Below are 135,495 nucleotides of genomic sequence, written 5' to 3' on the forward strand. Positions count from 1 at the left end.
GACAAGGGTGAAGACAAGAGAAATTCACCAGCACAAGACCTTGGCGTTGCTGATGTACCACTTCCACACTCGGCTAAGTACTGCCTCGGCCTCGTGCTTTCTCTGCACAGGGGGATTTCACCCCACGTTCAGAAAACCCAGCCAGAGCCATGGAGTGGCCCAGTGGTTCGGGTGCTGGCCTGGCACGCAGGAGACCTGATCCCTGCTCCACCACCAACTCCTGTGTGAATGGGGGCCAGTTACTTAGCTTGGCTGCGCCCGGCTACACAGCAAAACAAGGAAAGGCTCGCAGTAGCAGGTCTGGTTGACTCCCGTTCACACTGCCGGGCGAAAAGCAGACGCGGGGGCTGGAGGCCAGATTCTTAAACCTGGGGAGGGGCTTAGTGCCTGGGATCCAGCCACGCGTCTACACTGCTAGTTTTCGGGAGTCAGCTGACCCAGCCGGGGGGGTTTGCCCATTTGAGGGTAGGGAGGCGCTGATATGCTTTAGCACTGGGGCAGTACCCGTTCCAGGTTGCTGCACGTCTCTAGCCTGCACGAGCGGTGGGGCAACTTATTCCAAATGACTGAATGCATGTTTATTCACAAGCAAGGCCGTTTTAAGACCTTCGTAGGCCCTAGGCACACTGGCCTTCGTAGGCCCCCCGACCGAAATAACTAATTTGATTTTAAGCTATTAATTTAAGCACATTAATTGCGAGGTTTTGTGGCCCCTAGTTATGCCACTCTGAGCAAAATGTCAAGTAAAAATTGTTCAAAATTGAAACCTGCATTTAATGCATTCCCTTTTGCTAATATTGTAACCATATTCCTTAAAAGCTTAGAAAATTGTAAATCTTGTCACAGCATTACATTTACAATGGATCTATGTAATAATATAATAGTAATTTGTACCTTAGATAAATATATCTAATTTAAGAAGATATCAATTTGGATTTTATCGTTTGCTTTTCAAATGTTCAGATACATTTTATTTTAGTTCACAACACTTTTCGTAGGCCCTGAAAATTTCGTAGGCCCCAGGCACTGTGCCTATTGTGCCTAATGGATAATACGGCCCTGTTCACAAGTGAATTAACACACTAAAGGGCTCCCTCAGGGATGGCTGGGCCCTGTGCAAGGGGTAGCCTGATGCCATGCTGCCCTGGGAGGCAGAGAGAGACTCAGGTAACACTTGGTAGTACCTTGTACCTGCTCTAATCTGGGCATGGCCCGGTGAAAGCTAGATCTCCTTCTGCATGGCTAGTTGCACTACAGGCAACGGTCCTTAGAGGTGGCCTTTTCCCCCACCCCCTCAGGCCTTTGCACAGTAGCAAGAGCCAGGCCAGGAACACACAACACCCAGGGCACTTAGCTCATTTCCTGCCTTAATGTGCGCGACTGACGCCCTGACAGCCTCTGCTATTAAATCGTCACGGAGAGGCCGGCGCGGACGGGCTGGGTGAACGGCGCTGATGCAGCGTGGGGATTAGCCCAGTGTGGATTTTACGGAACTGTGGACTCAGGAGAGCAGCGACGGACCCGCCCAGGGCTGCACCGGTGACACGGTGCCGGCGATCCTGGCAGGACAGAGCAGTCACACGCGCCATAAAAGGCTGCCACTTATTACACTGGAAGGGTGGTTCTGCTCTGGAAAGGAACTGCTTCACCCCGGCCTCTTTCCTGTCACAATCAGAGCCGCTGACGTTGGTGACTAAGAGAAGGTTTTGGGCCCTTGTTAGCTCCCCACATCTACAGCGCCTGGGACTGTTTATTCAGTTCCCCTCCCTCGCACCTGGGCAAACCACTGCCAACGGAGGTTACTTCCAGAGGGATCACAGAGGGCTGAGCCACCGCCAGCCACAGAGCGGTTGCCGATCCTTACATGTGTTTTTGTCTCTTCGCCCGGCGAATGCCTGGCTCCGACGGGTTCCCCAACTGCACTGAGCAATTAGTGCCCGTCTCACGCAGCTAAAACCTTTCCTGTTCCAACCCCCTGCGAGACGTGCCGGCTGTAATGGTCCGAATGGCTCTGCCGGGGCGTCAACACATCGGTCGACTAACGTGTCAGCGCAGTGGAGTGCAATCAGTGGGAAAGAAAGGGAGCCGTGGCGGCAGGGAAAGAAGAGACCCCTACTTCACCCGGGTGCTGTCGAGCCTGCAAATTGCTGCTTGTGCTGGCTCAGCAAGAGGGAGTCTTTAATTCACTAGTGGAACTGCCGCCTACCCAAGGGCCGGTGACAGGGGGGAGTTCTCCGGGCTGGCTGACCCAGGAGCGCAGACTAGAGGGTCCCCAAGGCCTCTGCTGGCCTCAGAAACTGGGACACTGCAGCCAACATCTCAGGGGCAGGACGTGTGCAGACACGGCAGCGCTGGCCCTGGCTAATAAGGCTGCAGCTCAGTTCTGCCCCGCCGCCTTCTCTGCTAGGCCTGGCCTGGGATCTTCACATCCAGCACTGCCCATGATGCTCCGGCCTAGCCCACAGTACCCCCTGGGTCCCCACCGCTCTGCTAGACCCCCAGGGTCCCCCCGTTATTCCATTCCTGGGTTCAGACACACACGGCTCTGCCAGTGCCCCTCAATCCCCAACCTGCAGCACCCCCAATATCCCAGCCCTGGGCTCCCGCGACCCACCTACAGCTCTGCTGCTGCCCTTCAATCCCAACACGTAGCCCCCTGCTATCCCCTGCCCCATCCACAGCTCTGCCGGTGGCTCTCCATCCTAACTCCCCACCCCCTTGGGGCTTTGAGCTCGCCACAATGCCGGCCGACGGCCCTGGGAGCCGGGGGGGGGGATGCACGTCGCCCTCGGGGGCGCACTCGGCACTGGAGCCGTCAGAGCGGAGGCCTCTCGGCTCCCCAATCTTATAGCTCTTTGGGAAGAGGCCGCATGAAAGAGCATCGTCTCTGCCGAAGTCAGGCAAAGGGCTGGATCAGCAAGAACCCATTAGGTCTCTTGCATGCCCTCTCTGTGACTCCTTCCCCCCAGGAATCACCCCGGACAGGCCAGGAAAACAAAGAGGTGGCGGGTTCTCCGGGGCAGCCTGGCCCCGAGGCTGGCAGGAGTACAAGAGGATTCCCAAGGCCCATCTTCTGTAGGGTCCCACCCCTCTCCCAGCAGGGTATGGCTGACCCCACCAGGGGTGGGGAATAAGGCAAGAGAGGCGTCTAAAGGGGCTAATGAACATCAAATGAGGCCGTTCTCCTGTGAGGCTGTGTGGTTCTTCCTCCTGACCATTTCCACTCAAGGATTGTACCTTCCTTGGCCCAGAACTACCCCCCCCTGGAGCAGTCCCCCCCCTAATTCCACCCTGCTCTCCAGGTGGGGGGGGGAGGGGGCCTTCAAAACAGGCTTTGAAACACAGGGGTCAGGAGGAAACTTTGGGCTGGCTCCTTCCCAGCCTGCTCTGGTTCCCTCATGAACTTCGACCTTGTCGAAGGAAGGTGACGTGTGCCATAGAACAGTTACCGTCCCGGACAGGAGAGGCCCCTGAGCTTCTGTTCAGTACAAATAGCTGCCGGCCTCGCTTTGCCATAGATCATAAATCTCCATTTTCTGCCAGCCTAGGGAGAACTGTCAGGGGATCGGGTAGCATGGACTTGGAGCCCTGTGGAGACCCACGGATAGAAAGCAGATAGCCGCAGATTCGCAGGGCTCACCGTGGATTATCTTCTCCCAAAGTCGGCTGCATGAGTACTGCCGGCCGTCACCGATCAGCAACGGTAGCTGGAGAACAGTCTCTTGGGAAACCCGCCTCAGCTTTGTTCTACGAGTCCTGTTCTTACGGCTCCAGTTCCTCAAAGAGCTGTGGAAGCTGCCCCACTTTGGTGATGGAGCCGCCAGGCTCGTAACAGTGAAAAACTAAAACCCCACGTCAGCGCTGGCTCCATCTTCATTGGATCAGGAGTTTCTGGATGCTGAGGTTTCTGCTCTGTCGGAGGTTAATATGGGAAGACGACATCATGCAGAGAAGCCGGGGCTTGGCCTTCTCTTGGTCAAGACGTCTTTTTTGCCTTGGTTGGATCCCCATCTTTTGTAGCTAACCGTCCCGAGAGCTAGAGGTCGAGGCCATGTCTGGCTGGCCCTTCACAGGAGGCTGCTGGCCCCAGACTGACTCCTGCAGAGCAGATGAGAAGGTTCTGTGCATCCACCATGGTTCATCCTTGTGACAAGCTGGCGGAGCCGTACCCACCTGCACTGATGGACCTCACAGCCGCCCACACTGGCCTTCCAGAACTCATGGCTTATCACTGATGACCTGTGGGAGGTTAAGCATCGGGGCAGGACACTGGCACAGCAGAGGAGGCGGAGGATCTATTTGGAGCCCATGTGGCCATATTCACACCTGCTCAAGAAAGCTGCTTCTGGCGTCTTCCACCGCAAGAGTGAAGAAGTGCTTCAGGCTGGATTGTCTGCAGCCTGAGATAGCCGAGCCCACCCAGGGAGCTGGTTTTCAGCCTTGTGTGGTGGGCAGATCGATCAGATCTGAAGCATGGCCCCCCCAGCAGGATGGCCGTATCACTGTGGGACGGGGCCATCTCTCCTGCCAGGCTCCGAGCAGGTAACTGGTGATCTCAAACCCACAATTTGGGCAGTGGGCTAGGGACCTCCTGGCTGGTGAAGGCCACCTGCAAGACCCTGGCACCAGGCCCAGGAAATGGTGGATACCTTCTGAGTGGGCAGGATGTGATGCGGGGAAGGTCACGGGTGCCCTAAAGAAAACCTCTCGTTCCCATCTTGTCTAGCTTCCCGAGACCCCGTCACCTCCCTGCCAGGAAGATCACCGAGACCATAGAAAATGGGCTACTCCAAGCAAAAACGGACTTTTTAAGCAGGCCAGAAGCAGGAAGCCTGCGAGAGAACTGCTAAGTCTGCTGGGCAGCCAGGAGTGATCCAGGAGGATAGACTTCTATGCTTCGGTCTTCACCACAGAGGATGGCAGAGAAATACCTACCCCAGAACAGCAGGTAATAAGGGCCGAGGTGTTCACGGACGAGATGTTGACACACACTGACCCTTAAATTGCGGCCTCAACCTGGCATTCAACAAACACTTCAGAACTTTAGGCTCGGGGCGACTATGAAAACGTGCAATCTACTGCTCAGGTCATCTGCTTTGCCTGAGGATGGAAGGTCCCCAGCGCCGTTGTGCGAGGGTGTTCCTAGGAGTTACGGACCAATTAACCCTCACGTCAGTATCGGCTAAATGAGCTGAAATGATAATTAAAGGAGCCTGAAGTAGAGCCAAACTAGCACAGTTTCTACTGGAGAGGAAAATAAAAGTCTCTGTGGCTGAGGAGCGTTAACTGAGTAGTGACCGAAGGAAAGCCAGCGGATGTGATTTATGTGGACTCTGCAGGCTGTGACCTTGCACTCGAGTTGTATTCCAGCACAAACATCACATTGTGTAACAGTTAAGGTTGCTTGAGTACAATCACCACCAATCCAGACGTTAACGAACTGGGAAGGCCATAGGGAAGTTACAAAGACACGACATACAGAAAGCAGCGTCTTCACCCAGCCCCCTCCACTGCAGATCTGTGCCTCTTTTACACCCAGAGGCGTTCGGGTCGGGGGGTGGTTGTATTTGTGCAGCCAGATCTGTCGCACAGGCAGTGTTTGTGTAGGGACAGGAGCCCGGATCCTGCATGCCCTTATGCACACGCTCGCTGGACACGAGTGTCGTCCCCCGACTCCAATGGGACGAACCCGTGACGGTCAGCCTCACGTGAGTGTTTGCAGGATCAGGGCCTAGAGGAGATGTGACGAGGAAGGGGCAGGACAGTGGCTGCGTCAGCCAGAGTGAAACGAGCATTTCTATGCCCCGGCTCCATGCACCAGCCCAGCCACATCAGTGTTGAATCAGAAGCCTGCCTCCCCAGCATTTGTACACTACACTTCAGGAGGCAGGAGATTGTCAAAGCTTAGGATCCCCCAGTGTATCTGTCAGTCATTCCCTGCGTCGGCCTGTCCTGGCCCCTTCCAGGCAAAGCAGGGACTGGGTCATCGCTCACTGCATTAGCTTAGAGAAAAGATGTTTCCTGAGGCTTATTTTTGTCGTTTTCTTTGGGAGAGCCGACAATGGACTGGCCTGTAACTAGAGCTACGACAATAATGACTTTTAAGGGTCAGTGGCAGTTCTGAAAAACAAAAAACCAACAAACATGTTTCGGGTTGACCTGCAAACTGCCTGGGCGGGGGGTGGGAATTTTCAGCAAACTGAAAAAACCTCATTTATAGTTTGAGCTTTTTGAACATTTTTGCATTTTTTTTTTTACAAAGTAAAACTAAAGAAAACGCCGAGACGAAAAGTCATTTCAATCAAACTCTGAACGGTTCCGTTTTTATTTGCTTTGTTTTTCCCCCAAGACCCAACAATTTGGCGGAACAGACACCAACTCATGGCGCATTTTTGGTGTCGCAGAATCTAAATTGTTTGCCCAAAAAAGTTCTGGATGAAACATATCGCCACCCAGCGGTAACCAGCCAACCACCCTGTGCCCCCTTCTGCTGCTCCTATAGCCCCACTCCAAGCTCCTGTCCCCACATTTGCCATCCCAAGCTCCATCCCTATCCCCCGTGCTTAATTTGGAATGAAAGAGATGCCGGGGATCAAGCAATTTTTTTTACTTCCATAACTGAAGGAGCAAGCCCAGAGGTGCCGGGGCTATGAACTGCCAAGCCTAGAGGTGCCAAGCCGTGGCACAAATTAAGCACTGCCAATCCTCCCTGCCCACATCTAGCCTCCAGCCGGCACACCTGGCTTTGATCATCCTCTCCCTTTCCGAGCTCCTGCCCATATCCTGGTCCCACCAGCTCTTCCCCCTATTCTTCTAGCGTTGCCTAGATCTGAAAGTAGGAGCGAGCCTCTCCTTTCCCTGAAGTCCACTCACTCACACACGCCGTGTCACCACGGTTGGCAGGATGGAGCACACGAAGCGAGGTCAATTTGAAGTTCACCCAGCCACACACGCCGGTTTCCAAAACTTACAAATGATTCTTTATGGAAGATTTTTAATTTTTTAACAGATTGGGCTCGGTCACATTAAAACCGGTTCGATTTTTCTGATTTTTGAAAATGAAAAAAAATCTAGTGGAAAGTTTTAAAAGAGTCTGTCCTCCCTCCCCCCCATCTGTCCCATCACCACTGTCCCCCGCTTCTTGTTTTTTAAAGAAGCGAGTGTTGTGGGCTGGTACCAAGGGACTTGCTTGTAGCCAACCAGGGAAGGGTGGCTCTGCCAGCCAGGTCGCCCAGCCAGCAGCCGGGGGGGGGGCAGCCAGACGCAGTTACAGCCCCGGGCAGTCGTGCTTAGAGCTACCCACATGTAACCGTTGGCCGACGGGGTTTGCCATGTGGGGAACCGAACCCCAGCGCGACACCAGTCCCTTCCTGCCGGTGAAGGAGGGCGCCAGGCCCCGGAGAGAGATGGAGCGCAGGGGATCCAGCGGGGGGGGGGACGTCCCCCCTACTCCAGCCCACTGAAGGGAACCCTCTGCCCAGCCCCTCGCTGGCATCAGTTCCCTGACACAGCTTTCAGCCGAATGCAGCAGAGCCCCCCTCACCCACACGGTTTAGGGGGAGCAGCCCGTAGTGCCAGCGTCCCCCCAAGGACCGGTGCCCTCCAGGGGTGGGGCCCGGCCCTAACGCAGGGAGCCCTTCGGAGAGAAGGCCAGGAACGGAGGGGAAATGGGCCCTTGGCTGGGGCACGGACAGGTCGATTTCCAAACCCGCCTTCCTCTCCCTTCGCAGCCGGGGGCACCGTGCCGGCCCTGCTGCCCCCAGCCTGCCCCTCCCTGGTGTTGCATCATGTCCCTGTTGCCAGCTGCCAATCAGTATCTGCCCGGCTGGGGAAAGGCCCCTGCCAGGAGGCCCTGTCTGACCCGCAACGGAGCCGCCCCACTGGAGCTGCCCTCTGGGGAACCATCCTCCCGCCAACCCCCCGGCCTTCCACGAGCCGGCTCCTGGGTTCTGGGGACAGCGCAGGGGGCGGATGATGATGGGGACACGGGAGGAGCTGGAGACAGAACTGGGGCAGAGATGGGGGGCCCAGACAGTGTGAAAGCAGAAGGGGAACTTGGTGGGAGGAATCTGCGGGGGACAGAGAGAGGCTGAGAAGGCCCAGGAATGGGGGGGACCTGCCACCCCTGCCCTGCCCTGGGATGGGATGGCAGAGGGAGAGCCGGGCACCCGGCCCCACCCCAGGACACAGTGGTGGGAGAGGGGTGCCCCAGCCTGTGCAAACCAACCCCCCCCTCGCTTTAGGAAATTGTCCCCTAAGGACTGCGGCCTGCCCCCCAGTTCCTGGCCTGAACCAGCCCAGTCAGCCTGGCAGTGCCTGGGGCAGCGGCTGCTGTGAAACGCCTGCAGGGCGCGGCCCCAGAGACTCTCGGGCACGGATCTGACCCGAGAGGGGCTGGACAAGCTCTGGCAGGGAGTGGGGGGCGGGTAGAGATCTTTGTGCTGGGGGGGGGGGGGGGAGATCCTAAAACAGCAGCTCAGGGCAGAAACCGCTGGGGTCGGACGAGACGCCGGGGGTCCCACGCGGGGAGCGAGCAGGGCCCGTGTGAGAGGCTGAGGAAAGCCGGACCAGGCAGTTCGGGGGACGGTCGGGTCAGGGGATAGGCAGCTCCCCACTCTCCCACCCTTCGTCCTCCCCACCTTCCCTACTCCCCGCCTTGACTCCGGCTCCTCCGCCCGGCCTGCAGCCCGGGGATGCCAGCAGGAGCCAGGGGGAGCTGCAGGGACCAGAGCCCATCACCCCCCCCAACCGCCCCGCCAGCCAGCGGGCGGCCCAGGAGCATCTGCCCCTGTCACTCCTGCTTCCAGCCGCACCTGCTGCCCCCACAGTGTGGGGGGGAGTGGGAAACCAGCCACCGAACCCCTCCTCCCCGCGGGGCACTGCTGCCAAGGGGGGGGGGGGGCCACAAAACAAAGTATTGGTCCCTGGGTGCCGGAGACCCACGGTACGCCAGTGTGTGCGAGGAACCTACTGGGCGAAATCAGCCATCGCTTTTGGCTTGAGTCTCAGAGGAAACTCGGGGGCTGTTCCCGCTGGATCAGCAAATCCTAGAAACGTGGGGCTGGAAGGGACCTGGAGAGGTCATCCAGTCCACCCACTGTGCGGAGGCTGGACCGACTCAACCTACACCAGCCCTGACATGGGCTTGTCCAACCTGTGCTTAAAACTCTCCAGTGCCGGGGACCCCACAGCCCCCCTTGGAAGCTGAACTGCCCTGAGGGTTAGAAAGTTTTTCCAAAGATTCAACCTCTGACCCCCCCAGGGAGGTCACAACAAACTATTCAAGCAGCCCCTGTCCCAGGGCAAAGGGAAGAGAGCGTAGCGCAGGCACCTGGTTTATTATCAGGACATGTTACCAATTAACCCTCTAATCTGCAGCAGGTCCTTCTCCTGGTCAGCCCGTAATGTTGCTGGTGACTTGCCGGCACTGGGGTTAGCCATCTGTTGGCTTCAGTACATCTAGGGTTGGGGAAAATTGTCGAGTAAGGAGCTCATAGTCCAGCACTCTGCAGGAAAAGTCTATCGTCAGCTATCAAGCCTCCCGCTTCCCCAGGCCCAATCTCACCCGCTTGTCACTCAGAGGGATGGGAGAAGACATCGCAAGCCCTGTGCTTTCCTCTCCTGAGACCCATGAGTCATCACCTGCAGGCTCAGAAAGGATTTGTTTTGCTCAGTAGGTTCATTAAAACGGTGGCTGCGTTTCTTTCCCCCCCAGGCAGGCAGCCAATGTGTCCACACGTCCCTTTGAGCTGCTCAGCCTTTTTCCAAACACAAAATTCTCAGCAAAGAAACAAAATAGGGGGGAAATGGGGGAGGAGGGGAATTATTTTTCTAAGTTTTCTGGGGGGAGGGGGGGCTTCAACAAAAAAAATTAACACCCCTATCCCCCAATTCTAATACCCCCCCGCCCCAATTTTCAGTGGCAAAATGGGAGGAGAAAAAAGCAGTGTAACAATGCCACTTAACTTCTTGTCATCAGGTTAGGCTAGTGCCTCAGTTTCCTCTGTTGGTTCAGTGGTTTAACCCTCTGACTGAACCAAAAATTCCCCCTCCCCGGGTAAATAACAGTCCAAAAGGAACACATAACTCTTGGCAATGTGGTCCGCACAGAGGGGTCTAGGAGAACATCTAGGTTCTCCCTTTTTCATGAAGGGAACCCAACTGTCCTTTCCTCAATTCTCTCCAATCTGCCTCCCAGGATTCTGCCTTCCGCTCCTTTCCCTTTGGCAGGAGCAGGGATAGCCTGGCCTGGCTTGGTCTCGCCTGCTCCCGGGCAGAAAAACTCTCAGCACCATCGCCTCCCCCAGCCTAAGGACAGCAGGCCTTTTATATCCAGCACATCTTGCTAACAGTTCTAGAATCCCTCTGTCACAGGCCTGAGCTGATCTCTTAATACTCGGAGATCTTCCTGTAACGAGGAAATAATGGGGGGGGAACCCTGATCATTTTAGGGTAAAAATGTTAGTGGAAATTTTGGAAGAAACACAGAACTGCTCCTTTTTGAACCTCACGCAATGGAAATTATTTTGCAAAAACTCATTGCCATTTTCCACAGATTCCCAGGCCAGACGAGACCCCTGTGATCTTTCAGTCTGATCTCCGGTATCAGCTAGGACTGCTCTGAATCAATTCCTGGTTGATCGAGAGCAGATCTCTTGGAAAAACATGCCATCTTGCCTTCAAAAGGGCCAGTGAGGGCGATTTCACCTTGGTAAATTGTTCCCGTGCTTCAGTCAATCAGCTCTCGTGTCTGTGATGGGAACCACATGGGCTGGAAAGGGATTGGAAACAGGAGCAAGGTTGGCAAGAGATAAGAGGAGGTTATCAGTTGCCGTGTTTTATTGGACAAACCGAAGCAACAGAGGGGCCAACGCACACTGACGCTTACAAGTGTTGCCAAGAACTTCACAGCGGTCGGCATTCTCCACCCTCAAGAAAGGTGGCGTAACCCGGCCCTAATGGCGACCATGAAGTGCAGTCAGCGCTGCTGTCCGAGACCACTGAGTGAAGCCTGTTTTGTGATGATGCATGTGGCCATGCTTTCAAAAGCGCCAAACCCCACTGGGGTGCAAACCACTGTGCAATGCTGTGCACGCATGTCAGTCACTGTGGGGGAGAGGCATCCTGCAAGACCCGTGTACCTTTTAAGGCATCAAAGGAGGGTGTAAGTGCAGGCTGAGGGGCACACAGACCTGGCCCTCCCAGGATCGCCAGCCCCAAGCATTCAGAAACCCAGGACCCCAAACGCGAGACTGGCTTATCAATCATGAGATTTTAAAAATACATTTTAGCTTCTTTATATTTGCCTTCTGGCTTTTGAATCCCTAGGGGTCATATTTTCAAGGTTTTCTCCACAGCCACAAGGGCTAGAAACTTACTGGGTTTTTTAAAATGAAAGCTGCAAGTCTGGTGTATTTGCCTGACACCAGCAGCTGGAACTTTAAATATTGGGAGATTCGCCATAAAATTCACAAGAGTTGGTGTGACAGGGGCCACTCACCTCTCTGGAGCGCCTCCTGTTGATTGGGTGTGACCCAGCACACTCCCTCTCTGCTTCCAGCACCTGGTGCCCTCCTCACATGGGTCTCCCATGGCTCGGCCCTCCGGCTAAGTCACGCACCATTTGAACAGAGGAAGGAACCCCTCCCAGCGTAACACAGTCCAAAAACGGCTGGCTGTCTCCAGGGACTTCGGCCACACCTCGAGGCCTGTTTAAACTCTATCCCCTTTCTCAGGCTCCAAAATAAAAAACATCCCCTTCTCGGGGCTTTAGCCTCGTGGCCAGTGGGAGGACCTGTCACTCAGCCCTGCCCACTACTCCAGGTCCCAACCCAGGGACCCTACAAATAGCAGCCACCTGTGGCTTTTGTTAATAGCTGCTGCTGCTATTGCTACTACATTTCCTGGGCTGCTTCTCACTAGGTCCCATCGTCTTCCCCCCTGTTATCTTAGCCCAGGCCTCTTGGCCTGGAGAGTTCATCTGTCCTCTCCCTTCTGGCCCCAAACAGGAACTGCTCCACTGCAGCTCCTTTTAACTGGGCCTGGTGAGCTCTGATTGGCTGGTTCCCTGAAGCCTTTCTAGGCAGGCTTGGAGGACTCACCTTCACTGCTCCTTTTTTGGGATGGGGTGTGGTAAGGCTGCAATGCCTCCAGCAAGGGGCCTCAAAAGGCCTGGTGCAGCCTGACATGGTGGGCAACATCGCCCCCTGCAGGGTGTATGTATCAGGGGGCATGGGGTACAAGGTAGGAATGGGACACAACTTTTTAAAAATCCCAGGACAAGAACTATATCAAGCTGGAGCTCAGGCTGAGAGTATGTAGTCTAGTCTAGTCCATATAGTCTTATACTGCACTACTCACTGGAGTAGCTGAGCACCTTCCAGAAATGCATTAAGTGACGTGACCACACATCTGTCACATGGTGTTTGCGCTCTCATCCCCTCACGAGAGGGAGAAGTGTCTGCAGGGAGTGTCTTGTTTTGAGTTTTTTTAAACATAACGTCTATATAGACCATGGGTGTCAAACTCATTTGCTATGGTGGGCCAGATTTGAATTAAATGTATTTCAATTGGGCCATACATACCACACATTGAAATACTAGGCACTTTTGGAGCACTGTATCTTGTGCACACAGCGCTCCACGCACTGCCGCCAGAGTACACAGATCTCGTGGTGTTGTACTCTCTGGCGGCAGCGTGTGACCCTGCGAGATCTCACGGCGTCGTACTCTCTGGCGGCAGCGCGTGATGCCATGAGATCTCCAGAGAGTTTGACGCTGCAAGATCTCATGGCAGCGCGCACTGCCGCCAGGGGCCAGACCAAAAAGGTGGGTGGGCCGTATCCGGCTTGGTGTTTATGTTAGAGAAAGCAAGTCAAAAAAATGTGCCTGATGCTTGGGGGAAGCGAGGAGGTTTGGGGTAGTTCTTAGTTCCTGATGGATTTGTTCCACAGTCTGGGACCGGGACCCGAGAAAGCGCTGTCTGCTGCTTTCAGTAATTTTGTATTTGTAATTTAGGATAAACTACAAAGCTGGGATGTTGTAACTATCTCCAGCCATAATGTTACGCAGAGGAAAGACGGCCCAGGGGTTAGAGCACTCGCCTCCATGGCATTGCCAATGGGTAAAACTGAGAGGACAATAAGGGGTGCTGGTGAGGATAACCGCATTAAAGTGCATGCCTCACTTTATTATTTATATTATAAACTCAGGACATTCAGAGTTCAGTTCAAACCTCAAAGAAATCCAGACATGTTAAGGTCAGACATGCCCACTTACAGCACCTTAAACTGCCCTGTGCAGTAACATCACGAAGGGGAAAAATATATGAAAAAATCCTAATGTGTTTTTAAAAACTGATTTCATTGGAAGCACAAAAAGCCTAAATCATAACTGTGTAACTATTGCATGGCCCCACTGCAGGGCAGAGTTAAAGGGGTTCAGGTACCTTAAATGGCCATTTCTTCCCTTAACAGCCTGGGATTTCTAAGAAGTATCCAGGTATCTCTAGCAGCCTCCCCATCAGAAGCATGGGGGTCCCCACAGAGGTGCACTTCTTTGAGGGTGGTGTGATGGCTTTTCTAGTAAGCACCTGTGAGGTTATGCCAGATACCTGCAGTGTCAGGTTTGTGTCAGCAGATCAAGAGCTCCTGTAAGAAGAAGGTTTGTAATAATACGTGGTAGGAGAACTGATTTCCGGCTTGGAATGTGGAAACGATGAAAGATGCTGGCCTATTTGAATCCTGGGAGGGTGGGTCCAGGCCCACCCGAAACAAAAGGCCAGACCTTGAATTGAGGGGAAGGGTCACAGAACCCGGGATGAAACAAATTGTGGGGCACAAAAAAAATGAAAGAATAGGGCCAGGGATGAGGGTCAAAGGTTTGAAATGTCAGATGGGGACCTGTAGCAGAGAACCCCAGACAGTGCCCGCTGCTCCAGAGAGGAGTCCAAGGAACCAAGAGATGCCACCCACTGGAACTCTGCCCAGATAGGTGAGATGATGAGGGAACCAAAATAGGCCCCACAGTCTCAGCAAACAGCCCTGTTGAGATACCTCCTCCTGGACTGAGGATGGCTGTCTAGGCCAGTGCCAGGAGGAGGGTGAACAGAAAGTCTTGCAACATTGTGGGGTCACGGAAGGGTTGTCCGTAAATGAGCAAGTGTGGGGAGAAGACCTGCCAGAACCTCAGCAGGAGGTTCTGGAGGAACCAGAAGAGGAGGTGCACCCTGGCGCACTCTAGGCAGACATGCAGATGGGAAAACTGAGGCCTAGAGAGATGAAGTGACTTGCCCAAGGTCACCCAGCAGACCAGTGACGGAGCTAGGAATAGCCCCAGTCCAGAGGTCTTTCCACTAGGCCTCACGGTTGCTATGTGATTCCTCAGTGCTCCTGTACATTTTGTACTAGTGGGATGGAGATAATGCTCGTGCTGTGAATTGTTTGCAACGTGTAGCTGCTAACTGCGCTGGCGAGGGAAATCTCATCCATGGTCTGTGTCCCCAAACCTTGACAGCTTTATTACATGATGGTTACAGTAACTTCAAGCATGTGAGGGAAGACAGGAGTGTCTCTCTCTTTCTCCCCCACCCCCACCCCACCATTAACCACATGTCGCTACCCCACCAACATTTCCAGCCCCCTTTGCCTTTCCCACCCCGTTAAGCCCTTAGTCGCTCTGCAGAAGCCCGTAACAGGCAAGAAGCTGCTTCTTGCTGCTTCCTGCCCTGTGCAGCTGTGTGCACAAGTCACAGGCAGCCACATACTGCAGGACCGTGTGCTACCTGAGTTACACAGCCTGAGCTGGGCGCTTCATTCCCACTGTGCCCCACAGCTGGGATTCCTGCCCCTGCTTCAGCCAGGCTCCCCCAGCCATGCCCCGGATCTACCCAGCCCACCCCTCCTCCAAACCAGGCCCTTCCCACACACACTGGGAGAACCCGCACCCCACCCTCAGTGGATATATGTCTAAACTACTCATTTTCTAGATGTCAGATGTTTAAATCTGTGTCATTTTCAGTCCTCCCACCCCAGATCCCAGCTCGCACGGTGGGCAGGGAGAGGGACTCAGACCCATGCAGAGGGGTAGGGCTTCCCCAGATCGCAGCTCACACATGGAAGGGGAAATTTGGGGCTGACAGCCCCCTCCCAAACCCCCAACTTCTTCTGCTACCTCTCAGATTCTCCAACCCTGCTGTCTGCTCCCCTCATTCATCTAATCCCCCCTCCATTGCCAGACCCCCAATCCCTCTTCCCTCCCTTACCACCCATCCCCATTTATCCCCCTCCCCAAAACACCCCATCCCTTGCTGCAGATCCAAGCCCCCTGCCCCTGTTCACCCCCTCCCAGTGAGCAGTGACATGTGTCATTTCATTCATTTTCAAAAACGCACCTTCTGACATCCCTGGTGTCAGAATGAGACACTGGTGTCACTAGTCAAAGCAACAGGATTAGTGTTACTTCCCTGGGGAGGCCATCCTGTGGCCTGGTTGGTCCCACTGGCTAAGATTTTCCTCAGACTCAACTCCAGTCCTCCTTTAATTTCACTCCCATGCAAAGCAAACCTACTGCCTTCCCGGCGGCGTTAGACCCGGCAGCTGTTTTCTGGATGTTAGCCCTCCTCCATTGTTGCTCGGTCCCGCTCGACAGATTTAGCTCTTCTAATCATTTCTAGTGCGTCTGGTTTTCCTCTCCTCCCTGGGCCTTTCCCTTGTCCTCACTCTTTGCCCACCATCAGATCCATCAGCCCCTGACAGGGGAGTTGTTCAAACGTTAGACTCGGAGTAACACTGTGTGGCTTTCCTGTCTCTTCACACAGGAGAGGTCTGATGGGATGACAGCGCACAGCTGCCAAGACAAACAGAGCAGCATCTGAAGTAGCGAGAGCTGGCAAGCCAATCCATGCTGGGGCGTCTTCGGGTGACAGAATGGGTTCCTTTATGGCATATGGGGGGATCTCGAGTTTGGCAACGGCAGAGATTTCCATTGGATAATCCCTCCTCTGGGGAACCAGGGGAACTTGACAGGATCTCGTACCGGGTAAACATCCCAGGGTTGGAATATCTCCCGATCCATCCTCTCCCACTCTCACTTTCTGTTTCTAGAGCGGTTAAAAGGGAGTCTGCAGCACAGAACAACCTGCCTGATTTCAGAGCCGGGAGGCAGGCAGGCCGGAGCCATGGAGAGCCAGCAGGGACAATGAAATCTGCCATGGGGTTCCCAGACATGAGCTGGCAACCACCCCTCAAGATGGGATCTCCCAGGGTTCCTGCTTCCCAAGCGTCATTGTGCTGGGCCTTCCTGCCTCCTGGGTGCTGGGACATGCGAGGGGGCGTGATGTCATTGGTCCTGAGATACACCCGAGTTTAAAGAGGCTGATAAGGATCCCACCTCATCCCTGTCCTCCACAACAGCTCCAGAACCTCAGAAGGGCTCAGTCAGGAGAAGACCATAGGGACGGTCCAGGTTAAGACGGCAAAACTGTGTGTGTCTTGTGTGGGTGAACTTAGGTGATGGCCAGGCTGGGCGGGGATGAGACGGGTACCGGAGACATCCAGGACCGTGTGGGTGGCGGGTAAGGTAGTAGCGGGATGGCCATGGCTCCGGGATGGATCCAGAAGCTCTTGGGGCATGAACAACCCCTATAATTGCCCCTGGAACTTGGGTATCAATTCCTCCAGCTGGGGCAGGACGCCACCCAAGCTCGTCACTGCTCATGCCAGGCAGGGCACGTGCGTGGGAAGGACACTTATTGGGGCCTGCAGATGCACACCGTGGGAGCTGGGTGGTGATGCGCTGCATCTGCTGTGCTGCTCATCCGGGGATCCCAGCTCCGTCTCCTGGGAACTAGCCGTGCTTCTGATGGCTCACAAGTCAGGGCTGGGAGGCGGCACCGGGCCCGCTGGAGGGGCCCAGGTGGCAGCTCTGTTTTGGGCTCCAGGAAGCCGTGATTAATGGCGTTTTTCCCCTACGTTTTTTTGGCCCAGCTGCTCTTAGAAAGTTGGCCAGAGCTGCCTTCCGCCTCTTACAATAATAAACCCCTGTTAAGAAGGCATTTGTCACCGCAGTGAAGGAGTCAAACAGCCCAGATGTCAAAAACATCTGCACGAAGGGGTGCTGTCAGCCTGGCATGGAGCCAGACACCAGTGGGCTGGAACTGAAAGGGGGCAGGCACTCCTGCGGGGAAGGGGCTAACGAATCAAGGGAGAAAAAAGTATCCCGTTCAGGATCTTGCGCCAGTGACATGTGGAGATCGGGGCTGGTGTTACGTCACCCCTCTTTAAAGGAAAGAAATCTGCTCTTTTCACCCTATCTCTCTATCTTGCGTGCTTTTCTTTCGCTATGAATAATTGCTTGGTTTATACTTGTTCTTGGATTAAACATTAAACTGATAAGACTTTTCAAGTGTTCTCCAGTGCAGAAAAAACTCCAGAGGGTTGTTTGTTTTGTTTTTGGATCCCAACGCAGCTGGGCCAAGAGCCCATAATTCAGCGAGTCTCCGCTCGATCTAAATATTGACACAAGGCTTCATCAATTGCATTCTTCGCATCCCGCAACGAGGGAGATAAAGTTACATTCTTCGGACTGGCGCGTAGCTCCACTGTGGACCTTTTACCCCTCATTGCCCCGATTGGCCACTTGGCCACTTTCCTTCCTGATTGGCCAAGACAGGCCCGAATTAACGAGGCGAGCCAATGAAATAGCCATTTCCCTTGGGGGAAATTCTCCGCCAGTGTTTTGTTTGTTTTCTTTCGGCGAGATGGAAAGAAAATGTTCAAATATTGGCCGGGAGATGCCTGCCTGCGTCCGCGGCTCCCCTATCCCCACCCCGCAACCACCGGGTGTAGAGCACTCCTCCCGCACCACCATGGGAAACTCCAGCAAGAGGGAGACAGATGTTTGCCATTAGCTGCGTCTCTTTCTGATGGCGATTTCCCTGCCCTCCTGCTACGCCACATTCCGAGGCTGGCTAGCGTGCGGCTCTGAAGCTCAGCTTCCCGGCTGGAGAAAGGGGTAGCCCTGTCATCACTCCGGAGAGGGCGAAGGCCGCTGGTGCTTAGTATCAGACCACTCCGCACTTGGTAATGGAAACCTCTTCTCAAGAACCTCCACAGCAACTGTGACCCACTGATCGGTGTGTGTCATGGGTCCCGCTCTGTGCCTGGGCGTCTCTTCCAGTAGCAGTTCGGGTTGCTAGTCGTAATTTCTTCAATCCCTAAGCAGAGGGAAAACCACCCCTGCCCTTAACGAGCGGGGAAGAACAGAATGAGAAAAATATAGACGCTTGCAACCAGTGGCCATGAGCTACTTGCCTATCACATCGCAAGGCACCGAAGCACTGCACGCAGCAGTACAAGCGCGCTAGGGGCTGGTACAGCCACCTGGGGGAAACTGAGGAATCGAGCTACCAACGTACAATGGGAGAAAGCATTAAAACCCGGCTGGAGGATCATGGGAGATGCCCTCATGACGGAGCTCCTCTGAGTGCAGACACTTCAAGAAATGAAAGCTGGCCAAGGGGGCTTGCGAGGAGAAATCTGCTCTAAGGAGAAAAGGGCAACGGGGAAAAAGGAGACCTCCACGCCGAACTAGCAAGAAGCTGTGACGGGAAAATGAGAAGCGATGACCAGGCTGAGCTGATGTAGAGCCGAGGGGAAGGGGTGTTACATGCCCACCAGGGGAGAAAGGAGCACTGTTCATGAACACAGGGAGATGGCTTTTGGAAATGCAGCGCGGTGGTAGCTGGGAAGGGATAGAAACATACGAACTGCCAGAGTGGATCACAGTGGACCCCCATCCAACCCAGTACCCTCTCTCTGACAGTGGCCAGTACCAGAGGCGACAGGAAGATGTCAGAGTCCTGCAGTACCACCAGATGGGCAATAATCTGTCCCTGGTCTCTAGTCACCAGAGGTCAGCTTAAATCCTGAAGCTGGAGGTTTAATAAACCTGCCAGAAACGGTGTGACCACTACTGCAAGACTTCTGGATATTTCGGTTCTTCAGTTTAAATGACTGCTCCCCTTCAGAAGCTTGCTAAGTTGGGATAATGAAGTGGCAGGGAGAGCCTGGTGAATAATGGATTTGTTTTGGTTCGCTGGCAATTGCAAAATACCATGGTGGTGGGGGGAGATCATTTCAGGTTGAACCCAATGCAAAATTTGTGGAATATGTCAGAGAATCGTGTTGTCTGATCCAGTGATGGGGCATGAATTGTATTGCTCAATTAGAAATCCTAATTAACGCTCTGTCCTGCCTCGTAACCAGCCCCAGAAAGGTGCGAGTGATACCAAGGACCCCGGCGTGCACAAGAGACACAATCACGCTTAGGAAAGGCCTTGTGTCCTTGGCGTGTTTTTATTAGCACGGTTAGCAAAATCACAAAGACGCCAACTCAGTGACGTAGCTAGAGATAATACCACAAGGCCAAGGTGTCCGGCACCTGAGTATTCCTCCAGGTGTACTCACACCTTCCCTCGTGGAGATCCCTCTGCAATCGGGGAGCCCTGAGTGGCCTATCTCCGGCATGCCAAGAAGATCCCAATGGCATAAGCCATGGTTAGCTATCTTATAGGGGCACATGGCAGCCATGAATATTCATAAAGATGTCCCGCCTCTGCTATCCATATCTAAACTCCCTCACCCTAATGATGTTGGGGTGCTCTCTTCTTATAGGTTAATATATCATTATCTTATATGTCAATTAGTTACCATAGACTCATAGACTTTAAGGTCAGAAGGGCCCATTATGACCATCTAGTCTGATTTCCTGCACAGCGCAGGCCAAAGAACCTCACCCACCCACTCCTGTTATAGACCCCGAACCTATGACTGAGTTATTAAAGTCCTTAAATCATGGTTTAAAGACTTCAAGGTACAAAGAATCCACCAGCAAGTGAGCCGTGCCCCATGCTGCAGAGGAAGGCGAAAAACCTCCAGGGCCTCTGCCAATCTGCCCTGGGGGAAAATTCCTTCGTGACCCCAAATATGGCGATCAGCTAAACCCAGAGCAGGTGGGCAAGACTCACCAGCCAGACACCCAGAAAGAATTCTCTGCAGTAACTCAGAGCCCCCCATCTAACATCCCATCACAGCCCATTGGGCATATCTACCACCAGTAGTCAAAGATCAGTCAATTGCCAAACTAGGCCGTGCCATCAGACCATCCCCTCCATAAACTTATCAAGCTCAGTCTTGAAGCCAGCTAGGTTTTTTGCCCCCACTGCACCTCTTGGGAGGCTGATCCAGAACTTCACTCCTCTGATGGTTAGAAACCTTCATCTAATTTCAAGTCTAAACTTCCTGATGGCCAGTTTATGTCCATTAGTTCTTGTGTCCATATTGGTGCTGAAGTTAAATAACTCCTCTCCCTCCCTGGTATTTATCCCTCTGATGTATTTATAGAGAGCAGTCCTATCTCCCCTCAGCCTTCTTTTGGTTCGGCTAAACAAGCCAAGCTCTTTGCGTCTCCTCTCATAAGGCAGGTTTTCCATTCCTTGGATCATCCTAGTAGTCCTTCTCTGTACCTGTTCCAGTTTGAATTCATCTTTCTTAAACATGGGAGACCAGAACTGCACCCAGTATTTCAGATGAGGTGTTAGTAGAAAGCACTGGTGAGACCTCATCTGGAATACCGCAGCATTCTTGCAGATGAACGTCTGCTGATGTTCCTATCCTAAAATGTCCAAAACTAGCAGAAACGGGAATTCTGCGGATGGTTACCTATTGAAAGTTCAGGCGCACTTGTTTATTACAGCGCTCTACCTCGTAGAATCATAGAATCATAGAATCATAGAATATTAGAGTTGGAAGGGACCTCAGGAGGTCATCTAGTCCAACCCCCTGCTCAAAGCAGGACTAACCTCAGCTATATCATCCCAACCAGGGCTTTGTCAAGCCTCAGCTTAAAAACCTGTAAGGATGGAGATTCCACCACCTCCCTAGGTAACCTATTCCAGTGCTTCACCACCCTCCTAGTAAAAAACTTTTTCCTAATGTCCAACCTAGACCTCCCCCCTGCAACTTGAGACCGTTGCTCCTTGTTCTGTCATCTGCCACCACCGAGAACAGCCTAGCCCCATCCTCCCTGGAACCCCTTTCAGGTAGTTAAAAGCCGCTATCAAATCCCCCCTCACTCTTCTCTTTTGCAGACTAAACAAGCCCAGTTCCCTCAGCCTCTCCTCATAAGTCCTGTGCTCCAGCCCCCTAATCATTTTGGTTGCCCTCCGCTGCACTCTCTCCAAATTGTCCACATCTTTTTTGTAGTGGGGGGCCCAAAACTGGACACAGTATTCTAAATGCGGCCTCACCAATGCCGAATAGAGGTATCTTGTGGTATCTTGTGACTCAGGGTTACTCCCATTAGCTACTTACGCTAAGACTACTGCTAAATTATGCTTCAATCTGCCTAAACTATCATCCAACACCTGTCGGCTTCTTGCATCTCTGCTCCAATGTATGCCTAGGCCTTACCAACAAATAGCTACAGCGATAGGCTGCAGATTGAAAAGCCACCGACATTTCATTTTGGGTGAAATGGTTTGTTCGACCTAAACTGAAACGTGTGTTTGAATGTTGAGCATTTGGCTTTGGGTTGTTAATAAAACCGAAGGACCCATCAGAACAGAAAGTTGCTTCAAACGGAAAAATTGAAACCCTCTGATTTTTTTGAGGACTTATTTTTTCATCTTTTTTTTCCCCCATCGAAACAACTTGGCGACAGCGACATGAATTCATGCCACGGTCTGGGGGCAACCAATGATATATTATTTTGCTTGCAAAGTTTTGGATGCCCCAAAATCTGTGCCCCCCCCATCTCCTCCTTTATTCCCCCCTGTGCCCTGCTTCCCTCCAATATCTGCCCCACTTCATTGCCGGTCTCCTGCTCCTCCCTTGTCCTTAGCATCACCTGCCCCTGCGCTGTCCCCAGGACCCCAATCATGGAAGACCGGGGGGTCGGCTGGAGGACGGTTCCCCAGAGGGCAGCTCCAGCAGGGCGGCTCCATTCCCAGCTGCACCTCGGTGCAAGGCAGACGCTGCTCGGCGGCTGGCGACAGGATGTGAGGCGATGCCAGGGAGGGGCAGGCTGGGGGCAGCAGGGCCAGCACGGTGCCCCCGGCTGCGAAGGGAGAGGAAGGCGGGTTTGGAAATCGACCTGTCCGTGCCCCAGCCAAGGGCCCATTTCCCCTCCGTTCCAGGCCTTCTCTCCAAAGGGCTCCCTGCGCCAGGGCCGGGCCCTGCCCCTGGAGGGCACCGGTCCTTGGGGGACGCTGGCACTACGGGCTGCTCCCCCTAAATCGTGTGGGTGAGGGGGGCTCTGCTGCATTCGGCTGGAAGCTGCCTCGGGGAACTGATGCCAGCGAGGGGCCGGGCAGAGGGTTCCCTTCAGTGGGCTGGAGTAGGGGGGACATCCCCCCCCGCTGGATCCCCCACACGCCATCTCTCTCCGAGGCCTGGTGCCCTCCTTTTATTTTTCTTTTAGTCATGGAAGAGCGATTTTTAAACTTTTCAGACACCGTCTCGCTCTGGCCAGGGGCTCCGGCAGCGCAGCTTGGTGCTAGGGAACAACAGCGGCGCTATCCCGCCATTCACAGAGACTTCTGGGATCTCTCCCGCTGGCTGTGGTGATTGGAGGAGGTTTGGGGGGCGGGCAGGGAATCTGCCCTGTTTTCAGATCTAGGCAACCCCAGAAAAGTGGGAGGGTAGGAGAAATGTGGGGACAGAGGAGCTTCGGGGGTGAGGAGCAGGTGCAGAAAATTGAGACCCGGGGCGCCCTCCAGCAGTCGGCTGCAGCCCAACAGGAGTGCCTGCCTCAGTTTCCCTTCTTCAGGGTGCCCAAAAACAGTCCAAAGAAAACAACTCCCCACAGTCCACCCAGCATTTCTCTCCCCGTCTCGCGCCCGGCTCAGCTGTCCCCGCCCTCTCTAGCCCTGGCTCTCTCGGTTCCCAGCCCTCAGCCCTTTGCAGCCTCCCGGCGCTTGGGCTACAGAAGCTGCTGGGGATGGTCTGGATGGGGGCAGCGAGCGCGCCGGAGCCGGGCGGGTCTCACAGCCCTGCTGCCTTGGCTCGGACCTGAGTCTCAGCGGGAGTCGGGCTCGAACCCGCCCCCTAGCCTGGCAGAGTGACTTGTGTGTGGACGGAAGTGTGGGGGGACGGGGCCAAAGCTGAGTCAGAGCCCGGCCCATTATTCCGAGCGACAGCCCTGTGGGTCTCCTATCGGGGTGTCTCACCCAGGTGCCGAACTGGAAGGCACAGTGAGGGGGGGCACTGACCCCTGCTAACTCTTAAAGGGCCGGTGTCACCCCGGGAGGGGCGACATGCAGACGAGGAGCTGGGACTGGGGGAGAATGGGCAGGAGCCAGAGGCTGGGAGGAAGACGGTCGGAGCCATACAGGGGATGGGCTGGAGTTGGGGGTTCAGAGCAGGTGAGGGGTCCGGCCAGAGCTGCAGGGAGGGGGGGAAGGAGCAGGGGAGGCTGGAGAGGGACAGGGACAGAGGGTCTGTGACCACTAGTGAACGCTCCCCTCCGGGACCCGACCGACCCCATTATCCCAGGGCCTGTCTTTGCTTGAACCCGCAGAACGCGCAAGCGCCCCGCGCCCCCATTGCCCTGGACAGACGGACGCCGGGGTGCCGGACAGATCCGTGAGAGGTCACAATTCTTAGAGGCGAGGAGCGGCGGGGGAAAGACGAAGGAGAAGGCGGGAAATGGGCACAAAGTGGGGGAGAAACGCAGGGAGAGAAGAGACGGGACCTTGTCGTGTCTGTGCGGAGGAGAGGCCGCGTTGCAGTCAAACAACCTTCAGGGCAAGGGAGGTCGGCATGGGGGGGGGAGTCGCGTTTGATTAATAGTCAGAGACTAATTTGCAGTTGTGGAGGTTGAACAAAATTCTGCTGATACCCACAGCCCGGCAAAGCTTTCCCCCCCCCGCCGGTGCCCCTCAATCCTGACCCGCAGCCCCTGCTATCCCAGCCCTGGCATCCTCCCCCACGTCCCCCACCAGTGCCCCTCAATCCTGATCCACAGCCCCTGCTATCCCAGCCCTGGCGTCCCCTGCCCCCACCCCCACCAGTGCCCCTCAATCCTGACCCGCAGCCCCTGCTATCCCAGCCCTGGCATCCTCCCCCACGTCCCCCACCAGTGCCCCTCAATCCTGACCCACAGCCCCTGCTATCCCAGCCCTGGCGTCCCCCCGGCCCGGCTCTGCCGATGCCCCTCAGTCCTGCCCTTCGCCCTGCCCCGCTGGCATTGCAGGTCTGGCATCTCACCTGTCAGAGATGGACAAAGGCCCAGTTACAAGCCGTTGGCTAGACAGGGGTAAATACAGCCACAGGGCGGGGGCGGGTTAGCCCAGGCAGCCAGCAAGGGGATAAGAAGCAGGAATGCTTCCCAGCCCAGTGTGACACCGAAGGAAATTCCTGCAAACCAGCGGGGCCCCCAAATCTCCTCCTGCGGCTCGCACAATGCTCCCGCAGCTGCCTTTGGCACAGCCGTCGAGGCGGGCGCGTTCCCGGCGGAGCCGCGGGGGCCCAGCCGCCGTGGGAGCCTCCAGAAAGGCTGCTCCTGAATGCTGAGTCAGCCCCTCTTGCTGCTGGGGCGGGGGTGGCGCCCTCTGGGACCGTGGTGGGGAGGGTTTGGCGGCGCCCGCCCCTGGCCTACCCACTGAGCATGAGCTGGGTATAAGAGATGCCTGAGGCCTGGTGCTGGCCCCTCTGCAGTTATGCGGGGTGCGGCCACAAGAGGGAGTCAGAGAACTGCCCCGTGTCACGAGCCCCCCGGTTCTCCACTCATTCAGACAGTCTCCCACCCACCAAAGCACAGATGGGACCTGACGCGTCTCAATTTTTCCCCCCACTGAAACCAGCCAGGCCTCGCGTTTTCTCTACCCGGGATCCCTCCCTCCCTCCGAATTCCCCTCGCAGGTCACCTTGGGTGGAATGTGACCCTGGCGGGTTTCTGCACCGAGCATCGGCAGCGAGATAATTAACACTTGTCGCATATTTAAATAGCACATTAAGTTCGGCGCCTGCATTAGCCCCCCGCAGAGATGAACGGGGGGGGGGGAGAGGGGGATTTCACAGGCTCCTCATGGTGCTCTCAGCCTGCCAGCTGTACAGCGGGGACGCGGGGCTGGGATTGCATGATGGGGGTTCCTGCCACAGCCAGACGCGCCAGACACCCCGTCTTCTACCCCCGCAGATCAGGCAGTGGGGCAGAGCCAGCGGGGTAATGCACGGGGGCTGGATTTCTGCTGCCCCCAGCTTGCTGCCCGCCTGGCTGGATGGGCAGTGAGCCGCCCCCCCCCAGCCCTTCTCCCCACCGGCGTGTGCCCGAAAGGAAAGAAGCAAAAGGAGGGCTGTCAGGGGGGTAGATCCGCTAGCCTGGGAGGGAGACCAGGCCAGAAAAGCCCTTCAGGGGGACACTCAGGACGCCGGAGCCGGCCAGTCCAGTTGTGTCTCCATGGAGGGGCGTGGGAAGCCCTTTCCCAGTTCCGGTGGCCACAGGGCAGCTGGCAGCTAGCCTGGGCACCTCCAGCGCCCTGAGACGAGGTCTCTCTGGGCAGTGGGGTCCAGATCCGAGGACCTAGCGGAGCTGAGTCAGACCATCCGCATCCTCTCGAGGAGAGGCTGAAGGGGGGTGCGGGTCAGGAGGGAGGGGCGTCAGCAGCGCAGGGGGGTGGGGGGGAAATATGCCGGTGGCTGGGGAGGGCAGCAGAGCAGCACGGGGCTGGCCAGCGGGGGATGCTTTGGGCCTTCAAACAGAAGCATGGGGGCTGAACTCTTTGCCTGGGGAGGGCCCACATGCTCCGGGGCTGATTCTCCAAGGTGATGCCCCCGACTTGTGCTCAGCCCCTCCCCCCACTTCACGCCGGGCTCCCCAGATCCCAGGCGCCCCACACGCTGGTGCTTGCTGGCAAGGCTGGCCTGAGCGATTTGCCCAAAAGCCGCAGGACACGCCAGGGGCCAAGTTCTGCCCCCCCCGCCCCCAGCAGGGGCTAACGGCCACATTTCGACCCCCTCCAGGGGAGCCGTGTGGGGCCGGTGAACCCAGTCGGTGATTTTTGTGGCAGGGGTACGACTCCTTAGGCTGGATCCTGTGGTGAGGGCGGGGGAGTGGGGGCAACCAGCACACGGCTGGCAGGGGCTCAGAGGACAAAGCGTCAGGCCGGGGCCGAGGAGGATCAGCTCCATGGGTGGAAAGCCCTAGATGGGCCCGATTCTCTGTTGAGTGGCACAAAGGGGCCAGAAGGGAAATCCCCTGGCCACGGCGAACCTTGCCCTGCGCCCCAGCACAGCCTGCGGGGCGGGGCCGACGCTCCGGTGAGGGTGCTGCAGTCACTCCCCCGGGCCCCCCTTCTCTCCTGGCCGAGCGGATCTGGGTTCACGGGGGAGACCCGGCGCACTGCGCCAGCCGGGGCGACAAATTCACAGCCCCGAGAAGCTGCCCCAGGAGCAGTTGTTGGTATCGGAGTCAGAGTCCCCCCCCCCCGCCCCCTGAACCCCTCCTGCAGGTGGGGGGATGCGCCCGCCGCCCTGTCCTGCCGCCTAGCGCGGCCTTCTCCCCATGGCGAACCAGGCTCTGCCTTCTCCTGCCGCGCTCAGTCCACACTCGGGTGACGCACCCCGTGCTCCTAGGCAGGATCTGACGGCTGGGCAATGGGGGGGGGGTTAGTTCTGCCTCCCATCCTCCCCCATGCCCTGCACTGAGCTGGCAAGAAACGGGGGCCGTTAGCCAGGCATTCCCGGAACAGGGAACGACGCAATGATCACATTCGTTTGACTCTGATCTTACCTGGCCCTTGCAGTTCTCTCTCTGGGGCGGTGCTCGAAGCCTCGCCGAGCCCCCCGCCACGCAGAGGCAGGGGGGGCAGTGTTCGAAGGCAGATCAGAGAGATCTAAGGCCTGGCGTGAGCCATGAAATCCAAGGGCGTCTGAACTGAGCACGGGCCGCCGCACTCACGCCAGCCTGGTGCTGCTTTGCTTATTATTAATGATCTGTACCCTGGTCGTGGCAGACCACGCAGCAGAGGCGAATTTCCCGGGGGAGGAAGAGGGCAATCTGGCAGCTTTGGGATGTTTTACTGGGGGACTCCTCTGTGCCCAGGGGTGGCCGAACGTATGGAGGGGCTTATGGGGATGAAGAATGGGCCGGCCGGCAGAGCAGAGCTGATGTTACGTCCCAGGAGATGGTCCCTTCTGCCATTGGGATCTAGGAATCTCAACAGCCTAGACCCTGGCAGCTCATAGGGGCTCGCCCTGGTCCCCCTAGCAGCTCTCTGCAACCACCACTACCCTGGGGGTGAGAGGAAGAAAGCAGAAAGAGAGGTGTATGTCCAGGGGGCTAGGAGAGGATGCATAGCCTTATGGTTACAGTGCTAGACTAGGACTCAGGAAATCCACCTTGGATTCCTGGCTCTACCACAGACTGCTTGGAGCCACTCACTGTGTCTCAGCCCCCACCCCGTCCCCCAGTGAAACGGGGAAAACAATCCTTCTTTTCTCCCATCCTCGGGCAGGGTAACCTGTCATCTCTTGGGGGAAGGGTTGCCTCCCACTGATCCTGCCTTGATCTTGGTTGGCGTGACAGCTATAGTCCCACGCAGGTTCTTACACAATGTCTATCATGGTGGCATCTGGGCATCAAAGAGGAGGGTAATAAATAAACAGATGGGTTATTACAGCAGTAATTTGAGGCTGGATTCAACTTTAGCCAAGGATGAGTCACTCCAACTGCCCCGGTCCCTTTCAAGCCGCGCTCTTCCAAAATCCAGCGTGGAGTATCCCTCGCGATTGGCGCTTGCTGCCTCCGAAGCCTGGAAACGTCCCTTACGTTTAGAAAAGTCACACATCCTAAAAAAACAGAGAGCTCTCGCAAGCCAGCGAAGAGGTCGTCATTTCCTCTCCAGCTGTAATAATACCGCAGCGGAAGGCGGGGAGGGGGAGCGACCTGGAGACGGCAAAGGTATTTTCTGTGCAATCCGTTTGAGCCGTGCACGTGAGCGAGAGATCAGAAGAGGCCGGGGAGCCGAGGCGGTTAATGATTTTTGGCGCTGCAGGGCGGGAGCTAAAGGTTGTTTGATTTCACTTTAACCTTGAAGAGCGGCAGGTAACTGATTAAGCACCTCCATCCGGTTCCATTGGGGTTAACACCAAGAGATTCATAAAGTGCCGCTCCTCCTTCGAATGGGAGCCCCCACGCTGGGATATTCCCCACCAGATAGCACCAGGGATGGTGGCCCACCTCCAGCAGGTCCTGATCCGGGACACCCCCCCCCAGTTACCCACAGGTCGCTGCAAAGAATTGCCACCGAAGCATTCGGGGTGGGGGGCACGGCGCCGCATTGTGTCCCTGTGCCAACGCCTCCTCTTCCCCTCGCGCATGTCCTAGCATGAGCGTGGAAGACCCTTCAGGGAAAAGTCCCAGAAATGGTCTCCTCACGCTTCCCAGGGGAGATCCCAACTGTGCAGGTGAAACCTCCCTGACCTGACGGCCCAGGCTTCTCCTGCCTGGAGGCAGAATACGCTGCTTGTGTGGGTCAGAGCTCTGGGCCGTAGCCTGGCCAGAGGCCTCCAGTGCTACTGACATGCAGGGGCGTGGGAAGTTAGCGCAGGGTGTGGGAAGTTAGCACGGGGTGTGGGAGGTTAGGGCAGGGCGTGGGAGGTTAGGGCAGGCGTGGGAGGTTAGTGCAGAGTGTGGGAGGTTAGTGCAAAGTCGTGGAAGGTTAGTGCAGGGTGTGGGAGGTTAGTGCAAAGTCGTGCAAGGTTAGTGCAAAGTCGTGGAAGGTTAGTGCAGGGCATTGGAGGTTAGTGCAAAGTCGTGGAAGGTTAGTGCAGGACGTTGGAGGTTAGTGCAGGGCGTTGGAGGTCAGCGCGGGGCGTGGGAACAGGGAGGCGTGGAGTGGATCTATTGCAAAGGATTTTCAGTTGGGATGTTTGAGGAGCCCATCAGGACAGTTTCTCTGTGGCCGGGCGGCAGGGTCACGGGCAGAGGCACATTCTGGGCCCCAGTGATCTGCCCTCGAACCTTGCCCAGTGTCCTCGGCATTCGCTGCTCGTGCCGTGACCCCTAGGCCAGCCGCAGGGGAAGGAGCGGAGCCGAACTCCTGGACCCACGTGGAGCAGATTCAGGGTGAAAAGCCTGAGTTGGTCTCCGGTGCGCCTGTGGAATGGATCCAGGCTGAGCCACCTGAGAGCTGAGATAGGATAAAGTCCATCACGCCTGCTTGTCGGCTGTCCCATGCTGGGGGGCAGTAGGCAGGGAAAGGGGAGGACGGGCTATATATCAAGACTGGATGCAGCTGCGTGGGCGACTGCTGCAGATAACAGGAAGAATTCGCGCTGGAGGGATGCCATGGGCTATCAGCAGGAGGGAGGGTGGGCGTGGTGCTCTTAGATCAGCTGTAGATAAGAGCGTTCACATCATGGGGCACGCTAGCTGCCTGGTCCCAGGGGACCTGGCCTAGGTGAGACCTGCTGGAAAACATGCCCTGCGGACCCAAGAGCGGCACGTCTACACAGCAAAACCAGCCCCGTGGCACCGAGTCTCAGAGCCTGGGGCAGTTGACTCGGCCTGGAGCTGCGGGGCTAGAAATAGCAGTGTGGACGTTATTAAACCCAGCGAGGGGGGAGGGTCTCAGAGCCCGGCCTCCAGCCCGAGTGGGAGCTTCCACGCTGCTGCTTTTAGTCCCACCAGCCCCAGCCGGCTAACCCGGCTCTGAGACCGGCTGCTGCAGGGTTGGTTTGGTTTTTGCAGTGCAGATGGACCCAGCGACAACTCTTGCACGTCTAGCAAGAGTCACCGGCCAGCACGCCCCCTTCAACGGCCCTTTGACAGGCACGACGAGTCGGATTCGCCGCTGCATGGTCCTTGTGCGACAGGCTGGTGGAGCCAGCCGCCGGGAAATTCAGCTGGCCCGGGGGAAGGTCAGGAGTCAGGGCCTGCAGCAGAACCAGGCTCGGGGTAACTTAATGAGCACAGCGGGCCTGGAGGAGGCTGATGGAGTGGCTTCGCCACCTGAATGGTGGAAAGAGTCAGCAGCCTGGCTCTTCAGCCCAGCAGCTGCTCAAATCATTGGCCCTTAGCTGCAATATCAATTGCTCCTGCCTTGTTCCAGCCCTGCTCTCAGCTTGTTCTCAGCCCTGCTCTTGCCTCACTTGACTTCAGGTAACCCATCTCCGACTGCTGACTTCAGCTCTGGCATCTGACCTCTGACTCCAGGCGTCTATTCCTGGCCACCAGCTCCTGCTCTAACCACTAGGCATGGCCGCCCACATGCCGATCCCTGCGTCACATCGAACCAGCGCAACGGCTCTGTCCCGCCCCCTTGCAGCACTCGGTGTAGGGGGGTTGTGGCCAGGAGCAAAAGGGCCCTGTGAGAGAACTGCTGCACTCTGGTTATTCATGGCTAGTGCAACGATCTCTTGGTGCCACAGAGAGCCAAGTGTCAATTACAGCCACCCTCAGGCTGCTCTACCCCAGCACTGGGGCTGAAGAGTGGCAGAGGAGGTAGAGTCCAGTCCCCTTTTCCCCCCTCCCACGCTTAGCACCAAATGGAGCACGGCTCAGTGCTCGGTTTGTGCTAGGGCTTCCCAGGCAACCAGGGCTTGGCAGTTCAGAGCCCCGGCACCTCTGGGATTGCCCTGTCAGTGATGAAAGTAAAAACATTGCTTGAGCCGCGGCACCTAGCGGCTGGAGTCCCGGCACCTCTTGCATTCAAAATCAAGCACTGGCTTGGCTGCACCCCAAAACTGATTGCCACTGGCATCAGTGCATGCCCTGTCCCACCCACATTGAGGGTCAGGGCTTAGGAGCCATAAGTGAGGCCTCAGAAAAATGAGGCCTGGAGGAACAATCAGCTGAAGGGGGAGACAAGACAACGTTTCCATCAGATAAGCTCAGGGGTGTTGTAAGGAGGTCAGGGACCAATTAATCTCATTAGTGAATTAGGACAGGAAACAATGGGTTTAAACTGCAGCAGGGGAAATGCAGGTTACATAGGAGGAGGATTTATAGTGATACACAGTCGGGAAGAAATGATTCCAGGCAGATGCCACAAATCCGAGGTTACGAGTGCGGCCGGTTAATAAGACCCTGCCACACAATTTGCCTCCTCTCAGCCTGAGCGTTTAAACAATTTTTGGGGTTCAGCTGCCCGGCTTTAATTCTTAAACCCATCGTAACGCATTAAAACAGTTGAAGGGCGTCGGCATTTAAGCTCTTTATCTGCTGCAGGGAGTTAAGGCAGTTTAAAGTTTAAGTCAGTTTAACGCCCTGTTGCAGTTTAAAAGTTTAAGCCATTCGGGATTTAAGGTGGTTTAAGACAGCTCACTACTTAAAACGGCTTAAAAGCTTACAGAGCAAAGCCATTTAAAGGAATTATGATCCTTTAAGCCTTCCAAGATCGATATATTTGTATAGATCCATTGAACAGAGCAGTGACCTGGGAGTGCCGAGATTTGAGTCCTGTCTTGGCTCGGCTACTGGTTTTCTGGATAGCCCTGTGTAAGTCACTTTGACCACAGTGTGCCTCAGTTTCCCCATCTGGACCTTGGTACTTACCTATCACACTACAGCTGTAGCATAGGGCTGTGGAGAACAGAATCATTTTAAATCCATGAAGGGAAGAGGGGCAGAAGCGACTGAGGAGTGCATCATGTACGGCAGTGTAGGATCATTTAATTTTACAGACCACATAAAATAAGTTAGGCGGACTTACAAAGAGTTCAAATAGAAAAACTCAGGCAAGATCTATACAGACACTCACTCCTTCCAAAGGCCAGCTGCCCAATACTAGAGCACTCCTGTCTGTATGTGAGGCCAAGTTTGAGATCAAGCCAGAATCAAGGTGTGGCTGTATACTAACTTCCCCTCGGCATAGACTTTATAGTCCTTTGGCTCCTCCCAATTTTGATTTCAGCCAATCAGAGCTTTGCTCGAGGGAGGGGTTCAGAAGTTTCCCCTCCTATTTTTTTTTAAATGTCATTTGGTGCATAGATTGTAAATCTCCATGAGCCAAACCTATTCTCCTGTCAGAAGACGTAAGCTGCACTGGGTCGACAGAACTACTGTCTGCAAGCCAGAGTCTTGCATCAATGCCATTTGGTTTGTGGAGTTTACAAACTCCGCAGCTCACACGGGCAAGCTTCATAAATGCTGCAACAGCTACTGAGAGACAGAGCTCTCAGCAATGCAAATATTCACGACTCTGGAGTTAACGAGCCAGCCATCTGAAAACAATAAGGGTTCTGTACATTAATACGCTGCTGAGAGCACATGAATAAAACAATGTTTGGAATTTCGATACCAAACTCCTTTGGGGGAGAGGATGTTCTTCAGAGATTTTTAGTTTAGAAAAGACTTTCCGGGACTTGGTAGGTCAGAAAGCCCCGCCATTTCACACGGTTTATTTGCACTCGTGATTAGAAGGGTTTGGGGGAATTTTTTTAATTACATTAATTGGTCAATGGCCTGGAAAAAAGTTCCTTTCGAGGTGATGGATGAGAAGGGCCACGATACAACAATAATGCACGGCCCAGCGAAGATAGGTCTGGAGCGACTCTTCATCCTGTCTCCTGACACAAGAACAAAGGAAGGCTTTGTGGAAATGAAAGGTGGCAAATTTCAAAATGATAAAAGGAAAGGACTTTTTCACCCAACACAGTTAGACTGTGGGACTCTCAGCTACAGGTGTCATAAGAACAGAAGAACGGCCACACTTGGTCAGACCAATAATCCATCTAGCCCAGGATCTTGTCTTCCAACAGTGGCCAGTGCCAGGTGCTTTAGAGGGAATCAAAAGAACAGGTAATCATCAAGTGATCCATCCTCTTGGCCATTCCCAGCTTCTGGCAAACAGCAAATCCTGCCGATCCTGGCTAATAGCCATTGATGGACCTATCCTCCATGAACTTATCTAGCTCTTTTTGAACCCTGTTATAGGCTTGGCCTTCACAACATCCTCTGGCAAGGAGTTCCACAGGTTGACTGTGTGTTGTGTGAAGAAATACTTCCTTTTGTTCATTTTAAACCTGCTGCCTGTTAATTTCATTTGGTGACCCTTAGTTTTTGTGTTATGAGAAGGAGTAAATAACACTTCCTTATTTACTTTCTCCACACCAGTCATAATTTTATAGACCTATCATTGAAGACTGGAGTTTAGCAGACGAGGACTGGAAAAACAAACGCTTCCAGAGTTAAAACTGCAAGGATTTAACACAAAACAAAACATGACTTTTAGATGGGATCTCGATGCTTTCATGCATCAGGGTCAAGCCACGGAGGAGGGTGAGCTGTTAGGGAAGGATGAGCCATTGAGGAAGGACAGCTCAGTGACTGGGGCCTGGTCTGAGATTCAGGACGCCAGGATTCAAATCCCTGCCACAGACTTTCTTGCAAGTCACTCAGGCTCTGTGCCTCAGTTTCCCCATCAATACAATTGGGATAATAGCCCTCCCTTATCTCATGGAGTGTGAGGATAAATACAGTAAAGATTCTGAAAGGCTCAGCTTCCTGGGGGCCATGGAAGTAATCCTACAGAGATAGAACCTCTGACTAATGCGGGAAAAGAGAAAATTTCACTGGGGTCAAGTTACTCCATAGCTGCTTCTTGCAGGGTTTCTTGCCTCTGGTACTGGTTATGGCCAGAGACAGGACACCGAAGGGGATGGATTTCAGGTCTGATCCATTCCTGCAATTCCTATGTTCTTAATGACCAGTCTCAGATTATGGAGCTGGTACCACTGAGCGTATCTTTTCTATCGTCCTGTTGTGGTCCTCGTTGGGTCCCGGTCAGCGTCTTTGTTCTGTGTTGGTTCCGCAGCGAGCACGCGGGGTCCTGGTCAATGACTGGGGTTCCTAGGAGGTCCCAGAGCTGTAAGGGGCCAGGCGTGGGCAGTCTGGCCCAGAAGTGTCGGCAGGGCTGGTGCCATCAAGTCAAGGACAGCCCTGGCGGTCAGCAAGCAGGTGGTGGTTAGTGAATACGGCTCAGAGCCTGGAGCTAGGACCAATAGGCAAGAGTCAGGGGTCAGAGCCAGGCCGGAGATCAGCGGTAGTCCCAGGCAGGCAGGAATCAGGCGGAGGTCGGACACTGGAGATCAGAAAACAAGGTGCAGCCCGGAGCTCCCAGCAGGCCAGGAAGACTTCCTGGGCCAGGGTTAAATACCGAGCATGGGCCAATCAGAGGGCCGCAGGGCACTAGTCCTTTTGGGCAGAACTTCCCGCGGTGCCTAACCTCCACGAAGCGCCGTGGAGCTGGCTCCGCCCGGCCTCCTGGTGGCGATGTGGCAACATCAGCTGTCCCGCGGTCCCGGTTCTAGGCCCACGGATCCTCTCCCCAACACAGCTGTCTAATGGAGCCCAGAGGGCCGCGTGCTAAGACAATGCTGCCCCAGAGGTGAAATAAAAGCTACCAGTCTGTCCTCTCCTAATCACAACAGCAGCTGAGTCTCAATTTGAAGACCCAGGACACCGAGTACAGGCAGCTTTTTAGGGACGGCAAGATAGAGCGTTTTCCTCCATCACTATTATCACACAGTCTTCTCCAAGCTGTACAAATTCTGATCCTTCTGTTTCATTTAATCAGCCAGACGGCAGAAGCGCACAGCTCAGCTTCCCGGGTTATCATCCTCACCTCTGTGCCATCCTGCATTAGGAACATGTGTCACATTTTATATAAGGGCTAATTGGTATTCTCTCCAGCTCTCCCTTTTCTTTAGGAAATTCACAAATGGACACCTGCTGGGGACATCCTGATGTGACGGGGAAAGGTAAACAGGCAAGACGGCGGCTCTCTTTATCTCATGGATCATTTCATATTCCTCTCTCATATGTCCTCCTCAGCCTTGTCTCTTTAATCTCGCCTTCTGCGGCACCTTTTCATGTCACCGATCATCTCTCTTGCCCTTCTCCAGACCTATAACATATTTCTGCTGTGCCTTCTTTCGAGACGAGGTAAACATACCAACGAAGGGGAAGACATATTGCTGATTTTGTGCATCGGTCTTACGGTATTTTCCAGATTGTTCTCTCTGTACAGTTCCATTTTATCTGGCGGAAGGCTGGTCCATGACTGAAGAGGACAGCGCTACGGAAAAACCGGCCAGTGTAGAAAAGTGCCGGTGATTCAGTAGGTGGCGCTCTTCTTCTCGGCTAGAGGGCACGGGCTGTCTTTCAGACAAGATGTAACCCTACTGCTCTCCCCTCTCATGGTCATTACAAGATTCAGTGGCAATGTAATTACTCCAGTGTCTCACTCAGATTCCACTGAAACTTCGAGAGTTTCAAACGGAGAAGTTATTCTTCACTTAAAGACGCAGCGAGGGGCAGAATAGCGGGGATGTTCCACCCCAGAGGTGGCTGCATTTTAGCCAGTGGATGGAGTGAGTGTCAAGTGCTCTGAGATCCTCCAGGATGAAGGACTCTATCGCCTGTAGCTGACTGGAAAATGGGAAGTATCGGCTGAGGGAAATTCCAAATAAGTGAAAAATGAGTTTCTTTTGTAGAGTTTTTCCAGGTGTGTGTGTGTCTTTGTGCGTCTGTGTGTGTGTAAAAAAAAAATCCAATAAAATAAATTACTGAAGAGAACTTGGAAGATTTAGAAATATTTTTTTCTATAAGTGCCCCCTCATTTTGGCAAAAGAGGCCCATTTTGCACTGAAATTAATTCAGCCCACTGTAATAGTGATTCTGCAAAATGACGTAGCTAGGCATACACTCCATGCAAGAAACAGGGGAGCCCCGTCCCCTTCCTGAGTCAAGAATTGCGGGACTCTTCCCTTGCAAGGGTCTTTCTTCATTCCACTGACCTGGGCCTGTTACTCTATCCTCATCTGAATGTTTGCATTAGCCCGTAGGAGCCCCAGTCACCGACCAGGACCCTGCGGTGCCAGGCGCTGTACAAACACAGAAGAAAGAGCTGTCATTCTAGGTTCTGGTTTTACCTCATTTGCATTGGTTTGTTGCTTTGACCTGCCTCACTTACTCACCTCTGCTTCCCACTCATCCTAGGAGCCCAAACCCCCTTTCCCTAGGACTAGGCAACTCCTGATGGTCTGTGACCTTGAGACGAGGTGTCTCCCCCATATGCTCCGGGGTGGAGTCTGCTGTGGCCCTTGGCTCCACAGGACCATGCTGGCACCACGCCGTTTGTTCGGGGCTCATCTGCAACGGGCCCCGCGACTCCAGCTGGTGGCCCGGGGAGCCACAGATCAGAGCAGCGGTGTTTAAAAAATGCGGTCCCCAGGAGCCGTTGCGCTAGCTTCCTCCCTTCACGTTTCCTTTCCCGGTGTGTCGGAGCCAAGCCACCTCCCTATTGCCCGACTGCTGCTCCCGGGTGGGGGGTCAGACTGCCCCGGAGGGGTGAGTCCAGTCAGTGACATTCCTTCCCGCTGCAGCCTGCGCCCCCCACGCACTGCCCCCTGCCTGCGTGCCCCTCACCTGGCTAGCCCATCTCCAGGGGGCCAGATCATGAAATGAGCTTAAAACCTGATAACTAGCACAATCCCTGAAAAAATCATGGAGCAGGTCCTTAAGGAATCCATTTTAAGGCACTTGGAAGAGAGGAAGGTGATCAGGAACAGTCAACACGGATTCACCAAGGGAAAGTCATGCCTGACCAACCTGATTGCTTTCTATGATGAGGTGACTGGCTCTGTGGATGTAGGGAAGGCGGTGGATGTGATATACCTTGACTTTAGCAAAGCTTTTGATACCGTCTCTCACAGTATTCTTATCAGCAAGTTACAGAAGTATGGGTTGGATGAACGGACTATAAAATGGATAGAGAACAGGCTAGAGCATAGGGCTCAACGAGTAGTGATCAATGGCTCCATGTCTAGTTGGCACATGGTCACAAGCAGAGTGCCCCAGGGGTCGGTCCTGGGGCTGGTTTTGTTCAACATCTTTATTAATGATCTGGAGGATGGGGTAGATTGCACCCTCAGCAAGTTTGCGGACGACACTAAGCTGGGGGGAGTGGTAGATACCCTGGAAGGTAGGGATAGGATACAGAGTGACCTAAACAAACTGGAGGATTGGGCCAAAAGAAATCAAATGAGGTTCAACAAAGAAAAGTGCAGAGTCCTCCACTTAGGAAGGAAGAATACCACGCACAGCTACAGACTGGGGACCGACGAGCTGGGCAGCAGCTCTGCAGAAAAGGACCTGGGGGTAACAGTGGATAAAAAGCTGGATATGAGTCAGCAGTGTGCCCTGGTTGTCAAGAAGGCTAATAGCATATTGGGCTGCATTAGGAGGGGCATTGCCAGCAGGTCGCGGGAAGTGATTATTCTCCTCTATTCGGCATTGGTGCGGCCGCATTTAGAATATTGTGTCCAGTTTTGGGCCCCCCACTACAAAAAGGATGTGGACAAGTTGGAGAGAGTCCAGCGGAGGGCGACAAAAATGATTAGGGGGCTGGAGCACAGGACTTATGAGGAGAGGCTGAGGGAACTGGGCTTGTTTAGTCTGCAAAAGAGAAGAATGAGGGGGGATTTGATAGCGGCCTTCAACTACCTGAAAGGGGGTTCCAGGGAGGATGGGGCTAGGCTGTTCTCGGTGGTGGCCGATGACAGAACAAGGAGCAATGGTCTCAAGTTGCAGGGCGGGAGGTCTAGGTTGGACATTAGGAAAAAGTTTTTCCCTAGGAGGATGGTGAAGCACTGGAATGCGTTACCTAGGGAGGTGGTGGAATCTCCATCCTTAGAGGTTTTTAAGCTGAGGCTTGACAAAGCCCTGGCTGGGATGATATAGCTGAGGTTAGTCCTGCTTTGAGCAGGGGGTTGGACTAGACACCTCCTGAAGTCCCTTCCAACTCTAATATTCTATGATTCTATGATTTCATCTTCTAGCACCCTTGATGTGCTACTCCAGCTGAGATTCCAGACTCCTACCCGCTTACCCACACGTACACCGCTCCCTCCCTGTACCTATCCCAGCCCAGGGCGCGGAGACAGCCACTATGCACCTACCCCCCACACCAACACCTCTGCAGCCGCTGGCTTGTTCTCCAGAACCTCAGCTGTCCTGTAGAATAAAAAGGTCTAGTCTTCAGTTGTTCTGGGGGGGGCAAAAAAAACTTTAAAAACGTGGCCCGGGCGTAACCACTGCAGTGATGGGTCTGCAGAGTTGTGCAACGCACCGTTCGGTGAGCAGCCAACACAGGGGCTGATTGGTTCATGAGCTGTCCCTGTGACTCACGTCAGAGAGGGGAAGGCAGGTCACAGATCTGCCCACTCTTACAGACATCTGGTTTTGATGTGGGTGGTGTTCGGAAGATACCATTACCCTCTTCCGCCCCCCCTGGACCAGAAGTTGCAGAGCTCAGTGAGGGCTCCTGGCGGGGCTTGATCCGATTTTAAACATCTGCACAATCCACTGTGCACGGCATCTTATTGGGGCGTCGCACGTGGGCAAAGCTTACTTGGTGGCTGGAGCTCAGAAGAGTCCCACAGCCTTTCAACCCGGGCAAGGCCTAACCATGTCGGGGCTTCGCCTCTGAAAGTGGAGCTGTGTGGCCTGCCGTGATGGTAATTAACCAGCTCACCTTTATACTGCAGGTGCCTGGTAGCAGCTCACCGGCGAGGGCTGCCCCTGAGATTGGGCTACAAATTCCTCTCTTCCCTCTAAATCTAGGCAGCCGCCGTCGAGTGTGAAATTTCACCTGGGTTTAGTTTTCATACCTTTGAATTCCCACCATCGTTTTTGCTGGTGTTTTCTTCACACGTTTTTAATAGGAGGAGTTTGAATGTTTTGAAATTTTTCCACGGTAGCCCAACTTTTTATGGCTGGCTGAGCTCTCTTTGAAAACGTCACCCATCTACACAAAACGTAGCCCGGAGGCTGAGCCTCGCGAGGTCTGATGCAAGACGGAGTGGTTTGTTAAAAGAAAGTGTTGGCTGGGGAGTCGTTTTGTGTTCATGAAAGTCCATGTTCTGGGCACACAAACCTGGCCAAGGGGGGCCCAGGCGCATAGAAAAATCTTCTCCGTCAGGAGTGTCAATTGCCCGTCAGATTGTGTCAGACAAATGACAGCCAAAGCGTTCTCTTTCAGACATTGCACGTCCAACCCACAAGTCCTACCCCCAGGAAAACATTGAGAAAAAGCTTGTAAAATGAATACAGGAAAACCTCTGTTGTAAAGGTGTCAGGATTAACACACACATGCACACAGCACAGTCCCACACAAGCGAGGCAAGGAAAAGAGAACCCACTGAACAGTACATCTCTCTCTACCCCTTCATCCGCAAACACACCACAGGCCACAGCACTCATCTTAACCTTAACTCTGCCCTGCTAGAGATCCCACTGCCTCCTTGAATACCCTTTACCGAGCCCGCTCCCAGTACAGCTGCAAGCCAGGGGACTAACTTGCCAGCTCAATGGGTCAGCTTCTGTCAGGCCTTGGTCTCAGGGCACAATTTATTGGTTAAACCAAACACTTTGGCAAATGAAAACAGCTCCTCTGGCTACAGTTCCCAGAGACTTTTCTCTCCCCTCTCTCTGCCCCTTGCCCTGACCCCTTCCCTCCCAGGGACACCTGCAGGAAACTTTACACTCCTTGAACTTCTCAGCTCCCCAGGGCCTGGGCCTTAGCTAGCAGCTGGCTTCTTTCCCCTGCTACAGAGGTTGTCTGCAGGCTACCTGCCCGAGATGCTGATCCCTGAACCGGGTTCTTCCGCGGGATCCAGGCCCTCCCCTGCAGATCCAGGCACTCCCCTGCAGCTGGCTCTTTGGGGGACCCAGGCATCGCCCAGCCCTCACCCGCTCCCTGGTCTCCTGGCATTGCCTGAGACACAGCCTGCTGATCACAGGCGAGGGCGAAGCTGAATTCCCATAAAGGGTCAGCCCAGCCTGTGCCCACAGCCGACGACGCACCAGTCAGCAACCGCCGCTGGTCCAGGGCTGCGTGCTGGAGGGTGGAGCTCGGGGCGGGGAGCGGGCTCTGTGGCGTAGCCACGTGCCCGAGGATGGCGGAGAAGAGGGCCATGTCCTCTGCGGTCGCCCACCTGTTCCTTTTCTTGCTTTATTGATTCAAAGAGTCCAAGGCCAAAGGGGCCATTGATCCCCTAACCTGGCCTCCTGCGTAGCACAGACTAGGGAATTCCACCCGCTCACCCAGGGCAGAGCCCAGTAATTCTGGAGGACACATCCCCTAGCCGACCGCTATACTAGCCCCATTTCCTCTGCGGATCCGGCACACACGCTGAGCTCCGGGCCACGTACCGGGTTGCTTTGGAAGCACACCTTTGCCGGCGCGCGTTAGTTCTTTACCAGTGAAATGACGGCCCAGACGTTGCCCTGCCCCCCAGCACGGCTGGTGCAAAGTTGCTCGGACATTTCCTTGCCAACAGTGGTACCGCCGTCCCCGGATTGTCCCATGGATGAGCCACGCATTTGCAACAGAGGGAGACGCTCACGGACGCCCCTAAAGTACAGGCCGGGAGGGAGCAGGGAAAAGACGTGCCACCCCTGCTTAGCCCCTGACCCGAGCATGGCTTTGGGATGGTATCGGGTAACTCTCCACGACTTGAGTCTGTGAAAAGCCCGGCTCCCAGCTCTCTGCATTAAGCACAGGAATCTCCTGCTTCACAGGCTGGCTGCAGGTTCCTCAGTCTTACTGTGCGATTCCAGGACACCTTTTGCCCCCAAACGATCCCCACCCACCACTGACATGCAGCCACCTCTGGGGAGGAAGAGCTCGGCAGCCGGAGTTTGACACCTCATCGGAAAGACGTGGCTTCCAGCAGGGCAGAGCCTGCCAAGAAATGCCGATCATCCGCTTGGGGCTTGCTCAGAGGGAAGAGCACCACCTGCTGAATTTCAAGGCAGGGCAGGGCCCCGGAAATTCGATGGCCAACCCTAGCGCCGGTTCCACCCACGCCTTGAATCCTTGTCACGCCAAACAACTTCCCCAGCCCCGCATCGGCGGGGAGTGGGGGGGGCTCACCCCCTGTCCCTTGGGGGAACCGGCTTTCCTGCTGGTGCGGGCACCGACTCTCCTCCCCCAAAGGGTTAACCCGGCATGTCTTGGGGAGCGGTCGCAAGGCAGAAGCAGTGAGGTGGGGGCTGAGATCATGCCAGGAACAAGCTTGGTGCTGCTGTCAGTTCTGCCTGAGTTTTTCTTTGTTGCAGGATATTTGGCTGGCTGGATTCTGCAATATCACAAAGGCCCCTTCCTCCCCTCCCTCCCTCTGTCACTCACACTCCTCTTCTTCCTCCTCTCTCTCTCTCTCCCCCACCCACCCCAGGGAGCTGGGAGGCTAGTGCAGTAGGCTGCATAACTAAGCCAGACAAAGGACTGGCTTGCTTTATTTATTTAGATTTGCTAGGTGACTGGATCACCTCCCCCCACCCCGAAAACCCGGCACCAAAGAGAGGAAAGGTGCCCAGGGTATCGGGAAAGGGCTGCTCTGGGGTCTGCACCAGGCCCTGAGGCTGGAGGAGGAGGAGAGCGGGGCAGGGCTAGGGGGTGAGGCTGGAGGTGAGCCGGGCAGGGCTGGAGGGGGGATGTAAGCTGATCTGGGCGGGGGGGGTTGGACCAAACCAATCCCCTTCCAAGCATTCCTCTGCAATGCCTCGCCGAGCCCTCCTGAGGCTCTGGCACCAGCGCCGGCTTCAGCCGGGAGGGGCGGTACAGGTGGAAAGCGGTGGGGGGGGGGGGGGGGGGGGGGAGAAGAGAAGCCAATCAGTCCGCCCCCCTCTCTGGGCGGGGCTATGCAAATAGCAGGCGGCAGAAGCCAATGGGCTGCGCGGGGGGCCCGCGGGCTCAGTGCGAGTTGTGGAGCCGGGCGGGCCGGGCAGCGCAGCTCAGCGCACGGGGCCGGAGCCTGAGTCCAGCGCAGCGCAGCGCACCGCGCACGGACCCGCACCCGCACCCGCCCGGGCGAGGGGGAGCCCGTTGCGCCACCCTATGGCCCGGGGGGCCGAGCCGGCTGCCCCCTGACCGCCGGCAGCCTGCACCCCGCAGCGGGGCTTCCTGGGGCGCACGGGGCTGGCCATGGCACGGGGGCTGCGCCGCCGGGCGCTCCGGTGAGCCATGCGCCTGAGCCGGCGCTAGGGTCCGTCCCTCTCCCCTGCGGGCTGCCCCTGGATCGGTGCCGGCTCGGCCCCTGCAGCTCGCCGCGGCCGGGAGCCCGGCGCGTCCGCCCCGCCCCGCCCCGCCGGGGGGCTCGGGCCCCGGAGAGGTACGTGTCCGGCGCGGGCCGGCCCGGTGTGCGGGGGGGCTGCTTCCCTGGCCCCGCACGATTCCCCCCCCCGGTCCGCCAAGCCGGGCGCGCCGCGGAGGGAGAGATCGCGCCGGCTCCGGCTGGGAACATCCCGGCAGGGGGTGGCTGGGCAGGGATCGGGCCCGCCCCGGGGTGAGGAGCCGGGATCGGGCAGGGATCGAGGCGAGCGCTGGTGCCCCACCAACTTCGGGCTTGTTTGAACTCTCCCTGGGCAGCGCAAAGTCCCCCGCTGCCCCCCCCCCTCCCGGGGCGTTCCGGGGGGCAGCGGAGGGGAAAGGGCCCTGACTTCCCCGGGGCTAACCCCCGCTCGGGTTTTCCTCAGCCCTTAACCGGGCCAAATCCTGCCTGACTCAGCGGGGGAACTAGCTCCGCAGAGCGCCCCCCAGCGTGCCAGGGCTGGCGTTCGGAGCCCCACAGCGCCCTGGTGGGGCCGGACGGGGCCACCGGCACCCCCTTGTGCCGCGCAGGAAATCCCCCCCCCCCGCTCGCTCTCCAAAGTCCTCAGCCGGTGCCAGGAGGAAGCGGCTGACGTTCAAACTCCGGCCCTTCGGGGGCTTTCTTCCTCCATCCCTTTCCCCAGGCGGATTGGTGCGGCCCCCGGGGGCACGGTTTGCTCTCAGCCACTCCAGGACCTTTTCACCTGGCCCTGGAACCCCCGGCTCAGAGTTTGGCCAAGCCCTGGGGCTGGAGGGCCCCTGTTCCCTCTTTCAGCTTCACTGGCTCTTCACTTCCCCGCATTGGTGGTTTATTCTCGCCTTCCCTTCCTCCCCTGCGCCCCCTCCTTTCTTTTCAGTCCCTTCTTGACATGCTTCTCTGAAGTTGCTGGGCCTAGGGGAGGTGGGTGTGTCCCCTTCTCTGCCCTGCCCCTGGGGGCAGTGGAAGGGGGGGGGGGGGTTAGCCGGGCCCCCATCTAGACCCATCTCCCCAGATCTTGCCTCGTCAGATGGGGAGAAGAGGAGGGAAGCCTTCCAGGTTCTGCTGCCAGCCTCCCTCCCACATCTGCCTGTTTGGTTTCCCCCTTGGCTTTAATTCCCGCAAGTAAAACACAACTGCCGTGTAATTAGCGGGAGCCATTCCAGTTCCTGGGGAGCTGCGGCCGCTCTGGCGGACTGTATGGATTTGTTAGAAAGGCCGCAAACCCCAACCCCTTGTTCCTCTTTGCTGTGGCTCGGATCTCCCCGGTCCCAGTGCAGCCTGAGACTTTCTTGCCATGGCAAACGGCTGGCCCAGGCTGGTGGGGCTGGGGCCCTTGGACCAGAGCTTCAGGTGACGGCGTGGACACCCTGGATCCAGGCCCTGGGACGGGGTAGGCCTCTTGTTTGGCTTTGGGATGGCCGATGGTATTTATTGGAGTCCCCAAATTCCTGCCCATTCCCCTCTTTGTGGAGCAGCTTCGGTCGAAACCTGTTTGGCCTTTCCCCTGTAGGCATCTCATCTCTTGCCCCTGTCTCGGGAGGCCCGTGGCCCGTTTGTCCCTGAGTCGCGGGGGTCGTAGGGAATGGATGTGGGGCAGGGGAACAGGAAGGTTCCCAAAATCATGCAGGAGGCGGCTCTACCTAGGGGGAAGGCGTAGAGTGAGGAGGTATCCAGAGGGATGGAAGATGGGAACGAGAAAGGAGCAGAGAAGAAAGAGGGAGGCAAAGACAGGCCAGGCACCTAGCGATCCGCGGCCCTGGCGGTCTGACCCCACAGGAGCCAGTGTGTCCAGTTGCAGAGGGCAGGGCGACGGTTAATGAGCCAGGCTGCCACGTCTTGTGTCCTGCTGGCGGCCCAGGGCTTGCCCTGCAGTGACAGATGACGGCTGGGTGGGCAGAGCACCGGGGCAGGGGATGGTGCATTTGGGTGGGGGGGGGGGGCTCTGCACTGGGGTGTGATGGGTACGCCAGGAGGCCCTGGAGATGGCTGGCTAGGGAACGTGGCGGGGGTAGCGCTGGCGATGGGCAGAGAGCTCCCGGCGGTCCAGGCTGGGGGGTCCGCCTGGCTCATGGCCGTGTCTGCTCTTCCTTGGGCCCTGGCTGATCCTGGCAGGTTTTCAACCTCAGCCCCTCTTTCCTCTTCCTTCTCCCTCTGCGATGGGTGTGTGTGTGGCAGGGGGGGATCTCTCCTCCCCAGCGGGCCGGGAGGCTAAGGCCGATCTCGCCTGGGGAGAGGAGTCAGATGGCAGCCCCGGTGGTGCCCCGCAGGGCCCAGGGTGACATGGACTCCCTGGGAGCCTGGCTGAGGTGTCTGGCGGGCAGAACCAGAGCGCCCTCTCCGGTGGGGCGAGGGGGGTGCGAACGGGGAGCGTCGGCCAGGCGCGGTGCACTTCCTTGTTTCGGAAATACAGGCCGGCCCACGCCGTTGGCAGGTTGGGGGGAGAGGAGAGACGGTTGGGGCAGCCGCAGAGGGGGCCATGCGCAGCTCGCCTGCCCCCTCTTCCCGTTCCTGAGCAGGCAGACGCTGCCTTCCTCTCCATAGGAGCAAAGGGTCCCGGGACAGCAATTGTCTCTGGCACATGGACACAGCATCCAACCCAGGGCAAGTGCCCTGGCCATGGGCTACCTAGGGGACCCCGCTGACCCAGCGGCCTGGTCTCCCAAGTGCCTCCATCCAGGCTGTCAGCTCTTGGAAATCATCCAACGCAGCATCAGCACTTCTTTTACCTGGGTGGCCAAGTGCTGGGATGGAAATGCTCTCCTGAGGGGGGGGGGGGTTGTTACTAAGAGGAAGTCCTGTCCCTCCCCCCGCCCAGATGTACCCTCAGACTCCAGGGCTGCCCTCCACCACGGGTCAGGCAGCTTAAAAGAAAGAGGAATATCCTGTGGCTGCAGCCCGAGGATCAGACCCCCTCCTGGGAGAGGACAGGGCGTGAAGACGGCAAGAAAGGGTTAAATGTGGCTGCGTTGGAGTTATGTGGGGTGAAGTTATTTGTCCAGTCCGAGGGGCTGCAGCGATTTTGCTGATGTCATTGTGTGTGTGTGTGTGTGTGTGTGTGTGTCTTAGTCACGGAGTTCTTAAGAAGTCCCTTTTTGTTCCTGATCTTGCGGCTTTCTTTTGCTCCATAAACATTTCCTGCTCGCCGAGCCCCTTTCTCAACACAGAGCCAGGAGCAGTGCAGGCCGGCAGGTCCCACCCCGCTCCGAACGGGCATTTCAGCGGCAGAGCCGCGGAGATTTTTCCCTTTCCCCTTAATCGCCTCAGCTTCCAAACATGTTGGCTAATCGTTATTTCATTTATCGGGCGGGGGGGGGGGGGGAAATAGCTGAGCTGTTTTTAAAAAAAGAAACTAGAATGGCCAGTCTCGGGGCTTGGCAGTGCCCGCCCATGCCAGGAGAGGAGAGTGGCTGTTCCTTGTTGAAAAATAAAATCTGTCCAGAGCAGTTGAGTTTGCACATTCTTGGGAGTGCAAACGACATTGGAGATAAGAATCGCAGAGCTAAGATGCACTTGGAGAACAATCTATTCTCTCTGCGTTTGTCTCCCAGCTTCCCAGCCTGCTTTCCTCTTTTATTCCTTTTTTCCCCCCGATTCTTCTTTCTTCCCTTTTCTTTTCTCCTCCCCCCCTTCTTTCCGTTCTCTTCTTTCTCCTCCTTTTCTCCTCTTCCCCCTTTTCCTTTGTTTGCCATCTCACTCCCCTCTGACGCGCGCACAGCTCCATCCAAATGCAATAGCAGGATTTGCCAGAACTATTTCCCAAGGCCGGCAGGGGGGTTTATTTAACTGCAGCCGACTGTAGCTTTTATATCGCAGGGTAATTTGGTTTTTAGACGTCCCGGCTCCAGAACACATGGCGTTCTGCTAAGTGCAGAATCTCAGCCGGACGTGGAAGTGAGCAACAGTCCAATAGACTGAAGCCTGAAATCTACGGGTGCGTTGGGAGGGGGGGAATCGATAAGACAAATATTTACTAACTCCAAAGGCAATAGCAGCGCAGTACTGACCCGGGGGAAGGGGGGGGGGGGGTGTGTGCACCGCCCACGGCTAAAAGAAGCTGTGTGTTCCCAGGAGCCCAGCCTGTACCGCTAACATCCTTCCAGCCATTCCTTTGACTAATTTGAGGGATTTTCCTATCAAATCCCCAAAGTGAGCTTCCGCCATTTAGACAGTGCATCCCGGCCCCCCACCCTCCATCAGCTGCCTGCAGTTTGCTCCTTGGGCAAAGGGGGCAGTGATGAAGGTCCCTCTGCCCCCCAGGGCAGTGTCAGGGGATGTTCTGCCTCTCGCAGCCAGCTAACCTGCTGTCTCCCTGCCCTGCTCGCCCCAACGCCTGTCCTCAGAGGAATATGTGCCGGCTGCATTTTGGGGCATTCACAGAGGTCAGGGACATTTGGGGGCCATGCACTGAGGGGAATTCCTCCCCCCCCCCTTCAGGGAGTAGCCAGGGACCTGGAGGGGCTCGATTCCTGTGTCTCGGTGGGACACTTGGAGTCAGGGAATCCTTGGTGGGAGAGAGATGGCTGGATCTGTCCCTGAGCCGGGAAGAATTCAAAACCGGGGGGCCGGGAGAGCAGAGAGCCCCTTGGCAAAGCAGGTTGCCCCAGACAACGGCAGTGCTGCCACCTCCCGTGTTTTCAGGGTGAGTGTCACGGCATTTGGGGTCCGTAAAGCCCCAGCGCCTGGATTCATGTGAGCATTTGAGAATCCCCGCTCACACAGAGAAGAAGTAAGCTTCTGGCCTGGGCGGTAGTGGAGAAAGGCTGGAAAATGTGACCTTAACTGCTCAGAAATCAGAAGGCAAAGGAGGAGATGAACCTGGGCTTCTTATTTGACTTAAAATAGTTAGATTTAAGCAATTTCCTGATTTGTGGGGGCCTTGGTGCAGGTCCTGGCCAGACTGCAGCAATGTTCCTCCTGCCCAAAGCTGGTCCTCTCCTGCCCACCGTGGTCTCACCACGATGCACCGGCTTGAGGATCCGGGGGCCCTTGAGCCGCGGCTTCTTCCTCTTTCTTGTGCTTATCCCAAACAAGACCAGATCCACCCTGGTTGCCCCGGGCACCTTGCAGAGCACCCCTCCCCCTGACTGCTCCCATCGCTGGCCTTTTGTTCCCGGCCCGTCGCTGGGAGCGGCGGTTCTCACGCTAGCCGCAGCCTCTGCTGAAGTGATCTAATGGGACAAGTTGTTCTGGCTCCGTGCTGCGGGGCAAAGGGGGCGTGGCCGGATCCTGCTCTGAGCTGAAGCGCTGGCACGTGCCGGCTGTTTCTCGAAAGTTATGTCTACACAGCAGACGCTGGGCGTGGCTTTGCCTGTCCCCCCCGCTAGCGGGAAGCCGGCTAGAAATCGCTGTACCCGGCTTGCTAGTCCGCGCGGCAGCGTCTTCGCTGCTGCTGTTACCAGCGCAAACAGGAGTCAGCCTGGATTGGACGCGCTACGGCTCGTCTCGTGCTGTGTAGATGTGAGCTCCTTCCAGAACTGGGGCCTGATAGCGGAGCTGGGAGCTGGCGGGAAGGAAATCTCCCGGAAAGGACTGGGGTGGACATGGGGACTCTCTGCCCTTCTTTGACCCCACTGCATGTCTCGGTGGCGGCCCCGGTTCGGCTGGGATCCAGAAGACGTTGGGTGTGGCTGGTCCGTGCCAGGGTGATGGTTCTCCGCCTGCCTGTGACATGGCCAACCGGCCTTGGGGTGGGGGGTGAAGAGGGTCACGTGACCTGTGGGTCACGTGACCCATGCCACGCCCTCCCCCCCAGATAAGTACTAGGGCTGGGTAGTGGGAGAGCGAGAGGGCCCTGAGGCAGGAGGGAAGAATGGGGGGAAGGCAGGGGGCCGGCCTGAAGGAGTCCAGGGGGCTGAGGGGAGAGATGGAGAAGAGCCTGGCGAGGGGGAAGCTGGCAGAGGAGGGTCTCAGCTGCTGAAGACAAAGCAGAGCCTCAGACAGGCCTTGTGTTTGGGTTTAGACTCGTGCCCTGCAAAAGGTGGATTTTCAGTGACTGGCTTAGCTGGAGGGCCAGGTCACTGAGGGGAAACTGAGGCAGGGTTGCTTCAGGGCCACCCCGTGCCACGAGGGGGTGTTCTGGAGGCAGCGACCCTGTTACGGAGCCCCTCCGAGGACCTTAGAGCCACTTACCGAGGCAGGATGGCCTAGTGGTGAGAGCACTAGTGGAGCATTTGGGAGACCTGGGTTGCAATCCCTGCACTGTCACAGCCGCCTGGTGTGACCAGAGGTGAGTCACGCCTGGTCTGCGTGCGCCTCGGTCCCCCAGCTAGACGATGGAGATAACAGCCGTGCCCTGCCTCCTCGGGGGGGGGGGGGGTGAGGAGAAATGCGGTAACGACTGTGAGGTGCTAGTCACTACAGTGGTGGGGGGCCTGGCTAGATGGCGTTGTGCAACTTACACAGGGACCTGTTGGCTGCCTTTCTTGCTACGCTCGGTGAGAACGCTTCACTCACCCCCAGCGTCTCGGCCAGAGACCGCCAAGCGCTTTGCAAAGCACTCCCTTTATCCCTGCTACCCAGAAGGGGAAACTGAGGCAAAGCACGACCCACCCAGCAGGTCCATGGCAGACTGATCGCCTAGGCTGGGCTGCCTCCTTCCTAGCCTCTGGTCTGATTGCCCTAGGCTCGGTGGGCCACCTTCATCTCAGCCCTGCAACGTGCGCCTAACGGGGACGTTCCGGCCTGGCCGGTCGCAATGAACGCTTCGGGTTTTATAATCACGTCTCCGACACATCGAGATGGCTCAGCTTCAATTCCCCCCTCGCCCCCTGGAAGTCGCATCCGCCATGAGCCTAGCGGCTTGTGTGTGGCCCCCGGCGCTCGTCCCAGGAGGCTCCGGGGTGTTGCCGGATCCCCGTGGCACCTGGCCAACCTGGCACACACACGGACCTTTTCTTTTCCAAAACGCCTTTTGTCTCTTTCTGTTCTTTAAATAATCAAGTCCAGATTTCCCCTCCACTCCCCGGTTCGCTGCGTTTCTTTGCTCGGTGGGGGACGTGCAGGGGGAAGGGCAGTGGCAATCCCCTCCGGCGGGGGGCAGAGGGGTACAATCGCGATCTGGGCCAGGGGCTGTCAGATCTGCCCAGGATTGCCGGGGATACAAAAGAGCCAGTTGCAGGGGCTCTGCTGTATGGGCCAGACAGCAAGAGATGCAGGATGGAATGATGCAACGGCTGGTCTCGAGGTCTGCTCCAGCCCTCCCGGGGGGCAGCCCCATCTCCCCAGCAGCCTACTTTTAGCCCTGCCACCGGGCACCGGCGCCAGGGGGAGGGGAAACAGGGCTGAGGTTAACCCCTTGTTCACTAGGAAGCGCCCCCGTTGTGTCCGTGTCTGGTGCTCCCCGCGGGTGGGGCGAGGACAACCTCCCGGCGCGGGACGGGCTGCTCATGTGTTCTCCTCCAAGTAACGCAGCTTTCTCCTGCCCGCCAGGCTTCCCAAAGACTCCGCCTGGATTTGGGACCCCCAGACCCGCCCCACCATGCCCCTGCTCGGGGTCATCCTCTGGGTCACCCTGCTGACGCTGGGCTGGCGGGCGGCCCACACCAAGGACTACATCTTCGCCACGCCGAGGGTGCAGCTCTCCTTCAAAGGTAAGACGCCGGCTCCTTCCTTCTCCAGACAAAAGCTGGGGGCGTCCTGTGTATTGTGCTTTGTTATGGAAGCTGCCCCCCTGAGTCCATTCCAGGGGCCTGGGAATCCGGGTCCGGTTCTCCTCTTTAACCTCTGGTCCATTAGCATATCCAGCCCCTCTGTCCCTGCCACCTTCCTGAGCCAGCCCATGCCCTGGGGACACAGGGAAACCCTGGCCAGGGCCATAGTACCTCCCTGGAATGGATTCTGGTCAGTCCCTCTGGCGCCAGTCAGATGGGCTTGGCGCTGTGCATGGTGCCATGGTGTCTCTCCGGTTGCGGAGGCGCTGTGGCGTGAGTTTCCCGTGCTTCCTCCTGTCCAATGCGATGGCTGGAGGACCCAGCTGGCGGCCGGACAGGGCAGCGACCCCCGGCTGGTCCTGGGAGCCGGCGAAGAGCCGCAGGCAGGCTCCCTTGGAAGGGGGTGCCCCGGTTCCAGCGAGGCCCCCCTCTGCCCATGCGGTGGGATGAGGCTGTTGATCTCACCCGTGCCAGACAGCCAGATCGGCCAAGCGACCTGCCCACGATGCTTGGTGCGCTTGGCTGGTGGGATGCTGGCAGTCTTTGGGGTGGCAGCTGAGATGGTCCTAGAGGGCAGCCCCCCGGCGCCCTGAGGAAGGGGCCGCAGGGTCAGCTTGGAGTTCACTTGGTTGAAGGGGGAACTGGCAGCAGATGATGGCTGCTGTTGCAATACGGGTAGCGATGCAAGAGCTTCTGTTTCCTTGCCCTTCCTTCCCCTCCCTGCAACACAGAACAGCATGGGCCTTCGGGGGGAGGGGGGACAGCTATTTGCAACCCCCAGCTGGGGGTATCTGCTAACTGGCCATGCGCTGGCTCAGATCCCCAGCCCCTGTCACCATCTTTCCAGCCTTGTGCGCTCGCCGCGGGGGGGGGGGGGGGGCGTGGAACCGGTGCCAGGCTGCCCGCTGCCGGGGTGGGCGGTGGCGAGGCGTGGTAGTGGGTGCAATGAGTTTCGGGCGAGCCAGCGTTGGCACCAACCACATGTGGGCACATCTGGGCTGTCGCTGGGTGAGCTCTTGGCGTGCGCGACTGCCCCCAGGCCGCCCTGGTCTTCCTGCGCGTCTCTGCTGAGTGCCAGCTGGGAAAGGAAGGACCCTCAGTTGGCAGCATGGCCTAGTACACAGGGCACCACACTGGGAGTCAGACCTGGTTTCTGTTCCCACCTCTGTGACCTTCCCGCTCTGGGCCTCAGTTTCCCCTCTCGCCTTTTGTTCGTTTAGACCACGAGCTCTTCAGGGCAGAGTGCGTCTCTTGCTGTGTTTGGACAGTGCCTGGCCCAACGGGACCCTGATGTGTGTTAGGTGCTACCATCGACGGTGCGTAGCATGAAGGAAGCGACTGGAGGGCATGGTCAGGATGCAAACCAGGGGAGCGTGTACCATACAGATTCAGGGTTTGCTGTCCGGGCAGGGGGATTTGTCTGATTGCAGGATTCCTCCATGATGCCCCTGGAGGCTGGTGCTCTCTGTGCAGGTGCCTGTCGAGTCTCCCAGCTGGTTCCGGGCAGGAGAAACGAGACGGGGGAATGAATCTTGTGACAGCTCCCAGTGGGGCCTGACCCAGAGGTGCTGGGGCTCGTGCTGCTGGCTCTGCCAGCCCGGGTTCCACTCTGCGCCGATCCAGTCCTGCCCTGGGACATGCGCCAATCTCTGGCCACCCCCTCATGCCAACGTGTGTGTGTGGGGGGGGCGTCTAGAGGGGCTGCCCAAAAACTTTCCGTCAAAGCTGCTTCTCAGCGGAAAACTGGGTGTTCGACTCAATGAAATATTGTCCAGGAAGTGTCCGCAGTTGAGGGGAAAATCCGGTTTTGACCCACCCCTGTTCTGTCCAGTGGTGCCGCTGTGTGGGGCTGGAGTTGGGGCCCACAGGCTCCTCTGTGGGGCAGGATCCCCAGCTAGGCCACCTCTCTCTGGATGCGTGGCCCAAGAGGGGAGACTGGCATGCCACGGGGGACGGAGTCCAACCAGCAAGCCGGGCCGGTAGCGGGCATGGTTGCGTGAGCTCTAGCATCCCTGTGGGCAGCAGGGTCTCCGTGTGGGTCGCTGCGTGGCACCCCCACTGCCGTAGTGAAGGGTTATGCAATACAGTTTCATTCATCCCCCTCCTTTGCCCCGAGGGACACGGCAGAGCCCCTGGGCACAGGTGGGCGGCATGTTCTGGAGGAGAGACGGGCCCATCTCTCCCCGCTGTTTCCAGCTCTCCTCTGTCTTCCCTTTCCCACTCCGCTTCCTCGCCCAAGGCTGCGCTGTGGATCTGCTCCAGCGCCAGACCCCCAACGGCGTGATGCTCGTTACGAGCGAGGCCACCTGGGGCAGGGATCCGGTGCCTGGGGCCGTCAGCAGCCGGCTTCCCTGGTCTCGCTCCTGCCTGCCCCCCCTGGGACCCAGCAGGGCTCGGAAAAGAAGCGTGTTCACCGCTTGAACGTGCACTGTTCTGCCAGCCTGCTGCAGACTGTGACATCTACCCCGGTGGAGGGTCCCTCGCAAGCCCCGTTTTGCTGATTTAAAGCAGCCGGGGTCAATTTCATTTCACGCTGCATGTGCCTGCTCTCGCGTTGCTTTCACGCCAGCGCCGCTCCGCTGACTCCGGTGGCATTCCTGCCGGCTTATGCTGGGCCAGCCGCGCCCAGAGCCCAACCTGTGTGTGTGTGTGTGGGGAAACCTGAGCTGAAAATTAATTCAAATGGTCGTGGGGCGCGGCAGGGAGGGAGGGGCTGTCCGGTGGGTTGGAAAGGGGGTTGCCGACCGTCAACAGCAGGCAGCGCTGCCTAGCCCCGTGGCCACGGTGATGGACTTGGCCCAGCCTTGTCTAACATCTCTGCTAATGGACTGGGAGCGACCCATGAGCCGATCGCGCTGGTGAGCTGGGAGGCAGCGCGGAGAATGAAAGCACACACAGGAGCCCCGCGGGATTAGGAACCCGGGCTGGAAACGGAGACTGGTCTCTGGGAGAAGGTGGCGGTGAGGCTGGGAAGGGATCGTCCGAGTCCCGGGCCGATCTAGCCGGCAGAACGAAAGACGCTATGCAACAGGCTGCCGCTATCTGCAGGGCATAAAACGAAGGGGGAGGAATTATTTCGCATGATGCTTGCGGGTATAACTAGGATCAAGCTCAGGGATAGCGGGCTGGGCAATTTCCCCCAAAGGAAGTTCCATCTTTTGGGGCTTTGAAAATCTGCCTTGGGGCTGTGCTTTGGGAAGCTAGTTAGCATGACGCCCAGGTGTGTGCCCTGAGCGCAGGATGGCGTGTGGGGCTGCCTGAGTGTAACCAGACGCCGCGTTTCCGACAGCGGGTGCGTTAATGCAATTACCGGTGCAGGGCTGGCCGGCACGGACACGGTGTGGATAAGCATTGTTAAGCGTGGTATGCAGCAGGATTGCCTGCCCGCATTCGCTTCCGAGGCAGCTGGCTACATCTCTGGTTTAACTCATTCCGCCTTCGCCGCCGTGGAGGCTGGGCTGGTGGCCGTGACGGCGGCATCGGTCAGTTGCCCGATGGGATTCCCAGAAGTGTCTGTGACTTAGGGGCGCCAGTCCCATGGCCCGGGTGATTTAGGAGCACGAGTCTTTCCATTTCCTCTGGGAATCACAGCATTGGGGGGGGACGCTGGGCTTATGTTTCTATTTTTCACTCACTCCTGCGGCCTGTCTGCCGGCCTCTGGGCGGGATCTCCTGGCGATCTTGTGTGGCGGCACTAATTGACAGCCTGCCTCACCTCCCCCCCGAGAACCACCCACTCTGGGTGCAAGTGGGCATGGGACTGACGGGAGCAGAGGGCGCCGTTTACACTTCCCTGAGCTGGAGTAATTATTGGCGCGTCTTTTTGCCTTACTCCAAATGAGCAGGTCTCCCCCTGCTCTCCCCCCCCCCCCCCCCTCGTCAGGGGGTCTCTCTGTCCTTCTGCAGTGCTCTTACAGCGTCTCCAGTCAATGGGAATTAACCTCTAGCCTGCCTTACGAGCAGCTGGGATGCTGGAGCCGTAAACTGAGCTGTCTTTAATCGGCTTTTACGAGTCGATAATTTCTCTGTGTGTGTCTCTCTCCGCCTGAAGTAGAAGGGAGAGGGGGACGGGTGCAGGGGGAGAGCTGAGCAAAGCGGGCTGTGAAGTGGCCCTGGTAAGCAACGCCAGGGCTGGGGGAAAGGTGAAGGATTTAAGCTGCCCCCTCCCTCTTGGCGCACGTCCCACTGGCGGATTAGCCGGCAGGAACAGGCCCTACCTGCCCACGCAAGGAAGGAAAGAGAACGAACAAAGATAAGCCCTGGCGGGGGAGAGTCCAGGCAGATGGCACCAGCCCAGCAGGCGCCGAAATGGGAGCCAGGACTGTGTGTCTGCCGAGATGTCAGGGCTAAAGGCATGTCGGCTGCGGGGGGAGCCGGGGATCGAGCTGTGCTTTTGTGTCACAAGTGGAATGAGTTTGGCGGTCTCAGCCATGGGCCCGTGAGCAGGCGCTGGCACGGGCCGTTAAAGCCATTGGCCCATCTGGTGCAAGTTGTTGGGTTTTGTTCAAGAGAAAATGATTGGGAACTGGAGCAGCGCCGTGGGTCGGGGGTGAGGGACACCGGAGCCCAGGCTGGGATAGCGAGCGAGGGGGTGTTACAGTTCAGGAACATGGACAGGACTGGGGGGGGGAACTCAGGTCTGGAAGATGGCGGGGGGCGGTGCTGCAGGGCAGTGGTAGAAGGGGCGCCCGTGTGTGCCGGGGCGTTTGGCAGGAATGCCAGGAGCCCAAGACTGAGACGCACTGGCCAACCTTCATGTTAAAAGCCCCCAGGGCCGATCCCCAGCGGCTGGCAGGCCAGGTGTCCTGCTGGGGTCTGCCCGTGGAAGGAGGCTGGCCGCGGTAGTGTTTGGGGCTGGCTGAGGCAGGCCCCGCTCCCCTTTCAAGCCTTTCGTGGGGTTCTAGAAATGTTTGCGCTTCCCAAACCCGCCGGCTGGGCAGGACCGGCCCCCGGCCCATCCTCACCTCCCCGTGCTAGTGACCTGTGGCTCAGTGCCGGGCAAGAGGTCGCACGGTGCGTCTTCCGCCTGGGGCGATGGGGCCGTGCCCAGGGCCGACGGAGCGGCTGAACGTCCTCATTTGTGCTTTGCTGTGGGGGTGCCCGGGGGTGTTTCAGCGCCAGGGCAATGATCCGTCTCTGCTAGATTGAGGAGCCCATTATGAAATGTCCTCCGTGTAGACGCTTCCGGGCAGTGATCATTTCACCCCTTGACCGTCTCTTCGTTACACTGCATAGACTGAGCGCCTTGAGTCTCTCTCGAAGGCAGCTTTTCTCATCCTTTCGTCATCCTCCTGGCTCTTTGAACCGGCTCCAATTTATCAACCTCTTGATAAACCTGGAACCGGACCCAGGATTCCAGCAGTGGTCACCCCAGGGCCCAATACAGAGGCAAAATCACCTCTCTGCTCCTTCAGGAGATTCCCCTGTTTATGCCTCCCAGGTTCGCATCAGCCCCTCTGGCCGCAGCGGTGCACCAGGAACCGCCTGTTCAGCTGATTATCTGCCAAGACCCCAAATCTTTTCCAGAGTCCGTGCGTCCCAGGATAGAGCCCCCCACTGTGTGAGTGTGGCCGATGGTCCTTGTTCCTCGATGTTTATGTTTCGTTTGTTTGCAGACTCTCCTGTGACCCGCGCAGTTATTGTTTACATCCTCTCAGCCCAAGCAGTTAATATGGAACAGCTCGCCTTTGTCTTTTGTGTTATCTGGCCTTCCAGGGTCAAAATCTGGTCTCTCTTGCGCCCCTGGTGTAAACCGGGAGCAAAAGCCATTGGAAAGAGGGAACCACGCAGCCGTCCGCAGGGCTCAGGCACACAGAGACTGAATCGGATCCCCTTTCCCCCGGCGTCAATCCGGAGTGACTCTCTCTGATGGTGTCACCTCCTGTGTGCCTACGTGTAATTGGCGCGGGAGCTGCCTGGAGAGGTCTGTGCCGATGAGACGCTGTAGGTGCCTGGATGGATGATCTCCTGCGCAGGAGGTAGATGGAGAGCTGGGGCGCTCGTGTCTGAGCCGAGCCCTTTGGCGGCTGGAGACTCAGGAGAGTTTCCCAGGAAGGGGAGAGAGACCTGAGGCTCCCAGCGCTCGTCCCACGCCCAAAGGCCCCGGCGACGTCGTGTGTGGCAGAGATGCCCATGCACCGAATGGCTCGTGCCGTGTCGAAGGCGTCAGATGCCGGCTCTGCTGTGCTGGAGCAGCGGTGGCCATGCCTAGGTTTGGCCCCAGGCAAGAGTTTGGCTGAACCCCTGGCAATGGGAACTGCTGCTTGGGGGGCCCCTCTGAGCTCTCTCGTTGGACACGCGTGTCCCCCCCAGCGAGCGTTTCCCAAGTGCTCTCTGCCTGAACGGGGGAAGGGGCGTCCGGTGCTTTCTCTCCGGCTGGAGCAATGCTGACTTTTGCCTCGGGTGTTGGCCAAGGGGCAGCTGTCCCCCCGCGCTGAGACGCGCCGAGCCGGGCTCTAGAGTCCAGGTGGAGTTTTACGTTCCCCGATTGCTCCCGAGGAAACTCTCCGCTCTCGGCCAGGCGCCTTTGGCTCGTGCCCAGTGGGCTTCCTTCCCGGCGAACTCGGGGTGATCTGCACGAGTCCCTTGGGAGACGTGGGACATAGGCAAGCAGGTGACGTGGGCCTGAATGGAACCTGGGCTCTGAGCTGCTTGGCTTTCCCTGCCTGCGTCTTCTCCTCTGCAACGTCCTTGCCAGGATTTCATCCTGCAGCTCTCCGCTGGGGGACTTTCAACTCGATCTCCGGCTTAGCACTGGTTTTTGCGGGGCCGCTCCAGTGCTTGGGCCTGAATTCCTCCCTTAGGTTTCGCCTGTCGGCTGCGGTGGCCTCAGTTACTCCTGGCGTGCATGAGATCAGAACCAGCCCCGTAGCTGTGCTGGACGGCTGGCCCACGCTGTCCGTGCTGCCGTGGCCGCACCGCTGTTGTTAGCGTGCCGGCTCCGAACAGCGCAGGCGTCCCCTGCGTGCGGACGTGGTCCAGGCAGGGGATGAGCCGGGAAGGAAAACTGCCGGGATCCAGAATTTGGGGGAGGAAAAGGGGGAGAGATTGTACCTCCCAGCTGTGCTGACGGGGAGGCCGGACTCTGACGGGGACTCCCCGGGGCCAGGCCGACTTCCCGGGGGAAACTGGGGGGATATTTTTAATCGCCTTCTTGCTACCCAGGCTCCATTCCCCAGCCTGCTGCGAACATCCTGCCGTCCCTTCTCCCCTGCCACTGAGCGCGGGAGGCTGGCATAGAGCCCCAGGGGCATTTTGACTGGCTGCTCCCTGCCTTCTCCTCATGCCTTTAAACTGGGGCTTTCCCGGCAATGGAGGGGAGTTAGGAGGCCCCGTTCCCCTTGACTTTCATCCCCTTAGGCCCCTGGGAAATCCCAGCCTTTGTTCTGTGGTGACTGATCTTAGCAGCTCCTGTCTGATAAAAGGAAAGGCTTTTTTCACACAGCACGCCATTAGCCTTTGGAACTCCTTGCCACTGGAAGTCATTACGGCGTGGCCATTGATCCGGATCACAGGACTGCCCTGAGTCAGAACAGCGACTGCTCCTGGATTCTGGCGGGGGCATTGAACCTCCGGCTGCTTGCTCGCTGCTAGAGACCCGGGGGAGAGAGGCTGGACAGGAGCAGGTTACCCTGCGTCTGCTCCGGCAGGGTTCTTACACCTTCGTGCCGCAGGCAGAGGCGGGAGGCCGGGCTGGCGGGAGCTCAGTTCTGCTCCGGTCCGGCAGCACCCGTGTTCCTGTGAGTGCCCGAGGCTCCGTGGCACCTGCTGCTGGAACTGGGGTGAATTGTCTGGCCTGGGTCCTGCAGACCAGCCGCTGCAATGGCTCCGTCTGGCCTTGGGATCCATGAATCTCTTGCCTGTCTCAAACTTGCTCTCCAGCCAGGCAACGGCAAGGCTTCCACCGAGTGTTGGCAGCGGGATCTCCCGCCTCCTGAGGAATTCTGCCCAGCCGCTCTGATTGACCTCGCAGGGGCCTGGCGGCCAGCAAGGGCCCATCAATCGCTAAGCCGCAGAGATAAGTGCTGGTAAGAATCAATTGTCTTCATCCTGGAAACCAGCCGGGCTGCGTTAAGTGGGAGTTTGTTTACGCCCAAGCCAGAGAGTGGAGGTGGGGAGGTAATATCTTTCCCTGGGCCAACGGAGCCCTTCCTCGGGGCGGCGCGGTGACAGACCAGGTGCAGCTGAGCGGAAAGCGCAAGGAGTTAACCCGTGTTGCAAAAAGACCATTCGTGAGGAAGTGGGCAGTGAGCACCGCTGCAGTCACAGGACGTAGCTTGCCAAGCCGCGTAATGACGCATCAAACCAGCACCCCCACTGAGACCCGGCCTGCACTAACACGCTACGGCAGCTCACAGGGTGCGAAAAAAGCCACTTCCCTGAGAGACTTAGTTAAGCCAGTGCAGCCGGCGCCAAGTCAACAGAAGAATCATTCCCTTAACCTCTCTGCCCCTTCTCGGGGCGGTGGATTAGCTCCAGCGATGGGAGATTCCCTCCCGGCGGCGTGGATCGTGGTCACGCCGAAGCGCTGTCGTGGCCCGGTAGCAGTACGGGTGCGGACAAGCCCTGAGGCCCGGATTTTTGTGTCCAGCGAGGCGGGAATGTCAGCTCCTCTTTGGAAGGTGCTGGGTGGGTTTCCCTTGAGGACAGGGGCTGGGAGATCAGGCGTGAAGTGCCGGCATCGGGAGAAGTGTTCGCCTGGGACGGACGGGGCAGTTGTATCGCTGTTGGTTTGGTTTTTGAGGAGGGTGGAATTTAAAGAAGAGGAGGTTGGTGCTGTAAATACGTTGGCTCTTTGCGAGGGCTGGCTGCGTGTCGGCAAAAGTCTGAATTTTAGCTTTTAAAAAAAAAAAAAAAAGCATGCTGGCACATGGCATTTGATATTATTAAGTTTGGTTTTCCGTTGGCATGAGCTGTCGCTCGTCGCTGAAAAGCATGTACATTTAGCACCGCACCGCAAGCTCGTAGGCACGTGGGTTCCAGGGTATTGGAGACAGGTTAGCTACGTCGTCTCATCAGGTATCTACAAATCTTTGTTCACAGCACCAACCTCCTCTTCTTTAAATACGTTGGCTCTTTGCGAGGGCTGGCTGCGTGTCGGCCTACCAGGCAGTTGTGTGTGTGTGTGTGTCTTTATTTTGATAAAGCATGTTATACATTCTGAAATTATATGGTTTATAAACCCATTGCAAAACCAAAGTTTCCCTTCCAAACCCCACGACGTTGGCCGCCGAGCCAGTTTTGTAAACCAGCGCATGCGATGTTGCTCTGTGGCATGCTGACGGGGGTGATGGACTGTGATTTTTATTTATTTTGTTTAATGGTGGTTTTTACCCCAGAACTATGACTTTAACAAACAGGCTTACTCATAACTCTTCACTGGGGTCTGGTCCTGATACTCTTTCTCCACTGAACTTTGCTCCATCACTAAGACTAATCAACATACGTAAATGTACCAGAATCTTGTCCTAATGATCTGGGGCTAATAAGTTTAGGAGTTGTTTCTTTTGACTCTTTGCTGTTAGAAACATTGCATGGCTGGTCATCTAGGTGCTTGTGTTTCTGATCCGAACTGGACAAGCGAAATGTCTTGAAACGGAAGAATAGGCCAGAGCGTGTTTTGGGGATGAATTTATCCATGGGGCCAAACGTGGAGAAACTTGCCAGAGGGGTAGCTGTGTTCACCCAGGCCTGAATGCTGGGGAGAACAGCAAATAAACACAGCTCTCAGAAATCAAGCCGAACCAAAAGTTAGCACTTTTATTCACCACAGTAACGTCCCTGTTGTTTTACTACTTGGTCCGCTTTTCTTCTCGAGCCGACGGATGGACAAAGGTGGAATACGTTCGGTATCTAGGGTTGAGAAGTGGCTCCGACAGATGTGGTTTTTTCCTCCCCTCTCTTGTGGTCTTTAAATCAAATTTGGGTATCTTTCTAAAAGAGCTCGGCCACCCGTCACTGGTCTCGACAGGGGAATCGCTGGGCCTTGCGATCTCTGGGTGGAATCCTGCCCCGGTTGAAGGCGATGGGAGTTTTGCCCCTCAGGCCAGGATTTTGCCCCAGGTATCTACAAAAAACGATTACTTGTGTCAGTAGCTTTTTAAAAAAAAACCAGAACTGGACAGTTAAGTATTTTGTACATGTTTACTTACGTGAACAGATCTTCTCTGTTACTCATGGCGATGGATAAGTTGCCGTCGGCGGGTGTGCTGTGGGTGTTAACCTGTGGAACGCCCTGCTACAGGATCACTTGCGGGGTGGGGAGGATGTGAGATTTTATATGCATTAGCATCTACCATTCCTGGGCTGGAAAGAACGGCCATCAGCCTGGTTCCTGCAGACCCTCTGATCTGCCCCTGAGCCCACAAAGTTCTCTCGTCCTCCACGCCCACCTCTTGCCATGCTTTGGTATCGCCACCGTCGCTTGGGCCCTGTATCTTCCTCCTCGGGCTGAGAGGAGAGTTGCATTAGCCTTCCCCGCCTTGCTCCGAGTTGGAGGGGGTCCTGCCGCTCTTGCACTGAAGTCTGGGGCAGAAACGTGGAGCGGGCCAAGAACTGGTTGTATTTACTGAGCGGCCCAGCTCAGCCCACTTCCGCGCCGGGATTTATTCAGCCGTGGAGAGTTTGTTACTGCTAGGTAGGATAAGGGGGTTGATCTAGAGCGGGGGCGGTTCTTCCCAGGCTGTGCCATGTGTTGCTACCGGGGCTCAGCTGACACCAAGGCGCCCCCCACTTACCCTCCTCACCCCGGGAAAACTCACCCCGTGTCCCCAAAGTGCTTCCCAGAGCTGCAGCAACTCCCTCCAGGAGCTGCTTCCACTGGCCTTTGTTATTCCTCATGCCCCAGCCCATGTTTTTCCCTGGCTGAAAGCAGGACAGGCCGGTTAAGCTGCTGGCCCAGTCTGCACGGACAGCCCGGCTTTGTGGAGGTGGCTAGCCAGAGGAGGGCTGGCAGCGGGGTGCTTTGTGCCACTGGGGTGGCAGGAGAGGAGCTGCGGCGCAAACAGATTTCCTGGCCTGGGAGAATTCGCTAGACTTTTTTTGCCCGTCCCAAAGTGGGAGGAAAAGTCGAAATCGTGAGGCTTTTCCCGAGCCGCTAAACGCCGCGAAACGTCAGCGCAGCTCGGTGGAAATGGCTCGTTTTGATTTCGCCCTTTGACAAAAGCTGGAGCCTTTGTGGTAGCGTAAATTTACCGACGCCGTCTAGCCCGAAATAATACCCACCACCCAGCTCTTCTCGAGCCCTTTGCACCCGTCCAGCTGGCCGTGCTCGGCGAAGGGTCATTCTCTTTGTTTTTCGGAGGGGGAGGGGGGGTGGCGGGAGAGTGACTCGCCCAAGGTGGCCTGGCCAAGTTGTTTCAAACCGAAAAATCAAACTCTGGGAGACGGGAAATGGGCCGTTTCCGTGATGGCGAGAGTTGTTGTTTTTCAAACATGTGACGTGTGGGGCAAAGCTCCAGGCACGGGCTGGGATAAGGCACGACCCGCTCCCTGGCCCCCCTTTGACCTCTGCAAACCGGGGCCGGGAGGGGGGAGGAAAGGGCTGCCCCGTGTCTCTGCACGGCACAGCTACCGCCTGACTTCCATCAGCCGTGCCAGTAAGGAAAGTCCCTTCTCCGTCGCTCTGCCTTCCTTCCTTTCCCTTGACCCGCCGAGGACCCGGGGGCCACCCAAGCGCGGACAGCACCCGTCTGCCCTTCCTCTCCAGCCGCAGGGTGGGTGGCTTCTCCGTTTGCTGTTGGAGGGGGGGCAGGCATGTGCGCTGCCGCTACGTCTAACCCCTTCCGAGAACGATTGTGGGCCGCTCCCGAGGGATCTGCTGTTTCTGGGATGTCACCGTCCTGCACAGTGACGTGGTTTTCCTGGTGCCATGGGCCGGTCCCACGAGGGCCGATGCAGATCAATCCTCCCTCTGCATTCGGTAGGAAGGGGAACTTCTCAGGACTTGCTTCGGGGGCCCTGAGCCAATGTTCTGGAGCTTTGTGAAGGCCGGCCGCTCCACCCCAGCTGTGGCGCATTGCGGTAGCTACCCCGGCGGCCGCGTGTGCTTGGAACGGCGTGGCCCCCTGGTGGGGGGGGGGGCCGTCTCCTCCCCGTGATCTGTCTTCCCACTCTGGGTGGTGACCGGCGAAATCTAGGTGGCCGCGGAAGTAGACGGTCCCCCCCCGCCTGCCCGGCAGCTCCGCACGCTTCCAGCCACGATTCTCCGGCGGAGGCCGCGGCAGAGTCTCCGGGCGAGGGGGTCACGCCCGGCAGAGCAGCCCCCTGGAGTCGGGACCGGCTCGCAATCAAAGCAAACGAGCAGCAGGCGCACAAAGGCTCAGCGGAGCTGCAAGGAAGCCAGCCGCGCCGTTTCATCTCCAAGCCAGCGTCGGCGGCGTTCCTCGCCTCCCTCCCACCTGTGAACTGGTTAAATAGGGAAAACGCTTGGCTCAGGGCCCCGGAGCCTCTCGTATTACATGTAATTAGCTTAATTACATCATAAATAACCCATCAAGGGGAAGCGACGCTCCAACAAACCAGCACTCCCAGCCCGCACCGCTTTCCGATCACCCCACTGACAACAACCCATTTCCACGCACAGGGAGACAACCCCCCACCCTCTCCAAGGGCCTGGCCCGCCTCCCCCTTGGCCTGTCCTGGCAAGCTCCTGCAGCCTCTGTCCAATCTGTGGGGCTCTGGTGTCAAGGAGAACCGGTGTTCCCAAGGGATTTAGGAACCTAAAGCAACAGCTAGGCCCCTGGGACGTGCCTAAAGATTTCAGAAGTGCATAAGCAGGCCCAGTGCTTCACTCCAGTTGGAGTCGGTAAAAGTTCGGCACTTTTTGGAAGCCCTACGGGTTGTGTATCTGGATCTTTAGCCCCTAAATACCTTTGTCAGTCTGGCCCTGGGCTCCTAGTGGGAGGCTGGAGGGCTGGGTTTTGTTCCTGAGTGTGGGGGGGAGGGGCTGTGCCTCAGTTTCCCCAGGTGCACAGTAGAGAGAACCCTCATGCCCATCTCTTGCGAAGTGCTACGTGGCCCAGGCGTGGAAAGCTCTGGACAAGGGGAAGTCCCGGCCCCATGATGCTATTTCGGTGCGTAACGTCCATCGGTCTGACTCTATTATTAGACATGCCCGGAGCCCCGCGATCCCCAGGGCTCTGTGACGTGACCCTCTTTCACAGCAGCTCAGAGGGCGCGATGCCCCGTTTTCTGACTTGTGCCCTGGAGGCATGGCCCGGCGGCCCGGCATGAAGCAAACCCAGAGCGGGAGTGCGATCAGAGAAGCAGCCGGGCTGTCTTCCAGCACTTGAGAGCTGGTAGGAGCTGTGAAAACGCCCCCGCCGTCGCCGGCCTGAACAACTCCCGGGTCCAAGGCTGGGGCCCCTGCCCCCGTGCTTTGTACAAGGGAGTATTCAAGGGCTGAACCCAGCATTTCCCAGCCACCCTGCTTCCCAGATCTCTGCCCCCCGCCCTCCCAGGATGGGGCTGGAGGTGAAGATTCAGCGCAAGGCCTGTGGGTCAGAAAACGCCCACCCCGTGGCGGCGGGGGGAGAGCATCAGGGCTGGGCACGGGTGGAGAGTGCTATGGGGGGGGCTGGGTCCAGCAATGCTGCAGCTCTCAGCCTCTCCCCCCCATCTCCCGGGCCTGCTGGGGGATTCAGCAGGCTGTACCCTGGGGCAGGGCCCTCTCCGTTGGCTCTCGTGCAAAGGGGCAGGGGTTCTCTGGGCGCACTCCCCCCTGCTGCCTGGGGGGAGTACGCATCCCGCTTCCAGGCTGGTGGGGCAGAGGGGGCGTCCCAGCCGTCGAGGCGCCCCCATGCGCTTCAACCAGCACAGGCGCCTTCTCTCTGAGTGGCCTGGCCGGGCCGTCGTGTGGCGGTTAGCATGGCTGGCTGCGGCTTATATCCCGGACCCAGGCACCGGGCATGGCGGGTGAGACTGTGTGTGATTCAGTTCCCGTGTGGGGCGCTGCCATGCCAGTGCCACGTCCCACAGGAGCCCCGTTCTGCCATTCGGGGGGGCGGGAGCGGCCGCTGGCATCTTGGCTGATGCGCTGGGGACTCAAACTGGGGCCCTGCGGTGCTCAGAGTCTAGGCTGCTACCATCTGAGCTGCGTCACCATCCCTCCACCGCCGCTGTAACGCTCCTGTCCTCTGTGTCTTGGGCTCCGGGGGGGCCCGTCTTCCCCCCTGGCCAGCGTGGCGCGCACACGCTCTGCACCCGGCCGACGTGTGGCTGGGTAGGGAGCGGAGCACACGCCGCCTGCCCGTGCAGGCCGGGAGCCAGGGGCTCTGTCTGGGAAGCCAGCCGGGTGCCAGGGGGATGGAGGGCAGCGTGGGAACAGGGTGGCAGGCGAGCGATGGCAACCGGGCTTTGCAAGTCCAACTTTCCGCTGTTGACTTCAAATCGGTTCCTGCTTCCAAATCCTCCCCAGCTCGGCCCGGCGCCCTGCCCGCCCCTCTCCCGGCCGGATGGAGCGCCGGCCGGGTTCATAGCAAGCACGTGCTGGGCTGAGATCCCCCTCTCATCTCTCTTCACAATCCCTCCTGGGCGGGAATCTCCTAGCACCAGGCCCCTGATTAGAAGAGCCAGGGGTGGCCCTGCCAGCATGTGGCAGACGTGTTCTCTCACGTGCGCTAGAGGCATTTCCAGGCCGCTCTCACCCCTGTGCGTGCCACCTGCCGGGCCTCCAGCGGTCCGCGACCTCTGAGTGAGAGCTGTGTGGCTGGCCTCTGGGGCCAGTTCCAGCCCTAGATACACACGTCCAGCCCCATTGGGAGCAGTGAGATTTGGCTACGAACCGGAGCTGGGCCAAACTGACTGCGCAGGAGATGCCGTGGGGTGAAAGGGGCCCTGCGCGATTCCCGCAGCAGGCATTCGGGTACAGATGAGCTCACCGGCGTGGGAGAGGGTAGCGCCAGCGCCGTGACCTCTCCGCCACGCTGCAGCCGTGAGCTCCCGGGACCTGGCCGCCCATGAGCACCTGGGCTCTGGGAATCCAGCCAGACGCAGAGACACAACGCCTGACTCTGTTACACCTTGGCCCCTCACCACCACTCCAGGTGTAAATGACACTGCCTGAGTGGCATAACTGAGACTCACACCCCGGCTCCGATCCTGTAGCACCTGGCCCAGGAAGTTTTGCCGTAGACCTTTGCAGAAGCGAGATCAGCCTTTCTCTGAGCGTTTTCCTATTCTGTGTGTGCAGGCTTCTGTCACCGTTCCTGCTTCCCCCCAACCCCCTTTCCTCTCCGCCCCTCTGCCTGGCTCCTTTCCAATTCTTTGCTCCTTGCCCGCCTCTGAGCTTTTTTCTTCATTCCTTTGTCTCTTTTCCCCACCCCGGCTGTTTCCTCTCACCTCCATGCATGGATCTGCTCCCTTCACTGGGAGTAGATCTCTCTTTGCCTTTTCCGGCCGTGCCTTCACCTCGCTCACTCTGCCTTCCCTGTGCGCGTGTACACGTGTGTGTGTGTGTGTGTGGTTGCATGCCTGTGAGTGTGTGCATGGATGGGTGTGCGTGTCAGTCCTGCTGAGCTACGCATGCAGGGTCTGCATGTGCCCCGCGTGAGCAGCTGGGAGCGTGTGCGCCTTCTAGCCGGTGAAATACGGTAGCGGCGACTCTGTTGGCATTTAAATGAAATGCCATCACCCAGATTAAAATAAAGGAACGACCCCTCCCGAAAGGCAGCGCCGTCCCTGTCGCCGGGAACGCGGGGAAGCGGTTATTGAATATAAACACGCCGTGTAATTTACATGTTAATTACGTCGAATGTGCTACAAGGCCGTAATTAGAAACTAATTGGGTGAGAGCGCGTGTAATTGGTTTTGCTGGCGCAGCGGATGGGTTAATGGCGCACCTGGGGGATAAAGCCTCCTCCTCGCCCCCGACAGAATTAACCCTCGCTGCTTGCTGTGTCAGATCCCGGCAGGGGCCCTATGTGGGCACCCAGGGAGACGGGCAGCCAGAGAAAGAGCCTCTGGGAGGAGGAAAAGCCGGTGTCTGGTCACCAGGTGGTGTTCTGATCCTGGATTGGACGCTTGAGAGATTTAAAACGGGAGAGTAGCCGGTGGCCTCCTTCCGGGGTGAATTTTTGGCTTCCCTAACAAGCGGGAACCATTCGGGATCGGTTGGCTAACCCAGCACTGGAATACGCAAGAGCAAGGAATCCCACGGCCGTGGCTCCTGGGGGCTGGGAAAACACGCCGATGGCTCTCTTGCACCTCTGGCTTGCCTCGCTGCTGGCTGCTTCTCTCTCTTCCTGGATGGGGCCTTTGTATGTAATTAGAAAACCAGATCCTCCGCGGCGTTGGCCCTCCTGATTTACACCAGCTGAGGAACTGGACTCCAATGGCAGTAACTAGTAAGACGCTTTGGAGGTTTTGTTTTTTTTTTTAAAGGGATAGAAAATTGTGTGCCATGGATAGGGCCAGCAGATTGAGGCGTTTTGAGTGTACTGTGCAAATGGTTCTCTGGTTCTCCAGGAAATGCCTGTTTCCAGGTGAAAAAGCGACCATCTGCACCTAGGCCTCAGCTCTCTGACCCAGCAGGGCCGCATCTCGAGCAAGGCTGGTCCAGTCTGGGCACGCTGCCGGTAGGAAGGAAACAGGTGAGATAGGAGTGCCCCAGAGATGGCTGTGGGAGTGGGGAAGTGTCCGTCTGCCGAGAGCTGGCACCAACTCGATTGTTTGGCCCAGCACAGAGAAGGCTTAGACGGGGCTGGATCAAGGGGTAGAGTGAAAACTGACGGGCACGTTCTTCCTTGGCTGGGCTGTGTGAAGGGAACAGGCCGGGCATTTCGAACAAGCACAGGGGAGTTCTGCTTCCGGGAGCCTAGCATCAGCTCGCACGATTCGCAGCCGGGAGAGAGCACTGAGGGAAGGGGGCTGGAAGATTTTTTCCTTTTTTTTAAAGGTCTGGTTAATTTCACGATCACCAACGTCATTTGTAGCTGTTCAAGAGATGACGCGGGTCATTAAATCTCATGCCTGAGGGTGGAAAGTGATCTCCTCTGGGAGCCAACGGAGGAATTCCCCCACCGCCCACGCTCAGCATGGCATGCTTGGCTAGTTGGATCCTGGCACGGTGAGGTGTGTACTGGCTATCGTCTAATGCAGCAGGCAAGGTGCTGGATGGACTAGACCAGGAGTCTGATCTTGTGTGCGATGCAGGGGAAGGATCCCAGGCCGGATGGGTCACTGGGTTGGCTGGTGGTACTGGAGACAGGCTAATGGATTAATGTCCACATGCCAAGGGATGTTGGCTTTGTGTGAGGGGGGACGAGGAAAGAGAACGGATCTTGTCCCAAGCAGGAAGAGCTTAGCTGACGCTGGAAGGCTGCAGTCTAGGGTTGCAGCAAAGGAACATGGCCAAGCCCCAGAGTTCAAAAACCTGGAGCCAGCCCCCGGCCCCCCAAATCCTGAGATTGGCTTCAAAATCCTGAGAGTTTTTTAAAAACGAGTGTTGGGTTCTTGTTGTCTGACTGCTGGCTTCTGAGAATTTGGGGCTCATGTTTTTGTGCCGCAGCCACAAGGCCTGGAAATTTCCTGGGGGGTTTTTTGTCCCTGAAAATGGTAATTCCCCCGGTATCACAGGACTCCAGGAGCAGGAGCTTTCCCAGCCCCAAAGAGTGCGAGAGGCAAAAGGAAATCACAACGCTGGTTAACGTTTGGGATGTCCCGGTGTTGGAGTGCCCGGCGGGCGGGCGGGGTGGGTCTAACGACAAACGCCCAACCTCGAGGCCCCCTCCATCCGAGGCTGTTCTTGCAAATTTGGGCAGCGCCGTTTGCTGATTGACGCTGGGGAATCAACCAGGGCGCCCGCCCAGCGGCCTGCCAGCGCGGCTTGTCTGCTGTACCTTTTGCCCTCCCACGAGGAGCCTGGTCCAGGACGCTGCACCGCCGACTAATTGGCGAGCCATGCAGAACATTTTGGGGAGTTCCGGGATTTGCCTCCGGTGGCAGCCAATTAAAAGCGGATTAGGCTGCCGGCCAGCCGTGGAAATGGGCTGCTTTGTTGATCTCCTTTGGTGCAGGGTCGCTCTCCCCCCCTGCAAGCCAAGATACTTTGTCAGCGAAGCGACTCCGCTAATTAGCTGTTTTCTCGGCCGCGACCTTGTTTCATTTGGTTACGTGGGTGCGGGGGAGACCCCAGCCCTGCTGCCTGTGCCCCAGGGCGCGCCATTTCCCAAGCACCAGGAGCGGAACTGACCCAGGGACGCCGGCTTTCCCAGGCTGGGAAAACGCTGGGGCTGGTCCGAGCACGTTCTGTCTCCAGAGACCGGCCAGGCGGGACAATGGCTCTGCAAACGCGGCTCAGAGCCACGGCCCGGTGAATCCCCTGTGGCAAGGGAGTTACGCCAGCTTTGCACCCCTGCCGAATTTGGCCCACCGTAGCTCAGAATCTTTGTATGATCTTAAAATTAAAGGGCCAGAGGCTCACCTGATGTAAATTGGCCTGGCTCCATGGGCTGCGGTAGAGTGACACTGATTTACCCTGGAGGGGTCTGGCCCCATTGAATCCAATGGAGCAATGCCAATTCACCCCTTGAATTGAAGGGAAACTGGCCCCCTGTTTGCAGAGCCAGGGGGGGAGAGGGGGGCGGATGCTTTGCTGGGGTGGAGAAGGGCAGAGCTACGATTGGGGGATGCAGGCGTCGGGCTCTGGGACGAAGGCGAAGGGCTGCCGGGCCTTCAGTTTCTGGGCCAGCCTGGTGGCTGGTCCTGGCCACCGGGCCTGTGGTGCAAATGAAACGTGGAGCCATCCACAGCGAGGGGTGAGGGGGGGCCCCTGTCAGAGCAGCCTGGGCCCCCCGAGCCCAGGACCCTCCACATGCACCCAGCACTCACATAGCCTGCCCCCCCATCCCCGAGCCCAGACACAACCCAGGCCCCCCCCCCACAAGACTCACACAGCCCTCCCGCCCCCCGAGTCCAGGCCTGACAGTGCTGGCTTGAGGGAATGGGTGGCTCTGTCTGGCAGGCCGGGGGGCGCTGGTTGCTGTCCGTGGGGTCTCCCTGCCTGTGGGGTGGCATTTCAGGGCAATGATTTGGACGGGCACCAGGCTGGCAAAGGCAATAGACATCCCCCCTCCCCTTCCGGCCGCCCCACCTCCTTGGAGAGACAGCTATATAAGGCAGGTTTTCTAATTCTTTCATCCTGCTCCTGGCTCCCCTTTCCCATTTATTAACACCCTTCTCGAAGGGGTGGGACCAGCACCGGGCCGGGAGCCAAAATAGAGGCAACAACCCCTCCCTGGCCTGTTGGAGATTCCCCTGTTGATGCACCCCAGGATGGCGTTGGCCCTTTTCGCCCCAGAGCCGGTGTTTAGCCGATTATCCACCCTCTTCCCCCTCCAGCTCTTTTCCAGACTCAGCGAAGGCGGGGATGTTATCTGCCCCCTGGTGTGAGCCAGCCGGGCGTGGATTTAAGATCTGTAAAGAGCGGCCGAGGTCTCTGCCGTGGGTCACCCGAGCCCCCCTCCCCATGGGGCTAGCTGAAAGGCATGGATTAGCAACCTGGGCCCCTCCCACCTGAGATGCCCTTGTCAGCGGCTCCTGGGGATTTAGGGCTGGAGGGGGGGGGTCAGAGGTCAGGGCGTGGGCGCAGCTGCCCGTCCATCATCTTTTCAGAGCGCCGATCAGCCGTCGCCAAGCTGTCAGCGGGCGCCAGGCAAGCAGGCAGGGGAGTGACAAGCGTCCATCACGGCCCATTCTGGGCCGCGGCCCCCCTTTGCGGGCGCCTTAACTGCGTGGGTGTGTCCCGCCCACCGCGGGTCACTCGGCCGCGGAAGCTTTCAGGGTGGTTTTGTCTCTCAGCCGCCGTTTGGGCTGGCGGGGCGGCAGGGTGAATGAAGAGCTTAGCTTCTGGGGCCCCCGCTGCCCCTTTGCACCCCAGGAATACACTGAACAAAGCCCTGGGAGCCAAACCTCTGATTCCCAGCAGGGCCAGGGTGAGCTGATTCCCAGCTCGCCGCACGGACCTTCTCCACGAGAAACCAGCGCGGATCCGGACGGGGACGAGGCGGCCATGGCCCTGGGTGCATTCGAGACCTACAGGAGAAGAGAGGTTACTTCCCCCACCGGGGCAGGGTAAACCAGGGGTTCTGGGGAAGCCCAGCCTCATGGAGCTTAGGGAGATGGACGGAGAGATGTGGTCTGTCTGTCTGTCTGTCCGTCCATCCATCCCCATACACACCCATCATCTAGCTCGCTAGCCAGCTGTCCCCACCACACCCCCATCAGCCATCTGCACTGCCAGCCCCAGGGAGACGGGCACAGGTGGGCTGTACAGGGGTTTGCTGGGGTCTCCTTGGGTTGCCCAGGTGAATCACATGATGGATACAGTAGCGTGCAGAACTTAACCCGTCCTGGGCCGGGCACAGCCGGGGCCGGGTACCTTTGGGCCAATGACTGACCCATCCTTGCCCAGGGGAGGAAGCACAGACTCGTGAACGAAGGCTCCTGCAAAGAGGTTAGCTCCGGGGTTCCCGGCGGAGGAGGAGGAGGAGAAGGAGGAAGGGCTGCGTGCGACAGAGGCAGCAGCGACTGCGGCAGATCCCCACGCCCGGCTCCCGCCAGCTCCCTTTTAAATCGCTGCCGCAGCAGGCGGGCGCTGGCCCTCAGGGAGCAGAGCTCGTGCCACCCGCTTCGTTGCATGCTGGCGCTGGTGCTGCCTGGCCCCAGGGCGGCTGTCGGGTCTGGAGCCGGGGGCGGGATCCAGTGGGATCAACCGGCTCGGGGTGGGTGTTGGGATGATGCCAGCGCTCGGCATGGACGGCGCAGTTCGTGTCCACCGAGGCACGTGCCACCCGGAAGCGTCAGCGCCAAAGAGCAAAGGGGTGACAGTGAGAACGGTGACCCCCCCCCCCCCGCCAGCCTAGGCCGTTGCCTGTGTCTGACACCCCGGGGTGCCGCCCTCGCAGCGCTGGGGCCTGCAAAAGCTGCTGGGGGACGCGGCGTGGGCAGGAGGTGTCGATGGCCGGGCAGTGCTGATTGGCTGCGGGGCGCGAATGGATAAAGAGCGCCGGCTGGTCCGGTGGGATGTACTGACCGGCCGGAGTACGCTGACCAGCCGTGTCACCGGGTGGTGCCGTTACACAGCGGCTTCCAGTTCTTTCTCCTAGCGTGCGAGCGAGCTGTGACTCTTGGGAAAACATTCGGCCGTGTGGTAAGATTGGGATTCTGCCAGGCTTTGCGTGGAGGCGGCTTTGGGGAGCTGTGTGAGCAGCAGGAGAGTTTGCTTTACTCTGGGCTTCAAATAGGGCGTTGGAAGCAGGAATTTGGGTTGGGCTGCGACTCCTGAGAGACCAACTTGCCCTGGCTACTGTTTGACTACCGCTTTTCCCCCAGCTCGGGTATCTGTGTAAATAAAACCTGTTACATTTAGCATTCACTCAGACTAATCATTAACTTCTCTTCCACTGGGAAGTCAGCCTGCCGGGCCCTGGTCGGCAGAGGGGTGACAGAACAGGATGCTGGGGCGTCAGGATGCTTGCACAATCAGATCATCAACTCCCAGCAGACTGAGTTATAGCGGGGGGCTGGCTTTGGGGACACCTCCAGTGGAGGTGGTAGGTGATTGATTGATTGATTGGGTTCCTTGAAAAGCATCGAGCTGTGGTTACTCTCCCTGGTTAAGTCCCCTGTCTTGCCAGACAGCCTCTCTCTGCTTGCATGGTGTTTATTTTTATCCTGTGATTGGTGGATGCTTTTTAATGGTGCCGTAAGTTTTTCCCATTGATCTTGTTTTGCAGCAATTTAAGGAGCCGTCTAAAAGTCTCTAAAAGCAGCCGAATTTCCCCCCCTCCCGCGCCTGTTTTGTTTGTCTCTGGTTTGTTAACGAACATCTGTGCGGTAAGAGAGGGGCTTAGCGGTTGGCTTGTCTGGGTGGAATTCCATTTGTCTTCCCCGTATAATATTGTGACCTATCGAGTATTATGTTGGTCTTTCACCGAGGATGCTGCAGAAACGATGCGCTGCCATTAACACGGACGCCTTTGCCGGGGCGTGGCGTGAGAACGGCTCCGTTTGCGTGGCCTGCGCTAACGTGGCCACTTGGCAGCATCTCTAGGAAGTCTCAAAATTGGAGCGTTGGGGAAACAACAATGAGAAAGCCTCCGGGAGTCAGTCTGTGCTGCGTTTCAGCACCTCGCTTGATATATTGCCTGAGCCATAAAATCCCCCGAATCTCAATTTCTGGTGGTAGTTTGGACCGGCGTTTTCAAGTGCAACCAGCTCTTCCGTGGCGCCGTTTTGTCCTCTAGTGTGCCTTTGGGGTTGGATTGAGTAGATCGCGGACCCGTTCTTTTCCAGATTTCACAGTGCTGGGCTCAGATTCTTCTCGGTTTTGTCTCTTGCACCTTCAGTTTGTGTTAACTTTCCCTTCCTGGGGGCCGGTCTGATTCCTGTTGATTTGTAGCTCTGGGTAAATCAGCCTCAAGTGGCTGTGGGTGATTTAAGCTGCAGAGCTCCTGCACTTTTCCCCATAATTTATGGCTGGTTGTATAAACCATTTCCCTTCGTCTTTCTCTGCCAGGCACAGGGCTTTTTCGCTGGCTGTGCGGTTGGGAGCTGCCTAGCTTCTTTGCTGAGGGCTGCGTGCAGATCTACCCACAATACCGCTGTGATCTCGGCCAACTCCTTTCACCTCCCCATTTCCCCTCCCGCCGTTTGTTTATTTCAGTTGTAAACTCATGGGGGCAGGGACTCTCTTACCGTGCGTCTGTGCTGTGCCCGGCACAAGGAGACCAGGATCTCACTCCGGGCCTCTGCGTCCTAGTGCCGTACAAAAATGAAGGAAGTAGATAGCGAGCCGCAATGTATTTATTTATTTAGTGGCAAGGCTGATATCACTAACCAGCTGGCTTTAGCGTTTATTCAGCAGCCCAGCAATTTGCTTTTTGGATTACTGTCGTTTTCACAGCTCCTTTGGTAATTTTTTCTGACGTCTTGACCCCGGGCATGTTTTTTTGGACCGAAGTTTTGTGGGGGCCTTTTCCCCCACTTGGAAGTTATTTCAGCTCATGTTTATCTACTTTAATTAATGAGGTACGACTGCCCTAAGAACACACACTGCATTATTATGCCGGCTTAAGCTACTGCCATTCTGAAGCATTGCATTCACACCATGCTGCGCTTTTTCCTAAATAAGCGCTCGGCCTTCTGGGCAGGCGTCCCGTGGTGCAGTGTTCTACCGTCTTCCGGGACTTGTCTTGCGGCGCATTGTGGGATGCCTGCTGGAAGCTGCTGGTGTGTGCGGGTGGCGAGGTGTCCTTGTGTCCGGGGGCGTTTGTCTCGCTTGTCAAGAGGGCTCGCTCCTCCACTGCACGTTTTTCCTGGGAGACAAAAGAGAGGCGCTCATTGGAGGATGGGGTGGATGCAGGAGAGCAGGTTGATCCCGGGTGCTGCGGTCCATTCGGCCTGAGAAGGAGCCGAGGTATCCCTGGACCAGCTGCTCACTCCTCTCCGTATCGCCTACCCCCAAAGATCCTGTTCTGAGCCTGGTGTTGTTCAATGTCTGTATCGGTGACCTAGAGAAGACGCTATACAATAATTGCTGGTCAGATGTGCAGGCGCTGCAGACACTGTTGGAGCGGTAAATAACGACAGGGACGACAGGTCAGGAGACAGAGCGATCTAGATCACCAGGGCAGGTGGACTCATTCGAATACCAGATGTGTGAATCCTTTCGAGTGCAAGCTCATGCGTCTGGGAGCAAAGAATGCAGGTTACACTTACACGGTGGGGGACTGTACCTGGAACGCAGCTGCCCTGCGAAGGGTTTCGGGGTCATGGTTGGGAAAGAACTGTACCTGATGTGATGCCGTAGTAAAGAGGCGAACGCAGTCCTGGGCTGTACAAACCGCAGACTAGCCAGCAGAAGGCGGGAGGTGGTGTTACCTCGGCATGTGGCGTTAGTGGGTGTTGTGTCCGGGTCGGGCTCCGCCCTTGAGAAAGGACGTTGAAGAACTGGGACGGGGTCAAAGAAGAGCCGTGAGAACGATTGGAAGGCTGGAAAACCTGCCTGGGAGTGAGCCGCTTACGGAGCTCCACCGGTATCGTTTACCCAAGTGGTGACAAGGCAGGCAGGACTTTTGTCTTGCTTTGTCTTCCCAGCAGAGCCAGTTACTTGTGAACTAGGGGTACCCTGCATCGTGCTTTGCCTTTGCTCAGGGGGACCAAGGGTGGCAGGACATTGCCTTCCCATTCCTGTAGGCACCTGAGTTCGCTCACGCTTCTCCATTCGCGTGAGTGGTGGCCGATTAGGGCGCTGATCTCCTGCCCTCCAAGCAGGGCCGCCCTGGGGCTGGGGCCCGGGAAGCTAGCCTGGCTCTGGGGAGGTGGATCTCTGCGGATCTGGCTCGGAGCTGCTCGCGTCCCGGCTGGCGTCACAGGAAGCAACGTGGGGGCTCTCGCCTGAGTCGAGTTCCATTAAAACCCACAAAAGGGAAGCCGTGGGAAGGACAGGGGCTTAGCATTCCCCACTGCTGCTCAGCGGCTCAGCATCCGCCGGGGAAATGCATTAAACAGCTTTTACAGATTGGCAGCGTCGAGCAAAGAAGTGCTGTGGTCCCTCCCTGAAACGCAGCTGTAGGCTTCCCGCCAGAGACGCATGCACCCCAGCAGGGAATCACGCACTGGGCCATGGACACACACGTTTGTTGGGGGAACACTGGCTGGGACACGGACACACACAGTGGGACACACACCCACCCCAGCCAGGAAACCCAGAGCACACGCCGGCACACACCAGCAGGGGGCCACCTACGAATGTGGGCTCTGTGCCGGTGTCTCCCTGCTCGATCCAGGTAGCCGAGACCCGACCCCAGCGCCTCCTGCTGACGGCGGGGCAGCGCGCCAAGCACTGTCTCCCGCACCTCGGCCGGAGCTGGGTGCGGAAGGAGAGCCAATTACTGCTCTTCCGGATTGCACCTTCGCCTGCTCTCCCCTTCACACCTCCTGGCAAGCTCCCCACCTTCCACGGGCGATTCCCTGCCCCCCTGGCAGCCAGAGCCCTCCATCCAGCCCCCTCCTCTGCAGCGAGAGTAGCTCACACCATATCCCCCGGCTAGATCGAGATCAGGGCGGACAGACCACATTCTGGTTGAGCAGACTGTGATGTCCTTGGGGCAGGGACCAAGGGTTTGTACAGCACCTGGCACACCTGCAGCGCAATGATGATCCCGGTCCAGCTGGACGTGGGGGCTGAGAAAGAGCAGGAAGAAAGAGGAAAGGAGGGTGTGTGTGTGTGTGTGGGGGGCGCCTGCCCCCTTCCCAAGCCGAGCGGGGACTCCGGCCTTAGCCAGCGCCGGGGCAATGGCTGGGGCGTTTGCCTCTGATGGCCTGCCAGCTTTCCCCACCACAAGCTGCCCTGTGCGAGCTGAGCTGAGCGGGGTGGGCAGGGCCGGGTCCTAGCAGGTAGAGGAGGCCAGATGGCCCCGTTCCCCCATGTGCCCTGCTCAGACAGGATCAGGAATGGATCTGCCCCGCCATCGGCGCAGCATCAGATCCACGCTAGCCTCTCGGCCGTGACCTTCCGCCTGCCAACGCCCGGGGCCCGGTCAGGATGGAGAGACCTGCCCGCCTGGCTAATCCGTTCGCCCAGAGCATCCCGGCTTAGCTACTGAAAGCGGGAGGGAGGCAGCTGAGCTTCTCCTTCCAATCTGTCCTGCCGCCTCCACCCCAGCTCCATCTGGTGTCTGCAGCTCAGCCTCCCTGGGGGCTGGCCTCAGAGAGCCGGGCTCGGCCAGCTTAGCCCCGGGTCCTGGCCTGCCTGGCTGTAAAACCCTCTTCGGAAACCTGAAAGGCACTTCAGCGTTTTCCCCTTTTCTGAAGGTCTGTCCCCCTATGCATCTGTCTATCCGTCCGTCCCTATACACATCCGTCTGTCTGTCCAGCCCCGTACGCATCCGTCTATGCATCCGTCTCTGTCTGTCTGTCCCCGTACGCATCCGTCTTTCTGTCTGTCAGTCCATCTGTCCGCCCTCATGCACATCCATCTGTCTGTCTGTCGCCTGCCCGGTGCAGTCCCTTGGCTGTCACGTTGTAGCCGTTGACACACAGCACTCCCTGGAGGTTGCAGCCTCCCCGGGCTTCGTTTGTGAACGTCCCCTCCCCGCACGGAGCTGAGCCCCTTGGGCAGGTCACCACCCACTCCGCGCCGGGGGAGGGTTTTCACAGCGGCTCAGGGCCCAGTGCCTCCCGCAAGAGCTCTGGAGATTCCCCCCCCCCCGTTCCCTACTGAGAACAGTGGAGACGCCCCCTCCTGCCCCTCTGGGTATAATGGGAGTTGCTGGGCCCTGAGAATCGGACTCAGCTTTGCCGCGGGTGCATCCAAGCCGCGTGGCCGCGGGCCAGCCGGCGTGGCGGTGGCAGAGGCGTGAGGTGGGCAGCGTGGCCGTGGGGCAGGCTGACACTTTGCAACCAGCCTTTGGCTGGGTTCCGGGTGCGAGGACTCGGTGGCTGCTGTGGCCCCCGCGGATGCTGGTTTCGGGTTGGACGTTTCAGCTCAGCTGGATGGGCCATGCTGGCGGCGGGCAGGGAGGGGCAGGGGTGCCGCCGAAGGGGTGGTTGGTGGGCGAGGGGCAATGAGAGGAAGCGGCTCGTGGCTGGGTCGGGGGTTCAAATCCGGATTGGGAGTGATGGTAGCCAGCGAGCCAGGTCCGTGTCCAGTGGGACAACCATCCCTGGTGCCCAGCGTCCGTTTACTGGGGGGCTCGGCTGCCTGGGAAAGTGATGGGGGGGTTCCTCGCCATCTGCGTGGCCGGGGCCCCCTGGTGCCTGTGCTGTGAATGCCCAGAGGGAGGGTGAGCAGCAGGGCTGGATGTACGCTGGCCTATCTCTCGGCCCGGGGGGCTGGTGGAAAGCCCAGCACCAGGGGGAGAATGGGCCTGCTGTCCAGTCCCCCTTGTGCCCCCCCCGTTCCTAGCCCAGGGATGGGCAGTGGCGGGTTTTGGGAAGGGCAGGGCGCCCTCTGCCAGGCAGCACAGGCCGTTTCGGTTCTCTGGGTACCTGACCACCCCCTGGGGACCTGGCACGCGGCTGGCAGCTAAGCGGGCTCCCTGCGCCTCCATCTCAGGTCCCGGCGCCAATGCCACCCTGGTAGGCAGCGACTCCGTGGCTGGTACCACCCAACCTGTCTGATCACCGACCCCCCCCATCCACTGACCACTGCCCCTCCCGTCCTCACCCTTCCTGTCCCTGCCCCCACGGCCCTTTGCCCTCCCACTGCAGGGGGTAACCGTGCCCTGCCCCTGTGTGGCCCTCCCGCCGGCTCTCGCCCCAGGGCTCCAGAGGGGGCTAGTGACGCTGGGGATGGAGCAGTCACGTGGACGCGGCCTGCATTGGAAAAGCAGCAGCAGCGCCTGGCTGAGGAGCCGGGGGGGGGGGGGGGGAGCCCAGCCCCCCCCCAGGGAAGCAGGGTCCTGGCACATCCTGCAGCACCAGGCAGGCCGAGAGGCTCCAGCGGGGAGAGGTGAGCGGTGCGGGCAGAGAACAGGCTGGCTGGGCGGGCTAGGCTCTGCGGTGGTCCTGGGGGTGATGACCCCAGGGTCTGCCTGCACCGCAGTGGGGAGCTGTGACCGCACCCCCGAGCTCGCTCGCGTGAGAACAGCAGCAAAAGGCATGGCAGCATGGGCAAGCCTCCCTCGCCTGGGGCCCTGGGCTCGCCGGGCCTCAGTTTCCCTCAGGGTTCGAGTGGGAGCTAGCCTGGACTGGCCCATGGCTCTTCAGGAGTCTGAAGCAGCTCCCCCAGCTCGAATAGGTGCTCCCCCAGCTCCCCCCAGGGCTGAGTCTCCCCCGATCTGCCCCATGCCGCGGCCTGGTACCAGGAGCCATTTTGCTGACAATCATGTGGGGGAGAGCGGAGGAGTCAAAGGAAAGCCGGGGGAGGGGTTGCAATGTGGTGACGTGGCATTGGGGTGCAGTGCCGGGGCATCTCTTTACAGCTGTCTGCCAGGGACCCAGGGTTTGCTTGACTTCCCCGGTGCAGGGGTTTGTTGGCTGGGACGGGGGCAAGTCTGCAGTGCCAGCTTCAGTGCCCTGGAGTTTACCCGCTGGCCAGGCAGCGAGGGCCGGCAGCCCGGCCGCCATCTCTTCCCTCTGAAAACCGAAGCGCCGTGAGAACCTGCAGCACCGACCCTCCCCGCCTGCCCCCCCCGCAGGAAAGGCTCCGCCGGCAGCTTCTCCCCCAGGCTGGGAGCGCCGCGTTGGTTCTCCACGGAGCTGGGAGGCTAAATTTAGCTCTCGAAGTGACGCCGTGGGCAGGGTGGCCCCGTTTCCCTTTCCTGCCTGCAGGACGTGGGAGATAGCGGCCCCGCCAGGCCTGGGCCGAGAGGGCATTTAAGCCCTCGTCCGGCCCGGGGCAGCCCTCCCTCGGCCGTCCCTCACCGGGGCACCAGGCTGGGCATGGACGGGCGTTTCCATCCCCGTTGTCGCGGGCGGAGACAGCGGTGCAGTAGCACACAGCAGGCAGGGACGCTCCACACACCACCGCTCCGGCAACCAGAACGGCTCTGCGTCCCGGAGCCATTCGGGGGCCCCTAGCCGGGATGGGGGCCCGGCCCTGGGTGGGGAGCCAGAGTGTGCGGGAGGATCTGACCCAGGGGGGACCCCCGGGTGCCTCAAGGCAGCCAGTAAGCGGGCGCCCGTGCCCCCGTGAAACCGACACCAGAGCACCCCTGCCGGAGGGAGACGGACGAACTGGCCTTCGTCTTCCCACACAGGGAGCTGCTGGGTGCCTGGGGGGAGAGATCTCCGACGTGCTCTGGCTGCCCTCGGGCAGGGCTGGCACACACACAGCTGGCGCTGCCCTGCCAGCCCCACATGCAGCGGGTGGCGCGCATCGGCCTGCGCTGGGGGGCGAGGGCAGGACGGCAAGGCGGGGCGGGTGCAGACCCGGGTGCCGTGCTGGGCCGAGCGGGCCCTGCTCCGCCGGTGGGGCTTTTGGAGCTGCCCCTTTCCCCCCCGCCAGTCAGGAGCCGAGCGCCGCCCACAGCTTGCCTCGCAGCCCCTGCTACCCCGGGCTTGTTCCAGCGTTCCCTGCCCCCAAGGCCAGGGTGCCAAGAAGTCAATCGCAGGGCCAGCAGGTGGAGGCCTGGGGGTGTGGGGTCCTGTCCTGTGGTCGCCCCCTTTCTGCTGGATCCTACTCCCCAGTCAGCGGGGAACAACCTCTGCCGGAGCGCAAGCGCAGCTGCCTTGGCGCCCCCCCCGTCCATCCCCCCGCCTTCTCCTGCCCACCCAGCGAGGATCCCGTGAGCCCCCAAACAACGTCAACAAACCGGCCACCAGCCGACAATCCATCACCCCGGGCCTGCCGCTTATTGGAAACAGATCCGAGGGCCGTAAACAATTCAGGCCCCCGGCCCCCGCCTTTGTTTGCTGGCCCAGGTTGGGTTTCCTGGGCCAGCTGCGCTGAATAAACCGAACTCCAGTTCATTAATTATCCAGACACACACCAGCAGGCTCCCCCGGGGAGCACATCCTCCCTGTGAGCCGCCCTGCGCCGGCCCTCGGGAAAGCAAACAAGGCAGCCGAGTGAGGGGAAGAAAGCTGGTCATGGCCAAAGGTGGCGGGTGAGCTGACGTCCCGGGCCAGGGTTTCCTGCCGCGGAGGTGGTCGCGCCACGGCCAGAGAGGAAATGGCCGATGACTTGGGCTGAGTCACGGATGGAAGTGGCCGGCTGCTCCCCTGACTCTTCCTACCCAGTTTTCCAGCTCACTGCTGACTCATGGGGGCGTGAATGCCCCCACCAGCGAGGTGAAGGTGCCCCGCTTCCTGCTGTCAGCGGCCACTGGCCGCTGGGCCCCCGTTACTCACGCGATCCTTGCCTGCCCGTTGCTGGAGGGAGTGGAAGAAGGAGTGAGTCAGTCATGAAGAAGAAGATGGAAAAGCTGCCAGCAGCTTGGGCTGTGATCACATCCCTCCCACGCTGCTCTGCAGTGGCCGGGTTGGGATGGGAGACGCCCCAGGGAAACCCAGGGGCGGCTGGAAATAGTCTTGGGGGTTCAGGAGGGGGCATGCTGCCCCCTTCCCACCCGCCCCAATGCCAGTGGGTGAGGCATCTTACAGAGGAGGTGTCTGATGTGGGGCAGGGGCTGTCCTCTAGGTCTGAGTGCGTGCAGCACCCAGCCTCCTGGTCCGTGCCTGGGCTGCTAGTCGCCCCAGATCCATGAACATTAAATATGAAGAGTTAATTACGAGCCGCCTGGTGCTTCCCTGTAGTGCCGCTGGGTTTCCTGGTAAGGCCATGGTGACTCCTTCACTTCCCTCCCCGGTGGCAGCTGGATAAGATGCTGTTCCTCCCGGTGGGTCCCGGAGCACTGCACCGGCTTGTCACGAGCCGGGATCCGCGTGTGACCAGACGGGACCGGACCACGCGCGGTCACCCCCTCAGAACGTGCTAGGCATCCACTCCACACGCAGGTGCCTCATCTCCCTAGGCAGCGGGTCCACGGGAACGCCAGAGGGGGGCGCTTTAAGCCAGCGAGCAAGGACGGCAGAAGTTGGGACCTAAGGAGGCTGGATTCCCTTTCCCTCGGCCTCCCGCGCTGGGGGGGGACGTGATGGGGAGTTCCCAGCCCTGCTGAGCATTGCCCCTGCTGGGGAATCTCCATCTGGGGCCTGGAGGGGGAGGGAACCATTTCGAACCCTGGTCCTTGGGCACAGACGGGGGCTTCCGGCCAGGGGATGTAGGCCTGGGGGCGCGGAGGGTCTGCTGTCACTGCCGGCACCCCAAGGCATCTCCTCCCTGGCTGCTGCACCCAGCCTGCAGGGGGGCCCCCGAGCTGGGGCATTCCCGCCCCGGGGTCTCTGGATTCAGAACCATCCTGGCAGCGGGAAGCAGCCCTGAGAAGGCGGTGAGGGGCTCTCCAGGGGCTGGGGGGAGAGGCCAGCGCACCAGGGTGGTGATGACACGGGCTAGACTCACCGCTAGCCCCACCCCTGTGTGGTTCGCCCCCGACAGGACACTGGGGGGACAGGGGGCTGCAGTCTCGCGGCCCTTCCCCGGGCCAGTCGGAGGGAAGAGGTGCCCTGGCGAACACGGCCTTCGTGGCTCTCGTGGTTGGCGCGGGTCCCGTGGGCAGAGCCCCGGTGCGGAGAGGGGCAGGCTGGCATCTGGAGAGGGGCGTTTCTGTCCCCAAGCCGGCTCTGCGGCTCTCACCTCGGCACGTAGCCGCGGCGTTTGCCCAGCGATGCCGAGTCTGAAGGAGCGAGGCAAGGGGCGGGAACAGCAGGGTGCGGCGGGTGTCATTGGCAGGTCGGCCCTGGCCTCGGGCGGGTAGCCGATGGCAGGTTCCCTACGTGTCTGGGCAGGGTTGTGGCTGCCTTGTTCAGCCGAGCGTGTCTCTCGCATCGTGGCCAGGGACTGGCAGAGCCAGCAGCCCCCTGGCTCGCCTTGGCAGTGACAGGTGTCCCCGAACGTGAGTGCCCGGGCTGCCCTGGGGACCCCACGCTGCGAGGGAGCTGACCCGGCTTCTGCACTCACTGGCTTGGTTTCCCAGGGCCATTTTCGGGGGCAGAGGAGGGGACAGGTTCTGGTCAAAATGTTCAATTTTCTCAGACCAAAAAGCCCAAACACGGTTAGCGGAATTGGGACCCTTTGGACCGCAAGCAACCCAGCGGTTTCCACTGAAACCCTCCCCGGTTTGTCCCGTTCCCCTTCGTCTTCGCTGGCGGAAACCCAGAAAATTGCAGCCGCCTGGGAGAGGTGAGCTCCCAGCGGCAAGCTGTCGTCTCGGGAAAAAAACGTGCTGATGAAATAATTGCCGCCAGCTCCAGGGTGCAGGGAGATTCCCATCGGGGGTCGTGCGAAGGGAAGCAGAGGGGAAGGAATACCAGGTGCAAAGAGGTGCTGACAGCCCCGACAAACTGCGTTGGTGCGGGACGTTTTGCGCTTCTCAGATGGGGGTGAGGGAAATTTCGCCTGGGCGAACGCTCACGGGAAAAGCATCACGAGTACTCGTGCATCGCCCGCGTCGGCCCAGAGCCCGAACTCCGACCCGTCAACCCGCACGGAGCCATCCCCCCAGGAGTCCTCCGTGTTTCTGCCAACCTGGAAGGGTTGGCGCGGCTGCCGTCTCGGCCCGCTGCTCGCCCCAGCGCTGGGCGGCGCAGACGCGGTTGCGGGTGGTACATCTCCTGGGGCAAGCCGGGCCCCTCGTCTGCCGGCACGGCACCCGTCCTGCCGGCCTCTGCCCAGCTCGCACACGACCCCGGCCGGCACGCCCGCTCAAGGTAATGAAAACCTGCCGCAGCCCTTCCCAGGCCATTTGTGTAGCGATGGGGCAGCCTGCCCCACACCTGTTACTTTCCTAGTGCCCCACGTTTGGGCTGTCGGGCCCCAGCGCCTGGGGAGAAGATTGCCTCGGTTGCCTTGCTGACGCAGAACAGGTTATTTCCCTCTAATTGGTCATTACTGGGCGGGGGCCCCACCCCCGGGTAGTCGATGGACACGGCCAAACGTGTCCATGTAGCTTTGATGATTATTTACAGGCGCGCTGGTAGTGCCACTGCAGTCTGGGGCCGAACCCTGCTGTACCAGGTGCTGTACAGACACAGAGCAGAGCCAGTCCCTGCCCCAGGGGGTATTTAAATAACCTCGGAGAAGGGCCTTTTCCGTCTGAGGCACACACACAGAGTTCCTACACACACATGGTTCCTACACAAACACACACCGTTCCCACACACACATGGTTCCTACACACACACAAACACGCACATGCACATACAAACACACATGCTGTTCCTGCACACACAAACACACACGCACACTGCTCCTACACACACACACACACATACACACACATGGACATACACAAACACACACACACTGCTCCTACACACACATGGACATACACACGCGGACACACACACACTGCTCCTACACACACATGGACATACACACGCAGACACACACACACTACACACACATGGACATACACACACGGACACACACACACTGCTCCTACACACACACACATACACACGCAGACACACACACACTGCTCCTACACACACATGGACATACACAAGTGGACACACACACACTGCTCCTACACACACATGGACATACACACGCAGACACACACACACTGCTCCTACACACACATGGACATACACACGCGGACACACACACACTGCTCCTACACACACATGGACATACACACGCGGACACACACACACTGCTCCTACACACACATGGACATACACACGCGGACACACACACACTGCTCCTACACACACATGGACATACACATGCGGACACACACACACTGCTCCTACACACACATGCACATACACACGCGGACACGCACACACTGCTCCTACACACATGCACACTATTCCTGCGTCGGCCTGGCTTCCTCTCACCCTTTCCTCAGGCTGCCCCAGTGAGAATCGTCCTTTGCAGAGCCGGGGGGCTTGCCCTGTGTCAGAAATGCTGTGCTTCTGCCAGCGTGGAAGGGGTTAAGTGATAAGCTGCACCTGTCACCTGTCCTGCACCTTGGGTGCAGTTCCCAGCCCGGCCTGCGGGAGCACCACCGAGGCGGGGTAGCTGGGAGAGCGGAGCGGTCTGCCCAGAGCCCTCCGGCCCGACGGGCTGGACTCAGCCAAGCTGCTGGTTCTTCACCTTCGTACTGAGCCCCAAAGATATTTAGGTGCCTAACTCCCATAGGAATCAGCTCCTTTGAAGCTCTGGCCTTGACGTATTGAATGGCCCCAGTTACCGTAATGGGTAATGCAGGATTTCTTTTCGTGGCTGCAGGATACAGACAGACCCAGTGGTTCCCTCTGCTACTTCGGCTCCCAGACTGGGGGGCCAGCATTTCCCCTGGGCTGGCCTGCACTCGGCAGTGACGGACGGGGCAGCACTCTAGGACAGGGTGGAGGGCATGCCCGCGGGGAGCCGGGTGTCCGCGGGCGCTGGCGGCAGAGCCCGGCTCCGGATGGCCACGCCAGCGTGCTGCCAGCGAGTGACTGAGGGACGCGTCGTGCGGCACTCGCCGTCACTCACTTCCCCCAGCCGCTGTCGGCTGGGAGCCCACCGGGAGAGCCCGCCACTGGGGGAGAAGCAAGAGACACTTCTCTGGGCCGCTTTGACTTCCCACGTGCGTGCGTGCGTGCACGCGCTTGTGTCTGCACTAGGGTGACCGATGGCAAGTGTGAAAAATCGGGACAGGGCGTGGGAGGGGGTAATAGGCGTCTATATAAGACAAAGCCCCGGATATCGGGACTGTTCCTATAAAATCCGCACATCTGGTCGCCCTCGTCTGCACACGGGTGCGAGCACACGTGTGTTTCTGTGCACGCGTGTGTGCATGCACGCACACATCGGCTGGGGCATAGTGACCTTGCTCTCAAACCCTGTACCACAAAAGCAGCCTCCTCCCAGGTTTCAAACATACCCTAGGGCAGAAGATCTTGAAACTAGGGGGGTCTGAAGTCTGTTATGCCCAGCTACGGAGCTGCACCCCCCCCCCCCCCCAGGGTGTCTCCAGGGACTGCTAAGCCAAGAGTTTTTTGTAGGACAAACGCACTAGAGTCTTGTAGAGGCTGTTTGCGTTGTCAGGGGTGTGGAGGGGTGTGGAGTGCTGGGGCTGGCAGAGAGGAAGGGGGAGATGAAGGGGTGGGACCAGAAAATACTTCCTATCCCCTACCCTGGTAGCGGGCCCTGCTTTTAAGAGTCTTGGCAGTGGCGCATGCACACGCGTGTGCACACACGCAGGCTGGGAAGTGTAAGGGACCGGCCGGACGTGGGGTGCAGGCAGAGTGGCTCCGAGAGGCTGCGCTGGGTGTTGGCCCGTCCTGTTCTCCGCGTCCGTCCCAGGGTTGTTGGGTGTGCTGACGGCCTCTGCCACCCCGGCAGGTCTCTGCATCCTCCGGGGACGTCTCTGCTCGGGACCCAGTGCCCCCTTCCAGAGCCGCGCCGTGCCCCTCCGCTGTACCGAATTCCCGAGCAGCGGCCCTGCCCGGGCTGTCTGAATCCCGGGCTGGGCCCCCCACGGAGGTGGCAGGGGGAAATCGAGGGTCAAGTGAACCCCCTTCTGGAGCTGTGCCAGGCTCTGGGGGTGCCAGTGCCCGCCATGGAGCTGAGGGCCCGGGCGCTGTGGTGTCCGGCACAGCTAGGACTTGGAGAAGGCCTCAGGAATATCCCTGGCAAACGCAGACGGGTCCGGGAGCAGGGGGCCTGGCAGTGGCCCATGGGGGCAGCTGGGCCCCCCGCTCGCCTGGGGGACAGCAGCAGCTGGGGAGGATGTTAGAGCAGCTAGCGCTGTGCAACGTAAACAGAGCCGGCCGGGCCGCCGGCCCCCCCCCTTCCCGCGGCTCCGACTTGGGCGATGGCGTGGCCCGGCCCAGCTGGGGACCAGATGTGGGAGCCGCCTGCCAGCTCCCCCGCCAGATGTTTGCTTGTGAGGAGGGAGGGCAAAGGCATCTGCTCCCAGCCAGGGACGTGCCGGGGCTGTCGCAGTGGGCGGGATCCCAGCCCCCCACCATTCCCCCCCCCCGCCCCCGGGCACCCCCTTGGCACGACCTGCCCTGGCAGCTGGGCAGGCAACTCCTGCAGCAACCAGGGTGAGTGTGTCTGGGGGGGGGGGGGGGCTCCAGAGAGCCGGGGCCCATAGCATGGGGCCCCGGGGGCGGGAGTGGGGGGGGGGCCCAGATTGGGAGCCTTGTGGGGCGAGCCCCCCCCCCCCCCCCCCGTGGAGCTGTGTTGCTTTCCTCAGGTCCTGCAGTGTCCCCCAGCCCCCCAACTCACCCCTGCCCTCTCCCTACTCCCCCTACCTCTCCCGTCCCCTCCCAACTCCTTCTGCCCCCTTTGGCCCCGCCTGCAGCCCTTCCTCCCCTTAGATGGGGGCAGGGAGCTGTTCCCCCCTAAGCTCGCCGTTCCCAGGGACTCATTGCTGCTGACAGAGGAGGGGGGCCGCCGTGGGGCTGGGGCAGCTTTTTGTCCCTGTCCTGAGCCTGTCACTGCCTTCGGCCACTCCCACCTTCCCCACATGCCAGCCCCCCGTGGGGCGAGGGGCCCCTCTAAAACGGGACAGCACTGTGCCCCCCAGCCACCGCCCCTTCCCCCCACGCCCTCCGCACCTCCGGCCGCAGCCCCCTACCCCTCCTCTATCCATAATCCCCACCCCCTACACGCCATCCCCCCTCACACGCCCCACATCCTACGTCCTCCATCCAAACTGGGCCAGTTCTGCTCCCCCCACACATCCCCACTCCCTCCCCGCCAGTCTGGGGCCGGGGGCTCTGTAGGGCCAGCACCGACCTGCCCTTACAGCCCTGCATTGCCCCCCGCTGCCTGCCCCCCAACTCACCCGGGTCTTGCAGAGTGCGGCTCAGCTCCAGTCAATGCCCCCCCAACGGGCTGCTCCCAAGGTGGCTGGGGGTCAGGCAGGAGAAGGGGGGGGCGCTAGATCCATGGCCTGCCCCCCTCTCCCCCCGGGCTTGGCTCGCTCCACTGGGACCTGTAGCTGCTCCCACGCAGCCTGGGTTGGTTGGGGGGCAGCACCCCCTGTCCCCAGAGCTCCCCCAGGGATGGCCTCCCCCTCATTCCGCCCCAGCCCCCCAGTCTCTGCCCTCCCCCTATTTAGCCCCCCCTCCCATCTGTGTCTGACATCCATTGGTATAGGCCCGGCCTGGATTTTCTGGGGGGCTGGGGCGCCCTGGGGCTGGTCCAGGGCCCATTGTCTTGCATGGAGAGGCTCCCACAGCCTTCGGGTCTGGCTCGGAGACAGCCCCGTGGGCGATGGAAGTGGGCGGGGGGGAATCGCCTGGGATAAATCCTGTCTCCTGTGGCATGTGGGGATGGGACCGTGTTCCTTGTACGGATGAGCCAGCCGCAGGCCCCGTCCCAGGACACACCCTGCGAGGGGAGGGGGTCGCCTCGTGCCCCTGGCCAACAAGCCGGGGGTGTCATTTCAGACCCCGCCTAGGCACGCTCCCACAGGCCGATCTTCCCTAGCGCGGTGACGTTGCTTTTGGCCCACGGACAGGTATGTGACCTGCCCCGGGACTCTTTCGCCGTGGCAGGACGGGCGGGCCGGGAGGGAAGCGTGAGGGACGGATGAGAGGATGAACGGACCTGAGGATGGACGGACAGCCGGTCGGCTGGACGGGCTCCCTGCTGAACCCGGCCGGATGGCTAGTGACACCGTGTGCTCGCACAATCCTGGCTTTTCCCCAAAGCATCTGTAGCACTCCTGACTTCCATCTGTCTGCCTCATTTAGCACGTGAATATTCATGACCCTCATTATACTCTTTCAGTCGTTTCTCCCACACTCGGGCTAAAAATATCTTGGGATGGGGGAATATTTCCTCCCTGGAATATAAAGCACCCGCGCCCCTGGCTGATGCCAAGCGCAGCTCCCACCCTGGGAGACAAACTTGCCCTGTGGGGACGTTACAGACCTGCCCAGGTCGGCTCTTTGTCCGGTTCACGAAGGTGGTGGAAGGAGAAAGGGGGCCGGGAAACACTCAAGGGCTGGGTCGGACAGTGGGTGTCTGGTCCCTTGGCCCCAGGGCCTGGCCTGTAGTTGCACGAGAGGAAATGATCGTGGGCCAGTCCTCTAGCGAATTCCCCGGGGGCTCTACCCCGGGGGTAGAAATTCAGCAGGAGGGAGGGACGAACAGATGTGGCCAGCTTTAGGCACTGATGCAGTTTATGCCACGCAGCTTGTGGGACGGCTGTGGGGTAGCAGCCACATTAGCAGGCGCTCTGAACCCACCCCGCCACGGCGCAGGACTCCCTCTGGGGCCCCCCTGTCCTCCGTGGGTGCAGGGCAGTCGGCTGGCATGCAGCTAGGGGCCGCCCAGGCGCTGATCGGCAGGGGTGTCGCCGCCGCGGTTAGCTGGGAATGCGTGTGCCAGGCGGGCGGGAGCAGGTATTCGTCTGTAATGCTCAGCTCCCGGAGCGCTGAGTCCTGGGGACAGCGCCATCCTTGCTGCCCCGGCAGGCCTGGGGAGGTTGATTTGCCATCTGATGCGTAAATAGCCCTTGGCGAGGTGCTGGGGCCCGGCCCGCCCCTTGGCGCGGCTGGTTCAGGGCGACGTGGAGGGCTGGGCAGAGGGGCATCCCCGCCCTGGCACTGCCCAGGAACCAGCCAGGCCTGCCTGGCACGCCGCCACCTCTCAGGAGTGCAGCTGGGAGCCCAGCCAGAGGGGGGCTTGGGGGCTGATCTAAACTGGAGAGCGGGCATGGATCTGCCCTTGGAGGCAATCCTGGGCCACCAGCCCAGGCAGGAGCTGGCTATTCCCCTGGCAGCCAGGGGCAGGTGGTGGACAAACGCCCCACACAACGTGAGCAGCTGGGCTATTAGCACGGCAAAAATAGCTGTGTCCTTGGCAGTGCCTTGGTGGGGCGGGGAGAGAGGGCGTGTGTGTGCAGAGGCAAACCAGGGGCTGCCAATATCTCCGCCCCCTCGGGAAGGGTGGCATCTGCTACAGACAGCGTCCTGAGCTGGTGTTCTTCCATGAGTTCTCGCCGGGCTTCCCAGCCCTGCCCAGCGCTGGGCCACCCACTTTGCACCACTCTACCGCCTCTCCCCTGCCAGCTCTGCCTCTCGGCCCCTGTCACCTCCTGCCCCGAGGCTCAGTTCCCTCCTGCCCAATGTTGCAGGCAGCCTGGGTAAGTGTCCCCAGGGTGGCCAGGGGCTTCTTGGCCTCCACTGCACAGTCTGCCCGTTACTCTCCACCGGCAGCATGCAGGGTGCGTCTTTGTCAAAGGGTCTCTGGTGTGTGTGGTAAGTGGGTGGATGAATGGGTGGATGGATGGATGGATGGGTGAGTGGATGGATGGATGGATGAGAAGGTGGGTGGATGGGTGCATGGATGGAGGGATGAGAAGGTGGATGGAGGGATGGAGGGATGAGAAGGTGGGTGGATGGATGGGTGGATGGATGGATGAGAAGGTGGGTGGATGGATGGAGGGATGAGAAGGTGGGTGGATGGATGGATGGAGGAATGGGTGAGAAGGTGGGTGGATGGATGGGTGGATGAGAAGGTGGGTGGATGGGTGGATGGATGAGAAGGTGAGTGGATGGATGGATGGATGGATGATAATATTGTACATTTCCTTTCACCCTGAAGGCCCCAAAGACACTTTATGAACTACATTCAGGAGTCAATTAGCCCTGCAATGCAGCTACTTCTGGAGTGTGTTACAACAGCACACTAACAGGGCATGGAAAGCAAAAGAGTTACATGAAACAGCTCGTCATGCGGCATCCCTATTTACACCCTCCACCCTGCTCCTCATCCTCCCTTAGCAGCTATCACCTCCATCTTCAGGGCTGTTACCATTGTTGGTTCATTCATAGAATCCTAGAAGATGGGGCTTGGTAGGGACCTCAGGAGGTCATCTAGTGCAACCCCCTGCTCTTGCCCCCCTGGGAGATGGGGGTGAGGCCCAGGGGGCTGGGGGTGCGAAGAAGAGAAATGATTCAAGGTTAAACTGAGTCATCGGGAAGGGAACCCAGACGTCTTGACCCCACACATTCGCTCTGGTCATCGGGACACTGATGGATGCTTGACTGCTTCCACCTCTCTGCCCGTCAGGGGTTTACGCAGCAAACATACGAGAGTAACACAAACAGACCCAGGGACATGGGAATGGCCCGGCTGGGTCAGATCCAAGGTCCATCCTACCCAGTGTCATGTCTATAGCAGTGGCCAGTACCAGCTGCTTCAGAGAAAGATGCAAGAAGCCCCCAAGCTGACAGCTGTGGGCTAACCTGCCCCAGAAGATGTTCCTTCCTGTCCCCTCCCAGGTGGTGGACAGTTCACACTTGAAGCATGAGAGTTTTTATTGGCACAAATGTCTAATCCGGGCTGCAATGACACTTAGTTCTTGGCCTGGCTGCTGCGCTCCGCTGGCGAGTCCTGCCTGCATGTCGTGGGTTTTAAATGTGCCGGCACAGGGCATCTCCATGCCTTGTGCGCCCAGGAAGGGCTGGCAGCAGGGCTTACTGGTTCCTGTGCATGCCCTCTCCTTCAGCCGTGTGGCCGATGCCCTCCTCACCCAGCGTGTGTGTATCCGCCTGGCTTGGCCGCTGTGGCGCTTGAGGGCTGGAAGAAAGGGTGGTGGGGAGCTTTGCGGCCCCCACCACCAGGCAGGAACCAGACTGGATCTCTGAAGGGCACGGTCTGGTCCATTGTGCTGGCGGGAGGAAAATAGTTGTACCCTTTGCCTGGTACAGGTTACTTCCCTCTCCATGCTGACTCAGGCTCTGCCCACTCCAGAGTAGCAGGTGTCGGCTGTACAGGTAGCTGGCACGGGGGGGGGGGCTCCTTTTTTGCCCCCTCTTTCCAATCCCTTGTGTGGGCACGTCGTACGGCTCATGCTTGAGGGTGATGTGCTGGAGCTGCCGGGCCAGTTGCTGCCTGTGCTGGTTCCATTGCTCGTGTGTCCAGGCAGGTAGCTGGCTGTGATGGGCGAGGGACTGGCCGGGCATGCCTGCTTAGCTTGGTGCCAGAGCCCTCCATGCCGGCCAGCTGACAACACAGCTTGCAGCTCACCGATAGCAAGGGCAGTGCCAGGCACCGGGAGAGCAGGGAGACAAGGCGGGCATGGACCGTGGCCGCTGGGCTACTCATGCCAGCGTGTGCATCTCCTCCCCGACCCGTGCCGGCACCAGCCTTTGCCTTCCGGGAGGGACAAGCATCACCCAGGCTGTGCTCGCGGAGCTGGTCCTGCGTGGTAGCGGCACCGGCGGCCGTGAGATCCGCCGGGCGCACCAGGATCCAGTCGAACCTGTCCAGAGGCTAGGGGCGAATGCATGACATGTTCTGAGCCCAGAGCGACAGCGGGCTGATGATGCTCCTCTGCGAGGTGACCTTGTACCACGCAGGGCGACACCAGAGCGTTGAGTAATCGCTCGGGGAGCGAAAGCAGCACGGTGTGACTTTGGTGACCAGCCGCACACCATAAATAGCGAACGGGTAATGCTCTTTGTTGCTAGAAAATGGGGAAAAGTGTCCAGTGGCAAAGCCACTCCCAGAGCAAGGGACTAGATTTGCGAGGCATGATCCTTTCCTTTAACTGGCTTCCACTCCACGACAGAACTTGCGCCTCTCGTGACTGTCTTTCCTTCGTAGCCTCTTGCAGAGGATTTTATCAAAGGCTTTTTCAGACCCAGATAAACGACGCCACCTGGTTCCCCTCCACCTGCTGGTTTGTGGACATGGGCAGGATTTCTCTGGCGTGGTGAGTCCTGGTTCTCCGACCGCAGATGGTCATCAGCCCCTGGCTCGCCGCTGCTTACTGGCGCATTCGGGGTGGAATTCACCGGCAGATCGGCACCTGCAGGCTCTGGGCGGCCGATTGCCGTGCTTGGTCCATGCTGCCCTTTCTGCCCCCAAACGCACGCAGAGCTCATACGGCCACGCGCTTCCTTCCAGTGCGAATGATCTCCTGCACGCCCATACCCGACAGGGCACTTCTGTTTTCCAGGGCCGTTCATGCAAACAAACACCCGCTCACCAGAATGTTGGCCAATAAGCGAATGCAGGGGGCGTGGAGAGCAAAGAGGAGAGCAGTAGGGCCAATAACGCCACTCAAAATAACATGGTACAAATGGCAAGAATATTCACCATTACTTTTTTATACTGTCTGTCTATCTATCCCCATACACGCCATCTATCTATCTATCTATCTATCTATCTATCTATCTATCTATCCCCATAAACGCCATCTATCTGTCTATCTATCTGTCTATCTATCCCCATACACGCCATCTATCTATCTGTCTGTCTGTCTGTCTGTCTATCCCCATACACACCATCTATCTATCTATCTATCTATCTATCTATCTATCTATATACACACTATCTATCTATCTATCTGTCTATCTGTCTGTCTGTCTATCTATCCCCATACACGCCATCTATCTATCTATCTATCTGTCTGTCTGTCTGTCTGTCTATCCCCATACACGCCATCTATCTATCTATCTACATACACTCTATCTATCTATCTATCTGTCTATCTATCTATCTCCATACACACTATCTATCTATCTATCTATCTATCTATCTGCCTTGGATCTAAAGCTCTTTGCCTCCCTTTAGAGGTGAAGTGGGAGAATTGACTTATGAGGAGAGGCTGAGGGAACTAGGCTTGTTTAGTCTGCAGAAGAGAAGAGTGAGGGGGGATTTGATAGCAGCCTTTAACTACCTGAAAGGGGGTTCCTGGGAGGATGGGGCTAGGCTGTTCTCAGTGGTGGCAGGTAACAGAATAAGGAGCAAGGGTCTCAAGTTGCAGGAGGGGAGGTCTAGGTTGGACATTAGGAAAAAATTTTCCCTAGGCGGATGGTGAAGCGCTGTAATGGGTTACCTAGGGAGGTGGTGGAATCTCCATCCTTAGAGGTTTTTAAGCTGTGGCTTGACAAAGCCCTGGCTGGGATGATTTAGTCGGGGTTGGTCCTGCTGTGAGCAGGGGGTTGCACTAGATACCTCCTGGGGTCCCTTCCATCCTAATCTTCTAGGAGTCTATGCGTTAGCAGATCTCTGGCATCTAACCAGTGGGACTAGCAGAGGCTGCCTGGCTGAGTCGTGTCTCTTGTTCCCAAGTGGCTCTGCCTGTCCTGTGGTGCCCAGCGCTGAGTGAATGAGCCCCGGCTGACAGAGGGGCCATGCCGTGGTGGCTCCCCCATGCCCCACACCAGGGCAGCAAGTGAAGGGGTCATCCCACTGTGCCCTGGTGTGTGTGTGGATCGGGTGCTCAGAGGGGCGCTCAGAGGCTGGGGGGACCCTGGTGTGTGGGTCAGGCGCTCAGAGGGGCTCAGAGGCTGGGGGCCCTGACATGTGGGTCGGGCATTCAGAGGCTGGGGGCCCTGGCGTGGGTGTCATCCTGCCACGTGTGCCCCAGCCCTATTGCACCCCAGAGCTGGGGGGCATGTTTGAACCCTGCTGCTGAGGCTCTGGTGGCGTTACAGCCCTGTCCTGGGGGGTGACTGATCCTGGGGCCTGGGGCGCATGGTCGTTGCTGCCGTGGGTCCCGCTGTGCCTAGAGCCCAGCAGGGATCCTGACCCCCCCCCTTATCTGTGTTTGCCCACAGAGCTGAAGGCCACCGGCACCGCTCACTTCTTCAACTTCCTGCTCAACTCCACGGACTACCGCATCCTGCTGAAGGACGAAGACCACGACCGCATGTACGTGGGCAGCAAGGACTACGTCCTCTCGCTGGACCTGCACGACATCAACCGGGAGCCCCTCATCGTAAGGGTCCTTCCGTCCTGCCCCCGGCCTGGGGAGGGGAGACTCGGGGCTGCTGGGACCCCGCACACGGGGACGCAGAATCAGAGCGGGCGGGGGAAGAACACCAGGGGCTCCCCTCCAGGCCTCTGGCCTGGAGCGAAACGAGTTTGTTCACACCAATCTTTTCCCTGCCACCACGTGGTTCCACCCTGTATTGTGGCAAAGCTGAGTCAGTGCCTGGGGGAGACCTGGGCCCTGGACATCCGGGCCCCAGAAAGCGAGACCCTTGCTGGAGGCTGTGGCCAGTTCTGGGGTCCACACTTCGGCCAGGACGTGGGCCAGCTGGGGGAACGAGTCGGGACCTTGCGGTGGCAGACTTAGGAAACTCAAGAGGCTTAGTTCAGGCAAGAGAAGGCTATCGGGGCGCTTGCTCCTATGCTGGCTAATCCTGCTCAGAGAGGGGCTTGGCCACCCAGTAAAAACACCAGCCCCTGTAGGCAACCTGGCTACTCCCCCAGTGGCATGGTGCCAGCGGTGGGAAATGGGCAGGAAAACCTCAGAGCCGATAAGGCCCTGATGGGGGAGCTCTGCCCAGCACCAACGTCCCCCTATCCACGAACGGCCCTGTGGGGACCGAACTGCCGAGCCTTTTGCGCTCCAGCTCCAAATTCACTAGGGCACCCCCCGGTCAATGTTTTAGGGGGTCCTTCTGCAGCCGGGCCGCACGGCTCAGGGTCTGTGACACGCCTTGGCTCTGGAGTTCAAGCTGTAGCCAATGAAGCGTTTTGTTCTGCCGGGCCCCGCTTCGCTCCCCGGGTGTTGGCCACGCTGGGGCTGGCCCGTAGGACGTTCCCGATGGGAAGCCGGCCGCCCAGACCCTGGCGTGGAGCAGTCTAAGGGGGCGGGGCCTCGGGCTGCGTGGGGTTTGGTGAAATTCAGCCAGATCTAAATGTAGCCCCTGTGAAAGAGCCGAGGTGACCCCCCCCGCCCGCCCCGGGCATTTGTTCTTTTGTCAGATTCACTGGCCTGCGTCCCAGCAGCGGATTGACGAGTGCGTCTTGTCGGGGAAGAACAGCAACGTGAGTACATCCGGGGGGCGCCGGGGGAAAGGTACCTGCTGGCTTGGAGGGCCCCCCCCCCATCACGGGCACTCCGTCGGGTGGGGGGGGTTTGGCCCTTTGAGATCCAAGCTCACTGTGGGAGCTGATGGGCCCGTGGCCGGTGATCGTGACCTGCACCCCAGCGTGGTGATACTGGCACGTGGGTCACCTTGGCTCACCAGTGGACCGGGCGTTGCGAGCCGTGGCCCCTTGGCCCGGTGATTGGCCCGGAGCCCGGCCTGCGGGGGGACCTGAGTTCAGTCCGTGCCACGTGGCTGTGGGCGTCTCGGGGCCCAAGCTCCAGAGCCCTTCGGATGTGGGCGTTGGGGGGGGGGAGGCAGAGGCGCCCCCCTGAAATCTTGCCCAAAGGACGCCTCCATGGAGCTGCTGCCCCCCAACACCTCGCCCCCGCCCAGCTGCGGTGTCACTGCCCATCCCCGAGAGGGGAAGTGGGGCAGGAGTCTGGGGGGCGAGGCCTGGCGCAGGAGCCAACCCCATGCCAGCGGCAGTGAGCAGTGCTGGCTGCCCCCGCTGGTTTGCCCCTCCCTCCCCACGCTGGCAAACGGGCCCCCGCTCAGCCCCCCATCTTGCCCTCCTGCGCTGCACTCCGCGGTGCCCCCTCCCCTGCCCCCGACGCCGGGCGGGGAGCTGCGAACAGGAAGCCTGGCCCCGACCCATGGTCGTTAGCTAACGAGCTGGGCCTAGCTGCCTCCCGCCCGGCGCTGACGCAGCCTCACTGGCTCCCGCCCTGCAGAAGTGCTGGCGGGGATGGGGGGGGGTGTCCCGGCTACTCCAGGCCCAGTATCTCCCAGCAGGGGGCGCTGTGGGGGCGGGGCAGGGCAGGGGGCACTGGCCGTGGGGGTGCAGAGGATCCCACGCGTGCTGCCCCACTTGTTCTCCTCCTGCGTGGCAGGGCGAATGCGGGAACTTCATCCGCCTGATCCAGCCCTGGAACCGGACCCACCTGTACGTCTGCGGGACCGGCGCCTACAACCCCGTCTGCACCTTCGTCAACAGGGGGCGGAAAGCGCAGGTGAGGCGCTGGGGGGAGCGGGGGGCACCGCTCGGCCACGCGCCCTCAGCCGGAGGGGGGGCATCCCCTGGGGGAGCTGGCCTGGGGCATGGTGCGCCCTGCAGCGGGGCCGGGGCGGGTCCCCGGATGGAGGGTAACCCGGTTGTCTTGCCCTATCTGGAATAAGCAGCATGTGATGGCAGGGCCCCGCCACCGTGGCTTGTGGCATCAGTACGTCCCCCCCATTTGGGAGCCACCCAGCCTGTAGCCTGCAGCTGCTTTCTGCCTGGTGGACCCTGCGAGGGGCTACCCGGGATCTCCGGGACAAAGCCAGGCCTGGCACTGTTTAAATTGCAGATCAAAGCACCTGGGGGGGGGCACCCCTAGATTACAGCAGCCCTCTGGTTGCCCCGGAGTCGCTGAACTGCTGGTGGTGGTGGTGGTGGTGGTGGTGGGGGGGTTCATTTTCCGTGGATTTCCTTGGTGTGGGGAATTTCCAGCTTCCTGCAGCATCTTCGAGCCTCTGGAAAGCGGCCGGTAGGGGGGGACCCCCCCGTGCTGGGTTTTCACGATGAAACGTGCCAAGCCCCGGCTCTCGCTGAAGATCTGCCGTAAGCTTCGCTTGCTCCTTGCGATGGGAGAATCCCAGCTTCGGGCCCGGCTGCCTGCAGACCGGCTGGCACGCTCGGCAGCTTAGCTCTGGGTGGCTGGAACCCATCGTTCCCCTTGGCTCTACAAAGCTGGTGGCTGATGCGTTTTGGCGGCGTGGGGCATATGGGGAACGTGGACACGTTTGCATGGCAGGCGGTCAGGTAGCCATGGGGCGGGAGGGAAGGACGGATACAGGAGGGAGAGGATGTGTAGCACATTTCACTTCTCTTTACACTAGTGAATTCTTCGGGTCTGCCTCTAAGACGGGCTCACGCCCTCGGAGTCACGGTGCTGGGCGTGGGGGGCGTATTAAAACGTGAAATATACAAAAATCCGGTGCTGCTCCTCCGTTCACTTCCGCTGGCTTTGCTAGCGCTGAGCACTGTGTGATCACGTCCCCTCCGCACAGCGACGTGAGGAGCGGGACTCTCGTTTTCCGGGTCACAGCAGTTTTCCGGGTCATTTTTCGGTCCCGTGAACACGGCCATCTGTGTCTGCAAACGGCTGCCTTGATAATGCCGAGCAGGGCCTGGTGGGCTGGCTGGCCGGCGGAGGAGAAAGCAGTGGGGCACAGTGGGGGGAGATTCGCGGTGTATTTGCCAGGCCTGGAACAGAGGTGGGCCCTAACGGCCTGCAGGGCAAGCCCTTCGTCCGAGAATCTCAGCCCAATTCTTCAGCGGCGGCTCGCCCGCCAGATTTGACTCCTGCTCCTTGCAGCACCCCTCGGCAGAATATGCATCGCCCGGCATTTCTCCCGACTGGCTGACGTGTACGTCTGTGTAACAGCGCCGCCTGGGGACTCCTGCCGTGTCATGGACTGCGCTGGATCCTGGCTCACGCCTGCCTGACTCTGGTTACGCGTATCCGGTTTATCGCTCATGACCGAATGCGCATGCACCTTGGCAAGAAATGGACACTCACCTTCTTGGCTTTCTGCATGCCCTAGAGGATGGGGGCTGGGACAGAGGGGCTCCCCCCACATCGACATCCTCCATTCCAGCCTGCAGGGCTGTCCGCCTGTGGCCCCTCCCTCCTCTGAGGGGATGGGCGTTCCTTTCTGAGAGGCTCCGCCCACCACCACCCAGGATTCAAATAGGCTGCAGGCCCCGCCCTTACTGGAGCGGGTAGGGCCTCTTGGTGGTGGTGTGCTCTGCCCACCAGTGCTGGGATCCCGGTGGGCTGCCAGCAGCACAGCACCGCACCGCAGTCTGTGGGAGAGAAGCCTGGCGGTGACGCTATCCATCTGGTGACTAGAGAAGGAGGAGCTGGCCCCACGCAGCAGCTTTGTGGGATTGGGACCATCTCTAGGTCCCTGATCATCCTCATGCTCCAGGGCGAGAGCTGCGGTCAGGAAGGGATTTCCCAGCCATGCTACGGAACTGGGGGTTCCGCACTACTCCCAGCTGAGACAGGAGCCCTCCTCAGAGGTCAGGTGTGCCCCATCCGCCAGGGTGGCACCTCGTGCGTAGTGCCCATGGGCACCCGGGGGCAGACCTGGTTGATTGTGGGGTAAGGGCTGGGAAGCCCCAAGGCTCCTCGAACCCCAGGCCAACACCAGGGTGTTTGCTGCTGTCTGGGCCTCTGGCAGCGACGGGCAGGGAAAAGGGCTCGGTTATGAGGATTGAGCCGGGCTCATGGGATTTGGCCACGGGCAACCGCAGAGCCAGGCCAGGACCCAGCCCCGCTGGAGCCAGGATTCCCTGAGGTTTAACCGAGGGTCTCAATCCTTCCCCCTGCCCCACTGTCCCTGAGCGCTCTCCCTGGGTGGGGGAGGCGTGATCATCAGAGGGGGCTTGTTACAGATCTGTAGGTCTGCTCTGTGTCAGTCCGGGGCAAAGCAGGCCCATCCAGCGCGTGTGTGGCACGCACACGTGCCACGCCCGCCCACGCCAGGCCCGCGCCCTTGCCATCCCCAGCACACGGCCGCTCCGGCACGCGGGTGCGATTGCACGCAGCACGCACGAGTGCCCTGTGCCCGGGATGCTGTAGGCACCGGGGCAGGCGCGCTGGCCGGGGGAGTCTCGTGCCCCCCTCCCGCCGCCCTAGCGACCATCCCCGCCCACCCCCCTGGGTGGCTTCTGACCCCGCCGGCTCTAACTCTCTGCCCTGCTCCTTCTCCTCAGGCTTTTGCATTGAGCCAAAGCGTCCAGCCGGGAGGACGGGGAAGCCGAGCTGCTGACTCCTCCCACAGCCTGACACCAGCAGAACGCAAGGTGGGACTCGCACTCAGACCCCCCCCCAAGGGCAGGAGCCGGCAACCCCCAGGGTGCGCCTGGCCTCCCTAACCCCCCCTCATGGCATGCACCTAACCGCTAACCCGGCCAGGCATGCCCCTTGCAACGGCTGGGCCATCCATGCCACCTGCCCGGCACAGAGCATGCCCCCCAGAGCAGCCGGTCCCTGCCTCTCTGACTAACACCTTCCTTCCCCAGGCCTTGCTCCGGGCTCGCAGCTCAGGGCCCTGGGCCGCGTCGGGAACAGAGCCCCTGCTGCTTGCAGGGCTGGGGGGACAGCGGAAATTGGGCCTCATTTTTTGTTTAGCCTACCGGTATTCTCGTGGGTCCTCTTGCACCTGGGTCTTTGGGCGGATGGCACGGCCCGCCGGCCTGGCAGGGACGCAGAGAAAGCTCCGGCTGGAAGCGGCTTGTGTTGTGTAACCGGGATTGGGGGCCAGATCGGCCGGGGGACCGGCGTTTCCAGAAGGCATGGTTCCAAGGCCCTGCCCCGGACAGTGTCTCTTCGACAAGACCCTCTTCCCGCCAGACTAATGGCCTGGCGCCGGGGTTCGCCCGGGTTTGCGTGGCTGGCTCTCGGGGTGCCGGGAGGAATCAGGAGGTCACGCCGTGCCGGGGTGACGTTCAGCTTCTTCTGAGCTGTGATTTCCCCTTCGCGACTCTCCTCCTGCGCCCTGAGCCCCACCCTCAACGCGCCCGTACGAGGACATCCACTCGTCCCTCCTGGCTGCAGCTGCACCCAGAGCCCGTTCCAGGGGGTTCAGGAGTCCAGGCCGGTTCTTTCCCCCTCCCCAGGGGCTGCACCCAGAGCCGGTTCCAGGGGGTTCAGGAGTCCAGGCCGGTTCTTTCCCCCTCCCCAGGGGCTGCCCCCAAAAGCCTGTTCCAGGGGGTTCAGGAGTCCCGGCCGGTTCTTTCCCCCTCCCCAGGGGCTGCCCCCAAAAGCCCGTTCCAGGGGGTTCAGGAGTCCAGGCCGGTTCTTTCCCCCTCCCCAGGGGCTGCACCCAGAGCCGGTTCCAGGGGGTTCAGGAACCCAGGCCAGTTCTTTCCCCCTCCCCAGGGGCTGCCCCCAAAAGCCCATTCCAGGGGCACAGACATCCAGGCCAGTTCTTTCCCCCAGAGGGTTCCTGTCCTCGCTGTGGGCCTTCACCCTGGCTCTGTGAGGCGGCTGGGGCTGGGGCGAAGGTGCCGGTCCCCTTGCAGACCCGGCCAGCCCCCCGCACGAGCGAACTGCGCAGCAGCCGGCCACCCTGTGAGAACGTCCCCGGCCCTGCGTCGCCTCCTGCGGGCGCCTCTCTGAACCGCTGCAATCTCCAGGCTCTGCCCGGGCGGGGCTTCCCCTGGCAGGTTTCGGTGAAAGGCCCCCGGCCGGTTGGGGTTGGAAGCAGAGCGACGTGAGCCGAACCCCGGCATTCAATGAGCTCCTCGCCATGCTCTGCCGGGGGGCCGGCTCAGAAAGCAGGTGCTGGGCGAGATCTGAACCCAGGCCTCAGGGACGGCTCTCCCGCAGGGGCGGGGCCTCGGGGGAATTGGGAGAGGGTCCCTCCGCTGGGGCGTCTGCGGGGCTGGAGCTGGCACCCTAGAGCGTGGGGGCAAAGGGGCTAATGCAGATGATGCCCGCGCCAGCAATGCTCACCTGGAGTGGGCAGGTGAACACCTGCGGGCACAGTGCGGGCGCCTTCCGCAACAGGTCCAGCGGATGCCCCCTCACCTGCACCCTCCTTCCCCCCCCCACCATCACCCTGGTAGCCCCCCTCCCCATCATGTTTTCTATAAACAGCTTCTGCAGCTGAAAGCCAGCTAGCGCTGCTGGTCGGTTTCAGCGGGTTAAGGTCAATGTCGACTGCAAAAATCATTCCCGGCAGCGTGATTGGGGGTGGGGGGCTGCAGGGCTGGGAGACCCTTGTACTGCTTCCCTGCACCGAGCCACAGCTCCCCCTCGGCAGCCTTCAGGAGGGAACCTGAGCTGCCCAGCCCCCCACCTTCCCCCCATCATTTTTAGTTGCGGGGTGGATTTAGAAGGTCCCGCAGTGTTTGTGTCCTGCTGGACAGCGCCCCGCAGTGCAGGAGGGCAGCCAGCAGGAGGCACCGCCAGGACACGGGCACGTCCCATGCCCCACCGCCTTCTCCACGAGGCAGTTGGCAGGTTTTTCGCTGAGAGCCTGGAGACCAAAGCCCCCGCACGGCACCGGTGGGCAGGGCCCGGCGAGTCCCGCCATGCCCCTCACACACGCACGCCTCTCCCAGGCTCAGAGAACACCCCCTGCCCACGCCTGGCTGGCATCTCTCGGCTGGCACCAACCCCCCGAGGGTCTCAGACGCTGGTTCCTGTGCCGGTTCCAGATCGGCCTCCTCCCCTCCCCCCCCGCATGGGCCGAAGCAGGTGGGGGCACACCTGCCTGGCGGGGTGCAGGAGGAACCACCAGCGAGGGGCCGAGTCACCGGCATGGGGAACAGCTCCCCAAAGCAGCCGTCGGGCGGTGGGGCTCACACAGGCCTGGGCACCCCCCTCCCACCACTGCCTCCTGGGTGCGGCCTGGTGCTCGGCCCTCTCTCTGCCATCCCAGGGCAGGGCAGAGGTGGCAGGTCCTCCCCATTCCTGGGCCTTCTCTGCCCCTCTCTGTCCCCGCCCCGCATGAGTATCTCCTCTCCCTGAATTCCTCCCCCGGGACAGACCTAACCCGGCTGCAGTCCAGGCTCCCATATGGATGGGTGGATGCGGGGCCTGGCATTTGACTGGTGTTCCCCACGTACCCCCCCTTGGCACATGGCTCTCCTCCAAGCACTGGTCTGCTGCAGCCCCAAACCCCTCAGCATCGTCGCCCCTCTGCCAGAGAGAAGTCATGCGTCCCTGTCAGGGCAACAGCACCTTCCCTGCTGGGCCGCGGGCGGCCTGGACTGGGCTAGGGGCAGGAGCCCCCGTGACAGGCAGAGAGCAGTCACCAGGAGGTGCCCCCTCTGAGCCAGCCCCTGCCTGACGCCAGGCCTGGGTTGCCCCGGATAGCTAATAAAGACATTCCCCGCTAGAACTAGGTGACTCCCGCAAATGCCAACGGGCCGCGGGACAGCTCGATTCACGTGAGATTTCCGGAGGGTCGGTTCTCAAAGTGGCAGCTCCTGGAGTCATGTGATTATGGGAGGAACTCAGCTTGCATCTCGTGGCAGTTTTCCCTGATGTAGAGAAAAGCCGGGAAGCTTGACTGCCAAGGACTCCAGCCCCACGAGGCAATGGTTTGGAAGCCAGAATTTTTTTTTTGGTAACGGCTGGTTATTCATGAGTAGGTTTTACTTTGTGTGACTGTTCAGGGGATGGTCGTGCCTGAGAGACTCTGCCTTTTATCACGCTCTTCGTCACACGGTCTTCTCTTTAAAACGCTTCAGTCGTCCAGTCAGGGAGCAGAAAAAAAATGCCACGTGGCTTTCGGGGACCAATCAACGCACATGGGAATCAGTGGCGGTGACGTTCCCACACGACGGGTCTGCCCATTCCAACTAGGAACTCAATTCGGGAAGATCAAAGTTGACGCGAGAAGGAAAAACGGGTTAAATTTCCTGGCTGAATTATTCACAATAAAGGAGGTGCCCGGCGCTGGGTCGGTTTCCAGTAGCCCTGAATTAAATTGCAGCTGACGTTCGTGCGAGCAGAAATCTCAGTCGGGCTGCTTCTGCGTGTGGGACGCTGTGTGTTTGTATGCAGGGCCCATGGGATATAAGTGTGTGTCGTAGCTGTTGGGATGGCGAGAGGACGTGCACGGTTTTACCTCCTCCCCGTTGATGTGCGTGGGCCCAGTGAAGCGAGTTGCTTGTGTTACACGCTGTCACCGTGCTGTGATCTTTTTCATTCATCCCAATGTAACGTCCCTGTATTACACTAGCGCTTCTCATTTGTGTGACTCTGAGACATGGATGAGCTCAGCTGTTCTTTGTTTTATACCCCTATGACCAGCTAACTGCTAAGGATATAGTTACAAAACACAGGCCTTTACAGGCAGGTTTGAATATCTATATTCTGTATACTAACATCAGCATTTAGCTATTTGAATTCTGTGTCTTTCACTTCCAGCCCTTCAAATCCTCCCATTTCAAAATTGCTACCGTGCTACAAAGCCCGTAACCTACCCTCTTTTTCATCCTCTCGTTAGTCAAGTCTTCGCGGAACATTCCAACAATCAGCAGCGATTATGTTACGGATAGCTTATATTCAAGCAGACCATCTGGACTAGATACGGTTGAAATGTTCCACCGGAAAGTTTTTCCATTGAAAAGTAGTGGGCTTTTTTATACCCCGTTTTTTGGGGGGTCACAAATCATGGCCATTTTTGGTTTCCTGCAAACATCTCTGTGGCTTTTTCATGGCAATTTTTATCCAAAAGGTTATCAAAGCGCCCGCCACATTTTTTGTTTCCCAAGTTGCAGGCAACAAACAGTTGCGACGACCGTTTGGATAATGGTTTCAATTTCAAACAGACTGCAAACCAGTTTGCAAAAAAAGAAAAAAATGGGTCAATTTCAAACCCTTCAAAATGAAACCAGCTTCAGCGTTTTGCACTCTACTGGTTTTTTCAGCCAGCTTTAAGCAGGACTGGATCTTGGATTTCATGCAAAAAGCAGAGGACACCTTGTCAGGTTATGTGAATGGGTGCGTGAATTTTCCTCGAAATGCAGAGATGAGGGATACACATAACTTTCCTCTCACAAGTGCTGGCAAGGCATGAAAGCGGGCTAGGTTAGTGCGGTTGGGCCGGTGTGATATTGCATTCGAGGATGGTTTGTACCATGCTGCCTTATAAAATAGCATTAGTCAGGGACGATGAGACAACTGAGACTCCACAGATACACAGGGAAATAGGCATTGCCAGATTGGATCAGAACCGAGTCCATCCAGCCCGGCGGCCCATCACTGACACAGTCCCATCGTTGTTGTGGTGATAATACGAGGTGCTATAGTTAAATGACATGGTGATGGTCTGGCTGCCTAGGAGCTCAGAGGTAGTTCAAAGGGCTGGCATCCATTTGAACTCTAGTCCGTTTCAATCATGAGCGAACGGACATTTCCGGCCCTGCCCCTGCCAGGTGTGTGGTGTTACAATCACACTTTCTTTTCTCTTCATGTTGCTTTTCTCGGCCATCGCTGTGGGGGAAACGTACTCGGTAGCGGGAGAAGCTGGTGAATGTCTGGGCTGCGTGAAAGGTGTCAGCCCAGTTGAGCCCCCGGTTTAGCAATCCCTGGTGTAGACAACTGGGACAGGTGAAGCCAACACACATGGCAGACAGGGGTAGGCTCAGTTGGTGCAAACGGCAATTTAGCGCAGCGTACACGGAGAGTTGCACTGGTGCAGCTACAGCGGTGGCTGGCTGGACTTGGGAAAAGTCACGAGTACAGACCAGTCCTAATTAAATATGGCCCCCATTCAGCAAAACACTTCAGCACATGCTTAAACTTTACATTTAAAAGTTACCGCTGCTGCCGACTCTCGCCGTTTTATTGCAAATTTTGCAGTTCCTGGAGAATTTGTTTAAAGCTCCAGCCGGGACATCAAGAGATTGCAGGAGAATCTTGGCTTTCATTCAAAGTAAATGGGCATTTCTAGCCTTCCTGGTTGCAGAGAAAAGCTTGAAAACATGATGCGAGTGCTGCCCAAAAAGCTTGGAAACTGAAAATCAAAGAAAAACAATCCCAAAATAATTCGGGTTTTTTTTAAAATCTCATGATTTTTAAGCCAATCTCATGATTTTGGCCGGCCAGATTAATGATTGTTCAACATTTACAGCAATGCCTGAGTTAAACGCATGCTTAAGTGTTTTGTTGAACAGGGATGGTTTGCTGACTTGAGACCTATGTGATGGGGAAAACTGTGAAAGTGACTATTTCCCAAGAGAGGTCAACTGTACGAAGTAAATAAACTGCCACACTGCTGGGAATGCCATCCTAGGGGGCAGTACTTCCTGGACTGCAGCATTAGGGGGCGGTACTTCCTGGATTGCAGTACTGGTGGGTGGAACTTCCTGGAATGAAATCACCCAGTATTGGTGGCACACTGTAGTGTGAGGATAGGTCATGTACCCTGAGCTCCCCATTTGATCTTCCTACACCTGTTTACCTAGAGACACTTTCAGTCCCCACCCCCTGTGCTTCCTACTTTGCCGTTCTTTGGAGTTTAATTAGCAGACAATAATTGTGGCATTGCATGCAAAGGAGGAAAGGCTGTGGAGGCCCTTAAAACCGTTGCCGCTTGTCCTGGAACGTCATTTCCTTATCAGCCGCCGAGACAGCCCTCGCTGGAATTGCTTCTGGTTTTGTTCTAACCCAGGATGCCATCAAAAGGCCAGTTGCTGACAGCCAGCGGCATTCCTGAAAATCAATCACTCTCTCTGTAGCTGTAATAACATGCCAGGGCCTCCAACTGGCTCTGCTCTCACGAGCTAAGCAGGGCCAAGCCCGGCGGATATTTTGATGGGAGATTGTCTGTTGAAAATGAGTGACTCATCAGGTCTTCTTGGCTTCGGGTCAGCCCCCCAGCGGAAGGCCATTGCTCGGGTGAGAGGCAAGAGCTGTCAGCTAGTGGCTGCTACTGCTGTAATAAACGTGCGTGCAATGCTGTGCCACGTGGAAAGGCAGGACAGAGGTGTGTCCCAACGTGGCCAGGCAGGGGTGCCACCCCCTGAGGTCACCCCGCCACTGACTCTCGCAGGATGAATGGGAAAGACAGAAGGCCAACGTTGTCCTTCAACGGCCAGGTGCCGTGATGGGGCAGCCCTGGGGCAATCCCTGAGCAAACTGAGGCTTCTGCCGATGAGAGTTTTGTCTAGTGACCATCGCCGTGAATAGGGAACTGGCCGCACCCAGCGGCGCTGGAGTCATAGGCCCTCACCACTCCGCTTCACCGACATTTTTCATCAGCTGGTGCTTCCTAGTGGCTTTCGGGCTGCGCTCCAGCTGGAGTTTGGTGCCGGAGCTGGGACACGTTAAGGATCCCAGGCCATCAGTCCCAGAGGGGAAGCGGAAACCCCCATGTCCCACTCAAATTCCACCTCGGCCATGGTAATTCTGTCCTGTCTCTGACTTGGCCACTGCAGTTCCAGAATTCTCCTTCATTGCCTGCTGTTCACTATGTGCCGCGGGGCTGCAGGCTGATAAACAGCTGCTGGGTTCCCCCCAGAGGGGGTGGCATGTCACTGCTGGGTCAGGTGAGGCTTGTGAGCCCAGTGGAGTTATAAAAGCGCTTTGGGGATCCTCTAACCTATGGAGGCGGAAGGGGCGGGTGTAACGGGCTCCCTCCTCGTTCTGTTCCAGGATTATATCTTCTACCTGGAGCCGGAGAAGCTGGAATCAGGGAAAGGAAAGTGCTCCTATGACCCCAAGCTGGACAGCGTCTCAGCGTTGATAAGTGAGTCCTTCTCTCTTGCAGCTGCAGTGCCGCTGGCTGGGGGCCGCTCTGGCTGGGTCCGGGGGGGGCTCCAGAGGGAAACCCAGCCTGCCCTCCTCCTCTCTGGGAGGTCGCCAGATGGCAGGCCTTGGCACGGGCAGCGAGATCAGGGAAGCCCTGTGCTGGGGACGTCCACCCCTGTATTCGGGAGGGAGGGATGGAAAGACCAGCTGAGCCGGTAGGTTGGGTGATCTCCCCTCTCGGGTCAATGACAAAAGGGAATGGACCGTGTTTCGTAGAGCAGCAGCAGCTGATCCGATACTGCCTGGCACCCGCTGGCAAGTACTGAAGGGTCTCAGGACTTCTCATGGCTCCTGCATTAACCAGACACAAGGTCCATTCAAACCCGTCCCTTCTTGCTAAGATGACACTGACTTAGAGCCCCCTGGGCCCCGCATGTCCCTCTGTCTCTCTCCTCCTTCGCCCCTTCTACCTCTTGTCTTTCTACCTCCCTTTCCCCTTCCCTGTCCCATCTCCTTTCGTTTCCGTTGCTGACCCAGAGAAGCTGCCTGCGGCAGTCAGGGAAATAGCGACGCTGCCAGGAGTGATGGGAAAATGCAGCCAACCCGTGTCCAATCCATAGATCACCAGGCCAGAAGGGAGCGTTCTGATGATCTAGCCTGACCTCCCGTACAACGCAGGCCAGCCGACTGCCCTGAACTAATCCCAGTGTGCACTAGAGCAGATCTCTTAGCAAAACATCCCCTCTTGCTTTAAAACTGGCTAATGACGGAGGATCTGCCACCATCCAGGCAAGCTGTCCTCGTGGGTAATGAGAGCCGATGTCCGGACATTGAAGCTCGACAAAATTCAGATTAGAAATACCCACGTTTTGTAACGGCAAGGGCATGACCCAGCATCACCCCACTCCTGTATCTTTTCTAGCCACAAACTGCTCAGAGACTGGCTGCTGATCAAACACCTGGTGCAATTGACTTCCAGCATTCTCCCCACCGGCCGTTCAAATGTGCGCACCTCTGTACGTACTGTGCCACCCACTCCCCAGCTCACTCAGCCAAGAATGGGGAGGCAGAAGGTATCTTCCCTCTGAGAGATCTCTCCTGGCGCTGGCCCTGACAACCATCGAATCCTAGAATCCTGGTGGATGAGGGTTGGAAGGGACCCCAGGAGGTATCTAGTCCCACCCACTGCTCAAAGCAGGACCAACCCCAACTAAATCATCCCAGCCAGGGCTTTGTCAAACCGGGCCTTAAAAACCTCTAAGGATGGAGATTCCACCACCTCCCTAGGTAACCCATTCCAGTGCTTCACCACCCTCCGAGGGAAAAACTTTTTCCTAATGTCCAACCTAGACCTCCCCCACTGCAACTTGAGACCATTGCTCCTAGTTCTGCCATCTGCCACCACTGAGAACAGCCTAGCTCCATCCTCCCTGGAACCCCCTTTCAGGTAGTTAAAGGCTGCTATCAAATCCCCCCTCATTCTTCTCTTCTGCAGACTAAACAAGCCCAGTTCCCTCAGCCTCTCCTCATAAGTCCTGTGCTTCAGCCCCCTAATCATTTTTGTTGCCCTCCGCTGGACTCTCTCCAACTTGTCTACATCCTTTTTGTAGTGGGGGGCCCAAAACTGGACACAATACTCCAAATGCGGCCTTACCAATGCCGAATAGAGGGGAATAATCACTTCCCGTGACCTGCTGGCAATGCTCCTCCTAATACAGCCCAATATGCTATTAGCCTTCTTGGCAACCAGGGCACACTGCAGACTCATATCCAGCTTTTTATCCACTGTTACCCCCAGGTCCTTTTCTGCAGAACTGCTGCCTAGCCCGTCAGTCCCCAGTCTGTAGCTGTGCATGGGATTCTTCCGTCCTAAGTGGAGGACTCTGCACTTTTCTTTGTTGAACCTCATTAGATTTCTTTTGGCCCAATCCTCCAGTTTGTTTAGGTCCTTCTGTATCCTATCCCTGCCCTCCAGCGTATCTACCACTCCCCCCAGCTTAGTGTCATCTGCAGCGGACCGGTCCCTGGGTTGGGACCTGAGCCGATCTGGGTTGATGGCTGCGCCCAGGGGACTCCTCACCTGGGAAATATTAGGTGGTTTGAGAGTAAATTAAAATGAGAGGTGGTGGGGACTCCCTTTAGGACTGCAGGGCTAGTAGCCACCGGTGGCCACTGCCCCCCTCGCTGGAGACATCAGCCTAGCGGCACTTTGCCCCCAAAGGAAGTGTTAGGCAGGAATCTGAGTTCAGTCCTTGTGTGGGGCAGGGAAGGCAGTGGGGAGAGACACATGCAGCCCCAAACAGGACAGGTTGGCCTGACTTTGGAGGGCCGTGGCGTGGCAAGAGGTGCTCAGACACCACGGTGATGGGTGTGGGAAGAACTTGGGTAGCACAGAGGGGAAACAGAGGGGGAGGATCCGCCTGCCACCGACAGATGATGGGAAATTTCCATGGGCGTCTCTTTTCTCGGCATGGTTAGATCCAGCCCTGGGGTGGGAATGGCCCTGGTGAGTCAGACCCATGCGCTGTTTCCCAGCGTCTCCACCCCTACTTCCTGTCCTATTTCTGTCTCTTTCCTCCCCCCATTCACCTCCTGTTTCCTGCCCTGCCCCCGCTGGTAACAGCCAAGCTGATTTGCCTTCTGCCCCGGACGCTGCTGGGGCAGGATGAGAGATGCCCTCCCGGCGGGTGCTGGGCTGCACCACGGAGCAGAGAGCCTGGCGTCCATGGCGCTTTGCCCCTGGGGGGGCCCACGGGCAGGGATGGGGTTGCCAAGGACAGGAGAACAAGGCAGGGCCAGGAAATAACGAGGGGCAGTATTGATGTCCTGCCGACCTCGGGGTCTGTCTGGGCAACAGCTGCACCGGGCTCCCCCAGGAGCGTGGGCCAAAGCTCTCACTTACTGCTAATCCTTCCCGGCCCTCGAGAGGCTCGGCCGCCTCTGATCCTCGCCAGGCACGGGTGTTCCCTTACACGCCGGCCCCGGCACTGCCTCAGCCATTTGGGAGCAGCTGCAAAGCAGGGGGCTGGCAGCCGGGCCTGGGAAAGGCAAGGACGGACCCCTGCAGCGGTGCCAGCTGGGCACCGCGTGGGGGATGGAGACCTGACGAGGGGCTGGGTCCTTTTCCCCAGTGGGGGGATGATCTGCTCTCAGGGCCGTCCCGGGCCCTTTTCCCACACACAGGGGACCACCCAGGGCCTGGGCCAGCCCATGCGCTCTAGTCTGAAGGGGCATTTCTCCTGCCAGATCGTGAGCGGCCTCCATCGGGCACCGGTCCCACTTGCGGTGGACGTGGGCAACGCGGCCCGGCCAAGACCTGGTGCGTCGGGAGCGCCGGTTTTCTCCTCGCATTGGCAGAAAGGGGGCAGTACAAAGGGGCTGCATGAGGAGGGGCTCCCTGGGAGGGTCCTCAGGCCAGGTCCTGGCTCTGAGGAATTGCCAGGGGTGCACGTTGCAGATTAATTACGTAGGGTCCGGAGTCCAAGCTGATCGGCCAGTGTCTGGGCCCAGTGTGGGCCTAGGTGCGTTTCTGGGGGGGTGGGTCTGACTGTCTTTGACCTCATCCGTCAGCTCCGTGCCCAAAGTGCCCTCCCCACTCCCGCCCGCCCCCCGCTGATCTCTGCCTCCTGTCTGCAGATGAGGAGCTGTACGCTGGCGTTTATATTGACTTCATGGGCACCGACGCGGCCATCTTCCGCACCATGGGCAAGCAGACGGCCATGCGGACCGACCAGTACAACTCCCGCTGGCTGAACGGTGAGTCTGCGGGAGCCAGGGGTGCGGGGGACAGCATTGCCCTTCTCCCAGAAAAGTGCCCGGGGGGCCACTGGGTTCCCTCTGGCCTGCCTGTCCTGGGGCTTCTCTGGTGCTCACGTGGCGTGAGCCACCACCCTAGGATGGTTCCCCCCGCCCCGCATGCGCCTGGGGCATCCGCCGTGGACTTGGGGGAGCGCCGCGCCATGGCTGCCACGTTTCAGGAGAATCTCCACAGTGCCAGGCGTGAGGCTTCCTCGGGCGCTTAGCCCCTGCGGAAGACAGCGTGGCGAGGGCGTGCCAGGTCCCCGGGGGTGCAGTTTCCCCTTTGCCCTTGGTACGCCAGACAGAGCTGGTGACGGTCACACTCTCTTCCTTCAGCGCGTGGTACCTGGGCGAATCCGCCCCCTCCGAGAATGTCTCCAGGGCCCTTCGGAGCCGGAGGCCGGCACATTTGCCCCCTCCCGATTCCTTCTGGCGGTTCTGGCTCCACCAGCCGACCCAGCCACACTCTGGGCTCCCACCACCCACCCATCCCCGGCAGGGGCATTTGTAGGCAGCAGTCTCCGCGCTTGGTTTGTTGCAGCATTAAGAGATCCCAAAGAACCCTCTCCATCTCCCGCTGGCACCACAGAGACGCTGCCCAGCCTGTCCTCCTCCCTGTCCTCCTGGTGACCACTGGGAGAGCCCTAAAGGGACGGCCGTGCCTCCTGGCCCCATTCACAGCGGGTCTAGACATCACGAGGGCCTCTACCGCGGCCACTGCCTGTGGCGTTGTGGCGATGCTGGTTGAAAGGGGCAATTCGGAGGCCGGGCCCGTCCTATTCCCTCAGAGGTTCTGCAGAACGTGGAGGAGGTTGGCCAGGGGTCCCCACCTCTGCTCCCCTTCTGCCCCGGCCAGAATCAAGCTCTCAATCCTTGGGTGCTGTGCCCTGGAAGCTAGTGAGCATTGAACAGCAAACATGACAGCCGCCATTTGGCCAACACGCTGGAGATTAACCGAGTACCTCCACAGCTAAAAGCAGGAGCTGCTAGAACTTGAACTAAAGAGCCCCAGCTAGGACCGGGACCGACTCACTTCCTGAGTGGATCAGGCCCAGAGCAGGGCCTGTGACCCAGGACCAGTGGGGTTACAGCGACTCAGGAGGAAAAGGAGCCGGCAGGTTGATATCATCCCAAGACACAGAGCGAAGCAACTGGCATCCTGCTGCATTGTCCTATCAAGGGCGTTGTCCTCACCAGGCAGGAGAACCTGGACACGAGTGGCTGCCTCAGAGCGGGAAGTGCTACCGACAAGACACAGCAGTCTAAGTCCAGCTGCTATCCCGGGAGGGGGTCGCAGCTCCGTCCCTGCTGAAGGGATCGCGCGACCCGAGACGGTTGCAGACGTGCGCCCAGACTCACCAAAATCCATCCGTTCAACCCAGTAGATGCCAGTCCCTCCTGGCTCCGTCCCTGGGAAGTGTGAGGAGCTCTGTGCCCTCAGCCACCTTCAAATGGGGGCAAATCCAAAAGGAGCGGTGGCCGTTTCATCAGGTTAGGACAAGAATTCCCCCACAGCACGGGAACCGCAACGAAATGGTCTTATCAGAGGAACAGGTAGTCTCTCAATGGCCACTGTGGTGTCTGGAGGAATCACCCTCGCAAATTCAAACATTATAGAGCCAAGTCCTGGAACAAACAGACAGACAGACAGACAGATAGATGTCTATGAGAATGGATAAGAACATAACATAAAAACAGCCATATTGGGTCAGACCAATGGTCCATCAAGCCCAGGATCCTGTCTTCTGACAATGGCCAATGCCAGGTGCTTCAGGGGGAATGAACAAAACAGGAAATCATCAAATGATCCATCCCGTCAGCCATTCCCAGACTCTGGCAAACAGCAAACCCTGCCTGTCCTGGCTAATAGCCATTGATGGACCTATCCTCCATTAACTTACTTAGTTCTTTTTTTAACCCCATTATAGGCTTGGCCTTCACAACATCCTCTGGCAAGGAGTTCCATAGGTTGACTGTGTGTTGTGTGAAGAAATACTTCCTTTTGTTCTTTTTATACCTGCTGCCTATTAATTTCATTTGGTGACCTCTAGTTCTTGTGTTATGAGGAATAAATAACACTTCCTTATTTACTTTCTCCACCCCAGTCGTGATTTTATAGACCTCTATCATATTCCCCCTTAGTCATCTCTTTTCCAAGCCGAAAAGTTCCAGTCTTATTAATCTCTCCCCATACGGAAGCTTTTCCATCCCCCTAATCATTTTTGTTGCTCTTTTTCTATACCTTTTCCAATTCCAATACATCTTTTTGGAGATGGGGTGACCAGATCTGCATGCAGTATTCAAGATGTGGGCGTACCATGGATTTATAAAGAGGCAATACGATATTTTCGGTCTTATTATTTATCCCTTTCCGAATGATTCCCAGCATCCTGTTAGCTTTTTTGACTGCCCCTGCACATTGAGTGGATGTATTCCGAGAACTCTCCACAATGACTCCAAGATCTCTTTCTTGAGTGCTGACAGCTAATTTAGACCCCATCGTTTTATATGTACAGCTGGGATTATGTTTTCCAATGTGCATTAATTTGCATTTATCGACACTGAATTTCATCTGTCCTTTTGTTGCTCCCTCACCCAGTTTTGTGAGATCTCTTTGTAACTCTTTGCAGGCCACTTTAGACTTAAATCTCTTGAGTAGTTTTGTTTAATCTTCAAATTTTGCCACCTCACTGTTTATCCCTTTTTCCAGATATGTTGAACAGCACTGGTCCCAGTACAGACCCCTGGGGGACATCATTATTTACCTCTCTCCATTCTGAAAACTGACCATTTATTCCTACTCTTTGTTTCCTATCTTTTAACCAGTTACCGATCGAGGAGAGGACGTTCCCTCTTATCCCATGACTGCTTTCTTTGCTTAAGAGCCTTTGACGAGGGACCTTGTCAAAGGTTTTCTGAAAATCTAAGTGGACTAAATCCACCGGATCACCCTTGTCCACATGCGTGTTGACCCCCGCAAAGAGTTCTAGCAGATTGGCTGGGTCAGGATGGATGGAAGGGTCTGTATAGAGAGAGGGAGAGAGTTCTGCACGGGCATAGATGGATGGGTCAGGTTGGGAATGGGGTGTCGGCCCCCATCATCTGCAGTAACCAATCCAGAACATTTAGCTCCTGTTCTCCGTCCCTTCCCCAGCTGCACCAGTGGCAGGTACCCGGTGGGAGGCATGCCTGGCCTTCTAACAGCACCTGCACCTGTGGTCAAGCTGAGTGAACTGAAGTTGGAGTGATCGCATTATACCTCTGGGCACGGGAGCTGCAGTTGAGGAGGGAGAGCTGTCACCGCGGGCGTGGAGGCACATTTACGGATGATGGAGAGATGCTCTAGCGGGAGCCACCCTGGTCTCTCTAGCGACAGCTGCCAGCTTCCATCCTAACCTCCTGCTTGAAAATTGTTGAAACTTCCGGGATGAAATTTCCTAGGCCTGGGCTCCTGCCTGTGAATTGATTTTCAGACGTTTGAGCAAAAAACCGCCAAGCCGTTTTGGAGTCCAAAGAGAGTTGGGGGAGGGATACGCTTTTCCCATTCCTAAGGGAAAAAAACCCATCTGACTTTTTTATAATACCTCGGGCACTGAAACAAGCGGGGATTGGCCACTGAAATCTGGCGTGAGAAACGCCAGTGGGAAAGCCTGGGCGTCAGGCTGAGTTATGGCCTCAGTAAAACACCCGGGCTGGATGGTTAACAACAATCACTAATTGGAGTCACTGCTCACGTCACAGCCAGTGGCAGAAGCCCCCCTGGCATCCATGGGATTTGTCTGAAACTGCCAGGGTACCTTAGCCTGGGGGATTGGCAGCGAGGTCTGAGCGCCCAGGTTAGCCTGGCCTGGGAGTGTTGCGTGTCCCCTAGCCATGTTACTGTGTCTGTACTCACCTGCGCGTGCCTGGGGCACATCCCGGGGCTCTTTCCTGCTTATTTGGGTCGCTTGCAGGAGGACGTGGCTGTCCGTTGGGGGGAGATGTGGAAGGCACTGGAGGGCTCACGCTGGGGGTGCATTCCCTCAAAAGATGGGGCGCGCTCTGGCTAACTAGTTCCACTGTAGGGGCTTTCTTGGGATCTAAAAATGTAGGATCTTACGTTAAAAAAAAACTAAGAGAAAACTGAGGATGCCTTGTTGAGCCATGGTAACCTTAACTCTGCCCCGTGTGCGTATGGCTATTGCTATGGGTGTTTCCTTGCAAATTCACCTGTTGTTTTGGGAGCCAGTGGAGCTGCAGTGGGGGCCTGGCTCTGCCTGCTCAATAGATTGAACCCACCCAGGCCCACGCAAGGCGGGCTCCTGTCCCATCGGCACCGGGGCGTGCGTGCACATGGCCTCACGGCGTCGCCATGTCTGGTTGCAGACCCAGCGTTTGTTCATGCCCAGCTCATCCCGGACAGCGCCGAGAAGAACGACAACAAGCTCTACTTCTTCTTCCGGGAGAAATCGGCCGACGCCCCGCACAGCCCTGCCGTCTACTCCCGCATCGGGCGCATCTGCCTGGTAGGTACCCGGCTCCCTGCGGCGCCCCCTGCTGGGGAGAGGCTGGGATAGCCAGGAGCTCCCCCCCACAGCCAGCACCCCCACCCCGCACCCCACAGCGCCCCCAGCTGGGAGAAGCTGGGATTTGAATACAGTAGCTGGGATTTGAATACAGTAGCTCCCCTCCCACAGCCAGCACTCCTGCCCCGCTTTCTTCAGCGCCCTCCGCTGGGAGAAGCTGGGGCTGGAGTAATTGGGACACCCCCTCCCGCAGCCAGGGCTTTTGCCCCGCTACCCACAGCGCCCCCTGCTGGGAAGCCCCAGGCTCGCAGGACGAGCCCAGTGCAGGTTCTGGTTGCCGGGTGTCTGAGGCTGGTATTTCCCCCCCCGGTTTAGAATGACGACGGAGGTCACTGCTGCCTGGTCAACAAATGGAGCACGTTCCTGAAAGCCCGGCTCATCTGCTCCGTGCCGGGGCCCGACGGGATCGAGACGCACTTCGACGAGCTCCGTAAGAGCCGGCGGGTGGGGGCGCGGCCGCGGGGCAATGTGGCATTGGGGTGGGGGGCGACGACAGACCCCAGAGCTGCGAGCGGGCTGAACCAAGTCACTCTCGGCTGAGGCTGGGTGGGGGCTGGGAGGCAGCGCAGCCCCCGGCACCTTGTCAGCGTCTCCCCCCCCGTGGCGCGGGAGGGATGGGCCGCGCCAGGAGCAGGACGCGCTGGCCCTTCACCGGCTGCTTTGCCCACCTGGCTCCATTCCAGACGGTGCCCGCAGCCTTCACAGGCTCCTGACGGAAGATTGTCCCCAGCTTGCGCCCCTGCACCCTCCCCACCAGCACATGCCCGGCATCCCCTGTGCCGCAGTGCCCCCTGGAGTAGCCCCACAACCAGCGCTCCTGCCCCCCCACAGCGCCCCCTGCTGGGAGAGGCTGGGGTTGGCATAGTCGGGACACTCCCACAGCCAGCGCTCCTGCCCCACACCCCCCACAGCGCCCCCTGCTGGGAGAGGCTGGGGCAGGAATAGCTGGGAGCTGCCCCCCAGCCAGTGTCCCCTGACCCCCCCCCGCACAGCGCCCCCTGGCCTCTCTCCACCTGCTCTGCGTGAGCTGCGGGGCGTTTCCCCGGCCACTGAGCCGCTCTCTTCTCCCCTCAGAGGACGTGTTCATCCAGCAGACCCAGGATGTGAAGAACCCCGTCATCTACGCCGTGTTCGCTGCCTCCGGGTGAGCCCCCGGGAGGGGCCGGGGCGGGGTCTGTGGGGGGATCCCCCGGGGGGGGGCAGCCCCTGCTGAGTGAGCGAGTCCCTGTTGGAGCAGGGGGGGACGTGCCGCGGCCTCAGGGTGGAGAGTTCTCGAGGTAGGGGGCGTCTCACACTGGGGGCAGCCCCTCCTGGCGCAGGGCACGCTGGCTCAGGCTTGTCCTGGCGCCAGCACAGAGGACTGGGCTCTGTTCCCCGCTCCCTCTGGCACCACCCTCTAGGACCGGGCGGCCCGGCCTCCCGTTGCACGGTCTGAGCTCAGGCAGGACGGGTTCCACGGCCTGAGACCCTGCCCCTGCCCATGCCATGCCCCCACCTCGGGAATCACCCCGGGCCAGGGCAACGCTGGGTTCTGCACCATCTGGGAACAGCCCTGGCTCTCCCTGGCTAGCTCCACGCTCCCTGGGTTTGTGGGCCTGCAATTGCCTCTTTCCTGCTGCGGAAGCCAGCCCCACACATCCTGGCTGATCGCTACAGGGGTGCGGGAGCCTCTGGGGAGGGGGGGGGTCTCAGCGCTGCCCAGGGGAGGGGATCCCAGCCCCACTGGGAATTAACCCACCGTCACCCAGAGCCCCGAGCATCGCTCCCACTCCTGGCAGAGAGGGGCGTGTTGTTATTACCATTTCACAGAGGGGGAAACTGAGGCTCACAGCGGAGTCAGTCCCTGCGGGGGAAGGACAGGCCGGATCTACCTCTATAGAGGACTCAGGAGCACAGGGTGAAGGAGCTGTGGGTCACAATGCCAGCACAGCCGGAGGTGCCCTGAGACCCCCCGTGCCAAGCTGAGATCCCAGCCCCCCGGGCCAGGCCCCTCACACGGGGGCAGGGTGGATTCCAGGGGTCCAGTGCCAATCCGGCAGGGTCCCTGGGCAGGCCAGGGCTGGGGGGTGGGTTGAGGGTGAGTCTGGGTGAGGTGCCCCCTGGTGATAACACAGTCCCTCCTCCCCCAGGTCTGTGTTCAAAGGCTCTGCCGTGTGCGTCTACTCCATGGCCGACATCCGCATGGTCTTCAACGGGCCCTTCGCCCACAAGGAGGGACCCAGCTACCAGTGGGTGCCGTACACGGGCAAGATGCCCTATCCCCGCCCGGGCACCGTAAGTGCGACCGGGGCCTGCCGCCAGAATGCCCGGCCAGGGCGGGGGGCGGGGGTCCTTTGGGGAGGGCTGCAGTGGTGGGCGCCAGGGGGTGAAGGTGGGGACGATCACCAAGTGCCCACCGGTGCCTGGGCTGGGACTCCCTTTGCAGAGACACTGACGCTGCCCCGCCAGCCCTGGGGACCTGCCCCACGACAAGGCCTGTGGGAGCCCCTTGTCCAGCGCAGGCCAGGCCAGGCCCGACCCGCTGCTCCCAGGAGAGCCCGGGGATGGCAGTCAGGGCTTGACTGCCTGCACTGGGCACCCTCAGGGCCCCTCTTCCCAGCAGAGAGACCAGGGACTGAGGGGGGGGATCCTCCAGGCCAGGGCGAGGGGCAGCTTGGCATGGAGAGAGGGCATCAGTGTGTGGGGCACTCAGCCTAGTGCCGGCCCCACGCTGGCCTTGTGCCAGGGCTCTGCCAGCCCGCAGCACCCCGGGCACCCAGGCTGCGTCTGTCGGCGGGGAGGCTCCCCCGGACAGAGGTACGGGGCAGGACCTGAGGGGCAGCATGTGGGGAATGGGGGAGCAGGAAGCTCCCAGCGAAGGGGGCATCCGTGAGAGGATCGCCGTGGGTGGGCAGCTGGGGGCGCATGATGCTGGCTGGAGAAGGGGCATGCCATGCCTTCAGGAAGGGAGAGACGGGCGGATTGTTCTGCCGGTAGGAGGGGTGGGAGGCGAGACGGGCCGTGGGGCGGGGAAAGGAGGGGCCATGCCACGAGTGGGGGGCCGTGGCGTGGAGGGAGGCTGGTGGCTCACCTGCCGGCTCTGTGTGTTTCAGTGCCCGGGAGGAACCTTCACTCCCTCCATGAAGTCGACCAAGGATTACCCGGACGAGGTGATCAACTTCATGCGCACGCACCCCCTGATGTACCACGCTGTGTACCCCACGCACCGCCGGCCGCTGGTGGTGCGCAGCAACGTCCCCTACAAGTTCACCACCGTGGCCGTGGACCAGGTGGACGCGGCCGACGGGCGCTATGAGGTGCTTTTCCTGGGCACAGGTACCCGCAGACGTGCGCGGGAGACACACACGCACACACACGTGCCGCCCCGGGGCCCGGGCGGGAGGGCGCCCCGCTCGGCTCTGGGCCTGGCAGGGGGCTTGGTGCACGCTCTTGGCCGGCTCTCCAGGTCAGCGGTGCCAGGGCTCTCCCCATCGGACCGGCCCGCCCGGAGCAAGGGCTGATGAGGGGCTCGTTGGCAGAGGAGCCGCGGAGAGGGGGCGAGGGCAGAGATATTCCAGCCGGCGTCTCCCCCCCAGCGGCTGCCCCAGAGCCCGTTCCGGGGGCACGGCAATCCTGGCCAGGCTGGCTATTCAGAGCGAATGAGGCGGGAGCCCCGTGGTGACGCCAGCCTGGCACAGCCGCGGTGGGCGGGGGAAGGTGGAGGTGAGTCTCTGGCCCCTGAGGCTCCCGGCGTGGTGCTCAGAACCGGCTCCCGATCCCCAGAGAATGCGGTGCCCTCCGCAGGGACTCAGCCACCATCAGGCGGCGTCTGCTCTGGCTGTGGGGTCCCCGCCCCGCGGAGGGATTGCGCCAGGCTAGCCCCCTCCCCTCCCGTGCTGGGCAGCCTGGCGCTCACTGGGCCACGTGGCGCCTGTGCCAGCCTAGGGGGCAGAGGGGCTTGTTTCACTGGGGGGCTCGTGGCTGAGCGGCCAGCGCTGCCCCTGGCCCCTCTCAGGGAGCTGAACCCCTGGCTGCCAGCCGGCCTGGGGAGCCCAGCCAGCCCCCCATGCAGGTGGCAGGGAACGCTAATGACCCAGAAAGATCCCATTAGCTGACGAAGGCGCTGCCTGCTAGCCAGCTGTTCCCTCCGCCGCCCCTGCCCACGGCAGCCTGGCCAAATCCTCCTGCCACCTGTCCCGGCCACGGGGGAATGTCCCCCCTGCTCCGCCATCAGTGTAACGAATCGCCAGAGCTCAGCTGTTCCTTCCCCCAGGGGTGGGCGGGGGGTCACGGGCAGGGGCTGCAGCCGGCCTGTGGGAGGAGTGTGGGGCCAGTGCCCAGATGTAGCAAGTGTGCTGGCAGCACTTCATGGTAGCAATGAGCTGCCCTCCCCTGTGCCCCTGCCCCACCGTGGCTGGGGTGCCTGGTACAGTGTGGGGGGAGGGGATGGGTTTACCCATCACCACCTGGGCAGCCCTGCCTGCCCGCCAGCTCTCCCGGACCACAGGAGCGGAGATCTGGGATCCCCTCTGCATGGGAGAGCCAGGCCCAGGCTGGTCAAGGAGCCAGAGCATGATGGTAGGGACCAGTCCTGCCCCGGCCTCCGGGTGGCAGGCTAGAGGCGCAGCAGGGCTCTGCCGGGAAGGCAATGGGAGCTGGCGGGGCCGTTGGTTTGAGCTGGCCCCTCTCCGCTGCAGTGTGATCCCAAGTTACTGCGCACCCCAGGGGTTACTGCCGGGTTTGATGGCATCCCCAAGGCAGCTCCGTACGTCTCCAGCCCGGCTGGATCCCCTCGAGGGGAAGCTGAAGCCGTGGCTTTGGGGTGATATTGCCCGGGGCCAGCCCCCCCGATTCTAACAGCCCGCTGCCGTCCGACGGCCGGGTGACCTGGCCTGTCCATGAAGCGGCGCTGGCAGGTCGGCCGCTCGCTTAGCACACGATGCCCGGGCGCCCTGCCCATCGGCAAAGCCCCAGCCCCCCCGGGCAGGGCCAGGGCCGAAGGGTCCCTCCCCCGTGGCCCTGAGTGCCGGCTGTGCCTTGCAGATCGTGGCACGGTCCAGAAGGTGATTGTGCTCCCCAAGGACGACTTGGAGACCGAGGAGCTGATGCTGGAGGAGGTGGAAGTGTTCAAGGTGAGTCCAGCTAGCCCTGCGCTCTCTGGCCTTGCCCTCGAGCATCCCCATCCCCCTCCATGGCCTGGGCCGGTTGTTCTTCCTTTGGCCCCCCTTTGAACGCGGGTCTGGGGGAGCCTCCCTTCCTCCCACTGCTGCAGCGGCCACAGCAGCTGCGTCTGCAGCATCGCAGGGGTGACGTCTGGGGACTGATTCAGCCCTCGCTGCCGTCACTGGGGGGAGCGTCTTTCCACTTGCCCCGAAGCCGCCCGCCCTGCCTACCCAGGCTCCCAGGGATGCAGGTTCCTCCCCCCCCAGGCGCCGACCTCCGGCGTGGCCGGGTGGCAGGGGCGGGATGGGGGTGAGCACTGCACGGTGCCTCCACGGGAGAGAGAAGGGACCCGCTCCTGGCGCTTGCTAAGGGAGCGTGCCGTTAGATCGCGGGCGGGGGCTGGAGCCCTGGCTCCCTGGGGCATGTGCATGGCTACCCTTTGCTCCCTGGCCTCGGGGACAGGTCCGGGGTGGGGGGTGACTGGCCTCTGGCTGCCTCGCCTGGACTAACCCCTGTGGTCTCATCCCAGGTGCCAGCCCCCATCAAGACGATGACCATCTCCTCCAAGAGGGTGAGCCGACAATGCGCCGCAGAGGGCAGGGGCTGGGGTCGCCCCCCCGGCACGGCTGCCGGCCCAGGCCCAGGCTTGGGGCTTTCCGCCCGGCTCTCGGGGGTGTCGCCCCCACGCCGGTCACGCCCGCTGAGGAGGGACGGGGAGTCCATGTGTGCTCCAGACGGGACCAGGACTCTCCGAGTGCCCCCGGGGGCTTCCGTGGGGCCCGTCGCTAATGCACAGGGGGCGGGCGGGGGAATGGCCAGGGATTGGCGCATCTAGCCCTGCTCGCGGCCAGCGAGGAGCGTCTGGGGCCGGCTCGGAGGCTGATGCAGGGGGTGCACGGGAGACACACTTGGGGGGGATCTGCCGAGCGGGAGCAGACCAAACTGGAAATGTCTGTCCGGGCTGTTGGCCTGGTAGTCCCCGGGTCCCTCCCCTCCCTGCCCGGGGAGACTGGCAGCCTTTGCTCACTCCCAGCCTCTGTGCAGGGGCTGCCGCAAGGGGGGGACTCACCACGTCCTCTCTGCCCCCCACAGCAACAGCTGTACGTGGCCTCGGCCGCGGGCGTCACCCACCTGGCCCTGCACCGCTGCGACGTGTACGGAGAGGCCTGTGCCGACTGCTGCCTGGCCAGGGACCCCTACTGCGCCTGGGACGGGAAGGCCTGCTCTCGCTACTCGGCATCTTCCAAGAGGTAGGGCCCAGCCCGGGGCCAGCTGTGCTGGGGGGGCAGGTCAACGGGGGAGGCCGGCACCTGGCAGCGTGTGGGGCAGGGGACTCAGTACCTTGGCTGAGAAGCAGGACTGGGGCTCAGCCCCGTCCCCCGGCGGGAGATGACTCGGCCCCACACGATGCAGCTGTTCTGCACCCGGGGGGCTTCCCCAGAGGGTTGGGGGGCACGCTGAGACGGGGAGCGGCTTTCCACCTGCGCCTTCTCCCTCCCCACAGGCGAAGCAGGCGCCAGGACGTCCGGCACGGCAACCCCATCCGCCAGTGCCGGGGCTACAACTCCAACGGTAAGCGGGGTCAGCCGCCCGCGGGGTACGTCCGGGGCGCTGGGGACGCAGACAGAGAGGAGGGGGCCGAGAAACGAGCCGGAGGGCTGGATTCACCGGAGAGCAGAGGGGATACGGTGGATGGAGGGAGGGCCGCAGACAGTGCAGAAAAGGCTGCAGCCCCCTTAGCGAGCACAGCGCGCCACGACGGTGTGGCATCCGTCCCGACTTCCCGTCTCCTCTGCCCCCCTCCAGCCAACAAGAACACGATGGAGGCCATCCAGTACGGGGTGGAGGGCAGCACGGCCTTCCTGGAGTGCCAGCCCCGCTCGCCGCAGGCCACCGTCAAGTGGCTGCTCCAGAAGGACAACAGCGACCGGCGGAAAGAGGTAGGAGGGTGCGGAGCCAGGGGGGGCTTAGATCGAGCAACCCTGCAGCCCATTGCCTGCTGCGTCAGGGCCGGGGAGGTGGTGGTGGAGGCTTGCCTGGTACCGGGCTCCGGTCTGCCCCCGCCAGGCCCTGCCTCTCTCGCCCATTCTAATGCTCTGGCCCTCGGCGTCTCTCCCGTCCAGCTGCGCACGGAGGGCCGGGTGCTGCGGACGGAGCAGGGGCTGCTCCTGCGCTCTCTGCAGCTCTCCGACGGCGGCCTCTACTTCTGCACGGCCACGGAGAACAACTTCAAGCACACGGTGGCCAAGGTGCAGTTGCACGTGCTGAGCAGCGAGACCGTCCACGCCGTGCTCTCCCAGTCGGAGGCGCCCGCCCTGCCGGCCGACGGCGACGCCTCCTCCCCCGCGCTGGGCGTGCGGGCTGGCGTCCCTGGCGCCCCCGGCCCCCACTACCAGGACCTGGTGCAGCTCCTCACCCAGCCGGAAATGGGACTCATCAACCAGTACTGCCAGGGCTACTGGCGGCACGCGGTCTCCGGCCACAAGGAGGCGCTGGCCAGCCTCAAAGCCAAGGAGCTGCAGGACCAGAAGAAGCCTCGAAACCGCCGGAATCACCAGCCAGACATGAACCAGCTCACATGAAACCGCCGCCAAGGACTTTGTAATAACAGTGCTATATTTTTCCCCCCTTTTAATATTAAAAATATCTATAAATATATATATAAATATATATATACACACACACACACACACGCCCCCCGCCCTTTCAAGACAGTATTTATTTGTAGGTTGTACATAGTTCAGGGGAGACGCAGTCCCACCCCATGGCCCTCTGGGTAAAATAGCCAGCAGCTGGTCCTTTTCTCTTCCTCATTTCTATGGTACTGTACAATAAAGGGCAGGCACAGAGCGAGGCGGAGGGCAGGGGGGGGCTAGCGTTGGAGCCCCTCCCTTCGGTCCCTCATCAGACGATGATGCTAACGTAGGACTCGGCCAATGGGGCTGGGGCGGCCATGCTGGGGACAGGAGGGTGACTGAGTTATATCCCCCTGTGGGGTAGAACTTCTTAGCCTCATCACTGATAATATCCTTCCCCCCCCCCCCCCCCGGTGGCGCTGGACAAGGAGGGGGCTGGCGGGGAGAGAGGGAAGTGGTCCCAGGGCAGCCCCTGGGGCAGGCAGGCACAGCATGCCCAGGAGTCTGGTGCCCATCGTGCATGCCTGTCCGGTGGCACGTTGCTCCTGGAGGGAACGTCTGGGAGCGGGGGGGCCTCTCGAATGCCCAGGGAGGTAACCTCACCGGGCCAAACCACCTGCAGGCCAAGCTCTTGCACCCGCCGCCGGGGGTGTCAAGCCTGCAGGGTGTGGCTGGGAATGATGTCACCGGCTCAGCCCGGGCTGATTGGTGGCTGACGTGATGCCCGGCAGGGGGTGGAGCCTCAGTGATATAAAGAGCTGGCTCTCTGGCCGGGTTAAGTCAGGGATTCAGGAAGCGGGGAGGGGGGATGTCAGCTACAGCCGCGTTCCTGTGGTGCCAGCCTTACCCAGTGGGCACCCGCCCCCTTGCCAGGCACTGCCCCCCCGAAGATAGCAGAGGGGTGTGCGAGGGAGACTGGGCATGGACTGGTGGCATGGGTGGGTCAGGAGCTCCTGGCCCCCGACCCCCCAATGGCGGTGGGAAGAATTCCTCTCGGCGGGCGGCGTGGGTGCCAGGGAGAGGGGAAAGGACAGGAGCTGGAAGGGGGGGGCAGAGACAGGCACTGGGGCACTTGGGCAGCTGGGTTCCCCCCCCCCCCCCATTGAATGACCTTGGGTGAGTCAAGCCCCCTACTGTGCCTCAGTTTCCCCAGCTGCTTGATTCGGATGCTTTACAAACAGCTGTTTGGCCATTTCCCCACAGCTGCTGGGCCTGGCAACACTAGCCTCCCTGCTGTGCCGCTTCAGGATGGGGCGGGTGGGGGGGGGGTGGCATTGCATTGTGCGGCATTGTGGGTAGTGGTGCCCTGGCGGGGCTGGAATCTGCCTTGGGGCAGTGGTGAGCGCTGAGCGGTGGGTCGCCCGGCAGCTGGGCAAGGCGGCGTGTGAGAGCGGGGCTCTAGGGCAGCGTGTCTGGCGGCAGGGGAGAGGGATGGCTGAAAAAGGGGCCATGGGCGGGAATCGGATTGGCTGATAGCACCAGTCGCAGTCAGTCCCCAGGCCTAGTGTCTGTCACCCGCGCGGCTCCCAGAGTGCTTTGCAAACTGGCGCGACAGGGCCACGTCACCCACTGCTGACATGCAGCCACCTCGGTGGCGGGGCCGGGGGGGGGGGGGGGGGCGCAGCAGTAACTTCTACCCCACAGCTGAGGTCAGGGAACTGGGAACAAAGAGCTGGGGGAGCTGGCCTCCGAAGGTGTCATAGAGAGGCCGGGGGGGATGTGCTTGGTTTGGAGCAGATGCCAGGTGTGTGCGGGGCCGGGGGGAGGACTCCCTGAGCTGGATCCCCGTTCCGCAGGGGGCGCAGGAATTGAACTGGGAACACACGGGGAGCTGCTGGCTGCAGACTGACCCTGGGTTCACCTCGGCGCTCCTGCTCGCAGCCCGTGCTGCCTGGGGTCACCACTAGGGGGCCGCAGCAGCCCCAAGTGGGTGCAATTACCTGCCGCAGGGATTGTCCGGGGACATCAGCTGAGGGTCCATCCTCCCCCCTCGCCGCCCCATTAGCAGCCACGTAACCACATGAAGAGCCCTGTCCTGGCCCCTCCGGCATCAGGGGCGCATCACCCCCGCTGGCCTGGCATGATCCCAGCACACAGGGGCATGCCGTGGCCACTGGCGGCTGTCTCGCTGGGGGGATCCAGGCAGGCTGGTGCAGCGGGGCAGGCCGGCTCCCCGGGACATCCCCCCAGACAGTGTGGGGAGATGCAGCCCAGCCAAGCTGGTTATCCTGGCAAGGACAGAGGAAAAGGGGGACAATTCTCAACACATCCACTGCTGCCTGTCTCCTAGCCACTCAGACCCCCCAGAGCAGTTTATGGCTTCCCAGGGCTGGCACCAGCTGCCCAAGAGACAAGCACAGAGAGTTCTCAGCCAGCCCTCCAGAGAGACTGTAGTGAAGACTCCCCGGTGCTCTGTGTGCTTATTCCTACATTCAGGAGAGGAAGGGACACAATAGGAGGGCATCACGCTAGAACACCCAGGCACCCCAAGGTGCTGCGCCCATCTCTAGTCATATGACGGGGATCCGGGCATCACCCATTGGCTTCCCTCTAAGATGAGCATGCCGGCTGAGCTCCTTACACACACGCACCATCAAAAAGGGGTGAGGGAGCAAAGCATCCTGGGGCCAGCTATGCAAATTCCAAAGCAGGAAGTCAGGTCCCCTTTACTCGCTGACACTCCAAGGGATACGCCATGGGGCAGATGGCTTGCTTGCCCCCGAACACTCCAAACCAATAAGGCAGGAATTGTGCACACGGCACCCGTGGTGGGTACCAGCAGTTACACGCCAGATCTGTGCCCGTCCCCGCCACTCCCCTCCATGGGCCGGCTGCCTGCGCCGGTTCAAACCAAGCGCATGTGCTCTCTGGTGTAAATAGTTGTAAATGGAGAATGTAATGGAAGCGGAGCGACGGAGCTGGCGGCATGTCTGAGCTCCGAGGCACGTCACACCTGTAATGTGAACTTCCTGACGATGGGAACAAGCTAATAAACACTGGCTTTGTTTATGGAGACTCTGCCTCTTCCTTCATCCTCCTCTCGGCCCGACTCCGCCACCAAGGGCCTCGGGCTAGTGGGATTCCTCCAGCGCGGTGGGTCTGTGGGAGCGAAGCAGCCCACCTGCCAGCGCATGTGTGACTCACTGTGCGTTACCAGTCCTCCGCTAGTGGCTGCGCATATAAGAGGATAAGAACCTACTACTGCTGCTAATCGATGGAGTTGCTCCTTCAGCTCACATAGTAGCGGACCAGGCTGAAGGGCCAGTGTCGATGCCCAGCATAGATTGTTAGCAGGGGGCTGTGCAGGCAGACACCACGGGCCTTCGCTAAGCACAAGTGTGTAGCATCAGGCATAGCGCTCCGGCAAGCTTGCTGCAAGCCATTCGAGCTAGATGAGCTAGAGGAGACAATTTGCCACTCAGCCACTAGAGGGCGACAATCGCGTTGGCTGGAGGGGCTCATGCCGGAGGTGCCGACCCCTGGGCAACTGGTGGTGGGGTCTAGAATCAGCTTTCACCAAGCCAGTGACAAAAGTGAACTCCTGGATCATATCACAGGCTTCTCACGGAGTCACAGCCAGGCCCCTTAGACGCCCCAGTCTAGGCCAGCAAACTTGACTTCGTGCTAAATGGGCGCTTGCGCCAAAAATCACACCCAAGAGACCTGTTGCTTACCCCAGATCAGTGGGTCCCCTAGGTCTTACACCAAAGGCTGGCAGCCAACTCTATAGACCAATAACAAAAGGTTTATTCGCTAAGACAAGGAAATGAGCGTGACTGAGCGGCTAAAGCCGGTAAAATGTGTGCGTAGGTGAGGCACAGTTTGCAATTCCAAATGGTGACACTTTCCCAAAAGGCTTTTTCAGGCTCCCCAGCTTGTGTCTGGGGAAATCGCTGCGTCGTGTCCGGTACCCTTCCCTGTGAGAGGCCAAAGACAAAGGCTCTTTCCTGGACGCCATACTTAGCGCGTCTTCGCACAGAAAACACGCTGACAGAAGCTCTACGCGCACGGGCCTTTCCTCGGCTGACGGCGAGCGAGGAATGGAGTTTGAGCCTTTGCCCGCGATCCTCACGCGCACTGACCGCTTGCTTGGAAATGAGCTCGTTGCAGTTACTGTTCTTCGTTCGCACGCCACCAGCCTTCTGTCTTGTTGGACGGGTTACTCAGTTACACACAATGTCAATATTTGCCACTCTACTCTAACGGGCGACAGATAGGTGAAAACGAGACCAGCAACATCCCGCCACTTTTCATGACCAAACACACTCACCGTCACGTTGAGCTAGGCAAATACATGAGCGAATTGGCCTGGGGCAGCTGACGTGAACTGGCAGCTGATGCACCAGCGGCACCACAACAAACCCTAGGGAAGGGCCCCTCCTTTCCAGGAGAGGGCAGCAGTGGGTATAACATACCGACAGACACCACAAACAGCCGGTTGTGACACGAAGGTAGGCGTATTCCGCATGCAAAAGAATTCCTCAGAAAAAAAGCAGCTGCAAACAAAGCAAAACACGGCAAAAATCACAGCCGTTTCCTTCAAAACGTCCCATTCGAGGAAAAAATTCAAAATGACAAATATCAGCCTTTTCGGGGGGGGGAGACACATTCCAGTCTTTGGGGAACGTGCCCCGCTCGGTTCATTAGACACGGTCATGACGTGGTCGGTGGCAGATGAAAAGGAGTCAAAAAAATCCGTCGTGGGGTGGGGAGAAAGGCCAGTTTCTCTCACCCCTCTTGTTTCCCGCCCAGCTTATCTAGGCGAAGGGGTGGGACCATGGGCTTTCCTCCTCCAACGGCGAGGAACATTTTGACAGTTTTTGCATTGAAAAATTCATTTAAAAAAATCCCCCCACCAGATGAAATTAAAAATGTTCCTGTCTTCTGCTTTTTTCCCCCCAAACGCTGCTCTTTGGCGGAGGTCTAACGCTGACCCCGCGCTGGCGAAGCCTGGCTCCGCCATCAGGGCCCATGAGATGGGCACGATGGGCCCAAAGAGGGGTGGCATGGGGCACACGAGGCCTCGGGGGAGAAGCCAAGGTCGATACACTAGACCCTCGATTAGCTGCCGGCTGGCAGCGGTGCTTACTTACTGCACACTAAATACAGCGCTAGGGACCACAGTTGAGCCTCAGCTGGGGCGAGTGAGGCCCTGCGCCTGCCCCAGGAGCTGGATCGGATTTTGGTTGGCCATTCTGGAGTAACTCGGGATCACACTGCACCGGAGAGGGGCCAGCGTTGCTTTCCCGGCAGAGCCCTGCTGCGCCTCTAGCCTGCCACCCGGAGGCCGGGGCAGGACTGGTCCCTACCATCGTGCTCTGGCTCCTTGGCCAGCCTGGGCCTGGCTCTCCCATGCAGAGGGGATCCCAGATCTCCGCTCCTGTGGTCCGGGAGAGCTGGCGGGCAGGCAGGGCTGCCCAGGCGGTGATGGGTAAACCCATCCCCTCCCCCCACACCGTGCCAGGCACCCCAGCCACGGTGGGGCAGGGGCACAGGGAAGGGCAGCTCATTGCTACCATGAAGTGCTGCCAGCACGCTTGTCTACATCTGGGCACTGGCCCCACACTCCTCCCACAAGCCGGCTGCAGCCCCTGCCCGTGACCCCTCGCCCACCCCTGGGGGAAGGAACAGCTGAGCTCTGGCGATTCGTTACACTGATGGTGGAGCAGGGAGGACATTCCCCCGTGGCCGGGACAGGTGGCGGGAGGATTTGGCCAGGCTGCCGTGGGCAGGGGCGGCGGAGGGAACAGCTGGCCAGCAGGCAGCGCCTTCGTCAGCTAATGGGATCTTTCTGGGTCGTTAGCGTTCCCTGCCACCTGCATGGGGGGCTGGCTGGGCTCCCCGGGCCGGCTGGCAGCCAGGGGCTCAGCTCTCTGAGAGGGGCCAGGGGCAGCGCTGGCTGCTCAGCCATGAGCTCCCCAGTGAAACAAGCCCCTCTGCCCCCTAGGCTGGCACAGGCGCCACGTGGCCCAGCGAGCGCCAGGCTGCCCAGCACGGGGGGGAGGGGGCTAGCCTGGCGCAATCCCTCTGAGGGGCGGGGACCCCACAGCCAGAGCAGACACCGCCCAACCTGCAGCAGGGGACTGGGGCATAGCCGGGGGCATGGCCCAGAGGCTGCTGTGATTTGGCCGGGGGGCAGACTTGGTCTGGAAGGGAGGATGCCAAGAGAGCAGAAAGCCACCTGTACCCGCCCCCCCCCCAGCCCGTCGTGCACTGAGCCAGACATGAGCACTGAGCCCACAGCTTGCAGGGCCAGGATCCCGGACTAGCTCGCCCAATGCAATCAGCCTGCCATTTCCCTCTCCAGCCAGCCTCCCCGCCCCGGCCCCCCCCCCCCAGTGACCTCCTGCGTTCCTCTGCGGTCACACCCCACAGCGTAACATTGACCGGGGTTCCCCAGATGTGGTGCTGAGTCCTCTCCAACCCGAGGTATGTTGCCGAATACTTTCAGCAGCAGCTGTTCATTATTAATGGCTCCCCGGCCCGGGGATCTTCCCTGCAGGCAGTTCCTGGGACAAGGCAGCCCCCCTCCCTCCTCCCCGCCCCCGTGAAAAGTGCCAGCATAGGCTCACTAGGATGCTCTGACCTTGTCCTGCTCACTCGTGCGCCTCGCTGGCCTTGTACGGGCCGGAAATGCACGGACCTGCACCCCACACTTCCCCAGCGCCCCGCTGTCCTCCTCAGCTGGGGGCTGGGCCTCCGGGCTGTCTACACTGCACTTAAAACCCGCAGCTGGCCCAGACCACCTGAGTAGGATTTGTGGGGCTCAATTGAATTGCGTTTAATTGCAGTGTGGACATCCGGGCTCGGGTCGGAGCCTAGGACCCTGTGAGATGGGAGAGCTTGAACGTCTACACTGCAGTTAACCAGCCCCTTAACCCCAGGGAAGCGAGTCGAAATCAGGGGCTGTGAGTGTGGGGTCTGCCTGGGACAGCTACGTTTCCTGGCTGGCCACAAGGGAAGCCCTTGGTAGAGGCCCACAACACTTGCTTATTTTTTTAAAACAAATTTACAAACATTTAAGCAGCGGAAAACCTCTTCCTAGAAACTGACATGGATAAACTCCAGTAAAGGTTTGAAAGTTTATTTTAAAGCCAACCACTTTCAGACCTTTCTTAGTCGGTCAGGAATGTGGGCATGGAATGGTTTATTGCCATTAAGCCATGGGTCATTAATTTAACTTGCCAAAAAAGACCCTGTGTTGTGCAGGCATTAAGCTTGTTAGCACGTCTGAGTAACATAAGGGTCACGAAACCATCGCAGGGATGTTGCAAAAAATCAGGCATTATAAACACAGGAAACTCAGTGCGAAGGTTCGTTGAGGCACCCAAACGACTGATTTTTTAATTGAATGGGGCTCGGGTGTTTTGATCCCTTTGAAAAGGACCCCATAGCACTGGGGGTCCGTGGGTCTCATTTGGGGGGGCTGAGGAGAAGTGGGCAACGTTTTCAGGCCAGCACGTTTTTCAGCCAGAAATGCAGAGTTGGCAAGGGCTGCACCGTTTGGCAAATTCGTGTCGGCTTTGACCTTTTTTTCCCTAGAGGAAAAATTAACTTTTTAAAGCCAAATCGGAAACCATGGAAACGGTTCAACGTTTTGGTTTAGAAACCCCTCTGCCTTTCCAAACGTCCTTTCGCCGCGTTAAAAAAAGGACACCGCCATGTGTGTCCCAGAGGCGTGAACCATTGTGTCGTGGCCAGCTGAAAGGACATGTTGCGCCTTTGACTGATCAGTGGTTTTTTTCCCCCATCCTGGACCAATTTGGGGGTTTTCCCCACATTTTTGGACCGGCTGGGGAGGCTGGGAGGCCCCCCGGGCACTGGGCTTGCGAGGGGCATGCAGGCGGCGGGAGGCTGTCGCCCCTGGGAGCGCCAGGCCTGCGGGGTCTGGCTCGCGTTAGCCTGGCTGTTGACCTGCCCCACTGCCCCACGGGGGGATGCTGGCCCCTCGGGGAGGTGGGGACTTGTAATGACTTTGCTCCCCCCATTAGCTGCACATGGCACTGCCTGGCAGAGAATTGAACTCCCAGCTGGGGCATCAGCTGCCATCCAACATGCACCCTGGGGGGCTGGGCCTGGCCTGGGGCTGTTTGTGCACTTTAACCTTGGCCGTGCAGCTTCCCAGGGGTTGTGGGGGGTGGAGGAGTCTCACAGGACCACACTGCCCCTGTGACTTGCCAGCTCACCCCAAAGGACACCCGGGCTTAGAGACCTGGGGCAGGAGCCAGGCTGGGGAGAGGAGCGCAGACATGGGTCTCTCACTGCCTGCTGCCCGGGCATAGGGCGCTCTGGGGCTAGGACTGCCCAGGGCCCGTGGGAGGGATGGCAAAAAAAAGCCTGAGAACTAGAGGAGAGAGCTGTAGAATCCCAGAAGAGGAGGGTTGGAAGGAACCTCAGGAGGTATCTAGTCCCACCCCCTGCTCAGAGCAGGACCAACCCCAACTACATCATCCCAGCCAGGGCTTTGTCGAGCCACAGCTTAAAAACCTCTAAGGATGGAGATTCCACCACCTCCCTAGGTAACCCATTCCAGTGCTTCACCATCCTCCGAGGGAAAAACTTTTTCCTAATGTCCAACCTAGACCACCCCCACTACAACTTGAGACCATTGCTCCTAGTTCTGCCATCTGCCACCACTGCTCCATCCTCCCTGGGACCCCCATTCAGATAGTTGAAGGCTGCTATCAAATCCCCCCTCAATCTTCTCTTCTCCAAATTAAACAAGCCCAGTTCCCTCAGTCTCTCCTCATAACTCATATGCTCCAGCCCCGTCATCATTTTCATTGCCCTCCTCTGGACTCTTTCCAATTTGTCCACATCTTTCCTGCAGTGGAGGGTGTCATGCGGGCTGACTTGAGGGGGAGGGGCAGTTAGTATATTGTGTGACATCAGCATGGCAGAATCATAATAATCCATGTGGGATAGGCCTTGTCAGGTGTGGTTAGGAAGGTTATGATATGCTAAGTAAGAGAATATTACTTATGTTCATGTGTAATATGTGACATGGAAGTTATAGATGTATTTGAGATATCTGTGTTTCAAATTGTGCTGCCGGGGCAACACCCCAGATAGGATGGCTGCAGAACAATGGCCAGCGTAATGGCCCAGTAAGGCCTCCCCAGGTGCAAGGGGCCCAGAGAAAGAAGCCAGCATCACTAATGATGAGTCACCAGAGTCACCAGAACCTGCTTATGTGACTGGATCCCAGGCACACCTGAAGAGTCACCAGGATTGGCCCATGTGACTCTGGACTCCATTTTAGCTCCTGCAAATTTCACAGGCCACATGGCCAAAAGACAGAGGGTTTATAAGATCGAGCCAGAGAAACCATTTTGTCTTTGCTCCTGTCCAGTCTGCAGCCATACACCGATCTCTGGACCAATTCATCTTGCAACTGAACCGAAGGACCTAGACCCATCCAGGTACTGGATGTGAACCAGAGAGAACTACACAAGCCTGCAAGTCCACGTTTCTTCCAGAAACCTGAAGTATATGGACTTTTAATCATTTGTATATCTGTGATTTACTTTAACCCTTTAACATTTCTCTCATGGTTTATTTCTTTCTTTTTACAATAAACCTTTAGCTTAGATACTAAAGGATTGGCTGGCAGCGTGGTATTTTAGGTAAGATCCAAACTTATATTGCTCTAGTGCTGTGGCTGACCCCTTGGGGTCAGAGGGAACCTTTTTAGCAAAGAGCAGAGAGTTTAAGTAACTGGTCTCTTTGCTGGACCTAGTGCTGATTTGGGGGCCTGAAGCTGAAATGCAGTGAAGAGGGCTGTGGGCAATTGTGGACTGGCTTCTTGATATCCAGTGTGGGGTGATCAGAAGCAGTTCGTGGCTGGTTGGGAAGCCGGGCTTCAGTGTCACCCACCAGCGTGGGGAGAATCTGCTCTCCTTTTGCAGCCTGCCCTGACCTTGGCATTATCAGTCGGCAACCCTGGGCACAGGTCGTATCACAGTGGCGTAGTCGTGGCAGGATCCACAGAACCAGAACATTTGAGTTTTGGATCAGAACCTCACGCTATTCCAAATTTTAAAATCTGATATTGAGAGTGTTAAAGATTAAAGTTACTCAAGATGAGTGAGCAGAGATCATATGAGGAGATGAGCGCAAAACAGCTTAAACAGCTATGCAGAGAGAGAGAATTAACTCCTAGAGGGAATCTCTCAGGGCAGAAAATGAGAGATCTACTTACAAACAATGACCTGGAAACAAAGTCCCCAGATGAAGGGCAGCAAGCCAATAAGGAGGGGTGGAATCTCCGGCGTGAGAGAGAGAAGGTAGAACTTCACTTGTGGAAAATGCGACAAGAAGCTGAGCTAGCCGAGCAAGCTGCAGAAAGAGCCCATCAGAGACAGGTGGAATTGGCCAAACTCCAGCACCAGGGGGGAAGAAAGGATCCACCGCTGGAATCTGAGAATTCTTCACTTGTCATCAGCAGAGGTCTGGAAAGAATCTGTCCCATTTACAGAGAGGACGAGGATATTGAAGAGTTTCTATCCACTTTTGAAAAACTCTGTAGTATTCATCAGGTGCCTGATGAGAAAAGGATGCCTGTTCTCCTCACCAGATTGACTGGAAGGGCCAGGAAGGTATTTAATGATATGCAGTCAGATGATGCATTAGATTATGGAAAATTAAAAAAAGCGGTGCTGCAAAGGTTTAAAATTACCTCCGAGACTTACAGGCTGAAATTCAGAAATGTTAAGTTGTCTGATAATGTCACCTAAACCGAAACTACTCATAAACTGCTTGGGTATTTAAAAAAGTGGATTGAGGGAGCAAAGGCTTATAACAGTTTTGACAAACTTGTTGATCTGATTGCTAGAGAACAGCTCCTAGAAATAGCGCCCCACCGGATCAGAGCAGCTGTTATGGATAAAAAGCCCGATACCGTTTTGAAGGGTGCCCAAATTGCGGATGCTTTCATGGAAAACAGAAGCCGGGAGGGGCATAAGCCTCAAGGGAAAAACAACCCCTATTCATCGCAGGTTAGAAGGGAAGATGGGTCCAGAAATAAGACTAGCCCCAACTTGGCCAGGAAGTTTTATATCAGCCCAGAGATCAAAAGCGCCCACCCTGGGGGAAAACCTGCTGCATGCTTCCAGTGTGGACAGACAGGCCATATAAGGCAAAATTGTCCAAACTATGGGGGCAGGAATAATCCAAGGCCAGCAACCCCCTGGCCCGCAATTAATTCCAACGCGGTCGCTTTAAATACAGAGACTGGCCAAGTACAGGAGGATCCTGCCACCTTGTGCTGGGAGACAGACACTGCAAGGATTAATGCTACCTCTTTTGAAATCCCCAATGGGGAGGGTGAGGATTGCCTCACTAACTATGTGAGGGCAGAGGTGGAAAGGGACAATGATGAATTCGTAAAGGGCGCCAGGGTCAATGGGATTGAATGCACTGCTCACCTCCTCCCCATACTGGGCTGCCCAGTGCAGTACCTGGAAGCCGACTTTCTCTGTTAAGACAGAGGCAAAAAAAGCAACTGAGTACTTCAGCTTTTCCCACATCATCTGTCACTAGGTTGCCTCCTCTATTGAGTGAGGGGCGCACACTTTCCCTGACCTTCTTCTTGTTGCTAACGTACCTATAGAAACCCTTCTTCTTACCCCTCACGTCCCTTGCTAGCTGGAACTCCAGTTGTGCTTTGGCCTCCCTGATTTCACTCCCGCAGGCTCCAGCAGTATTTTTATACTTCTCCCTAGTCATCTGTCCAAGCTTCCACTTCTTGGAAGCTTCCTTTTTTGTGTTTAAGCTCCCCAAAGATTTCTCTGTTAAGCCAAGCTGGTCGCCTGCCATATTAGTACTGGTACCAGTAAGGCCACGTTACTGAATGAGGTATTGGATGGCCCCAGTAAGGAACCCTTATTGGTTCTGGAACTGGTCCCAGTAAGGCCTGCTTACTGGTTCAGGATTTGGTCACAGTAAGGCTGCAGTACTGGCCCAAGTAAGGCCCCATTACAGGCTCAGGAACTGGTCCCAGTAAGGCCGCAATACTGGTCCCAGTAAGGCCCCTTACTGGTTCTGGTACTGGTCCCAGTATTTACATACTACTGGTACCAGTAAGGCCCCCATACTGGTTCTGTTATTGGTCCCAGTAAGGTCCCCTTACTGATTTCGATACTGGCTGCACCCAGTAAGGAACCCTTACTGGTTCTGGAACTGGTCCCAGTAAGGCCCACTTACTGGTTCTGGTACTGGTCCTAGTGTTTCCATAGTATTGGCACCAGTAAGGACCCCCGTTGCTTAGGTACTGGACCCAGTAAGGCCCCCTTACTGGTTCAGGAACTGGTCCCATTTAGGCCGCAACACTGGTTCCAGTAAGGCCCCCTTACAGGTTGTGGTATTGGTCCCAGTATTTCAGTAGCACTGGTACCAGTAAGGCCCACATACTGGTTTTGTTACTGGTCCCAGTAAGGCCCACTTCCTGATTGCGATACTGGCTGGCCCCAGTAAGTAACCCTTACTGGTTCTGGAACTGGTCCCAGTAAGGCCCCCTTACTGGTTCAGGAACTGGTCCCAGTAAGGATGCAGTACTGGGCCCAGTAAGGCCCCCTTACTGGTTGTGGTACTGGTCCCAGTATTTCCGTAATACTGGTCCCAGTAAGGTCCCCATACTGGTTCTGTTACAGGTCCCAGAAAGGGCCCAGTACTGGTCCCAATAAGGCCCCCTTACTGATTGCGATTCTGGCTGGCCTCAGTAAGGAACCCTTACTGGTTCTGGAACTGGTCCCAGTAAGGCCCCCATACTGGTTCTGGTACTGGTCCCAGTATTTCCGTACTACTGGTCCCAGAAAGGCCCCCTTACTGATTCAGGATCTGGTCCCAGTAAGACCGCAGTACTGGTCCCAGTAAGGCCCCGTTACTGGTTGTGGTACTGGTCCCAGTATTTCCGTACTACTGGTACCAGTAAGGCCCCTTAATGGTTCTGCTACTGGTCTCAGTAAGGTCCCCTTACTGATTCAGGAACTGGTCCCAGTAAGGTCGCAGTACTGGTCCCAGTAAGGCCCCCTTACTGGGTCTAGTACTGGTCCCAGTAAGGGGCCTTACTGGGACCATTACTGGGCCCTTACTATGACCAGTAACAGAACCAGTATGGGGGCCTTACTGGTACCAGTACTACGGAAATACTAGGACCAGTACCACAACCAGTAAGGGGCCTTACTGGGACCAGTGTTGTGGTCTTCTGGGACCAGTACCAGAACCAGTAAGGGGGCCTTACTGGCACCAGTGCTGCGGCCTTACTGGGACCAGTACCATAACCAGTAAGGGGGCCTTACTGGGACCAGTTCCAGAACCAGTAAGGGTTCCTTATTGGGGCCAACCAGTATCGCTATCAGTAAGGGGGCCTTACTGGGACCAGTGTTGCAGCCTTACTGGGAAAAGTTCCTGAACCAGTAAGGAGGACTTACTGGGACCAGTACTGCGGCCTTACTGGGACCAGTTCCTGAACCTGTAAGGGGCCTCACTGGGACCACTACCAGAACCAGTAAGTCGGCCTTATTGGGACCAGTGTTGTGGCCTTACTGGGACCAGTACCGGAACCAGTAAGGGGGCCTTACTTGGACCAGTTCCTGAACCAGTAAGGGGGCCTTCCTGGGACCAGTGCTGTGGCCTTACTGGGACCAGAACCAGAACCAGTAAGGGGGCCTTACTGGGACCAGAACTGGGCCTTACTGGGACCAGTACCACAACAAGTAAGGGGGCCTTACTGGGACAAGTGTTGCGGCCTTACTGGGACCGGTTCCTGAACCAGTAAGGGGGACTTCCTGGGACCAGTGCTGCAGTTTTACTGGGACCAGTTCCTAAACCAGTAAGGGGGCCTTACTGGGACCAGTAGCAGAACCAGTAAGGGGGCCTTACTAGGACCAATTCTCGGGCCTAACTGGGACCAGTACCTCAACCAGTAAGGGTTCCTTATTGGGACCAGTACAGCTGCCTTACTGGGACCAGTAAAGCAATCAGTAAGGGTGCCTTACTGTGACCAGTACA

At 58.7% G+C, this 135,495-nt stretch overlaps 1 protein-coding gene and 1 long non-coding RNA gene across 3 annotated transcripts; one reads left to right on the forward strand and one right to left on the reverse strand.

Annotated features, from left to right (window-relative positions):
* Nucleotides 1-9,311: 9,311 nt before the first annotated feature.
* On the reverse strand, nt 9,312-11,722 carry LOC137161720 (uncharacterized). The gene is made up of 3 exons (XR_010922162.1): nt 11,501-11,722; nt 9,566-9,642; nt 9,312-9,459 (listed from the first exon to the last, which is right to left on the reverse strand). It is a non-coding gene; the product is annotated as an uncharacterized lncRNA (long non-coding RNA).
* Nucleotides 11,723-41,842: 30,120 nt separating this feature from the next.
* SEMA3F (semaphorin 3F) lies at nt 41,843-121,614 on the forward strand. 2 transcript variants are annotated; one of them, XM_067561279.1, is made up of 19 exons: nt 41,843-42,178; nt 49,565-49,725; nt 92,821-92,981; nt 93,977-94,039; nt 94,974-95,093; nt 97,847-97,936; nt 105,249-105,342; nt 108,981-109,100; nt 113,508-113,647; nt 114,023-114,137; nt 114,782-114,851; nt 115,837-115,981; nt 116,800-117,022; nt 118,730-118,818; nt 119,379-119,420; nt 119,942-120,099; nt 120,354-120,421; nt 120,656-120,789; nt 120,973-121,614. In XM_067561279.1, exons 2-19 carry the CDS (start codon nt 49,614-49,616, stop codon nt 121,429-121,431), a joined length of 2,403 nt encoding a protein of 800 aa, XP_067417380.1. In that variant the 5' UTR covers nt 41,843-42,178; nt 49,565-49,613; the 3' UTR covers nt 121,432-121,614. The 2 variants fall into 2 exon arrangements, with proteins under 2 accessions (XP_067417380.1, XP_067417381.1); XM_067561280.1 differs by lacking the exon at nt 97,847-97,936.
* The last annotated feature ends 13,881 nt before the right edge of the window (nt 121,615-135,495 follow it).

Source organism: Emydura macquarii, unplaced genomic scaffold (genome assembly GCF_026122565.2).
Source record: "Emydura macquarii macquarii isolate MOO-44397 ecotype Brisbane River unplaced genomic scaffold, CSIRO-AGI_Emac_v2 contig_2369, whole genome shotgun sequence".
Classification (NCBI taxonomy): domain Eukaryota; kingdom Metazoa; phylum Chordata; order Testudines; family Chelidae; genus Emydura; species Emydura macquarii.

Bases quoted from the DNA above. Each gene is read 5' to 3' on its own strand.
- SEMA3F (XM_067561279.1), top strand. From the start codon at position 49,614: ATGCCCCTGCTCGGGGTCATCCTCTGGGTCACCCTGCTGACGCTGGGC. The intron at 94,040-94,973 runs GTGAGTACATCC...CCTGCGTGGCAG, and splicing joins TGTCGGGGAAGAACAGCAAC to GGCGAATGCGGGAACTTCAT. The intron at 113,648-114,022 runs GTAGGTACCCGG...CCCCCGGTTTAG, and splicing joins GCATCGGGCGCATCTGCCTG to AATGACGACGGAGGTCACTG.